This window comes from Petromyzon marinus, chromosome 41 (genome assembly GCF_048934315.1).
Source record: "Petromyzon marinus isolate PM22_M1 ecotype Great Lakes invasive population chromosome 41, UKy_Petmar_22M1.pri1.0, whole genome shotgun sequence".
Classification (NCBI taxonomy): Eukaryota; Metazoa; Chordata; class Hyperoartia; order Petromyzontiformes; family Petromyzontidae; genus Petromyzon; species Petromyzon marinus.
In genome coordinates, this window is record NC_133707.1 from 8,207,835 (window position 1) to 8,336,143 (window position 128,309).

At 45.1% G+C, this 128,309-nt stretch overlaps 2 protein-coding genes across 6 annotated transcripts; both read right to left on the reverse strand.

The window, feature by feature from the left end:
* Positions 1-859: 859 nt before the first annotated feature.
* On the reverse strand, positions 860-66,419 carry LOC116950996 (folliculin-interacting protein 2-like). 4 transcript variants are annotated; one of them, XM_032969255.2, is made up of 18 exons: positions 66,158-66,419; positions 34,910-35,033; positions 23,524-23,649; positions 21,766-21,866; positions 21,188-21,271; positions 20,532-20,629; positions 19,213-19,308; positions 16,331-16,402; positions 15,561-15,699; positions 14,819-15,023; positions 13,978-14,066; positions 12,721-12,867; positions 11,481-11,650; positions 9,026-10,685; positions 8,280-8,448; positions 6,447-6,677; positions 6,148-6,263; positions 860-5,438 (listed from the first exon to the last, which is right to left on the reverse strand). In XM_032969255.2, the coding sequence occupies exons 1-18, from the start codon at positions 66,397-66,399 to the stop codon at positions 5,360-5,362; spliced, it is 3,948 nt and encodes a 1,315-aa protein (XP_032825146.2). In that variant the 5' UTR covers positions 66,400-66,419; the 3' UTR covers positions 860-5,359. The 4 variants fall into 4 exon arrangements, with proteins under 4 accessions (XP_032825146.2, XP_032825145.2, XP_032825149.2 ...); XM_032969254.2 differs by having other exon boundaries at positions 19,213-19,311; XM_032969258.2 differs by lacking the exon at positions 66,158-66,419 and adding an exon at positions 37,138-37,422 and having other exon boundaries at positions 19,213-19,311.
* Positions 66,420-84,821: 18,402 nt separating this feature from the next.
* MAN2B1 (mannosidase alpha class 2B member 1) lies at positions 84,822-128,031 on the reverse strand. Of its 2 annotated transcripts, XM_032969089.2 has the most exons (24): positions 115,990-116,555; positions 110,698-110,800; positions 109,888-110,061; positions 108,982-109,175; positions 107,902-108,034; positions 106,962-107,107; positions 105,697-105,813; positions 105,031-105,113; positions 104,598-104,718; positions 103,578-103,656; positions 101,188-101,297; positions 100,471-100,578; positions 100,030-100,146; positions 98,948-99,160; positions 98,210-98,307; positions 97,769-97,886; positions 95,887-96,005; positions 94,753-94,854; positions 93,478-93,565; positions 92,942-93,022; positions 90,751-90,978; positions 89,801-89,950; positions 89,040-89,136; positions 84,822-87,458 (listed from the first exon to the last, which is right to left on the reverse strand). In XM_032969089.2, exons 1-24 carry the CDS (start codon positions 116,101-116,103, stop codon positions 87,343-87,345), a joined length of 3,009 nt encoding a protein of 1,002 aa, XP_032824980.2. In that variant the 5' UTR covers positions 116,104-116,555; the 3' UTR covers positions 84,822-87,342. The 2 variants fall into 2 exon arrangements, 1 of the variants encoding a protein (XP_032824980.2); XR_012946517.1 differs by lacking the exons at positions 84,822-87,458; positions 89,040-89,136; positions 89,801-89,950; ... (17 more) ...; positions 108,982-109,175; positions 109,888-110,061 and adding exons at positions 120,907-121,030; positions 121,454-121,586; positions 122,233-122,423; positions 123,984-124,085; positions 127,857-128,031 and having other exon boundaries at positions 115,990-118,582.
* Between the last annotated feature and the right edge of the window lie 278 nt (positions 128,032-128,309).

Consider the following 128,309-nt stretch of genomic DNA (forward strand, 5'->3'; position numbering starts at 1 on the left):
TCTCATCCCCAGTGTTCGAATTAAAATTCACGATTTGTTGTGGCACGGCGTGGAGCTGCCAGTAGCAGTGTACATGGTCGTGTCTGTGGTCACCTCGGCTGGATTTTTTCTCAGGGTCCTCCGGTTTTCCCCTCCACATTTATGGACATGCGTCTAGACGATTTTGCTGCTATAAATGTCCAAATGATAAGCCACTTTGTTGAGCGATCATTCGTGACCAGGTCGCGTTTGAACAAGTTACTATTTCGATTTAAAGCTTTCGTGATTGCAGGGATTCATATTCTTGGTTCTTTCGGTAGTCACATAGAAGGGAAATATTGTTTAGTTTTTTTGTATTATTTCCCTTCTACGTGACTTTACCGAAAGAACCAAGAATAATAACAAGTTAATACCTCAGTGGGCTGTCTGGTAGGATGGGGATGGTTTAGTGTTGTATTTGTATGCGTTTGGGTGATTTGTTCACCTTTCTTGTAACTTTGCACCCGCCCCGACTGGACATGTTAAAAAGAGCTTTATAGCTCAACGGATTCCTCCAGTATAAGTATTCATTGTTTGAGGATTTAAATTGTTTGAGATGAAAGCCTTCATATGTAAAATTCAAGATGCCGCCAGGGCACCCGAGTGATGTCACCACAGTTGTTGATCTTTAAAAAAAATGAGAGCAAGCGATGCCACAAATGTTACCCAAGTGTTCCAGACCTTAGCTTGAAATTGATTTAGTTTTTCATTCAAAGCTTTAAAATGACATCAGAAGGCTCAAAAACAAAGGTGATTATCTTCTGAGTTCAGCCTTTTTGTTTTATTAGAAACTGCAGGGGCACCGCTGTGATCTGCAGTTTACGATGACACACCACACCGCTTATTGTCTACGTTCTTTATTTACACACACCAATCACAGTGCACGGAGCACAAACACAGAGCTCATCGGTTTTTTTTGCAATTCCTTAATTTGTCCACACACACACTTAAACGTTAATAGGGAATGATTTTCTTGGTAAAACACATGCCTTTTTGCTTTTTTATGTTTTTTTCTCACAAACAGAAATAAAATTTCATCCACAGCTGTACACACAACACGGTATCTTCACTCATACTAAAAACTGCCTGCAGTATGTACAATATAGTACACAACATCTTTGTTGTAGTGTTTATAACAGACATTCCTCGAAAAAAGAGGACAAGTAAAAACAACCGGGTGCTTCGAAGATGCCTGTACGGCCTTCACCCAATTGCATAGGAAGTGATGTGGATTTTTCCACTGGAAGTCAATTCTCTCCACAGTCCTCACTTGTGACAGTGATCTGCTTGAATGCCCTTTCACACTGGAATCGCGTCTATATGGTATGATAAAAAACACGTTTTAAAGGATTGTCATGCGTATATTACGGAAATGAAATTGAAGGAAAACCAAATGACAAGTTTGATTATTGAAAGGGTGTCGCAATCACAGGGTTCATGGATGCAGATGGCAGATCGGCGTTGGACGCTCCAATGTATTTGTTCAACGCTTAAAAGGCGAGCGTTCTTGGCCCTAATCTTGGCGGGGGAGACGAGAGACTCTCCCGACGATCATCGGTAAAGCCCAGAAGGGGTTCGTCAAAAGCAGGGGCCTCCGCAGAAAATGTTAAGACCCTAGTTAACGCAATTGAGATGGCCACTAGAAACCACCTCCCCTGCACACGGCCCCTTACGATGGATGGGAGTCGAGGCGTTTGACAAGAGTCGAGTGGGCCTTCCTCTTCCGGGGTAAAATGGACCAATTTTTATTCCCCTCGCCAATTCACAGACACGTGTGCCGACTTCTCAAAGCGAGCCCCACCGGCTTCGGTCGTCGTAGCGAACGAATTGGCGTCCCGTAGCGTTTCACGAGGCAGAGAAAGGAGACGGGGGTGCCCGGCCTCCCCCACTGTTGTTTACTTTAGCAATGGGAAGCACTGGCTGAAAACGTCAGGGAGAAAGAATCCTTATATTGACACGGCAGAGAACAAAATACATCTCAACGCATATGGACCATATCTCAAGGGAAAGGAATTCGTGGCCAGACGGTCCTCGCCCCTTGTGCAAGTGAGCAAGTCCAACGTGGGGGGGGGGGGGCTGGGAGAGGACAGGGATCGAAAAGAGGGGTTATACCAACCCCTCAGGGACTTGAGCGGGAATTCACGGAGGGAAAGTACTACCGCACAACGGCCACATGGATTTTCTTTTCTTTTAGGGTTATCCCCAGGCCCCTTCCTCTCTCCTTTACTGGCCTGGGATATCCCTCAAGTTGTTTTTACCCCCCCCCCCCCTCATCTAAAAGTCCATCTTCCCCGCGTCGTGGTGTTCCACTTGACTGGGGTAGCTGGCCCCGATCGTCATCTTTTATCACCCCCCACCCACTCCCGCGTTCTCTTAAATGGTTCAATCGCGTTGGTATTGTCGTCCGCGAACCACGTTGAGTAAGCTATGCAACATGCTGTAACGGGCATGCATTTTATTACAATAACAATGGGAGAGGGGGAAAAAAGCGAACGTTATGTTTCTAGCTTCTTTTCCAAAACGTTCGTCAGGCTGTGTATCTTGTGCTCAACAGAGTTGCTGCATTTGACAATGGATTCAGATGCTGCAATATGAACCGAATAGCCGTGTCACATTCTTGGATCCTGGCTTTTAACCACGATGAAATAAGCATGTCTCTTTGGAACGGTTCTTGCAATGTCCAGTGCACAAATAAAACAAGAAGCCGACACGCAGAACCTCAGCCATATTTTCAGGCTTTTTTGTATGTATGTATACATATATATAAACATATAAAGCAGCAAATGGATCACAGGTTGTGACTTGGTTTCATCCTCTGTCACGGTCCTCCGTCATCTTCCGTTGAAACGCTCCGGGGCCTAGTATCGGTATGGCCGAGCAATCGGACGACGAAATTCGGGCGCGCCTTGTTGGAGCTTGGCTTGAAGGCGATGCCCATCGAGACAACCACCGCACGCCCTGTTGTAGTTGTTGATGAATAAAATTAATTCCACTGAAGCGAAGTCCGCCAAGCTATCCTACCGCCAAACCCGGCCGCGCCTTCCGGAGCCTTCCCGAACTTTCAATAGCTGCAGCACTGTGGGCCGGCTCAGTGGCAACCTCAGACACGGACTTCGACTGCTACTCGTCCTTCTTAAAGAATAACCAAGACCCGACCGTGGTCGCTACTCCCGACGTGAGCACCAACCGGCGCAAGAAAGACCTCGACGGACCGAGGTACATCCGCTTCCCTCACGTCTCCCCTTGGGCTATGCAGACGCGTCCAGCAAGTTGTTGTCCAACAGGCTATCGTGTCACTCTGCCTCCACGTTGAGACAACGTAGAGACTGAGTGATGGCCAAGAAACCGACGGCGGCGGCCAGCGGTAAGATGGTGGACTCGTTTGACTAGAGTGAAGTACTACCTGCTGTGCATCGGCCTGGGCATGCTATTCGTGTGGATGGCCATCTACCTGCTGACGCGCGATCAAATGTCTCCTTTACAAACGATGAGATCTGCGGAAAGATCCGTTCCTTGTTCGCCATTCGTGCAGGCGACTATGCGGGATATTTGAAGGGGGCAGCAAGTCGAATTACCTATGGAAAAGGTGAAAGAGGAGCTAGAAATAAAGAGCAACAATCAAGCTGTGTTTATAAAGCACTAGAGGCACTCGTTCTGGTTTTGGAGTAAAAGTGCGTGGGCTCGATCCGAACCTGAAGGCAGTGAACACATTAGATGTGATGTTGCTGGAACCTATTCACCTTCAGCGGTCCTTTGCATGCCGCCTGCGCCAGTCCATCGTCCTTCTGCTCATCTGCTTCGCGATCACCATCCCTTCTGAGGGCTGCTTGTCGATGGAAAGTTGTGGTCGAAACAAAACGAAGAAAGAGGGAGAAGCAGGTCTCCGAGCTTGTGGAAAAGATCTTGGAGCCGCTTGAGCAGACCAATTGGAAGGCAGCGGCCGTTCCTCCCCATCTACCAAGTGCAAGACAGCCTCATCAAGCCCCGAGACCGGGACGGGAAAGCGGCCTGTGTGGAAGCAGGCGGTACAGTTAACCACTGCCGTCGAGAATGTGCAGTTTTGGAAGGTCTGGCGAAGGACATGGTTGCCCACGAGCGCCGGATCATCACCTGCCACGTCCCCTGAGAATTTTTCCAATTTTGTAAATTAATAGCAGTTCTTTATGTTTGTACTTTTTTCCCAAGTGTTTTGCACAATGCCTTAGAGAGGAGGGCACAGTGTGGTGGTTTGGTGTGTGTGTGTTGTGACCTGCAGTGTGGTAGTTTAGTGTGTTTCGAGATGTTAACTACCTCGCCTGGTAAACAGGTCATGGGTTCTATCCCGACCCTGACGCCTGTATATCTGGAGTTTGCATGTTCTTCCCGTGGTTGCGTCGATATTTCTCCAGGTCCTCCGGTTTTTCCCTCCACATTTAGAAACATGTTTTTAGATTATTTTGGCTGTTATAAATGTACACACGATAAGCCACTTCGTTGACCAATCATTTGTGGTCAGGTCGCTTCCGAAAAAAGAACTACGTAGCTCAGTGGGCCTTACATGGTAAAATAAAATAGTTCCTAAAACTTGACATGGTTATTTACGGTATACCTAGTGTTATGTTGTATGAAAACAAGAGTTATTGTCATCTTTGCATTTGTTAACAAAGACTAGATTTTAAAAGTGCTTTAAGAAGTAAATGGGTGGCTTTACAATGGATTGGCTTTAGTCATTTCCACAACTAAGCAAGTGCAAATCAAAGTACAATGGTACCAGGTGTTCTGGATTCTCAAAAGCCCACACAAATCTGCCAAGACCGTTAGGCACTCCCAAAAGCAACTTCCGAATTTGTCATAGCGTGCCAGCTGAAATTTGTGCAAACGAAGGATGGTATCTTTCTTGCTGAAGATCCGAAAGCGTAGCGTTTGTTTGAACAGTCACAGCGTTTGTCTGAACAGTCACGGAGGTCTTCTGAGTTGCAAGATCACACGGCAATCTTGCACACAGATCTTGTTTTGTTCATAACAATTGTTCCGCAAGGCCCCGTTCTTTGTGCTAAAAATCAAGGCAGTCAATTAAACCCTGCTACTAGATCTTGAGGCTGCTCCAATGAACGTCCTTGTGAGTCCACCTCGTGCATTTGTGAGAACGGGAAAAGCCCCCCGGGGCGTTCCGAAAACCTCGAATGTCAGCAAGCAATCCGTTGGAGGACGCTGGAAGTTCTGGTGGCGCAGAGAAAATAACTGCCGCACATCAACTTGCAGCTGGGTTTCTCAGCATGCAGAACACGCTGGGGCCATTCTGGAACGGGAATGGCAGCGCCCTGTTAGGGGCTCGAGACGCGGCTTGGGAGACCGGCGGTGCTCACAGCAGGATTTGGGCTACATGCGGCGAGTGTGTGCTGGCGATGGCCGCAAGCAGTGGCAGATCGTTCGCTTCAATCCTGAGGGGAACAATATACACGGCAAATTAAGCATTTGTGTTGTGCAACTTTCTCGTTTGCGGTTCATGTTGAATCACATTTTCGACTGATAATTTTAAAAAACTGTTCGCAGGAGTTTTGTTTACCGCTCTGTTGATAGTGTTAATGTTAACCCTGCGGGCAATGTAAAATGAAACATCTTATGCACATCAATGCATTACACGATTTCATGCCATTAAAAAAACTTAAATATTCAACAATAACTGATGGAAATAAATGCATAACGGAGAGTAGCAGCAAACACCAGATTGGACTAGAAATACAGTTTAGTATGAAGGCACGGATTACATCGGACATGGCAACATTATTCTGTGTGTGCACAGGTGTCCGTGATGCACAGGAGCAGTAATGCAGCGGTGAGTGCGCTGCACTATGAATCTGGCGACACAGGTTCGATTTCCCGCTCAACACGAGTGAAGATTATCTGAACCGGTCCTGGGCCTCCCCTAGGTCGACTCAGCCTCAAATGAGTACGTGGTGCATTGTGTAAACATTGCTACTGGGAAGACAAAGGCGATCGGGTGTGCTGTTGGTCACCCACCGCCTCATGTACCATTCCGGTGCCAGCTAACAGCACTTGTCCCAACAGTCTGTTAAGACTATAATACGGGGGGATCTTTGTCATTGTGATGCACGATGAGGGGAAAACCACACATGACGTAGGACTCACCCCAGCACAGCACTCAGCTCCTTGACGTGGACTCGTGTCTGCCCACGCAGATACTCTGCCAGAACCTTGCTCTTGGAGTACAGCTCCTGCAGCCGGTCTTCCAAGTGCATTACACACTGCACGTGTGTACGTACACACACACACGCACACATTTTCAACACCATTAGGCAAAGCACGTTTCACTGTCACGACTGCTTAAATGCATGCAATCCACACGCTGCCGAACAACACTGTGTACAACCCGAGAGCGTATCGGGGAGAGCCACAAAAACTGCCCATGTGGACGACGCGGCACTCACGAAGTCGGCCGGCATGTGCAAGCGCCACAGCTGCAGCGTGGAGCTCAGGATCTGCGCGACTAGGCTCGACACGAGCGCTTCCGTGGGGGGGCGGCCCCCCTCGTTGGTCGATCCCAATCCGCCGCCACCGCGCCGCGGCTGCTGCGAGCTGGAGAGGAGCTGTACCGACCAGCGCTCCGTGTCGGCCAAGATGCAAACGGCCTCGGCTATTGGCTCGTCCAACACTGGGTGCTAACATCGCATGCGGGGAGAAAAATGGGATTATGGACAGAAAGCACGAGACCACAGTGCCATGTGCGCCGCTCGGTCTGGACACGCGGACAGTTGCATTAAACATCTTGAGTACCGTGTTTGACAAAGGAGAATTCCATTGGCCATCGGCCTGTACAGTGAGGGAAAAAAATATATGATCCCGTGCTGATTTTGTACGTTTGCCCACTGACAAAGAAATTATCAGTCTATAATTTTAATGGTAGGTTTATTTGAACAGTGAGAGACAGAATAACAACAACAAAATCCAGAAAAACGAATGTCAAAAATGTTATAAATTGATTTGCATTGTAATGAGGGAGATAAGTATTTGACCCCTCTGCAAAACATGACTTAATACTTGGTGGCAAAACCCTTGTTGGCAATCACAGAGGTCAGACGTTTCTTGTAGTTGGCCACCAGGTTTGCACACATCTCAGGAGGGATTTTGTCCCACTCCTCTTTGCAGATCTTCTCCAAGTCATTAAGGTTTCGAGGCTGACGTTTGGCAACTCGAACCTTCAGCTCCCTCCACAGATTTTCTATGAGATTATGGTCTGGAGACTGGCTAGGCCATTCCAGGACCTTAATGTTCTTCTTCTTGAGCCACTCCTTTGTTGCCTTGGCTGTGTGTTTTGGGTCATTGTTATTCTGGAATACCCATCCACGACCCATTTTCAATGCCCTGGCTGAGGGAAAGAGGTTCTCACCCAAGATTTGACGGTACATGGCCCCGTCCATTGTCCCTTTGATGCGGTGAAGTTGTCCTGTCCCCTTAGCAGAAAAACACCCCCAAAGCATAATGTTTCCACCTCCATGTTTGACGGTGGGGATGGTGTTTTTGGGGTCATAGGCAGCATTCCTCCTCCTCCAAACATGGCAAGTTGAGTTGATGCCAAAGAGCTCCTAATCTCAGCTCGTTACCTGTATAAAAGAAACCTGGGAGCCAGAAATCTCTGATTGAGAGGGGGACAAATACTTATTTCCCTAATTAAAATGCAAATCAATTTATAACATTTTTGACATGCGTTTTTCTGGATTTTGTTGTGGTTATTCTGTCTCCCACTGTTCAAATAAACCTACCATTAAAATTCTAGACTGATAATTTCTTTGTCAGTGGGTAAACGTACAAAATCAGCAGGGGATCAAATACTTTTTCCCTCACTGTAAGTTGGTCTGGGTGCTGCCATGCATTATGCAGAATTCCAGGGCCTTAGAAGGTGATAAATTGTCAGACAAACCATGGATCTCAAACTCAAAGGCCCTTATTGAAATCCTACTCAAAACTGTTAGTGCTTCGAGGGGGATCCATTTGACATTTGAGTGTCAAATTACACAGCTCGTGTGCCTGTTCAGTATGTGACAACAAGAGAGTAAGTATTTGACCAGGTGTGGCAATTGTATCATCTGTCTTAGTGTACAGCTTTGCCCAGGTTCCTTCCGCGTGGCAACTGCCAGCTGTAAGAAGCATACCTCCCACCGACGTGCGTGGCACGCTATCGCTCGCGCACCGTTCCATCGTCACCCACGTGCCATTCCGCTGTCCGCCGTGCCGTGCGTTCAACCCGCGCCGCGCGTGCTCACCTGTGCGGTGTGCGCCAGGTCGTCGGCGATGCGGTCCCGCAGGCCCTCGTCCCCGGGGATGCCGTGCAGCACGAGGTCGGGCACGTAGCGCGGGCAGTAGCCGCCGACCAGCGAGCGCCCATAGTTGCTCATGCCGCGTCCGCACGGGGCCACCTCCACCAAGTCCGATCTGGAAATAGCACCACGAACGCACCACACGAGCGGCTGTTTAGTGGAGCCTCGTTCCCCCCGTGTTACGCGTCGACACGGTAATCACGTCCAATGGAAAGCTTTAATTATTTCCAAGGTCCGAGGAGAAATATATATGCTGAGAATAGACCAAACGTGCTCATGGGGATTATGTTCACTTGCCATGCTGTGCTAAGAACCTGTCAACCCCCAGTTTGTTCCCTGGCCACATTACATCAGCAGCAAGTTAAATAAGAACTGTTCCCTTCCTCCCACAACCCCACTAACCCACACTGACCAGCATGGTGAAGTATGGTCAGAATTTCCCCATTTACTAACAGAGTGTGGAAGCCTTCAGCCTCTTAGTGGATTGAGAATTACTAGAATTTATTTAGTTTTACCTCTATTTTGTCCAAGCTTGGATAAGCACGATTGTCTACGTACAGTGTGAGAGAAGTTCAACGTACGTACAAATTACCATCATCTCTAATTTAAACAAACACAATTGAAAAAGCATCCTGCTCGTGGGCATGGGTGTCTGCTGGCGTGGGCCCGGTGCGATGGCTGCGAGTGCTAACCTGGGCATGGGGAGCTCCACCTCCTCCGGGCAGGTGTGGAGCCGGCGCGGCTCCGGGCAGCCCTCCTCGCTGTCGCTGTCGCCCAGTGCGCTGTCCGAGCTCTCGTTGCGTGGGATGTCCCCCTCCTCGCGGAATGCCGCTGCCTTCTTCTTGCCCTTCCGGCCAGGTTGCCCGGCGGCGGCGCGGCCGCTTGCCACCGAGTCCGGCACGCAGCAGTCCGAGAGCTGGGGGCTCCCAATGGTGAACACCGACGGGCGCCGGACGCGCGCAGCGTCCTGGCGTGACGACCCGCTAACGGAGGCAGGACGAACCGCCTCCACCTCGCATTCTTCATCTTCTTCCTCTTTCTCCTCCTCCACCTCCTCCTCCACTTCGGGGATGTTTTGCCTCGTGGAGAGGGCTGAGACTTCACCAGCGACTTCTGTGGGGCTTCCCGCCCGCGCCATTGCGACCGGAGATGAAAGCGCCGGGCGCCCACTACTTCGGAAGCGCATCTCGGCGGGGATGTCGTCGATGGTTTTGGTCTCGATCACGTTCTTTTCGTCGAAGTATTCATCGAAGAGGCTGCTGCTGCTGCTGCTGCCCCCGCAGGACGGCAGCCTGCGCAGGGCACGGCCCTTGGGGGGGCCAACCGGCCGGCCCGGCTTCACCTCCGCGCGCTCCGCTTGACTCGGAGCCGCCAGCTGAGTCCGAGGTGCCGGCTTGGGCTCAGAAAGCGGAGTCCCGCGCGGGCTCGGGGCACGCCCGTCGCCCTCAAACGTCCTGAAGGTTTTGGAGAACTGCTTGCCGCGTGCCTCCGTGTCCGAGTCCGGCGAGAAGGAACAGCCGATGAGGAACTTGACCTTGCGACTGCCCTGCGGGCTGGCGCCGGCTGAGAAGGCGATGGCGTCCGTGTGCAGCTTGTCGGAGCAGGAGGTGCGCCGCAGCGCCGACTCGGCACGCTGCTCGCCCTTCTCGCCCTGCGGCACGGCGAAGCCGAATCGCTCAAGTTCCGCCTCCGCCATCTCCTTGGCGGGAAGAATCAGCTCCCCGGAGGCCGAGCGAGTCACGCACATCAGAACCTCACGCCGCGTGTCTATGCGGACGTCCCCGACGTCGCGGCACAGCTGCACTGCGCCCGCGCCGCTCGGGCTGCCCGGAGATGCCGGCTGCTGCGCCGGCTCGGGTGGTACAGGGGCGGCAGCGGTGGCGGGAACGCTGGGGGCCTCCTCGGCATCCACCGCAGCGCCGAGTTCACAGCCGCAGCTGTCCACGTCGCCTCTCGGGCAACCGGTGTCTGGAAAAGTTCTCTCCTCAGTGCCAGCGGATGGCGACGCTGCCCCTTCGGCTCCAGACGTCTTAGACGAAGGTTTCTTGGTCGCGGCAGCAGGAGCGGCGGAAAGGGAAGCGGCGCCGGCGGGAGCGTAGGACCGCGACGAGGAGGAGGAGGGCTGCAGCGTGACGACGACGTACTCGGAGTCCTCCACCTCCCCCCGCTCCAGGCTGGTGGTAATGCAGGCGGTGCCGCCGCCCTCCCACTCGAGGAGGCTCTCCTGGATCTCGGAGCAGCGCACGAAGTAGGTGAGCACGTAGAGCAGGCGCTGCACCAACTCCTCGCAGTGGCCCACCACCACCGTGCGCGTCAGCTTCACGGGGCTACCCAGCGCACCGTATAGATCGCCTGATCACACACGTGGGTCGGGAGAGGAGGGAAGAGGGGGAACGGAACGGTTTTTGTACGTGCTGTCCAGCTTTCGCCACGTACTTCCCCACGCACTTCTGCGGGGTGGGGTGGAAATCTTCGGGAGTTGAAGATTTAATTCAATGATTCATTAATCCTATATTGAATGAACATGTGTACGTATATTCTTGGTTCTTTCGGTAAAGTCACGTAGAAGGGAAACAATATTGTTTTAGAATTATTTTATTGTGTCCCTTCTACGTGACTTTACCAAAAGAACCAAGAATATGAATCCCTGCAGTCACGAAAGCTTCAAATCAAAATGTGTACGTATAGTTCAACATTTCTATCGCACGTGGCAAGGATGCAACAATTTATCCCCCCTCCACGATGTAATGAACTGTAACGATATCATTCAGTAACCGCAGTTATGATTCAATTCAAAGTTGTTTTCCTTGTAGTTCATGTAGAAGTCTAAGAAACAAAAAAAACTTGACCGTAAGCGTACAAATCTATTTCAACGAATCAACCATTGCAGCTTTCTATCCTGAGAATAGCATCAAAATGTACAAAGGACCAAGCTACAAAAGAGTGTAATACACATTAATGTGGAAACGTGCACATCGCTATTAAAAAAAATTATCAACTTGTACATATGGCATTTTTTATTTCATCCCTTGTTTATTTTATTCTACCCACCCCCCCCCCCGGGCCCATGAGCCTTGGTGCGATTGCACTCTCCTGCACACGTGCGACAAGAATGCAGGATGCCACTGTACGCGTTTGCGGCCTCACCGAGCTGCGCCCACAGCGGGTTGTAGGGGTGCGATCGCGCCAGCATGTCCAGGCTCGTGGACGAGTGCTTCTGCGCGAACGTGTGCAGCGGAGGGTGCCCGCTGGGGATCACCGTGGGCACCCACGCCAGGTGGTGCGTCAGCACAGCCGACAGCAGCGCTGGCAAGAACCTGTGTGTACACCAAAGACAAAGATCCCCACCACCCATTATAGACTTAAGAGACTTGTGGGGAAAGCGAGTAGCACCGATGAAGGCTGGCACACCACACGAGGTGGGTGGGTGGAAAACACCACAACTGATCACCTTTGTTGCCCCAGTGCCGATGCTTACACATGACACCAGGCACTCATTAGAGGCTGGCTCAACCGAGGGGAGGCCAAGGACCGGTTCAGATATTCGTCACTGGTGTTGGCCCCGAGTGGAAATCGTACTCGGGCTGCCAGGATCGTAGCGCAGCGGCGCGCTAACCGCCACACTCGTGCTCCGCGCGTGTGGTGTATGCACCACATACACCGCACTCGTGGAGAGAGATGGTGTGACGGGGGTCATTCGGTGTATGCGCAGCGCCGGATTCCATGACTCTTTGTGCTTGGTTGTGCGTGTTTAGGCAGGGGGCTCGAAATCCAGATGTCTGTAAACTCCTCGAGGACATTCAACATTGATCCTCGGATGCAACCCTGATACATTCTACACATTTTTAGTGGGTTGGGTCTAAAACGTATTTTTGTTAGTGTGGTAGAATTAAATATTTACATTAAGTGCATTTTTGATGCATGATTGTAAGCATCGATTTTAATCGATGGGGTGATGCATTGTTTAAAGCTGAGTATTTACACACAACAGGGCCAGCTTCAGACCTTGACAAAGCAGTGGAAACATACCGTCTTGGCCATTGGCCACATTTGTATTGTAGACAAGAGGCATGTTTACGACTGCAATTAAACTAAAAGCAACATCTGCCAACACGTGAATCATGTTCTTATAGTACACAAACCACTAACAATCGCACAAGTTACAGCGCGATATACTGTACAGTTTACATGAAAGCAAGCGGTAGCGTGCAAGGGCCATCCTTTTTTTAGAACAGCTTTTTGTGTGTAGTTTGTCCTTCCCCCACACCTCCGATTAGTACGGTTGGCTACGTACGGTGCGAAAGAAGTTCAACATACACACATACAGATATACATTCTGCGTCACGCCTGGACGTCCTCTCACTGTATCTGCACGCGTGTCACGTACTGGTTCTTGCTGGCTTGCTCAGAGAGGGCGGCCAGTTCGCGCATGAATCGGCGACACAGCTGCGGCTTGTCGGATGTGGGCAGTGTCATGGTGAGCCACACGGGTTCCGGGATGCGGGGCAGCGTGTAGAGATCGCTCACCGCCATCCTGGAGGCGTGGTGGGAAGTGGTTAAGGGGGTGGCAGAGAGGGTGGTAAATGCCATGGCACGAGCATCCACAGTAAGTCACAATGCACCATTGCTGAGCTGCTGTGCTATGCACTACATGGGCAGCACCTATCCCAGCAAGGAGCGCATATACTATACAGCGGCGGTCCCCAACCTTTTTGGCACCAGGGACCGGTTTCGTGGAAGACAATTTTTTCACGGACCGGGGGGGGGGGGGGGTGGGGGGGGTGTTCTTCATTGGGTCTTTCCCCCTTTTTCAAAGAAGCTCTCCAGCGACGTTAGTTTTTTTACTAATTTTAGCTACTAGGGTTAGAGCTTGTGGGCTTACCGACACTGTGACTGAGACAAGTGCGCAGTGCGGGAAAGAGGCGCGGACGGAAGTGGTAAATAATAAAATAATAGGGGCGGGCCACGCGCGGACTCACCGCTCACCTTCTGCTGTGCGGCTCAGCACCTAAAAGGCCACGGACCGGTACGCGGCCCGGGGGTTGGGGACCCCTGCTATACAGCACAGGGTGATGTCCTTATTTAGCTTGTGGATGTATGCTCACTCTTAGGCTTTTTATACTCGGCTCCACTATTGTGCTATTATGTAAAAAGATAAATTACGATGCGTGTACTGTGTGTGCAGCCCTTTATTTATTCACTGCTGGTTGCGAGCCCGTCTCTGGTGTAGGCCAATCAGTTTCAAAGACAATGCATATATTATTAGAGCATGTTTCTTTGCATTTTTGCCACAAGCATGGGTGATTAATGCAGACTTAATGCCTTGCAACAGGTGTTTATTTGGTGTTTGAACATCTTAACACCCGTGTTATTGCCACAAAGGGTAAAGCCTATTCTTCTTATTTCATTGTTTTGATATTGGCAAAAAAAAATAAGGTCCCACAGATGTTTTTCTTGCACTGACCTCTGCTACCCAACTACCTGACAAGCACGGTGATCACCCATCAAAGCACCATGCAGGCTCAAGGCCTGCTTAGCTTCCCAAACCTGATGAGGTTGGGTACATTCTCCTCGATTTGGTCATGGCCTTATGATAGGGGCTGTCAACCAAGTGGTTGGCCGAAGTGACCCAGGCGTGAATCACCTGAAGCGGCTCAGAGCATCCATGATTCTTTGCACGTACACCTGGGATCTCTGCATTGGGTCCTGGATCTTCCTGCAGGTAATCATCGCCTACAGAAAACAAAACAAAAAAATATATATTTGAGTATAAAAGCTCTCGGCTTGGGTATGGTCAAACAACCCCCATGGCCCAAACAGTGTGGGGTAGGCCCTCATTCAGCAGTGTACTGAAAAAGGGCTGTGCATGTACATAAACTATCTGCTGTGGTGAGACAAGACGCGTAGAACGGCCGTGTCAGTACTTGTGTCAGGCTCTGAGTGGATGGGCAGGAGGCTCTACTAAAAGTTTGGGTCACGTGTGTTGCCATGTCTTCCTGCTGCCTTATACTGCGCGTGTGTAAAATTTGTTGGGCATGCGACTATGATTTGACTCGTCGATTAAAGTAGTTTTTTATGCGCACGATACCTGCTTCAAATCCTGCACGTTGGAATCAATTGCTTGTGGTCCAAGCTAATGGTAGTAAAGTGTAGATGGCTCGCGCACTGCACTATGAGCCCAGATGGCATCACTGCCGAGTTTGGAAACACATGTTTACAGTATTCGGCTGCTATAAATTTCCAATGTGATAAGCCACTTCGTTGAGCTATCAAGTGGCCAGGTCACTGAGCTATATAGCTCAATGGGCCTTACCTGGTAAAATAAAAGTATTTAGTTAAAATAGTGGTAGCGTGTGAATGAAGATTCACAAGCCGCGCATGTAGTAATAGCTACATTATCATGAGACAATGTCTTAAGTTAGATTAATAAATGAATGGGAGCGCAATGGAACCGCATGTGACCTCGCACTGGGGATTGTCGTCACCTGCTCTATGGCCGTCTTGAGTCGGTCCATGTGACTCTCGAAGAGGGGGAAGTGAGAGAAAAAGAACTCCTGGAAGCGCGCCTCCTCGTCCTCGGCGCACGGTGACAGGCAGAAGATGATGCCGATGGCGATTTTCCTGCGCCGCACGGACGACGGGTTGGAGCTGCAGCAGCCTTCCGCCAAGCTGAAGCCTTCCTCGCCAGACCTAGGCGAGACCAGGGAGGGGGAATAAGCGTCAATGAGTCTCCTATGGCAAAGGGAGACGTGGCACTTGGGAAGAGCAACCAGTGCGTAGATCACATAGGAGATGAAGAAACATGGCCCCATACCTTGGGCAGTGTCGGAGAATTTTTTAACTGAGCAGGCAAGGATGAGACTGAACAAGAGAATGGAGTCTGTGTAGAGGACCCTTAGGCCGAGTAACGAGCTTGTATAAAAAGCAAGGGTTTTTAGGTAGGCTGATCAATACACTACAGGGTGTATTAACCATAAATACTGCTTCTATGTGGATGTTAAATATCCCGTGACATAAGTCGGCCTTGCGTGCCAAATCATTGTACAAATTCAAAAACTGAGACATTTCTCAAATGAGTAAACCCACGTGTCTACATCACCCCTTGCTGGCAGACTATACTCATTCGTGAAACGTTGCGCATCTATGATAGCCTTGCGCTATACGACCGGCACTAATACGAACAATAATAAAATTATCGATGATCATTTTTCTTATTGCGGGCGTCACCGGCGCGGGAAGACGCCATGGTCCAGGCTGGTGTTCTGGCTGCGCTGGAATCGCCGGCTCAGGCTGTTGGAGCTGCCGCCAGTGGGCAGAGAGGAGCTGGGAGACGGCAGAGCTGCCAGCAGCAGGCTGGTGAGAGACGCTGCGGGCACAAGACGCGCGCATTTGTTTTTTTTGTTTCTATAAAATCAAGGAAGTGTCGGTCATCACCCAAGCGGCAGGGAGTTATTGCCAGTCACTTCAAGCGCCGCCCGGGAATTGGACAATAGCTGTGCTAAGCTGTGAAGATCAGCTTGGAATAACTTGCAATTTCTTATATTTATGAAAAAATATAGAGCTAATTATTTTTTTGTTTCGTCTTTTGTGCTACAAGTAAACAAATATGATGACGTGTTGAAATTCAAGACGTTTTTCGAAATTAACTTTTTTATTTGTACAGTACTTTTGTAACCCTCTTCTCAATCCACGGCTGCATGAGGGTCTCCCCACGGCCGTGTGGGTCACGGAGGTTTATTTCGGAGCATAATGAAGTACAAAAAAACTATGGATTCTGCTGCATTGCCCACTGCTGCCCACAACATCGTCTCATTTATAAATACCATTTAGAAATACCTCATCTCTGTGTCCTATGTTGGGGCATTTTTACTTTTGGAGACTTTGATCAGGGTGACACCGCTCATATCGAGAGATGTTGAGAGATATCAATTGCGGCAAAAAATTTAAGTGCACAAAATATACCTCGAGAGATTGCGATTCCCCTTCTTGAAACTCACCAGAGCGGGCGATGCCACTGTCACTGTCCTCGTTCTTGCCGCGGCTCGGCATGTCGAGAGGAGAGCTGTACGCTGCACGGCACAATCAGGAGTATTGGGACGATGGGGGGGGGGACCATCAAGAACGAGTCAACACCGCACTTCCCTCCTCAACACGCCCCAAACGCCTTGACGTGATTGGTGCCAATTACGTCGTATTGCAACTCACTGTTCTTGGCACAAAGTTGTGACTTTAAATTTTACATTGCATACAAGCTCAGTTTTGGATTTCAGGCTTTGCATGGACAGCCTGAGGTTAGTTTAGGAGACAGAATTTTGCATACACTGGATTTCTTAGGAATTGTAAATATAAATCGTCATTCCCAGCCGTGAATTTACTGCTTGAGCTGCACTAGTATCACTCACTAGTATCGCAATACGACGTAATTGGCAGGGCTAGTATCGCAATAAACCACCATCATCCCAACAAAGAAATTATTGAAAGAGCCAAAGGGCTACATCTCCTGAAAATAACTTGGTTACAAATGGATAAATACACATCCCGTTTTACTCTCATAACAGCTTTCATGTCCATATGGTAATATATGGTCAACACATGGACTATATCTCAGGTAAAAATCACTGTCACTTAGATAACAGTTATCTGGCAAGTTACAGTTCGGCTGTTTAAAATCTATCAAACAAAGCTCTCTACAGCTCAAAGTTCCAGATAAGTTTACAGCATTGTCTAATATCTCTCTCATGGCATGGCTGGATTTATTATACATTATAACGGCTAAGAAGACACTGAAGAGTTTACAGCAGACACCCACAACCTTATCTACCCTAGAATGACTCTCCCCTTCAGTAAATCACCCATCCATGATGCTGTCAAATTCCACATTGTAAAAGGGCAGGACTTGTCTGTTAAGATAGGATGGATCAGAGCACAGCTTTCAATAACCAGCCAAGCCATCGTATGCATATAACGCTGTCAAGTTATTTGGAACAAAGTGCTTCATTAGCACTTCAACGGCTGGCAAAAAAATAATAATCAAAAAGACGCTGAAAATTTAAGCATTTATGTTTGTCATTATTTCAGCCAAATGTTTATATTGCCAGGAGTATTTTCAGCGCCTTTTGAATTGCCTTGTACTCCCCCCCCCCTCCGTGCACATCAGACAGTTACTCTAAACAGCTGCATTCATTACTAAATCGGTGCACGAACACAAAACCGAGTTGATTCACACAAATCCTGTGTTACATCAACCGTTATCACCATAATCAACAGCACACCAAATACGCAGAATGATTTCATACAAAAGGCCATCTGAGGGGTTAAACGTACAGACAGTAGATTTCATCTATTAAAACATTATTGTTGTTACTTTGTTCAAGCTTTTGTAAAAACCCATTAAAATCATATTCCGCTTCACCACTTCATCCTCATTTCCCCACCAAGATATAAAGTGCTGAGTTAGGTTTCCAGTGGCACAACTTTCTGGTGATCGCACGAACAAAACCCAGTGTGAGACAAACGGTGAGACCGACACGCCACCTCAGTGCAAGTTTGACACCAGGGTGAGGGGACAAGAGGTCCCTTGGGTTTTAGGCAGAGCAGTGGAAGTTAATCAGATACATCATAAAAAACATTAGTAAGCGCTGTGGTTGTTAGCACAATGGAATCCAGAGGAAGTGGAGTGTAGACGATCCTGCCTATGTGTCATCATACACTCCGGTAGAAACAATTACTCATAAAAACTAATTATTGAGAATAAATGTGAAAATACTGGCGATTTATATTGAGATCGGCTACTCAAGTAAATTTGTTTAAAAAGAGCACTCAACAGTGGAAACTATAGGATTGGTCATGTGTGGAGGTTGAGTGAATGTTTACAAACAGAGGACTTCCAAATCTAAATTGTGCTTATTTGTAATGCACAAGTACAGGAATGAGTGCAGCATGAAAATATGCCTATGTACATAAATACCAATTGGCATTAAGTTCTCAAGTCAGCCAATCACCATAAAGCGGACACTGGGAAGCCATAAAATTCATGCTCACAATTCCATGATGACCACTTACATTTTTGAAATGGCTACCAATTGATTTGACTGATGATTCATTCGGACAAAGGGCCCTATAGGGGCATAATGGTCATTTGGACATGACAAGACTCCTGCTTGCACTGAGAGAGACTGTTTCATGCTCCTGGCGTGCGGAAAAAAAATGGAATTAAAGGGGTCACTGTAGCCTGCCCCTCTTTTACACAATCGACAGTTGTGTAACCGAATTGCCCCACATCTGCCACTTGCTATGAGGTCAATATGGGCAGGGAGAAAAAAAGGCAGCAGTGCCGTGACACGGAGGCATCCGCAGCAGAAAGGGTTTAATGCCAAATAACGTTTGGTGCTCGGCTCAGATCGTCTCATCCAATTTTTACAGCCGCAAGCATCAATTAAGATGTACAGTCAATTCTGTCTAATAGTAACTAATCATACCCAGATATTATTTACTGATCATGGGACTTACCCCAAAAGTTGTGAAAATGAAACAGGTTACAACCTATGACACTATAATTGGGTGAAAGGAATAAATAGGTTGGGGAAATTGTGGCATAGACATGCTCACAACAGAGCCCTAAGACAACAGAGACCACTCTATCCTGCGATGCAAGCTACCTTGTTAAACCCGGCCTGATGATTGGCCCTTGTGAATAAAAGTCGTACATCCAAAAATATATACCTTGTTGCTCTCTTCCTGATTATAATTTATTGATATGCCACTCAAAAAACAGAAAAGGGAAGCGTGATCAAGGATGGGGGGGGGGGAGGTGGTGTTAGTATTTTTTTTTAAATGCAGCAGGATGCAAACTAACAGGTGGACATAACGACAGACAAACCTGCGAAGAAAGAGGCACTCCGCACTAAGCCGAACGGCATAGCGTCCAGCCCTTGCATTGAACCAGCCTGCCTACGGCAGCACAAGGAGAGGAGTCCTACTGGAGGAAAGGAGATGGGGACCCAATGGTTAGAGAAGAGGGCAGCGGAAGGTGAAGAGTACACGCAAGACGGAGTAAATGAGACAAATATAGCGACGGACAGATGACAGAACACACTTACGTTAGACGCTAACTGAATGGGAAATTAGAGACAAACAGGAGAGACAATGGAGGCAAAAGAACGGCACACAAATATAGTAGAGTCTTAAGATAGCACAAATATACGGAGTATAAACTAACACGTAAACCTGTCTTCTGAAAATGATGTGCTATAAAAACCTGGAAACAGAAACATGTTAATGAAAAACAATTGTCACAGCACTCAGATTTAATCATTGTAAATGTGTGCACCTTTCCAAGCTTACAATAAACATAAAAAGCTGTTCCCTGAGCTGCAATCAGTGTACCTCATGGATGAGTGAATTGTTGGTAATGCATGTAACGTCATTCCAATCATTACACGTCTTACATATGCCGCTTCAGTGGTGGGACACTTGAAAGAGACCAATATGAGCCACGAAATAATAATAAAAAAATTGCCCAAAATATTCCTTTGTCTTTCGTGTTGTTTGCCGCTTGTTTTCCCGGTTGCGTGTGCCAAAGCAAACTCTTGTAAAAGTTATCGTCAACCTGCTGTGCCACGTCAAAAAGTGTGCACTCACCTAATATAAACCAAATGCATGTCAATAAATGTAGTTACTCACTCCTGAATAAACACTTAATGAAATATTAAACGAAACCGCATTGCTTGCACATGTTAATAAGAACACAGCTAGTTCGTCGAGATAGCAAGGCCTGTGGCAGCATATAGACAGATGCAACCCCAAAAAACAAACATCTCTCGTGGTTAGGCACAAAGGATATATTTTCCTACGATTTGGACACACGAGTGAAGCTGCGATAAGAAACCACATTTCATTATCACGTTCACGAACCCCACTTAATCGCACTTCAGTGAACATTACAGCAGCAACTACGGAGGAGATTTTCATCACAATATCACTGCAGTGCCATCACTGGAGGGAGCTATAGCAGTGCCCATGAAAGTAACTTAAATACCCTTTTACTCGCTCGCGTTGGAGAGCCCACAACTCACAGTCGAGGTTGGTGCCTAAAAAAAAAATGCTACGTGCTTTGACCAGGCGCTCGCTTGCTCCATATGGGCCCGCCTGTGAGCGTGGAGTTGTGTGCACGTGCACGGGGCGTGCGTGCGTGCGTACCTCGGGTTTTTTCCCGTATGACGGCACTGGAGTTCAGCACTGGGAAGGAGCGGGAGGAGGTGAGTCCCGCGTGGGTGTACTCGAAGCTGTCAGTCAGCCTGCAAACGAACAGCATCGCATGTCACCGCGCGCACAGCTGCCACAAATCTTTTAATAACGCATCATTTCCGAGGCTGACAGAACCCTCAACCTAAATGGCCTTTCACTGCACGCCTGTTAGCTTATGCGCTGTTTACATAAGCTGGACGGCGTACTGAAATCGACAGAGGCAACAGGCGTATCTATTACGTATGTACGGTATACGTATTGCAGGAAACTACGGTGAGAATTCACGGACAAATGTATACTCACCAATTAGAAATAGATCCGTGAAATATACATATAGCAATGATATATGTATATATACCCACCAATTATTGATGCAACAGGTGCGTAACCTAGGCTAGAGAATTCCGCACATGAAGCTCTACTCCTGAGAAATATCACGGGAATCTTTAAGATCTATAAGTGGATAAGAACAGCTGTCTTAATGTCTCAAAGTGAAAAAAACCCCGCGAGACATGAAATACTGTGCTAGCCAAGTGGAGATGAGCAGCCGAGGCCATGCGTGGAGACGTGTGGTTAGTTTATGCGAGCGAGGTGGCACAGATACTCACAGGCTGCTGCTGCTGCCACTGAGGCTGCCCGTGCCTCCCATGTTCACCGTAAACACCTTACTCAGCATGATCTGAGGAGGACTCCTTCAACCGAGAGACAAGGATATACGCGCAAAGACACACGCACAAAGATTTCCCGTTTAGCTGTACAGACATGCTATTTACCCTTTCCCATTCCAAGACGTCTGCAAGTTGCAGGGTTGGTCCTTCTTTACCACCGAACCTTGGAACGCGCAAGCCGTTCAGCGCTAATTTTTACTTAGAGAAGCATAGCGCAGTTTTTAAAGACATTTTACTCGCCGCAGAGAACTGTAGTGACACGACCACACTCTATGATAGCTGGCGCCAAACTGTGCCACATGCCCTCCAGCATGGCCCTTATGGGAGCCTTGGTGCCGAAAAAGTAATTTTATTGAGTTTTTTTTCTTCCCGATTCCATTCTGATTATGTACGTGTACATCATGTACAACATGTACACGTACATAACCGGAACGAGAAAGGGTTAAGGCCGGAACGGCGCACTACTGGGTGGTGTGGAGATACACCGTGCCCAGACACCTTTGTATCTCCGCACTCACCGCATGTGGTGGATCTTGAGCGTCGATCCCTTGTAGCTCATGGCCACGGAGCCGAACATCATCTCTCCTAGCATCTTCACGTCAGGGCCCATGCGCACGTACTGGTGCAGGGAAGAGGGAAAGATAGAAACGCACGCGTGCAAAATAACATTAAAATACACAATTATACAACCGTCAAATTAATATGCAATACACAATAAAGACGTTTGTCAATCCACTGCTGGATGAGGGCCTCGTCACACCGTGCGTGTTGTGGGGGTTATTTGACCATACTTCACTCTGCTCATCAGTGCTGGCTGAAGGAGGGAGCATAGAAGCACAGTACAAGAATACATTTTGTTTCACTCCATCCTGCTGCTTGAAATGTAGCTCTGGAGCAGCCAATAACACCTGTTGTGAATAGCGGTCACCCATCAAAGCCCTATTCCTTGGTCAATCCTTGCTTAGCTTTTGAGGGCTGGAGAGATTGGGCACAGGGTGAGTTGTCATAGGCACATGTATATCCATCACTTTAAAATGAATATATTTCCACATTAAACATTATCTGTATTCTGGGTTTTAAATTAGATCTTACGCTCTAAAAAATAGCATAACAGTTATGCAAATATAAGTTAACATATCTTCTAAGCTGATAGAATGAATACAGAAACAAAACAAACGAGACATCCATGATCTTATGTGGCACAATGGCTCTACAATACGACAATTAAACGATTTGTTAGCGAGGGAAAAACGTAAACAAGCACATGCAAGTGATGCGTGAGACTTTTTAAGTCCGATACATTCACCTAAGATGAGGCATGACTGCTCGCCTGAAGCCCAGTGCCACACTTAAGCGCCAGGTTTGCCCAGTCTGTCATCCTGAACCGACAATGGCTTCGGTTCCCAAAATTAGGAAACTAATAATAGCCACTTTTCAAGCGTTGAGCATGTTTACTCCACTTTCAACATCGCAACTTCAACCCAAAAGAATTGTCATAAAAGTCTGTATCGAGTTACTGCCAACCAGGGCACATTTCTGCCCTCAGCTCGTGTGTTCATTTCAGAAGATGATTCGAGCTTCTGTTTTCATTCTCCGAGCCGATGACCTTAGACTAGATGGCACGGGAATGAGGGCAGGCATACAAATTCGTGCGCACGCTCTGCCACAAAGAGAGGCTTTGTTAAATTTAGCCAAGGGTCACACTGGGATGAGGACGTGTATGATATATATCCAGCCTGACACAAGATTGGGTTACCACATGGAAAGTGTTATCTAAGAAGTTGTCTACATGGAAATCGGTGCTTCAGGAGTTCGGTTAGAACCTCACTCAAATGGGCCTGAAGCACTGGGCCGGAAAAGCTTTAGAAGCGCATAAGCTTCGTATCGACATAAAACAACAGTGTCCGATTGTATGACATTGAATTATAGTTGCCCAATGACAACAGTGGTTTCTGCAACCATAGCCATTGAAGCATCGCATGACATCGACGCAATTATTAAGGTAATTGTGCACAAATGGAACTATTTAATTAAAAATTACAGTTCGCTCAGACAGGGCTTTGTCAGACCAACCTGTAAACGCGTGACTTGCCACAATCCAGCCCAGCCTGGATTTGGCCTCACCACATACAATTCAGCCAAAGCTGGTTTAATCCTAGCCCCACCTGATCCAAACCTGACCCAATCTAGAGCAACTGGCCTTAGGCTAGCTCAACGCGGGCTACCCATAGTTCACCCAACTAGAAGTTTTCATCGCAAACATGCCCCAGCCCTACCTGGTACTTGGGATGAGCCTCCCCGCTGGACGGAGCCTGCGAGGAGGAGGAATTGGAGTTGAGGCTCCCCGAGCTCCCGCCGTTTGAGCGGCACCTGCCCAAGCCTCTCGGCGACTCATCGCTCTTCTGCAGCACACAGAACAAAGAGACGAACAGCACGCGCTGTTAACAATGCAATACAAGCATGAGGTGGCTGGGTATGTATGTACGTATGTTGAACTTCTTTTGCACCGTACGTAGCCAACCATGCTAATCTGAGGTGCGGGGGAAGGAAAACAAACACAACACAAAAAGCAGTTCTAAAGGAATGAGTTTTCATCTACAGTGAGGGAAACAAGTATTTGATCCCCTGCTGATTATGTACGTTTGCCCACTGACAAAGAAATGATCAGTCTATAATTTTAATGGTAGGTTTATTTGAACAGTGAGAGACAGAATAACAACAAAAAAATCCAGAAAAACACATGTCAAAAATGTTATAAATTGATTTGCATTTTAATGAGGGAAATAAGTATTTGGTCCCCTCTCAATCAGAAAGATTTCTGGCTCTCAGGTGTCTTTTATACAGGTAACGGGCTGAGATTAGGAGCACACTCTTAAAGGGAGTGCTCCTAATCTCAGCTTGTTACTTGTATAAAAGACACCTGCCCACAGAAGCAATCAATCAATCAAGATTCCAAACTCTCCACCATGGCCAAGACCAAAGAGCTCTCCAAGGATGTCAGGGACAAGACTGAAGACCTACAAGACCATTGCCAAGCAACTTGATATCGAAGACGGCCACAAAAGCGCATCGAAAAGCACGAAGGCAGTGACCGTCTTTGTTCGATGGTTAACCAAAAGCCGCTGCAAGGATGACCAGAGTTGGTGTGGTTGTTTATGCTCCCTGACAAAATCAGCAAGGTATTGTTGTTCATTCATGGCAAGCAGAGGTCGAAGCTGCCCCTGAGACACCCGGGTTCGAATCCAGCCAGCCGCATGCAAGTGGAACTATTTAATTAAAAATTACAGTTCGCTCGAGACAGGGCTTTGTCTCTCTGCCCAGCAACGAGTGACTGACAGAGACCCCATAGCCTCAGACAATTAAACACTCACATCAAGACCTATAGATTCACATGGAGATCTACAAACCCACATTTCCTGAATTGTGAATAGAGTTTTCAAGGGTAGCAAGTTAATGGTCTCGGCTAGGTCACCAATGAACGCACACACAACCATCTTATTAAAGCTCATTGATAAGGCAAATGATGTTTAAAAAAACCCTCTTAGAGCTACAAATATGCACTTTAGTACAACACAAAAGTCACTTATACACAACGGACACAATACAAATACACACGTGAGCAGATTCGGCTATTAAAATGCTTTGGGCTATGACTCACTAGAGCACATTCGCTAGCTCTAGTCCAAATGTAACACGTGCCACCCCTTTTTGCCAAAGGCTCGCCATGAGCGTCAGCTTGCAGAGACACTAAAACAAATAAACAAACCACCACCAGGCAAACACACACACACACACACACGAGTCATACAAGGCTGCTGAACGAATGAACACAAAGACATCGGTGTCTTTTCAGTTTCAACAGAAAAGTGGGCGTAAATACGACAACAGCGGCACCATGACGAGGGAAGAGCCACCAGGTGCAGATGTGGGGGTTTGCGAGCGAGATGAGTGAAGCCCCACGGTGAGAGCAGCCTTGGCAACGGCTTTCAACGACAACACAACACCGCCACCAGTCACGCCCGGTGAAGGTGTGCAGGAGAAACAGCGCGTGATTGTCCCGTTGTGACAATGACCTCGGCAGAGGTTAGTCACCACGTCAATCATTAAAGAGACGCAGTCGGTCGAATTTCATCTGCATTCGCGCAGCGACGTACAGCTTTGCGGGACAGCAGATGACAAACAGATATGTTACGGCCTTTAACAGACTAATGGGGCAGGTGTTGTTAGCCAGGGCCAATTAAGGCTGGCAAGGCACACGAGAGTGGTTGGTGTACCCACACAACACCACGTCGTCTGGCCACCTTTGTCTCCCTAGTGCTGTTTTTTTTTTACTTACACACGTAATAAAAGGATTTAATTTAAGGCTGCAATGACCTAGGGCAGGGCCCAGGACCAGTTCAGATATCGCTCACCACTTATGTTAGCGGTGGCCAGGAATCGACCTCAGTTTGCGATATTCATAGCGGAGTTCACTAACCATTGCGACGGTTCTCCACAATATTATATATCCCCCTTCAAGGTCACCGAAGACTGTCGAGAAAAGTGCTGTCAGCGAGCGTCTATTATGGCCACCGTGGGTCACGAAACCAAGGCGAGCGCTCATCGCCACATCTGGCCACCTGAGGATCCCAACCAATTACGACGTACATTGCATGACGTTCTCATTTTTGAACGGCTGACTGCTACGTTCAGTTAACGTAAAAAGAAAAATGACGCGGCCAACTGGGGCTTAATTTATGACAAGAGACAAGCTCACGCGCGTTCACCATCTTGTTTCATTCGGGCGTCGTAAAAGAATGGCATGGAATGGGGCAAGCGTGCCAGTTGTGTCCTATCGCTTTAAGTGGAGTCCAAACACGAACGGGAAAAAAAATTATCCTTATCACATCTCGTACGTCCAAGTGTTGAGGTGAAGTAAATTACATATTAATTGAAGATAACATATTAACATAAAGAATAAACAATTAAAATGTTTTAATGCCAGTGTTAAAATAAATGAAAAACCCTATGTGTCCTGACTTTTGGACCACCCTGTATATACACGTGTGTGAAGAGTCACAGATGGCATGGAGGAATAAGCCAAATACCTTCTGTAGTGGCTCAATACAGCTCTTTCTACCAACGCTCCTCTGCCAGCAGTGGCATGAGCAAGCAATTGCAGGGCTGCACCTTTATAAATATATAAATGTGTTTACATGGATGATACACAATGCAGCGGTGGCCACAGTTTGGATATGAATATTTTAGCTAATTCATTGAGGGCTAAGACATTTTACTTACATACAACACAATAATATGCAAAAAGAAAGTGAAGTCATATAACTATTTGAGGAAGCAGACGTCCAGCAAACAGCCTATAGCAGTGACATTACCATCCACTCAAGGATACATATTTTGAATGTTAAAATCGCAAATCTGGTTTTCAGTTTACATTTTGAAACCCATAGCAGTCTTGAAAAATCTGGACATGAGCCAGTAAGTTGCAGGCGGGCGCAGCAGCAAAAAAAACAAACATAAGGAATCCTTATGGTAGCTTCGGAGGGGGAAAGCACGTGAGCTGTGTGTTTATTCTTGGGGAGTGAACTTTTTACATTCAAGCTTTGCACGAGCCGTGCAGAGCGAGTTGGGGGGGGGGGTGCCGTGCATGAGCAGCCATGGAGAGATTGGATGTGCCACGGTTCGTGTGGAGGAATTGCAAAGGGACTGCAGATGTCACGGGATAGGAGCCGTCATGCAGAGAGTGGGTTGGTTGTAAAAATACACAGGATGTGTCAAATGGTCCGCCGGCCAAAACATCCATTCTTTCCAAAGAGCGCACGTGATAACTTTTTTGCGATTTATCCTACCGCAAATGTTTGGGGGCTGAACACATCGCATGCTAGCCCCAATGGATTTCAAGACCTCAGGTTCGGGTCTGACCAAAAGCCTCATGACAAAGCACGCGGAGCACACAATTTAAAGCAAGTGTTTTAAGTGTGCAGTAGTTGTACCAAGAGGTGTAAAAAAATCGTCATTGATATGCTGACTGGTGTCTGTGTGTAGGCCAAACATGGAAAATGTATGTATGCGTGTATAAATATATGCGCACACACACACCCACACAAACGGATATAACAGAGGCAGGCAGCATGTGATGCGGCGTGGGTGGCACTATATTTATGGTTACATACCCCGTATAGTGTGCAAGAGGCCGTGTTTTATTTCACTCCCCGAAAGGGCCTGGCGTACTTGCGATAACAGCTTTGGCCCCGATGGTGCCGGTGAGTTGCCAACACTTTGTTTATCTGAATATTTGTTTACACTTCCAGACTACACGCTTGGCTTGTGTCCACATTCAACCCCTCGCACAACAGGGGGGGGGGGGGGGTTGTTCGGGTGGAGGGATCTGCCTTTCCCCCTCAGCCAACTCGGGGAAACTTTTAGTAGGAGACCGACTTTCAATGTGTTCACTCGGGCATAAGTTCCTTCACCAGTTGAAATGCAAGTGCGCTCGAGGGGTCAACGCACATGCTTGCACACCAATGCAATTACAGCTTTAGATTTTTCTCAATTTCAAATAGGTATTGGATACATGGTCAAGATCACCCAGAACAAGTGGTGGATGTCATACCCCTTTCCAGACTTTCATAGATAAAACATCTGACTCTGCATTCATTGGTTGTTAACAAGATCCCATGACTGTCTAAATGTGAGTCATTGTACGCATGGTGTCATGGCCAAATTAAACACCCAGCAATAAGGTATACATCATGCCAATGATCTCACGAATGGCGCCATTACAATTCTCTCCAGCAACGTTTACACCACACGCAAAACACACGATGTACGTTATGTTGAACTTCTTTCGCACCGTACATAGCCAACCGTGCTAATCGGAAGTGCCTGCAGCATCACCAAGAGGCCCCAAAGGGATCACTGATCCCCCCAACAAGAGCAAAACAGGTACACAGCTGCAAGTTACCATGGCACGACAAATCTATGGCCGTGATCCCGGCTGCAAGAGGTATTTGACCCTGCAAGACAACGTGTTGACACCATGAAATCCCACAATCCTTAGCGGGCATCACGCTCTTTTGCATATGGATGCAAGTTAAAAACTTCCATATATTACGCACCGTCCTCAATATCCCCTTTTTCAGGGATATTATGAGTATACATCTAAAAATACTACTTGTAATCATTCCGGTATACAGTGTTGGAATACAAGTTAAGTGTTTAAAAGTCGTTGTTCTTGCATTTCTACGGTTGATACCGAACATGTGGCAAGGCGCTTGTTCAAGGAAATACTGCAGGCGTGAAAAGAAATCACAACCACACGTGCGGCAGGTATAAAAACAAAATGCGCCCCTTTGCCATTGTGAACGGTCAGCGCAAGTCCTACGGTCCGAACGAAAACACTCGCACCTCAGGGCTGTTTGAAAGTTAAATAATTAACCACGGGTTTGCGTCAAATGAAATAGCAGGGAGGTACAAGCACTAGAAATAGTACACTTTCCCTAAGGTGTTCCAAGAGTGCCAAGGTCGTGCCCGCTACCACGCTGGCGAACATCTCTATCGTGAGCTGTTGCTGGGTGTACGTGAGAGGGCACCTGCAATCGCTTACTCGGCATGTGCAGATTTATCAATTAAAACGCTAAAATCAAATTGTTGTGCTCAATAAAGATGCATCAAATTGTGGCAATAATTGATAGTGTAAGTAAAATTCAAGTTAAGAGAGCAAATAAAACCACAAACGAGTCATAATGAGAATACAAATGAGACTGTAAACAATTGATCTTTAAAAAAAAGAGTAAATTATTAAATCGATTTGCAGCCCTGAATCACGACAATTCATCGACTCGCAAGCACGGTGGGTGTGGATCATTCCATGGGCTATCCACGTAGCCGTCCACACTGGTCAACATTGAGATGAGCAGAATCACAATTTGCTCCACTCGAGGAAAAGAAAAACTAAACATCTCACTGCAGTGTGATCACGTCATCTCTAGTTGATCAGAGGGGATCACCTCTGACCAAACTTGGGAGTTCGACACCATAAAGCTTTGAGCAGGAAATGAAACCATCACCTTTGAACGGCAAACCCTGTGCTCATACCTCCACATCATGGCTTCACAAGGCAGGTGTGCTTAACTGTCAGCTATAAAGGAGTCCAGGTGGTTTCCTAGCATAAGGGCGATTACCTCTGGGCACAAGGGTTGGTGGCAGTTGTCAGGGCAGTGTTGTGGAAACGGAGTCACCACGGGCCTGGTAATCGTTGAAGCGGCAGGTCACAGATGCTGCTCAGGTTGCTTTTATCTGACGTAAAGCCCTCCTTGCTATCCTCATTAATGACTAACGTGCCTCGTAAACACGATTGGCCTTATAGATGTGCTTCAGACATTAATTGGCCCGTATGTACAAAACAGTAGAAATATTTTATTCAGAGGAGTAAACACTATTTGGAAAGGTTAATAACGATATAAGTATATCTTTATATCAATGGAGCAGCCCTCGGTTTTATCTAATGGGAGCAGATGCCGAAATCGTATTTGTATCATTGGATAGCTAGAGAACAAAAGAGTTAATATTAAATACAAATGATCCCAAGTGCACAACGAACAAGTCCCCCAGACACATTGAAGAGTGCAGTTTTTCCAGTCAAATTCGCATTTGGTCCTTCCTTTGGCCCCTATAATTTATTAAGCTGTGGTTTTTAAAACGTGCTATTTAAGTGAAGTGGGCGACTAGGATACCCTGCGTTCACCCTCGACGCCACCTCAGTTAACCGGTCCTTGGACATTTAAGGTGACAGGTGCGGACACATCGTTCCTTTCTCAAAGCTCTCTTCTAAGATTCCCGGATCCAAAGGGACTCGCTCACATCACGCACAGGAAGAGTCCCGCGGGTGCAGACACCCAACGTATAAAAACCACCTTCACTTCGAAGCCAATCCAGTTGGGCGAACGTTCCAGGCGGAGTTTTCCGAAGTGTCAGCAGTCACCTGCGATTAACGTTGCCAACCATGGCAGAGGTCACGCAAGTACAGTACAACATGACCCTGGGGGATTGTACTTTTCCCGACTTGCGCATGACCACTGTGCATGGTTCAAGGCAACAACAACAGCAGCAGCGGTGACGGTGCTGCATAGATTGCGGCACCACCGTTAAAAATAGGCGTCCGCTTTCTGTAATTGGGACACCGCAAAGCTTGCTGAATTGTAACAGGACATGGTAAGCACAAGAAGTGGCTAGTGGGCAAACAGGGTACGAAACGCAAGTTTTTTTTTTGGTTCAATAATTAGGATTGTTCCAATATTGTTTAAAAAAACTAATATTTCCAATGAACTTCATTTACAAAAGACAAGAATGCCACCGTCTGGTGCAATGCAGGGATGGAGAGAGAGGATGGTGTAGTGGTGATACTTGTGCTTCACAGTAAAAAAGACTGCGTTTGATTTGAAACAGGCATCTTTCTCCGTGGAGTATGTACAGTGAGGGAAAAACGTATTTGATCCCCTGCTGTTTTTGTACGTTTGCCCACTGACAAAGAAATGATCAGACTATCATTTTAATGGTAGGTTTATTTGAACAGTGAGAGACAGAATAACAACAACAAAATCCAGAAAAACGCATGTCAAACATGTTATAAATTGATTTCCTAATCTCAGCTTGTTACCTGTATAAAAGACACCTGTCCACAGAAGCAATCAATCAGATTCCAAACTCTCCACCATGGCCAAGACCAAAGAGCTATCCAAGGATGTTAGGGACAAGATTGTAGACCTACACAAGGCTGGAATGGACTATAAGACCATTGCCAAGCAGCTTGGTGAGAAGGTGACAAGAGTTGGTGCGATTATTTGCAAATGGAAGAAACAAAAGAACTGTCAATCTCCCTCGGCCTGGCGCTCCATGCAAGATCTCACCTCGTGGAATTTCAATGATCATGGGAACGGTGAGGAATCAGCCCAGAACTACACGGGAGGATCTTGTCAATGATCTCAAGGCAGCGGGGACCATAGTCACCAAGAAAACAGTTGGTAACACACTACGCTGTGAAGGACTGAAATCCTGCAGCGCCCGCAAGGTCCTCCTGCTCAAGAAAGCACATATACATACCCGTCTGAAGTTTACCAATGAACATTTGAATGATTTAGAGGACAACTGGGTGAAAGTGTTGTGGTCAGATGAGACCAAAATGGAGCTCTTTGGCATCAACTCAACTCGCCGTGTTTGGAGGAGGATGAATGCTGCCTATGACCCCAAGAACATCATCCCTACCGTCAAACATTGAGGTGGAAACATTATGCTTTGGGGGTGTTTTTCTGCTACGGGGACAGGACAACTGCACCGCATCAAAGGGACGATGGACGGGGCCATGTACCGTCAAATCTTGGGTGAGAACCTCCTTCCCTCAGCCAGGGCATTGAAAATGGGTTGTGGATGGGTATTCCAGCATGACAATGACCCAAAACACACGGCCAAGGCAACAAAGAAGTGGCTCAAGAAGAAGCACATTAAGGTCCTGGAGTGGCCTAGCCAGTCTCCAGACCTTAATCCCATAGAAAATCTGTGGAGGGAGCTGAAGGTTCGAGTTGCCAAACGTCAGCCTCGAAACCTTAATGACTTGGAGAAGATCTGCAAAGAGGAGTGGGACAAAATCCCTCCTGAGATGTGTGCAAACCTGGTGGCCAACTACAAGAACGTCTGACCTCTGTGATTGCCAACAAGGGTTTTGCCACCAAGTACTAAGTCATGTTTTGTAGAGGGGTCAAATACTTATTTCCCTCATTAAAATGCAAATAAATTTATAACATTTTTGATATGCTTTTTCTGAATTTTTTTGTTGTTATTCTGTCTCTCACTGTTCAAATATACCTACCATTAAAATTATCGTCTGATCATTTCTATGTCAGTGGGCAAACGTACAAAATCAGCAGGGGATCAAATACTTTTTTCCCCTCACTGTAGCTTTTCATCCACACATATAGTGCAGAGTAGGGCCCACCTATCCAGGAGAACCCACAGCAACAATGCATCAAGGATAATAGCTGTGATGATGTACTACGTTTGTTGAACTTCTTTTGCACCGTACATAGCCAATCGTGCTAATCATAGGTGTGGGGGGAAGGACAACAAATTCATGATGAACATAAGACTGGACCCAAATCCAGCAGATACCCCCCCCCCACCCATCAGTGCCAATTAATGCAACAGCTAAGGCAGACTGTATAACCAAGAAAGTTAATGACGGTAAGAATCCAACAATACGATCCAGCATGACCATAATCCGTGGAGGAAAGTTATTCTTAAGCCACCCAACAGCCTTGACTGTTCCATTCTCTCAGCTCGTCTTTAGTCTCATATTTCATATCCTCAGATCATCTTTCCATCCTCACATTTTCTCATCAGTTGTCCTATTCCACGTGCTGTGAACAATCTGGGAAGCATGCCCAAGTGTCGTTGACTTATCACAGGAAGAAGAAAAGAGAGCAGGCTATTTCCATTGTGCGCTATCAAGCGTCACTGCTGCCCCCTATCAATTCCCTGTCTCTCGCAGATCTACATTTTATTTTGACATTTTACTGTCACAAACACTGCTTATCCCTCGTCTATCCTCAGACAATATCATCCTACATTTTCCACAGTGGCTGGGTGTTTCGATAGCAGGCACTGACCAAAATAATTTGCGGATTTTGGTTGAAGTCTTCTGCAGACTTTGATAAACTACCATACGTCATTAGCAAGTGAATGGTTCTGGGATATAATTAATGTTAGATAAATCGCCGAGGTGACACGATAGCGCAGTGGTTATTACACCTTGCTCCAAACATGGTCGCATGAGTTCGATTCCCAGCTACAGCCAACATATCTAAACATGTTCTGGGCACCCCTTATTTCACCAACCCGCACTGATCAATGTGGTAAAAAAAACCCTCATGGCTGGCACGACGCGAGAACGCTGTACATTTTATTTATTTTTTATCGGTGAAAGACAGTTCAAAATAATAATATCTCCTTACATTTAAACTTACAATTGTTAATCTTTAAAGATAAAATCATCACCATCAGCGTTAGAGAAAAAACCAACACCTCTTTCCGGAGCTTAAGAATCCATTCCCATGCGGTAACTTACAAAAGCCAAAGAATAAGCCACCAGGCCGAGTCTCTCTCAATATCTTCCAGCAAGGAGGTGTGCTGCGAGTGAGCATTTCAATGGCGGGGGTTATCACTCGCACCAAACCGGGTCTTCCGACGGGGCCATTCCTCTCAAAAGTCAAACCAGCAGTAGATTAGCAAGAATTAAAGAGAGGGACGGGGTGGCGTGAGGTTTCGTGTCCTGCCCTTGTGCATCCCGCCCCGCGTTGCGCGGCACGGGGATGTTGTATGCGAGCTGATGGCGGTGACACGGAAATGCGACACCAATCAGCTGCGGGGGGGGCCTCGCGTGGGATTACACGCAGGGCAACGGGGAGTCGAGGTGAAAAGGGGGGCTGAGAAACATCGCTAAGAGTAGCGGCAGCGATAAATATCCCCCCCACCCCCGCAGAATGTCTGGTTAAGTGGTGCTAAATGTAGAGGGGCCATTTAACCTGTGGATAGCAACACATTCCAGGTGACCTGCGAATGTGTTGAACTAAGTGAGAGTTCAAAAACAAGTTTTTTTTTTAATGCGAATGCATAAGGCGTGTATGTACAATTTCTTCAATATACTGCTGGATGATGGGTTCCCCATACTGTACAGGTCGTGAGGTTTATTTAACCATACCTCACCAAGCCAGTCAGTTTGGAATGGTGAAGGCATGGGAGTATATAAATGTAGCCCAACAATTGATGAAGCTCTAATTTCCACCATACAGCCCACAGCCTTTTAACAATCTTCTGAAATATCGAAGCACTATCCAGGCTCACTCCTGCTTGGCTTGCGGTGTATTTTGGGTAACTTGGTCATAGGTGAGATATTTAGGTATATTACGTAAATCTGTAAAGAGCTTCTGCAAAAAAGAATGTGTATTTCCTCGTAGCAGTGAAGAAACTTGGTTGTGGGATGTGTAACTGGTACCTATGATTTTTATTGCGCTGGTCCTAAATTTAAAGAATATGCTAAGAATTATATACTCTGTCCTCAATCATGTATTCTTGGCAATGAGGATGGAACACCCTAAATTCTAATAATGAGGCCTCTTTCAAGCAGTGATATGAATGGACTTGGCAGAAGGAACGACATACTGTTTATCTTGCAAAGACGGAACTATCTTTGTATGTGTGTGCGCTTGCAATTGTGGGGGACGGAGGGCAGAGGCATAACAAACTGCGCTATGAACCAACATACCCGAGTTAAATTCCTGGCCATGGCAGAGTAATATTTGAACAGGTCCTGGGGCCTCAAATTCGACTGACTGTAGCCTTCAATTGGTATACTTAGTAGGGTGTGTGTAGGCATCAGCAAGGCAGAGACGAAAGGTGGCCGTGCATGGTGCTCTGTCACACCACACCTTCATGAGCAGTTCTGGCCTCACCAAAGTATAATGCTCACTCGCTTGCCACACTGCACCCTTGTTTGGTGCCATGGCGGCCACAACATTCTCTCGAGCAACATAGTCTTTTTTGACCGGGTGCTCGCAAACATCACTTATTGGAGATTGTCTTAAGTGTGGCCACACACGTCAATCCAATGATTACCTGAGGGGCTTCATCAACGATGCGCACGGAGTCGGAGTCAAACAGATGCTGCCGGCCACGGCGGTCGCAGTCCTGGTAAATCACGAGCCGGATCTGGCTCCCATCAAACTCGCACGTGGGCCATCTGCTCGGCACAAGCACAAGAAAGCACATGATGAAAACACGTCATCATCATCATCAACCAGTAGCAGCACAACAACAATTACTCCTTCACAGCATTATTCCACATTCACGTGGCGTGGGGAGGAGGGGGAATCTGCCTTTCCTGGTTTTCTCATCTACCCATTCCTGTCCTTGGCCCTCTTCTCCGGCGATTCATCCCATAGTAGTGACCCACCCAGCTCCACACGCGAACACGTGCGAATTAAAATGGAAAAGCTAATGGCAAAACGTACACTCAAATTATAAAACATGTCAAGACGACAAAAATGAGCGCTCAAAAGTTTTGTTTGTTTGGTTTAACTTAAACTTGTACCCCAAACCTAACCGCAGCTCTCAATGGAACAATATCACACGCAGGGTGGGTAGTACTGGTTCACATTTATTTATGAGAAAATACAACATAGTTACGTGCAGTTCATCAACACTATAGAAACACGACAGAATACAAGTTTACGGAACAAAGTACCACGGAATCGCACGAGGTTATCAACGTTAGCAAGTCACACGCCAAGCACCCTTGAGTTTTACAAGGTGAAACCAATACCGAGATGCGAGGGCCTGTATTAATTTCATGACGGGCGGAGGGAGGGGAACTCATGTGACCACCCACCTCATTAGGACATAGGTTCGCACCCGGGGTTTTTTCCCACCACGTTCATTAAACCCAAACTGGCCGCAGTTGATGCACCCTCTAGAAATTCCAAACACTTTCGTGGAGGTAATACCCGGGTCCCGACTCCCAAAAGCAACCATTAAACAACCTCCCGTTGAGTCCGGCGTCAAAAAAAGAGCGTGGGTTTATGTTGAAATGAACGGAGTGTCGATGGCCACTGTAAGGACACTTTAGTTTCATCCTAAAAACAAACCAGGGACTTCTGGTTCTTAACCTTACTGTAATCATCTCAACAATTCAAGGCACATCGCGGACACCCGTGAAATATAAATCTTGAAAGGTGACATGACACGTAAATATGTATTAGGACAATGCCTGATGGGTATCATAAACCAAAATTAGTTCAGGAGTTGTCAACTCTACCTCGTTTTAGAGGAAGCGTTTCTCAAATTTATCATTTAACTATCCTGACAGATGCATATAGTGTACAATAATTACTTGCGACACACTGACAAAAGGAAATAAAAAGACATGGGTCTAATAACTACACACGAATAAATTCACATTTCAATCCATCAGCCGATGGCCTAACTACCAACATGCTAACCAATGTACTCATGTGTACCAACACCATCTGCACAAACTTAATGCCCATAGTCCAATGGACTAAACACATTTTAGAATGTTAACATGATGATGATGAGACGGAACCTTGTCTTAGCTTCATGCCAACAATCCACTAAAAAAAGTACAGAATACATTTTGTCTAATAAACACTAAAATTGAAATCTAATGTTCAATGAAAAAGGAAGACGAGGGCAAAAGCTAGACGAGAGTTTCGATTTAAAGCTTTCGTGACTGCAAGGATTCATCTTCTTTGGTTCTTTCGGTAAAGTCATTCCACGTGACTTTACCGAAAGAACCAAAGAAGATAGACCAGAGTTGTCCCAAAGAACTGATCATTAATGACAGGCTATAACCTACACAACAATGTTTGATTCAATTAGCATGCTAATTCACAACCCAGCTTGTAATGAATAGAACACTACATATAATTGCATTTAAAACAGATATAATTTTTTTAACAAGTCCAGAAGCTTAACGCTGGCTATCCTTCAAAGTAGCTTATTTCATTGCCTGACAATTTCACAAGCATAATCACTCCAGCCAACTGCATCAGCCTACCCTGAAGTCTTCCACATTGCTGGTGATACATTCACCATGAGGCTGGGACGCAACAACGATGTAAAAGGAGCACCAAATAACAAAAATAATCCATGGGCCCTTCAAGAGTACTGTGATGAACAATAAAGCGTAGGGAAACACTGCTGGTTTTACACGCGAAACACACTCTGCTCGGGTTAATGTTCCACTACGGCCAGGTTTAAAAGTTAACAATGCAGCAGCAGCTTTCGAAAATAAAAGCATTTAGTCAACACGATAAAATTCTTACCGATGAGACAGTCGGGGAGGCCGGGTCACGTCACTGCCACACGGGCACATTTCTCCCGCTTTCAAAGTCGTTTCCCATTTAGTGGAGCACAGACACATCTCCTGATGAACGGCACGAGGGAGGGGAACTGTGCAGTGCCGACGAGCGAGCAGGCGAACGAGGGAGCGAACGAGGGAGCAAACGAGTGAGCTGGCTTACGTGCGTGTGCGCGCGTGTGCACACAGCACATTCTGTGCCGTGACGCCACTCGATTGCGGAGTCATTCGCATGCAGGGTCACAGGGCCAGCGCATGCGCTTGGAAAGCCTCCCCACGAGAGGGAGGGAGCTGGGGGTGGAACCAGAAAAGAAAAGCACGAGCTAATTATAGCCTGTGCACACCAACGCAGGCAGGCTTGGCAGCACAGGGCTGTCATATGACTGAGGGGCGGGGAGACGCAAAGGGAGGGGTGGAGGTATCCTGGGCCCGGTGTGATAGGAGGGAGCTAAACATCAGTAGGGGATTAAGGAATGAGGGAGGCGCTACGGAGAAAGAAGGGGTAGGGGGATAGGGGGAAAGCAGTAGGGAGGTCACCGAGTGGGAGGGAGATGATGGGACCCAGAGAATATTAAATGGGTTCATCAGTCTAGCTCAGGGGCTCCCAACCTGCTGCTCCGGAGCCACGTGCGGCTCTAAGGACTGCTTCCTGACATTATTTATTAACGACCACCGTCTTATTCTTAGTTTTTTCGGTAAAGTCACGTTGAAGGGAAACAACAAAATAATAAAATATATATAAAACAATAAAAAAATTCTCACGACGTTTCGACCATAACTCAAACGGTCACCTGAAGATATTTTATTATTTTGTTGTTTCCCTTCAACGTGACTTTACCGAAAAAACTAAGAATATGAATTACTGCAGTCACGAAAGCTTTAAATCAAAATTTGACCACCGTCTTGTATTCATATTGCATTGCGGCTCTTGAAATTGTTTTTTTTCCCCGAATTGGAAAAAAAAATCGTCCTCATATTTTTCTTTTGGTTGCCAACCAGTGGTCAAGCTAACATGAATACACGCCGTTGCGTTACACACTGTCGTTATAATGTGAATCGTTCAACCCAGGAAAAGGCTCAAGTCTCAACACCCTTTTTACTGTAGGCTCCTGCTTGGAATGTTTGGACAATACTCATTGAAATATTTGTACATTTGGGTGAAAACTGCTGACACTGATCTTTGCAGAGACAATCTGGCAGCCTCCTTCCTGTACTGCCTCCAAAATGCTCCTATATTCTCTGCATGAGCCACCAACCAACGCTCCCTTCATGCCTCTTGATTAAAGCTGTTTACCACTTGGAAGAAATATTCATATGTACATTATCTCTAACAATCACGTTTGGTTGAAATTATGTATAGTACCACGTTGTATTTTTTCCCCATTCAGACGTAAAATTAATGAAAACTCATGGGAATATTTTGGTCACGCCATTCGCAGAGAAACTGACAATATCCAAAGTTCACACCACTCACTGAGTAAGCAAGCCACGCCTAAACACTACACTCAGTCTAAGTGCCTGCTCACATATACTTCGTAAATAAGAGCGAGTGTGAGCATATTCCAGGATCACAAGGCAGCTCAGACTTTAACACGTGGTAAAAGAAGACTCGGACATGTGCATCACTGGTAGCCCTAAACTACTGTGAATTTGAAGATGCTTTACACGTCCACAATTGATGTCGCTGACGAATGTCAACAGGCTGCTTATTCCCAGGACTACAAGTCCGCAGAGCAAAATAATTTTGGAACGGCATTCTTCAGTGATTTCTGCCCAGTACGGTAATTTGCACTCGATGCGCTTGCGTGTTCATTTATCCGTACGCAAGTATGCGCGCGTCATCTCCACAATTACTTGGCTGATGAGCGTCTTTGCGGTAGACAATGAGGCCGATTAACTACTATAAAGCTTCACCGCTTCGAACGCGCCGTAATCCACATTGTCAGCACAGAGAAGTGGAAGGGAAATGAATTGTTAGACTGTACTCCGGCACCTATGCCACCCACCTTCAACAACCAGCACTCGCCAGCGTGAAGTGGGACCAAACAACCCACACGACCCGCATGGCACAGGGAGGCCCTCATCCAGCAATGGCTTGCCGCGCACAAAGCTGCCCTTCGCGCATGTCAACAAGTTCCTAACCGTATAGTTAGTAAGCAAGTACACGAATTTCTTAGAAGTGGCAACCCACATATAGCCGGAAAGGCATGTGGAACCTTTCTGGGCTCTCCTGGGAGTAACCGATGTCAGCTGCCTAAACATCCACGTGTTTATTGTTGACAATTCTAACCCATCCCCTAATTGAGTGCCATGCAATAAGGTGACAGTCTCTGTACACGTCGATGTGTAAACAGCAGAGCTCGGAATGAATGGATACGAGAGGGCTGTAACATTAATGGCGAGGGGCTGTATTTTGAGGCAATTTACGCTGGAATTTGGTTCAAATTAATATACGAATAAATGCATCGAACAGGTCGCCCGCAGTTCTGTGTTTGCTGATATTTTAACACCGGAAGACTTGGATTAAAAGGTGGTAACATAATCTGGAGGTTGGTACACTTACTGCTGAGCCAATTCGCAGGAGTTTGCAGTTTGAGTGCAAGTAACACCATAGGACATAACCGAAGCAGTGCGTGTTATGTATTGTGGCTTATATATGAACCGCAGCACATTGATTGTGCTATATAAAGATTTTAATTGAACATGAGAGTACGTTCGAGTATGTTCATATATAAATACAGCTATTTGCACATTTGTGCCATGCTGCACGTATGGAAGCTCTGTTCCGGCAATGTGAAACGGATGACTGTATTCATACGTTTACAACACCAAAGCGCACCACCAAAGCACACGCCAAAATAGAACGCCTCCATGACTTGCTGCATTGTTAAAGTCACGTTGTCGTGATCAACATTCTTTCGCAGTGCTGCATTTGTGTGTTGGCCGCGTCACGCGCCTAACCCCCCCCTTTCCCCAGGGGTTAATCTGCCTTGGTTTACCCTCCCCACTGCCAGAACTGCCAGGGGGGGGTGGTGGCGGCGGCTGTGACGTTATACTATCCCACTCTGCCTGCTTTGTTTACCTTTAAAACAGAGGCGGATAGGAAGCAAACATGGAATCAGCAAAAGGGCCAATTTCCATAGGTGACCAAATCCTTACAGGAAAACAGGCGAAGCGGTGGAGATGAAAATCGGTGGATGTTGCGTGTGGACGATGCAGTCGCCAACATTGTGAGCTCGAGTGACAGGATACATTTCAGTGAAATCAAAACACAACGGACAGGCTCAGTAGTGTTGCATAAGCACACAAAATAGCTCATCACATTAATCATGACTTAGCTACAGTGAGGGAAAAAAAGTATTTGATCCCCTGCTGATTTTGTACGTTTGCACACTGACAAAGAAATGATCAGACTATAATTTTAATGGTAGGTTTATTTGAACAGTGAGAGACAGAATAACAACAAAAACATCCAGAGTAGAAATGCTCTAGTTTTGCTTCCAGCCATCACCCCCTTTTTTGTAAAAAAAAAAATGCTATCCCTTCTTCAGAGAAGGGTCATTACCCCAAATTGTATATCATCGTTGCAAAGCAGTGTTCAATGCTGAGGATGCTGATGTGTTTTTTTACTCGCTTTTTTTTAGCTCTTGTTTCCTTGTTGGGCAGCTTTTGGTGACCGATTTCCTGCATCCACAAAGCAAAGGCGCTTACTCTCATGTCGTCTCAGGTAGTGTCCCACAAATGCTGAACAGCAAGCAAACAAGTGGCCGGGGTAGGATTGAACGTACTAGGGAAGCCACTGTGACATCCCGTTTTGTCGCAGGCCCGGGGTGAAGTGCACATCGAAGCAAGCGCGCACTTCTTGGTTGTGACCAAAGGGATAATCGAGGTTACATTATGTATGTGGAACTTCTTTCGCACTGTACACAGCCAACCGTGCCAATCAGAGGTGCGTGCTAATTATAACGTGGAGAGAAGCAAATAAACGTGCACTGACGGTGTAGGTGGTGAGGGGCTCTTGGGCCCGAATCTCTGCTACTTCCTGGCCAAAGCAATGGTGACGAGAGATAAACGGAGTTTCACTATTTAAATATTTAGCGAAGAAGCACCTGAGAGCTCAAACTGAATATTGCAAAAGGAATTCAAAGACCAGATTCAGGCAACACGGGGATACCTGCAAAGGAAACAGAGGCCTTAATTATCTCACAGCCTTCAACAGACACTTGAGTCGAGCCGAAATACTGGGGAAACCCATTGACCTCAGTGTGAAAGGACGAAAAGGCCGTCGACTCTTATCCAGGAACTTTTGCCAAATTCTTCCACTGCAAATTAATTTGGTGAAGACTCACCAAATGCGTATTACAGACCTTACACGTCAACCTTCTTATCCCCTTCGAACAGGATGTCCCAGACCCGTGCTTAAATGTCCAACCCGGGGTTGAACACGTTGCTCCACATATCCAAGTCGCTCGAGTTTTGGTACCAGAACCTCCTCTGGTAGTGCAGAGCACAGCAATCTGGGAGACGCTAATGTCTTCTTGATGTCAGAAAAATAAGGCAGCTTTTCTGACGGGACTACCCAGGCCTTAAGCAATACAGCTTGGCATTTAAACCTGTTCATTTAATTATTTTGCAACAAAAGTTGCTAGAGCACATGGTTGAATCAAATGGAAAACAATGCCCTCCAAAAGTTTACAATACACTACCCCTCTGCGTATGGAAACCTATAAATCATTACACTAACTGCATTGCATACACTTGGCAAGCTTGTTATGGAAAACCTGGGCAAGAGGGCTCGGTCACTGGATTGGAATCATTGCCACAATATCCTGGCAAATGCAGGATAAGTGGTAAAGTTTAGCGAAGTGGCTAATTGGCTCAACACGTTCACTCCACATGCAAGTGAGTCTACAAAGTAGAAATCCTCGGCGACCGGATACGCAGAGAAACACGTCAGATCACACTGCTCCATCGCTGCAAGTAAAATTGGTATTTAGAAATTATGACATATACCAAGAGTTAAATGGCAATTACAAGCGATATCTTCACGCTAATGTGTTCACACTTACATGGAGACTTTTCAATTAACAAACCAGCTAGTTTGAACACAACAGCTATTCTTACTTGTAGCTGAATAAAGCCTATCGAATTTCTTGTAAAACACGCTCATTTAAGTGTGATCACAGCCCCGCATTCTGTTACAGAAGACCAGTGTGCGAGTGGATTATTATTCATTACTGTGAGAAGGCATATTCTGATCAAGCTTACCAATGCCAACATTATTTATGAGCTAATTTAATTCGACATTACACTCCAAAATGTGAGGTTTTAATTTATGGACACCAAGTGTGGCTTTCCCACTGCAGGTGTATGGCCTCATGTCTGTTGTTGCCAGAAACTTTTGGCAGGGTGGTGTCTGCTGTCAAAAAAAATGTTACTGTGTGGATGCAATCTAAAACCCCTTGTGCAATTTCCTTCATTTAATCGGGAGTAAACCACAAACCCACGATGAAACCTATGTCATCCGATCTGGAAACATTGCAGGGCCGAGCCTGCAGTATATGCTTGGATGGTTGATCGCAGTGCACGCCAGGTTGTCATAGGCGGCTGCAGACAATGCAGCAGAATTCAACATTGGGCTGTACATCTATGCTCCCTGCTTCACAAACCTGCACTGTGACATACGTGAAATATCGTCAAATAACTCCCACAACCTTAACGGCATGGTGAGGCCCTCATCCAGCAGTGGAATGACAAATGGGCAGTATTTGTACAAATCACAATGTCCTTTTCAAACAAAGCATTTTCATGTAGTCATGTTATCATTAAGTGGGGTGGCTGGATATTTTAAAGTACACTTACCTCCATGTCGGAAGCTTACTTGTTACAGAAGCCATCTCCTCGGCTTTTAAAGTCTCGCAAGCTCTGACAGAAGTGACTCTGGATGTACGCTCAGACAGGGTGAACATACTAGTGTTCTTCACAAATGTGTATCCTAGTCTGGCTGTGTTATGGCCAAACCACTCCTCCGACAACATAAAGATACAATTTCTTGAAACCCAATTTATGTATATTTATATAAAACCCATACTGCACAGTCTCAAAGAGCTTCCAAGTGTAAAGGTTTAAAATCACGAAGATTTACCTCTGCCAGCCATGTTACAGGCTTTCAAAAGCATCGTAGTCAAACAGCACTTGGTTAAACACTGCCTCCAACATCCTCCACTCTCCACCCGCGAATGCCGATTGCAATGAACACGCGTCCCTAACAAAGCAAGTAAAGCCTTTGGAGCGCTCTCCATATTATCGTTGGGTAGGGGGTGTTAGCAAGTACCAAGTATCAATGCAGGTGTCTGGGGTACAACTGAAGGCAGCCATACGCTTATGAGAAAACCTGTATGGGCACAGGCATTTTTCGCGTTGCATTTATAAGGCACCGATGCATGGTAACCCAAGGCAGGCTTGGCACCCACAACGTGTGGTATTTGCAGCGCCGTGATTGCTGAGCAACGTGATTGGACGGCTGACCAGCTGAGCTCAGAATACAGATGCACAACCTGAGCTCATTGGCCGTTGAGGGTGAGAGAGGGGGGGAAGAAGATCAGGGGACGACCAGGAGAGCGCATTGCTGGCTCGCTGTGCCCGTGTATTGAATATCCACCATAAACAGGGCACAGCACTGTTTACGACTGCAGTGCTTGTTTATTTTACAAGCTATTGTTTAGCCAAGTTATTTCGTTAGGTCATGTATGGTCATAAAAAAAGTATGTTTACCTTTCACCTGGCTTGTGATCATGGGACCTTTAAGTATTCTTAAGTAGGTAAATTCAAGAGATCAGCTTCACATTTCCTTGCAATGGACAATGTGCCCCAGGATGATTTGCTTTCAGAGCACTCTTGATGGGTGTAGGTCACATTTCAAATTCATTGGCAGTCCCCGTCTCCTGCTGCCTGATCCTGCACCCACATGACCTCCGCACTGGCGCGAACCCTAATGCCCAGCTTGCGAAGAATTTGGCAGACGAAGAAGCCAATAATTCGAATCGGCAACACCACATGTGTAGCTCAAAAACTAAACTGTTAGACTGCTATAATCATGACCTAGATATCACTGCAACTGGACCTGACTGCCATATGCTGGGCAAGAGTGTCACGGTGATGATTTAGTACATGCCAGAAACACTAGCAGGGGGGAGCGCATTTAACTATAATTGGAAGATTCCAGGCGTGCTCCGATCGCAAGAGCGCACGTAGGTGCATGGTGCAAATAAGGAAGGCACGGAGATGGACATCTGTGCCAGCCAATGGAAATGCATTCGTTTTAGAACAAAAAAAATGTGTGTTGTCCTATGTTAGAGCTCAAGGGCATAAAAAGTAGCAAACAACTCAAAGGCTTCGAATCAGTCATCAGGCATCTGAGAAGTTTTATACAGAGGAGGCCAATGGTTATGTGGGTCAGCGCACACGTGCAGTTGCTGAATAATTATTCAGTGTTTTTTGCTTTACAAATGACTGAAGGGCCATCTTGCCTTACTGAAGACAAATTCGGAAAATCGATCGAGGTCCTTAAACTTTAAAATCAATCAAAGCTGTTTTCCGCCCGCATCCCGTGTCCCCATTCCGGTGCAGCAGTGGAAAGTGCGAAAAATTTAGCCCAGGCAGGTGCTCTCCTTACTAGATGGTGCTTAAAAAATGTTACTTGAGGATTTGCAAAAATATCACAAGAAATGTGCCTCCGGGCTCTGGAGACCGCCTGCGGAAAATTCTAGGCATGTGTTGACAATGATGGCGATCAAGTGAAGATTATTTGACTTTTTCAAGCTATAAACATACATTTGTTATCATGTTAGTGTATTACGTGACTTTACCGAAAGAACCAAGAATGTGACCATGTAATAGTTTATTATTAATGTACATTCTGTAGATCATTCCAGAGTGATACAACCATTCCTCACCACCGTCTCATGCCACCCACGAGCCAATATGAAGTGCTCAGCAACCACCTAGTGGCAGCTTTTGAGACCTCTAATATCTCTCTCGCGCCGCCACTGGTTGTGCAACAGTGTGCCAGACTTTGCGCTTCTGTTCGCTCACAGCTAACAAAAGTAAAACAAGTTCCATAGCATATACATTCTAGCACTCTCGGGTACTCTGCAAATTAAACTAAGTAATGCTAATTTTCCCAATATCATTGGGTTTTTTCATGAATAAGAAGCTTTTATTCATTCCACTATTTGCCTCCGAGATACAATTTCCAGAATACTGGAGATGTCTTACAAGTAAAGATGTCAATTACGGTCGTGCCGGATTGTTTGAGACGTTTCACGCAATGATTTACGTAGAAAATACAACTCGGGTGTGAAATGTGCGACCATGATGATATTTCTTGCGCTGAACTACAAAAAATACAACTGACACACGAATGATTCTTCTCAACCAATCATAGCGAAATGATGGATGGGCTGTGAAGACCATGACTGAGACTTGAATTTACAGGTGACTCAGACATTTATATACATTTAAAAAAGTCACTATATCTTCATGAATTGTCATCACTATCACCATCAATCATCATCTAGATTTTTCGTAATGAATATAGTTTTGTTTTTACTATATGTACAAGGCAGCATTGTACATTTTAGTGAGCCACACGTTTTCAACTAAACATTCAACTGAGAAAATGTAATCAACTGCTGACATTTAGCGAGATCAACTTCGGTTTGGTGGCCCGATTTTTTGAGTCACCGAGGCCATTCATCTGTCTACAGCAAGAGTCACGTGGAGTGATAATTTATGTGCAACCAGAGCCATCAACACTACCACGGTCCAAGTCTGCAAATGGGTCAAAGTACATTGTGTTTTTGCAGCTTGATAATGAAAATCAGCATGTCAATGCGAGTTAAAGGAAAAATATTTCAACGTGCGTATATTATCCGCAAGAACATTTTGAGATCCGCAAGAACATTTTGAGATGAAACACGGACACTGGTAGAAAAAGATGCAAAAGCTGACAGTGCACGAAGAAGCGTGGAGAATATCTTTAGAAATTCATGAGAGACAGAAATAGGAACACTTGATTCAGAAAACCAACACACGTTCAAGACATTGCTTTGACTACAAAAAAACACACAAATGGGCTTCAGCAGGATACGTTACGAGAATGTTTGATGGCCGCTGGTTGAGACTGACAATACAGTTACAGCCAAAGGAGAGATTTCAGCGTTGAGATGGAGAGACAATATCAGTTTATGTCTAAGAGCTAGAATGATAGTTTAATCTCGAAACCATGAGAGATGGCGACGACTTTGCAGGTGGATGATATTTCACGGCTGCCGATTGCCACCCTGGCAATTCTTTTCATTCATTTTCTTTTAGTGCCTGCACGACGAATGCTCTTAGACCAAGTTGCCGATGTAGCTCGTTGGCTCACATAAGCAGTGGCTTTAATCTACCTCAAAGGGATTTTATAGATAAATTGTATTTGTGATGGGTGAGAAATGAAGAAGTGAACCTTATGGTGGTACCCCAGGGTACCATAGTACCCCGGCTCTCGCATGTCCGTGATGCAGTTATTTTTAGTCTGATGGTCGGTCGATGCAGCAATCGACTCATCTCGACGAGCTGTACACGATGCACTACGGTGCATACGAGCGTTCAGGGATTCAGCGCCATCGTCCTCGCTGCGTTTCGACATCGCGGAGTAGCACCGATTTAAGATTGATTGGTACCCCAGTCGCAGAGTGAAGTACACCCCTGGAAAAAATAAGTGTCCCAGAAATTAAATATGTAATTGCCTCGGCCGTTTTGTATTATTTGGTACCCCGGGGTAACGCCATTAGGTTCGAGTGAGAGGAAGACTGAAGATGGTAGAAATCACAGAGAAGATGAGAGAGAATAGACTTGTGTGGTTCAGGCATGTTGAGAGACCACAGGAAAATTGTGGGACAAAATGTGCAAGTGGAAGGTAACAGATCAAGAAGAAGGCAGAAGCAGCGGGGGGGGGGGGGGGGGGCGATATGGTGCCATCGGATATTGTGGCCTGAGGAGCGGGAAAGAGAGATGGCACAGCGTGGAGAAGGTTGGCAAGGACAGCGGACCCCACGTGAGTGGGACAAACGCGTGAAAGACGTAGCATGCTCAATTTAAATCGCCTGAGACCATGCTTGAGAAGAGGCATTTAGGTTAATAGTTTGTATAGGGGGCGGGGGGGGGAAAGAAAAACGAAACACCAAATGGTCATCGAAGTAATCATGATGTACATGGCTCCAGACAGTTGTTTTATGTCTTTTGATGGTAAAACGGGACTGTAAACGTGCACCTGAATTTGCACTATAATGTAAACAGCACCCTCCGCTGGGTGTGAAGGAACATGCAGGGGGCACTATGTACGATGGGTCCCCAAACGCAGCTGTACCATTCACAGCCCTTTCGTGCAGGTCGTAGCAGGGATGATTTTGACAAACTTCACACCCGCATGGATGTGCGAACGTAGATGTACACGAACAGATTTTACAGCACTGCTTACCACATAGCCTCGAAAGCCCTACGATAACTTGGTCTGTGCAATGTGGTCACCACAAAGCACTAACCAGAGCTCTTATTTCTGCTTGGCTTTCAAGAGCTGATGAGCTGGGGGGGGGGGGCAGCATTTCCGGCCAATTCGGTTATTGGAGAACACAGGTAACCAGTCAAAAAATAGGCTGACTTAGAGAGACGGGGATATAATCGTTGACGACAATGCTCTTGTCAATGAGGCACACACCAGCTTGAAGCAGTGACATTAATTAAGGTATGTCAGCATTACCACCCAATACTCGGAACTAGTCCAATATGAACCAACTGTTAAACATGAACCTCCGTGCTCTTTTTAGGTCAGCTTTAAACAACGCGCTGTCTAATTAAAACTGTTGAGTGGGAGCAAGATTGAATGATTTTGCTAATTGAATACATCATGCTTGCAAGTGCATTAAAAGCTGTGAGACTCAAACATCCTTATGGCCTCAGCACGGTTGGTTATGTACGTTGCAAAAGAAGTTCAATCCCATTATGGATGAAGGCCTCCCCCATGCCTTGAGAGCTAATTTGACCACATGTTGTTATGTTGGATACTGCAGGTTGACGAAATTAGGGGTAGGTGGTGACCCCAGCACCAGGTCAGATGACAGCAATGGATATTAGTTGTGGCAAGACACTGAACTCTTGAGTCGGCAGGTTCAGTTTAATTTATTTGGTATAGCCCTGTGAGCCATTCGGCTTCTGAATCGGGTGCAATCGCAACAAACAAAAAAACATGAACAAGAAACCACCTTAAAGTGACTATGTGACTTTGTGCAAACAGAAAATCCAAGAAAAGACAGCAAAATATTGCAGAAGGCTCAGTGCGCTAACCACTTGCACCACCACTCTTACTCGCAGCTGATTCACTAAGCCCTAATTCTTTCCCGCCGCTTGGTGCTGGTTTACATGCATATATTTCACAGCCAGTTGTCCTATGCAATTTGTGGCTGTGAGTGATCAGCACACACATGAAGTTTTACACCGCCTGCACCAATACTGCATAATTGATGCATTGCTGCTGTGTGTCGAAGATCCATCGTGGATAAAAAAAACCCAATTAGTTTATCATTGGCAGTGCAGGGTAAACAAGTCAACCCCCCCTCCCCTCCAAGGTATCATGTGAAAAATCGTTGTCTTATTTTAAACCATTCAGCATTGGCAGTGACTTCAACACCACTCGGTCAGCGCATGACCACACGACCGTTCCAACGTTAAGGGGCGTCTCATTTACCAAGCATGCCCCTGACGAGTACGTTATTGGGGGATCAAACCATGGCTCTCTAGCTGGGGAACCTGTGCTTGGGAGATATAACGAGTAAGTCCAAGTAACACTTTTTTTCCCGGTTGAGAGGGAAAAAAATGCTAGCACGAACCAAGTCAAATTATTTTGTGTTGACAGCAAAGAGCACACACAGACCTCAGCCACACCCCTTGCACTCCCTGGCACGACTTGGTCGATAAGGAAGTCACGTGCAGGACTCTGTACAAACACATTTGCCTACTATTGCTTCACACACACCCGTGCACATTCGTATTTTACCAACGCATTAGTTTCTTCTGAAATGAAGCACAAAGGACCTTCTTGATAATTATTTGTAATGTACAAACTAAAAACATTCACCAATTCGTAGAGACCAGCATGGTGATGTGTGGTACAAAAAAAGACAAAGATCCCCCGTATAGCTTAAACAGACTGTTGGGGCAAGTGCTGTTAGCGAGCACCGATGAAGGCCGGCATGCCACACGACGGGGTGGGTGACCAACACCACGCCTTTGTCTCCCCAGTGACGATGGTTACACACCGCACCAGGTCCTCCCGAGGAGAGGCCCGGGATCGGTTCAAATAATCGTCACTGGTGTTGGCTGTGAGCGGAAATCGAACCTGGGTTGCCAGGTTCGTATTGCAGCACGCTAACCGCTACACTACCTCTCCCCCATGAGCCACACGGCATCGGGAGGACCTCATTCAGCAGTGGATTGATAAAAAGGTTGTACATGTACACTCATTTACAAACAAGTGCATTTGCAAAATACATCACTGCTACATTGAACGTATTAAATGACGCTAAATTTACAGGAACATTAGTTTAAGTCGGAATCCCAACCCAGGCTTATATTGAAATATTTGCAGTCATAAAAGCTACATTCCGAAATGACTATTCGTATTTTGCTTCCTTGTTTGGTATTTGTTTCGGTATCCGCAAAATTTCAGTTTACGATGACGCGTGCATCATTCCCTTTCAGTCCTTCGTAATTCCCAGAACCTGTCAGAAAAACCAGGGAAACTTTGGGTAACGTATTTTATTCTTTTTAAAAATGTGTAACTCTACAGACAGTGGCGAATGCATTATCTGCGTGTAAACAGCCTCGGAAAGAGACGTTAAACCAATGGTCCCTCATTACACGTCTGACAAAATAATCACCCACATACATCTCACCGCTAAGCAGGACTTTATGAACACCATGGTAAGTTAAAGTACTCTCCTCCCCTACCTAACCACCACCAGCTGTGTTGTTCTCTTATCCGAGAAAAACTGGAAGGGTGAGCGGGTGGAGTCACGCAGTCACGCGGTGTCTGTGTGTGTGGACATCATGTGACTGCAACAACGGGCAAAACAAACACCCTCCCCTCACCCTTTCCCCAGCCAACCCCCCCATTGGGCTCGCAACGAGCAGAGAGGCTAACCGCAGCAAGCCTGACTGCTCGGTTGTGACCGCCTCCCTTATCTGTTAAACTTTGCCAGTTCATGCAAGGGGTGCCAGGGTACAACGTTGTAAACAAAACGTCTGTCTGTGGGTGCAAAGACTCGAGAATCAATGGCGATGCCTATATCACGTACGACTATTAAAAGTAATCCAACGCCTCGAGTTTTCTGGCTGGCTGCTAGCTGGGCTACTCTCCACGCCAGCAATAACTCGTTTGCTATTGGGTATGGGCCGTTGCCACCGAAACTAGCTGGGTAACTAGCCAAACGTGATTTAATTTATTTTATACCTACGTGACTTTACCGAAAGAACCCAAGAGTATAGCTAAACGGGATTTCCCATGTAACAAATTATCAATGAAATGAATTGAAATGGAAAGAGGTTTTGAAGACATAACAGGCACCGAAGGAGGTGTGAGTAACTAATACAGAATACTGACCACGGTTCATTAAAAATTGCTTCGTTTCAATATGCGCTCCTTTGAATGCATTTTTTTTTGCCGGAATGTTCTTTACATCCTAGAGTATTCCTTTAAACCCATCACAATGCGTATTATCTTGGCATTTTACTACGTAAAAAGGCAGGTTACTTCCAGTGCTCCGACTCCCGGATTGTGAGAAGAGTATGAAAATAACAGCCGTCTCTTCTTATCACGCACGCACTTTTATGTTCTGTGGCAGAGCCACGGGTTCTCTCCTCCTCGTGACAACAATGCCCTTTATTCAATCAGGAAAACATCAATGGAGTCTCAAAGACTATTTTTCTGAGAGGCTCCTGCATTTGAATGCTTAACCAATTGTAAATAGGAGTCATTTGCATGTGGGAGAAATAAAACGTTTTGTGTCGACCCAGGAGGCAGTTTTGGTGTTTAACTGCAAGAGAAGATCCATTTATCTTCCTTTTAAATGCTATAATATACCAATTGCATGTGCCTTGTTATCCTCAATTAGTGTAAGTTATATATGTTATACATTCGGCTTTGCTGTCGTGCACTTAATAACGACATAACACAAAACCATTGCATGGCAAATGCTGAAATACTACCCAGCAAAACGTTGTTGCAATGCCAAGTGATAAACGCAGAACATTGTTTTGCTTTCACAATGCAAATACAGTAAAATTGCGAGTTACTTGGTCTGCGAGTGTTTTGCAAGACGAGCAAATTTTTTAAATAAATATTAATTTGATAAACGAGCGAGGGTCTTGCAATACGAGTATTACACGTATACGCTTTGTACTGCCGAGCGTCACGTGATCACAACTGACATACGAGTGCTTTGATATACGAGTGCTTTGGATTAGAAACACGTTTTTCCGGAACGAATTATGCTCCTCGCAATCCAAGGTTTTACTGTAATTGTAACGGACAGCGCATGTAAAAAGCAGGGCCTGCTGCGATTGTGACGGAGGTCGCAAGTAAGTGACGCGAGGAATCGTGTTCGCAAAATGAGAATGGACTGGCGCGCTTGCCCGGCCATGGCAGCTTTATGAATGCGGTAAAGTCACGTAGAAGGGAAACAATAAAATAATAAAAATATAAAACAATACAATTATCACGACGTTTCGACTGCAACACAAGCAATCATCATCAGGTGTGAAAACCCAAGCAGTTAATGTTCCAAAGTAGTAGTGGATCGAGGGGGGGGTTTTTTGGTTTTATAAATCGTGGCTCTAACAGTGCTCGGGATTCCACCTCGGGGATGGAAAATAACGTGGATCAGACTCCAGGCTCAACCCTCGAATATTTTTTTTTTTTAAATAAACCCTTCAACGCAAAGTAATAAATGAGTACATGCGCTTTTAAATTAGCATCGGTGGGAAATTGCTGGCAGACAAAATAGATTGTTTAATTACCTACACAAAGGAGAAGAGTGTGCCACATTTGGCCTAACAATGGAATCACGCTTAAAAAAAGGAGCGCGCACCATCACTCGGACAAATCATGCGACGTGTTTATTAACGGGTTCATTATTGCAAGCGCTTATTTTGGCCACGTGGTGTTACACAAAGACTTGCTCTCGGGAACAGAGCCAGCACTTGGTAGTGTGCACATCTACTAAAAGTAAGGATGTAAACACCATTCAACCTCACAAGCCAGACAGAAAAATGTATAGCCACATTTTCAGCTGTAAGCACCTGTTTCCACCGCCTTTTAAATATTTGTAAAACATCAGTTGCACCCAGTAACCTTAATAACGCTTTATGTTTTCAAGGAGGAAACCCGCGGCGTAAGATCACTGACGCTGGAAATGTAACCCAGCGCAGTAATCTTCCAATAGCTAATCGATCACAAAGCTTGCAAATCATGCATTGATACCGTAGATGGAGATTCAGTCCATTCACTCGACACACGTACCGCCAATTTAATTGTAGATACAATTCAGCCACATCAGCACAAAGCCGTAAACACGTTGACTCACACATACTATGTACATTATGTTCTTGGCTTAAGGGGCCATCCATTTAGTACGTAAGCAAATATATGACCCTCCCCACCACCTGCGTGCGTACGCTTGACGCAACCCCTCCCTCCGAATCCTATAGAACGGCCGCTATTTAATCCACACAGAAACGATCAAGGATTAGTACTATCTAACTCATTTGAAGGCCAATGAAGACAAATTATTATCGGAGCTTCACCCCCCCCCCCCCGTTTCCTTAGCGTACCTACATTGTCAGTAGACCCCCCCCCATACGCAAGCGTACGCATTTGTTTTAACCCCCCACCTCCCCCCTCCATGCTTACGTACTAAATGGATGGCCCCTAAGTGTACAATTAAAGTACACTGATGCACCTTTGTCGAGTTGATTTCATCAATTGCCTCCGAAGTCACTGCCCAAGCACTGGGGTAACCCAACATGCCACTTTAACAGCAGCGAAGGGCACCTCCGATCAGCACGGTTGGCTACGTACGGTGCAAAATAAATTCAAGGTACATACAACACAACAGGCTCTCACGGGAAGAAACGTCCAAGATTACATACATCGCTAAAACCTGGTGATTATCTGTTCCAACAGAGAAATCTCATCATTAATCCAATCTTTAAGGGCACACACGACATACAGGCCTGACAAGGCACTGACACACGTATATGTTGACTGATTTAGGTACGTAGGTAACACAATAAAGGTTGAATTTGCGTGCTGGAAAATGTTTATTTTCGTCTGAATTTCTGGTGACAATGTTGGTACATTCCTGCTGCTTCGTCAGCATATTATTCTGTCCCTAAATAACTTGCTTCTTGGTGAGATATTTACAATTTACCTACAAATCATCAAATGTTTTAAAAAGTTTAAATCTTGGGTGACGTGGGATCAGATGGAGAAGTGTGTTTATGATTTCAAATCTCACAACTACTTACCTGCAAGAAAAGCAGGGATCGAAACTTAAACAGGAACCTTTTCAAGAGCCCATATTTTGTGCAACACGGAATGGAATACACCAACCACGCAAGCTGCCTAAGAAGTTGGTATGTCACATTCATACCGATCAAGGCGGCGTACCTTTCTTAGGTGCACATTACTTCCGACTATGGACTACTGCCTTCATGCCACAAGGATTCCTTGTAAGTGTGGGTCAACATTGATGCGTTCTTCAAATGCACAACGCCGCACAGTGCATTCTGATCGGAGGACTCCGGCTTTACAGCCACAAATAATTGTATCACATAATTAGGGCACTGTTCAGAGGCGCCACCAGTTACTCAAGACAGCCATCATAAGACCCAGGTTTATTAATAAGGCTTGTCTTGCGTGCCACATGTGTGTGTGTATATATATAGAGCCACCTCAATCAGCAGCAGGCGGCGGGCTTAGTGCTGATGCGGTGGAAATCTCATCGGTGGAACGGAGCCGCGCGCCCGCGCGCTCACGGCAGGCAGCAGCCACACCTCCGCCAGGGCCGTGCCGGGGACACCAAACTGGTTCAAACGGTCGACCGCTCCCAAAACACCCCCCCCCCCCACCACCTCACTCGAAAAACTCTGTCAAAGCGCACACACGCAACCGAAAGAGATACACCGTCCAAACGGGGCAACCAGTCGTGAGGCACTATATTAGCACCACATTCATTGTCATCATCATCATCATCACAAGTCGCTCTGTAAGCAGGGCTTGATGAAGGCTGCCACATTGTAACCACTGCCAATTATAAGCAGCTGCAGTCCACTGGAGCCGTGACATGGCCCAACGGTAGCATGTTTACTGCTCGCTGCAGAGGTTCGCGGTTCGAAGCCAGCAGGACGCCTTTGCGTGGACGTTAAAGATCCTGCGACGTCATTCATTTTGTGCTGGTATCATGGTCCAAATTTGCCTTTAAAAAAATATTCCCTGAAAAAAAATTTGGTATTATACATTGCAATATCACCCTCCTCCTGTGGAAATACTGTGGCATTTGTCTGTGAAACATTGCGGCTTTGATGATAGCCTTACGCAATAATGGCATGAATACCAAATGTAATACATAAAAAATAATGACTTTATTGCACAGGCTGTGTTATTATCGTGTGCCTATTAACTCTGCTGACCCAGTTGTCATCGATTCCATAAACACTGTTAAAAACGCAACCAGAAGCAGGTGAAAAACACAGTACTTTTATCTTACTGCACTGTCTATGGACATATTTTAAGTTGCTGGAACACATCATGTGGAAATGTGAAACAGTAAATCATATTTAATCCCATTTTAGATCCCAATGAATGCATGCATGAAATAAGAGGATCTGTGCTTCTTTTGGAAGAATGTGAATGTCCGGCAAGTGAGCCCCTTAAGTGGAACAAGTTCCATTCGATCCTCCCGCTCACTGGAATGGACGTCATGACCCTCAGTGGCGACGATAAACAGCGACCCCAACGCAGGGGGGTCAACTCTTGAGCGATCAACAACACATCCGCTGTCGTTTTAAAAATGACCCCCACCACTTGCAAGCGCCGCAGCGACAGGTGGGCCTGCAAAGAGGCAGCTTGCCAAGCGATTAACCCCGGAGCATTTATTACAAGCGCTCACTATGAGCTCGTGTCGCCTCTCGGCTCACCTCGACATTCTAGCGTTACCACTGTTTACGGCCAACGAGAAAATTACACGCCAAGCGATCTATTGAAGCCGGCAAGCGATGCTTTTGCAGCCTAAGCGCTGCGTATTCTGGGGATAAACATGAAGCGACGCTTGACAGTTGATTAGTTGCACGGACGGAAAATTGCACAGAGCTCTGGGAGGACACGAGTTAATCTGAAGCAGTTCATAGTGAAACATGGCACGACGAAACCGACTGCTTCTGGTAGATCAGCGCGGTTGGCTACGTACGGTGCAAAATAAATTCAAGGTACATACAACACAACAGGCTCTCATGGGAAGAAACGGCCAAGATTACATACATCGCTAAAACCTGGGGATTATCTTTTCCAACAGAGAAATCTCATCATTAATCCAATCTTGAAGGGCACACACGACATACAGGACTGACAAGGCACTGACACACGTATATGTTGACTGATTTAGGTACGTAGGTAACACAATAAAGGTTGAATTTGTGTGCTGGAAAATGTGTATTTTCGTCTGAATTTCTGCCTCGCAATCAAATCAAGGAGATGAACCGTTATGTTGGCAAGAAAACACCACAAAACATATGCCCCATTGCACTTTCTTAAGACTGTTTTTAATTGTTTTCCAAATATGGTGGGAAACAATAAATTAACCCTGTCCATCTGTCTGTAACATGGGGTCACAATAACTCTCAAAGACGATCCAAAAATAACAAAACTGTAGGAATTTACTCTATAGGATACTGGCCAAATTGAATCGAAGGGTTGCCCAAAACTTGGAAACCCAAACCAGAGAATAAGGATTTATTTGCAAATATGAAAACATTATCCCTGACGGCGACCCGTCGGTTTCCCTACAGCAAATTAAACACTTCCAAAGACACAAGTATATGGGAAAGCATGACAGAATCAACGCGTATATAAATGACGTTTCCTCACGTATTTAGTTCACCATTTCTTTTTGGGATGGCTTGCCGCACATGCATGCCAAAAGCGGAATTATAAGCCCTGCGGTCTCGAGTCACGCGCCCATCGCAATGTCCGTTTTTACAAACCGGCATGAAGATGTGTGGAGCCACGTGACGCGATCACATATTTAATTATAATTAATCTCATTCAGGATTCTGGAAGGCGAGAGAGAAATAAACAAGACGTGTGAATGCGGGAAACCAGTGGCAACTTTGTCGCACCGAAGCAACCACATTTGCCTCCTGTAGGCAGCTCTCACCACCACAAGGAGCTTGCGGAATTACACTCGCGTGTGACGTTTTCTGAGAAACAGTCATGCTTTCCGACAACAGTCAGGGGGTGGAAATTATTTGGCAGCATGTAAAAAGAGGTACAATGTGCAGCTTACGCATGTCTATATAAATACATGAAGTGGCACTAGTAGGCAGGTTGCGCATGGCTTTCGCATTCAATGTCACACTCCGTAATGTGGGAGACAAATTACTTGGTTAACTAATGATGCAATTGGTACAATTTTAGGTTTAGTAACTTATAACTTCAAGCTAACCCTGCTCTGCAAGTGAAACCAATATATCCGTGGGTCATATTTTTACTGATGTCTTAAACCAAAATGGCTGCGATTAGAATGTTCGTAAAAACTAGGCTCAACAATATTTTTGCCAATTTTGACCTTTCTACCAATTTAAGAACACGATTAGAATATACATCGGTTGTAAATCTGCATGTATTTGCTAGCAAATAACTCGTACACGAGATGCTTAATTAAATCGGTGAATTTTGACGAGTCGATGATTAATAACACGTAACAATTTTGTTGCATGCCCCTATGACTTACATTAGCCTAATCATCGGTAGACACTGCACTATAATTTCAAATACATGAAACACTAAGTGTACTTTGATGAGAAACTCACTTTTATACAATTTCTTATCTTCAACTGCTTGCACTTCTGATTCCACAATCGACCCTAGACTCAACACAATTGTTGGTGTCATCTCAAACCACTGAAGCAGCCAGACTGTCTTGATCTCAAGAGTCACACCAACTAATAATTTCAGGCCAGTAGCTGGACAAAGTTTTGGAAACATAACTGTGACACAACTTAGAATAAATGTGTAAATTTACATGGATTCCGCACAATAATCAAGGTAAATCCTGTATGTTTCTGAATATGTTAAATAAAACATATATTTATAACCCATGATCTATATAAAGACCTTAATCTAGACTTCTCAAAAATCTCGAGGGTACTTTCCAACATGATAGCTGAAATTTGGTAGCTCTTAGGACACAAACCACAGTAGAAATGTGAAAATCAGAGATTTTTCATTTTAAGGCCCCCAAAAATCTTTATTTTAAGTGCCCCATAAACATGTTTGTGCACGTCATTTAGAAACCGTTCAAAATAAAAGATTTCATTTTTTCGTTTAATAGTGTTAAACAGAAAACACAATTTAATTGAACTTTTTTATATATATTTCGGATGCAAGTAGTTTTTGAACAAAAAATACGCATTTTATGATGTTCAAACCTGAATAATTTGAAAATGGTAAAAGATTGGAGCTTCCTCTCACAGACTATTAAGTTCATTCAGTTAAGTTTGTTCTTTCGAATAAAAAAAAAGAACAGAATATTTCAATTGAAAGTTCCTGAATCAAGTGGTCAAGTATTTGTGGGGTTTTTTTGCAGTTTCTGATCGTCGATAAAAAAATGTATTTTTTAGATCATTTCAGGTTAATTATTATATTTAACTCGCAGGAAGTACCCGGCGTTGCGCGGGCGAAAAAGACACACAGACATCGACCCACACGCACAAACACATCGACTTGCACACACACATCGACTTGCACACACATGTAAGACAGGCTTTATGCACTCGTATCAAATAATGTTGCCATGTTTGTTTATTCATTAATTTGGGGACAAGCTGATTTATTGGACTTACATAGGCCAATTAAAGAGCAAAAGCATAGCCTCTTTATGTTGGTGTTTAAAGAAAACCACATTCAGATATGTACTTGTAATTAACAATACGTTGCTTTTAAATATAACTTTTCAGCAAAATAATTTATACATTCCCAATTGTATTAAAACAGATCATCTACTTAGGATGCTAGGACACAAAACAAATATAAACAAGAGCCACTGCAAGACAAAACTCTCCTAAAGCACATGAAATGTCTGCGAAACCAGATCTTGCATAACCGAGCAAGTGCGAGCGTTTGCACTCGCGTGCGTCACTTGCAATCGACTGAGCAACTCAATAAGGAACACTGAAAACCACTCCAAGGATTGCAGCAAGATTTATCACAAATAGTTATAAAAAGGCAGAAAGCTTAAATAACTAAATGTTGAAGATTTGACCACAGGAATTGCAGCTCAGAAGCTTACTCTGTTAAGACTAAAACGTGTAGTGATCTACTTGTTTGGTGGTCAAATACTCCGACCACTTTGGGGGTGGTGGCCAACGCCCACATCCTGCCTCCCAAAGGTGGGAAACCCCTGCAAGCCACGCCCAGCGTGACACATACAATGCTGACACGATTACCATGCCCCACCCTCTACCTCTTATGCAGCGGCACACAAGGCAACAGAGGGGAAACTTTTCCCCCACTAGTGTCATGTAAAACCGATTAGTCCGTAATTAAAAGTATAAGTGGTAGTCAGATTACTTTAAAATTTATAACTGGTACTCATTGATTACTTTAAAATGTATCAAACAAGTCCTAAAGCCATGTATTGCCTTATGACAGCAACGCCACCATCCGAGCACACAGCCCACAGAGCAGAGTGGTGAGAAATGCCTTGCTGAAGCGTCAGATACAAGTGTGAAATCTTCTTCACATTGCTCTGCTCCTTTGGTTTCAAAGTGCCAACTATTCTGGGCACTCAAAAATGGTATTTGTGCTCCGCTTAGAGGCAATATGCTTGTTGATTAAAACTGGGTTAAACTCGTGCACGTTTTGAGCAAGGGGATAAAATGTATCCAGTGGGACAAATTAATTACCAATTAGATTATCGAGCCAGGCACAATCCATGCACCAAGGCTCTTTGGGCAAACTGCAACTGGATATGCTAGCGAGGCGGAATAATACCCAGCAGCTTAATTCTGACAGTCCCTCTGCTTGTTCAATCATTAAGGGGTGTCATTTTGAAACAATACAATTTGGTGGATTTTTCAACATGCGTTAAGCTTATAGAAGATAGATGTCGTTGGACCTAATATTGCACGAAAAAATGCAGATATATTATCAAAATGTAATATCAACTTTCAAATGTCTCCCCTGCTAAAATGAGCACTGGTGGTCTTGAGCCAGTAGTGGAATTCTACATTTCAAATAACTTAAACATAACACATTTAAAAATGATCATGTAAAATGTTGTTCCATGAAAAGGAATTATTGTAATAAAAAAAGAAACATGATCTTTAGAAATGCAATACTCTCAACACACAAAACTCAAATGAGCAGATGGAAGACATTACATTTAACATATGGATCATTCCGTTTTCAAAGGACCTAATGGAATTTATAAAGCAAATAAAGGTAATCACTTTTACTCCCTCTTACAAGATACTCTCAAATACAACGTTTGCTGAGAGTTTTCGATGGTAACATGAGCGTTCGTGTGTGTACTTGCTGAATGAGCACACTCGTACCCAGACTCGCACAAGCTACACATTGTATTCCTTTGTGTTGTCACTGGAAAGAAAATGTCCCGGTTTTGTGGCTTAAAGAAGAGACAGGGCTGTGAAAGAATGCAGACACTTTTGGCATGAGATAGAGCACTCACTGTGACATCAGCGAACAGCCAAGAGTCAGGACAGCCACGATTACTCACCCAGGCAAGGCACTCAGGCGATACGACCATCCTTAAGACAGACCCTATGCCTTGTGATAAGCTGACTGGCCAACTCAAGCACCGGGCCATCCCAAGCACAGAGTCTGGTCGCTTAAATTGTTAGCCACGGACTGACATTGTGATTTCACTCAAGCCCCTTTGAACGAACGCCCAAACATGTGACAGGCAAAAAAAAACAGCCAAATATTTTCTTCTTGAAAGATTTGAGCCGATCCAAGGGTAGCTTTGGCAAATAAAAATGAGTCGTACCGATTATGCAATAGCTTATCTGCTCAATTTTCAAAGCGGACAGATGAAGTAATTACCAGCATGTAAAGTCACTCCTCGCTTTACGTCGGTCTGTTTAACATTGTTTCACGACAAATTCGTTGATGAAGCACTACCCATGTATGCCTTTCAAGTCGCAGGTTGGAGGTGGGGAGCATAAATGTGGGATCGTAGATGTATATTGATACATTGGATTTTGCTGCAGTCCTCAACAGACTAACAGTCAAGCAACAGCCAATAGCAGCCTATCACTCCTATTTTTTGTGAATACATATACCAGAGGTTGTGATGACGACCGCTTGTGTTGCAATCGAAACGTTGTAGTTTTTTTTAATTTAATTATTAATTTGAACCTATCTACGTGACTTTACCGAAAGACCCAAAGAATATACAATGTATTGGTATTTTTATGTATAAGTAAATATTTTAATGCAATATTCTGATTTTAACAACACAAGATATTCCAATGAAATTAAGAATGAAATTACGTCCATGCATTTGCTCAACCTGCCTTCATTATGTGTTTGTTTCTGTGTGGCCCAAAATACAGGTTTGCTAAGGGTCTCCCAGCTGCAATGGTAAGGTTAGCTATGCCAATGATTTATTAATCAGGGAACATGCACTTTTCAACCCGATGCAGAATAATGTAAATATTGATGTGGCACAATGGATGTAATATGGGGAGTAGAAATTACTGAACATGAAGAGTATTAACAAGAAATAAAAAAAGTAACACGAATAAAATAACTATGAGTGATAATCTTATTTGTCATACTAATGTGCTTTGTCACAAATAACACTGAGCCATTCTGTCTACAGGAAAGTAACCCATACTGACACCTACCTAAAACCGGATTCCCAACCCCAACCATCCCAGAAGAATTCCCTCATCAAAACGCTACACCATAGAACTCAATGTATCTTGGAACATGAACACCTAACCAGTGAACTCAAACACGTACACCAAGCACTCAAGGCGAATGGATATTCTGACTACACAATCCGCAAAGCCATCACCCCAACCGTGAGGAAGGAGCCATCTGAGGATACAATCAAAACCATCACCCTGCCGTACATGGCAGTGGTAACCAAAAAGATTTCCAAAATCATGAACAAACACAAGATCCAGGTCCGATTTAACACAGTACATAAGATTCGTGATCTGATCCCATCTGTGAAGGATGTGATCCCTGACATACAAATATCCCGGCGTCTACAAACCAAGCTTTATCTGCGGCAGCAGTTACATTGGGGAAACTAAGCGACATTTCTCGGACCGTGTTCGTGAACATAAGGAAGATTTGAAACACAGTAGGACCAATACTTCTGCCGTGGTTGATCATTATTTTAATGCGGCTGGCTCACACGAAAGTGATTTCTCTAAGACAATGGTACTTTGCAAGCGTTCATGAAGCCATCCATATATACAGACACAATTTCAACCAAGAGGAAGGTTATAGACTCAGCAATCATTGTAAGGATGTCATCAACCACTTTGGGTCATGACTTGACTTGTTTTCTTGTCAATCAACCTCCACCGTCAGCAGTGTGGGGTGTGGAGCGGGGTGCAGGGATTTCTTGGCGGCCCTTTGTTGCATTGGCATTGCTGCTGCATTGGCATTGCTGCACCGCCCATGCTCCTGGTGCTGCTGATACACTTGGGCTATGCCCATCCCCAAAACTTTATAAACAATTTGCCTTTAGAGGCTCACTCCTTTGCCTGATGACGACCGCTTGTGTTGCGACCGAAACGTCGTGATATTTGTATTCACTTCATGTTTCTTTGTTTCTATCTACGTGACTTTACCGAAAGAACCAAAGACTACGATAACAACAGCAGATCGTTTTCCCACCTTTTAAGTGAAGGTATGGTATAGTTATGGTATTATCAGTGAAACACACGCAAACATCCAACACATTTGTGGTGATCTAAATTCAACGTTTATATGTTTATTGGGCTTCATATATGCAATGTTACCTCGTGACAAATATCATATCCAATAAATACAAACCACCACTTCTTTCAAATGTTCTTGCCGTTGGTTTTCACACCTGATGATGACTGCTTGTGTTGCAGTCGAAACGTCGTGAGAATTTTATTGTTTTATATATATTTTATTGTTTCCCTTCAACGTGACTTTACTGAAAGAACCAAGAATATGAATCACTGCAGTCACGAAAAGCTTTAAATCAAAATTGATAAAGTCTTAAAATGTGTTCACAATTGTGGTATTTAAAGATGTTGTACAAAAGACTAACAGTGCAATATTTGCCTTTCAACTTACAATATGCTTGCTTTTTGAATGCACCAAATACACCGAAGGATTAAGATTTTTTAAAACGTCACTGCAGTCCCTCAACAATTCAAGTAGTATTCTGTGATGCATGGAAAAACGTACATTCCTACTTAAATCCGTATGTGTTATGAAAAAACAGAGGGGATAAAACGAGAAAGTAAATGTTTGAAACTTTACAGACTGACAAATAGGAAGATAAATTATGTTCCAATTCGGCCTTGTGTAAACACAAAAATCGATGGTAAGATATATTGAGATTTTGCTCCACTATCTATATATGCACATAACGCACATACAAATGGCATTTGTGCCTGGGTGGGTCAGGGGTCAGAGCACTGAATCTGCACTGTAGGGATCCTGGGTTCGAATCCGGGTGGCCACCCTTCACTAAATCTGGTTGCATGTGTAGTGAGCTAATGGTCTTAGCCAAGTCACCAAATACAATGCAAAAAAACATTATAGCATTTGTTTACTTAATTGTGCAATCATGGCAGTTCTGCAAAAAAAATGTTTGTTCGATTGTCACACTACAAGTATGTCCAAAGCAATGCATGTGGGAAATTTCAGTGCATTTGATGGGATCTCAGATGCAGTTCTGAATGGACAGTCTCATGCCATGCCATTGATAACACAATTACACTTACAATAGGGAAACGGCAAATACATCGAAGACCTACTTTACCAAGTACCTAATACAGTATAAACATATTCTTGTGTAAGGTAATATGTGGAGCTCTGCTAGCCACGAGAGGGCTTCAGGAGAGAGTTTGTGTAGTTTTGATATTCGTCCGTTGAAGGAGCGCAGACTACAGTGGTTTACCATATGGTCCACAGTTTGGGTTGCATTGCCACAGTCGTAATGTGGCTTCATAAAGTAAAATTAACCGAGTAAACACCAAATACACACACCAATTAATTTTGAAATTATAATTTTCTCTGCCGTTTTGTACACGACACTGCCTTCTACAACCTGTACTAAACCAGCAGGAATCATGGTTAAATAATCCCCAAGACCTGCACAACATTGGGAGACCTTAATCCAGCAATGGATTGACACGGCAAAGTCTGTACATGGTTATGTGAAATAAATGATAGAATTCATATTTTTCATGCCACGCTACACAAATATCATGCTCATTTCCTCTTAAGAAGTGACAGAAACATACATATTGTTTTTACATTAACCTGAACAATTGGTGGCTGAGATGTAAATTGAGTACTGTACACATAAGTGTATCTGTGCTTAAACAGCATTGGGCAGACCTGATGAGCCAGAAGTAAAAACCATTCTACATTTCTCAGATGAAAAAAACAGCTTATACATGCGGCAATGAATCAACTGTGGTCACATTTATGGTGACATTAAGAGGTGCTGGAGCAATAGCATCGTCAGCTGGTATTTATGTTACTAATGTAGCATATTTCAGAATCAGAATCTTTATTTATACTGGAGGAATCCGATGAGCTATAAAGCTCCTTTCCACAGATGTGTGCAGGAGCACACGTTGCTAAACAGGTATATGATTCACTGTGACATTGCCTTATTTTGGTGATTTCGAAAAGTTTTTTGGTTTGGCCATGTTTGTTTGTTGTAGTACGGAGTGAGACTGATGGCTTTAATCTAAGTTGTCTTGTGGTTGTTGTTGTTGTTGCATCTCACTGGGATTTTTGCACACATCGTTGGTGTACGGTGCTTTTTCTGCAATATTTTGCCGTTTTTTCCTGGATTTTTCTGTTTGCGCATAGTCACTTTAAGATGTTTTTCTTGTTCATGTTGTGTTTTTTGTTTGTTGCGGTTGCACCCGATTCAAGAGCCGAATGGCTCACAGGGCTATACCAAATAAATGAAACTGAAAACAAAAATGATGGCCAGAGGTCAAGAATGACGTCGGGAGTGGCAGAAGAAGAAGAGGGCACACGCCCGAGAGGACATCCCAACTGTGGCGATGATCGAGCGATATAAAACTCGTGTGCAGGTTGCTTTCTCGGTGAATTGTTGTTGCACTGCAGGGCCGCGACAGATGGCCACGGAGGCAGGCCCTTCATCCAGCAGTGGATTGACCATGGCTGATGATTATGCCGACGATGCGTACGACTGATTTGACCGTGGCCAGGATTGTAACTGTCACACTACGAAATCTCATTACTCCTGACAAGACAACACAACGGTCCACCCCTCATGTATCCCATCGCAGCTAGTTTACTTAGCAAGTCAATTCGCTCATAACAGGTGAAATACATTGTATCATCAAGTGCAGCGTGCAAACGACCCATGGTATAAATGAATGTACACATTACAGTAATATAGCATGCATGTTACTGTGTCATATATAGACCAAAAAAACCATAAAGATCATACAAAAAACTACTAGAATCCTAGCCCAATCTATCTAAAAAACTTACCTCACTAAATCTAAGTACTCTATATTAAAAAGAAAACGGTACGTAGAGTAAGGTGCCATTCATACGAATTCTAGAAATCCCAACTCAAAATTTAGTTTTAAAAAAATCGTTAAAACGATCACAAACCTGTCAAACCCTTATCAGTGCCTTTCCTATTACAGACCAATTCAGACCTTATTGGTCACCCTGTGCCCCTTATAAATCTCAACATTCATCCTACAAAGTTCCCATCACAAGGGACAAACAAATATTTTTTTTGCCCGTATTGAAACGGATGTACGCCGTATGGACCCGAAAATTCAATATTACCCTGTACAAGAACACGGGATAAACCATATGTGTTGACATGTATTATTATATTGGTCTCTATGTGGTCTCTGTGGGTCTCTATAGATCCGTCTAAAATAATAATACCTATCAACCCCTTATCAGTGCCTACCTTATTACAGACCAATGCAGACCTTATACATCTCAACGTCCATCCTAAAACAAAGCCCCATCACAAGGTAGACAAACACAGACGTTAAAATCTTGCCCGTGTTGAAACGGCTGCACGCCGTAATGGGCCCGAAAAACTAAAATTTCCCCTCTTCAAGAATACGTGTTAACCCGCATGGGTTGACACGGCACGATTATAAATCGTCTCACAAAAGCGCAAACTCGAAGCCTCAGATTGTGGCGCACCACCCCTTCTTCTCCACACCGCCGCCGCCGCCAATGTTGACAAAACAAGGGGAGTGGGGGGGGGGAAGACCGCTCGTCAGCGGCCCCGCCGCCGCCGCCGCTCGCCGCCCACCCAACCACCCACCCACCCACAACGTCCCGCACGGCGGCGGGGGGTGATGGGGGGTGGCGCGCGGAGGACTCCCGCGTCAAGCCTTACCCGACAACCGCGTCACCGACGCCGCGCCACCGGGGCGCCCGGGGTTGGTGGCTCGCCGCCTTCCTGTGGAACAGCTTGTGGAAGAGCGTGGGGCCCATGGTCAGCGCGAGTCCGACTCCTCTCCCCGCGTCGTCGTCGCCGTCGTCAAAGCCGCCGCCACCGCCACCGCTGCAGCCGCCGCCGCCGCCTCTGCGCGCTCCATCCCCGCGCGCGTGACCACGGCCGTCTCCTCGCGCTCCCATTGGTCGCCGGCGCGCCCGGACGTTAGCACGTACGAAGTGAACGCGCCCTTCCCATTGGTTAAGAGCCGCCGTCCACCACCGCCCCCCCCCACTTCCCTCTCCACCGCCCTCCCCCCCACGGCCCCCCACCGCCCCCTCCACACCCCTCCCCCAAACAAGCTTTACCGCGCGCGCGCTTCGAGTCTCATTGGGTGAGAGGGGGCGGGCCCGCTCCCTCTCCGGCCACGCCCATCCCCACCCTGGCCCCTGCCCCCAACAGCTCACAGCGACCCCCTCTCATTGGTTGCTTGGGTTCGTCTCGCGCTCGTCCCCCGCCCCCCTCGCTCCTGGCTGTTGCCACGCTCGCGCCCTCTGATTGGTTGGTTTTCAGACTTATCAGAATATTTATAACTGGAGTGGAGGTGGAGGAATCCGATGAGCTTTAAAGCTTTTTGTTCACAGATGTTCCAGTAGGAGCACGGGGTCAGAATGTTAAAATAATAATACAAAAACACGATAGGAGTGCAAAGTGTAGGAAAAGTAAACAAAGCACTTAAAAAATAATGAGATTAAACTTTTTAAAAAAAATCTTACCAGGTAAAGCCCACTGAGCTTTTTACTTATTTTTCAGAAGCGATATAGCCACAATCCATAGCTCAACAAAGTGGCTTATCACGTGAAAATATATAACAGCAAAATAATTCTCTAAATCAGTGGTTCTTAACCTTTACTAGAGCAATGCACCCCTTGGATTTTCAATCGTAAAAAAAAGTCTGTTAATAGATACATCATAATAATTACATTTATATAGCGCTTTTATTAAAAGTTCTCAAAGCGCTGTGCAGAACACAGCAACAGCAGGCACTCAGCATGAAAATAATATAAATACATTTGAAAAATAATTTACGAAAATAAAAAAAATTAATAAGCGGAAGCGTATAAATAGGTCTTGACTTAAAGCTTTCGTGACTGCAGAAATTCATATTCTTTGGGTCTTTCTCGGTTGAACGTGTGTCTGTATATATGGTTGGCTTCATGAACAAAGCTTTGTTGGTAGCCAGTGGGCTTGCAAAGTACCTTCGTCTTAGAGAAATCAATTTCGTGTGAGCCAACCGCATCTTGAGAGCTTGGTGCACGTGTTTCAGTTCACTGGCTAGGTGATGATGATGATGATCGGATATACATCGAGCTCTATGGGTACAAACTCAGCAATCATTGGAAGGACGTCATTAACCAGTTTAAGTCATAACTAGCTGTGATGTTTCCATCTTGTCACCTTCCGATGTTAGTTTCATTTGACTAAAGATGGGACAAGCAATTCCAGTTCCTGCGGTGTCGCCCCCTGTAATTGGGCGGACCAGAAGTTGTTTGCGTTGACCTTTCACTTGACTCTCCAATTTTACATTAACATAACCATCACCGCGTGTGCTGGCCCCAGGGCACTTGTGTGCCCCGACCACTTCGTTCTGACACCAGGACGCTTGGGCTACGCCCATTTTAAACCTTTAAAACAGCTCGCCTTTCGTGGCGTTCCCCCTTTTTTCCACCTGATGATGGTCGCTTGTGTTGCGATCGAAACGTCGTAGTTTTTTATATTTTGAACCGATCTACGTGACTTTACCGAAAGACCCAAACAATACGTATACATAGGTTTTAAGGGGCATATTTAAAATGTCCACAGACTTACGTGCCCGTGCTTAGTTTGTGTTTTGATGATTTACTTTCTAAAAAAATGTGCATGTCTCGCACCCCCAGAAAGGGCATCTCGCACCCCCAGGGGATGCGTGCACCCCAGGTTTAAGACCCACCGCTCTAAATAATTATCTAGCCCCCCCCCCCATTCCTCCCTTCTCAGACTCTACCTTGCAATACCCCCCCCACCACTCCCCATCGTTCGCTAAAAAACCTCCAACTATTTGCTGCCAATGGGGAACGACGTAGCGGCCGTGCTCTCTCGCTTCACGGGTTCAGTTTCATTTATTTTGGTATACCCCTGTGAGCCATGCGGCTCTTGAATCAGTTGCAACCGCAACAAACAAAAACATGAACAAGAAAACATCTTAAAGTGACTATGTGACTGTGTGCAAACAGAAAATCCAAGAAAAGACAGCAAAATATTGCAGAAAAAGCACCGTACACCAACGCTGTGTGCAAAAATCCCAGTGGGATGCAAGTCAACCAACAAAAACCACAAGAAAAACTTAGATTAAGGCCATCAGTCTAGCTCTGTACTACAACAAACAAACATGGCCAAACCAAAAAACGTTTTCGAAATCACCAAAATAAAGCCATAAAAGCAACGTAACAGTGATCATAGGAACTGTGACCGAATTTTCACAATAAGCGACATAAACAACATGTGCCACCAACACCCTGCAGCCACAGCTGGCTGCATGAGCGAGAGAGCGCGCGCGCGTTGAGTGAGGCTCGACCGGTCATGCTGGGTCAGGGAAAACCCAGGGCGGGTCTCGTGACTACCAGTCAGGCCAGTTACGTCACCCCCCCCCCCACCGGCTGTGACGACGCCACGCACATGAGCCCTGCCACCGGGTGTGGGTTAGCTGTTGTCGCTGTTGAATGGTTGGGGGGAACGAGGCGAAAAAACACAAGACCACACAGTTCGTCTCATTTTGAGAAATTATTCAGAATAAGAATATGCGTTTATACTGGGGCGATGGGGGGAGCCGATGTCCAGTATTTTTCACAGATGTCTACTGCGTGATGAAAGCCACATTTGAATTACAAGATTTAAAGCAGCAGCAGGATCACAAACAGCTACAATGCCCCCCACTCCACTGGTGTGTTATATGATGCATCATCAGCCACGGTCAATCGACTGCTGGATGAAGGCTCCTCCGATTTGCGCGGTTGGCGACGTACGGTGTGAAAGAAGTCCAACATGCATACAAGCCCTCCCCAATCCGCCGCCAACTTCCCGCGATCGTGAGATGCAACAACATCATCCAGGGCTTCCATAAAGACCTGAAAACATTAACAAAATAAAACAGCGTGAAACCATAAAGCATTACCCTACCACCCTTTGAAGAAGGCCTGCCAGGTAGGAGGCATAGCCCATTGGTCAGTGTGTAGTAGGGGGTGTGTGGTCGTGCCGTCAATTTGCATTCACGGAATATCAGTCATGGACAGGAATTTGCCGAAGTGTTTCTCGAGCGATAAAGCATGATTTTGAAGGCCATTTTGAGATACTGTATGTTTTTGTTCTCTTCAGCTGCAAATGTCCTCAATGCCATTACAACTAAGTCACTACAAACCTAGATGATGCCTTTTTACTGGACATTACATACAGCATCAACAAGTCACACGGTTAAATTTGATTAAAGCTGTCGTGACTGCAGGGATTCATATTCTTGTTTCTTTCGGTAAAGTCACGTCGAAGGGAAACAATAAAATAATAAAAAAATAAAACAATACAATTCTCACGACGTTTCGTCTGCAACACAAGCAATCATCATCAGGCGTGAAAACCACAGCAAGAAAATTTTGAAAAAGTGGCTTTTATTTCTTAACGTTGACGTTTGAAAAAGTGGCGGTTTTTTCTTAACGTTGACGTTCAGGAAAAACCGCCACGTTTTCAAAAAAATATTGCTGTGGTTTTCACACCTGATGATGATTGCTTGTGTTGCAGTCGAAACGTCGTGAGAATTTAATTGTTTTATATTTTTATTAATTGATTGTTTCCCTTCTACGTGACTTTACCGAAAGAACCAAGAATATAAGTCACACGGTTTCAAAATATATTTTTTTATTGTGAAAAACAGTCTCGTGAAAATATAGGGTTGGGCGTTTCATAAAAATGTACAGGATAATGATGTTTGCTTGGCTGTTTCCTGCTCTATTAACATTGAGGTATTGCCACGTCCACAGGGGGGGAAATATACGTTTGCAAAGAAGCACAGAGCGATGCATGTTTGGAATTACAGACCAGAATGAGGAGCACATGGATTTGAGAGCATACGCATGGCAAATGACATCATTCAAACTGTCACGTGGATTTTGGGACAGCTACTGTCATACAGGATGATGATGGGTGATGGTCGAGAATAATAAGGGAGTAGCAGCCAATCAGGAAGGGAAACACGTCCGGGAGGACTCCCAACAATAAGCTGGAACGGGAAAGCCAACGAATCATTGCAAGATCGTGAGAGATGGTGGTGGCTTTCGGAGGCCTTCATCCAGAAGTGGATTGATCGTGGTTGATGATCATCATCATCATGATAGACAGCATATTGACTTGGGAGGTTTTAAAGGTTTAAAAGCCTAAAATTATAAACCATATTATGAAAATGTAGAGCGTGTCTTTAACATTAGCGAGATATTTCTCTTCGCCCACCTCATTTTCTTCCTGCTCTATAAAAAAACAATCAAACCCATGGCCATTCCTCGAGCCACGAGGCTTAATCTACTTGTGTATGCGTAGAACAGACGCCCAAAATCTGTAAATGACGAGACAAATCCATCAAAACGTAAAAAAGTGCGCAGGGCTGGAAAGCCATACTTTTTAAAGAGCATGCAACAAAAAAGCAATGTACAAATAACCTTTGCGCGTTATACAAAGAACCATCACAAGTCCCTGTAGAATTACACCGTGGTCTTAAGGCACCAGCAAAATACATTTCAGCAAATGTGACCGACGGACAGACAGCAGTGAAAATAGACATCTGCGGTCCGGTTTCGTTTTGATTAGAACTCAGCGTACAGCACTGTAGGTCACCAATGCTCACTGCTACAAAATATAACCACTGGAAACCATTTTTAGTGTGCCGAGTCCCCACTTCTACACTAGGCGGTGGGGGTGGGCATTGGTATGGATAATGGCTAATGGCAACAATAATGAAATCTATTGATGAGACAAATGCATAAGAATATCTCAGATTTGAGTATCTACCAAGAGGTGCTTGTAACCAGAGCCCCTTTATGTATGCAGTGACGAACTGAGCGGGATCCTCTGAGAAAGCAATGATGCAATATTTGCCATGAAATTTGCATGACTCACTCCCTGATACATTTTGTATTGTGTTGTTAATTCAGGTAGTCAAACAGCCCATCGCCTTATAGTTTTAAGGAGTAGCAATTGTTTTTTTAGATACATTGCCTGTCCTGGGCATGGCCACTTCACTAACCTACGTTGACCAGCGTGGTGAAGTATGGTCACATAAACAGGTGTATTTAGTCGAGGGCTGTATATTATAAGCATTTACAAATACGCATTTTTGTCTTGGTCACTGAAACTCGCCTTGTTTAAAGTCTTAGGTCCCTCAAGAGTTCAAAAGGGAATGGCTGAGGGCTTATCAAACCAGACTAACAAAACATGCATGGGCGACCATGAAACATGACAATTAAATAGAACGCGTGGGAGGAAACCGGAGATAACCCACCATGAATGATATAATCCATTGCTACGCTGCGATCTCAAGGCCACCTTGCACCTGGTATTCCCAGGCAGTATCCCATCAAAGCATCATACAGGCTAAAATCCTACCTAGCTTCTGAAACAAACAGCCAGGCAAAGTAAATAAATTAAGGCTACATAACTTTGTTGCCTTTGTCGTGGATTTATACTCTACGGCATTTAGATCAGTTGCCAAAACACGTTGCACCGGGTGAGCAATGTGAATTTAAATTTAACAAGTGCCTCGACAGTCTCTCCCTATCGTAAACCCAGAAAGCGTTTTCACGTTCATGCTTTAATATTTCATTTTACGCCTGTCAAATGATGTTTTGGGTGGGAAGCAGTGGTGCAGTGGTTGGTGTACCGCGCACTATGAACCAAGCCACCCGGATTTGCTTTCTTGCCAAGGCTAACATCAGCTGCCAATGATATCTGAACCCGTTGCTGGCCTTCACTCCTCCTCATTCACCCACGCTGGTCAGCATGGTCAAACAACACACATGATCGACAGCGTGGTGAGGCCTTCATGCAGCAGTGAATTGACAAAGGGCTTTAAGTCATTGTTGTTGATGCAATTACAGTACAGTACTGTATGTGTAGTGTTAGCAGAGTGGGAGACAAGAGTTTTCAGGAGGCACCATCTTTATTCAACACCTTCACACTTCACAGGTTCGCCCTCACGCTCTCCCCAGTCGTCTAGCCCAGCCTAAACACAACCCTGACCGTGTAACACCGACGGCGCTGACCGAGACAGCCAACCACTGTCCGGCCGCGCAACATCTAGCGAAGACGGCAGGGACGAAGGCGGCGAAGACGACAGCGACGACGAGACGAGTCCACTCCCAGAACCCGGCAGCCCTGAGCTCCCGCTCTCAGCTGCTTTTATGCTCCCCAGCGCGGCCTGGCTCTGCCCCGGGCGCGCCTCCCTTCTCGAACCCGCTAGCGGGCTCCAGAGGCTTCCAGATGGGGCCTTCCGTGACCCTTGCTCCAGTTCCTCCGCCCTCCCAACACACACACCGTGTATATGATCACCGGCGCGTGTACTATTTGTCCACCGCAGTTGCCGCTGCCGGACAACAGTCGGCGCTATTACACTACATATGGATAGTCTGATTTTCTATGTGATGGTGTAATGTCGGTGCATTTAAACTTTCGCAAGAATAAAGTTTGTGTTCATAGGGTGTCTAAATAAAAGCGCATCACAAGTTGCTGTACTCACTGTCACGAGGTATTCATTTTATTCGGCCCGGTCAACCTATAAGAGGCTCAGGACATGTTCAGATTCTACTTTGTTATCTGAGGCCACGAATGAAACCCAAGTTGCCGATACGTAGCACAAGAGTGCAAACCACTGAGCCATTCACTCGCTGCTGCATTCTCATCAAGCTCGTAACGCAGATCTCTGCAACGTCAAATTCCAGCTGGCTTTGCGACACGATGGCGGTGGCGATATCTGGCGCCGACACCAGAACTGCTTTTTTTGTTATTTTTGGGAGTAGGGTGGCATGGGGTGGCTCCCATCCAGCAGTGTATGAGGGCCAATAGCTGTACATGCACGCTGCATAGGTGCCCCTTCGCTGGCTCCACTCATCTCTGGCTCCACTCATCTCTCTCTCACACGCGCACACGGATTTTGGACTCCCTTGCAAATTCTGACCTTTTTCACTCCACGGGAGGGGAAACATAAAATACATCCCCCACCACCCCCCACGCCCACGTCTGCCCCGCAGGTTATATTCATCTGCATTCCACGCTGAGGTGTGGAGGAATATTTCACCGTCATGTGACTGTGAATCGGGGCCCAGGAGTCACGCGCTTGTCAACAGAGCTGACGCACGCGTGTTGTTTGCGCATTGCCGCATCAAGTGCGGCCGTGTGCGTATGTTTGCGAGCGCGTTTGTCTGCACACGTGGATATATTTGTGATTTTATTTTATTGTGACTTGCATTTTTGTGTCGGTTAATGTTTGGTCAATACAATGTGGATGCATGTGTCATGCCCAAAATACCAAATGCATCTCAGAACGCCGTATTAAAAAGATAAATAGGCGGACTGACATTTGCATCACGTAGACCGTAATGTATTCAGTGTATAATATGTTATCTGGAATTTATGGTCCTATACAGATGAGAAGAGGAAGGTCTTTAAGCCTGGACATGTAAACAAGTTACAACAAACAATACAAAAAACCTATAGCAGTGCAAAGTATAAGGAAAGGTGTGCAAATCACAAAAAATAAATCAAATACAACTACACGTTTTATTTACCAGGTAAAGCCCACAAAGCTATTAGCTATTTTTTTAGACGCGACCTGGCTACAAGTGCTAGCTCAACGAAATGGCTTATTCACTCATTGTTTTTTTCGGTAAAGTCACGTATGTAGAAATACAATAAAATTATATTTAAAAAAAACAATCACGACGTTTCGATCACAACGCAAGCGATCTTCATCAGGTGTCAAGAACAAATCACGGAGGTAAATACAACAAAAAGATGAGAGACGAGAATTCAACAAACCTGAGAAAACATTATGTGAAGCACATCCAGTCAGGCCAACAACACAGTTAGACACTTCCTGGCGGACCACGAATTTCAGAAGAGTGTTAAATTTCGTGTTCAACCTTATGTTGTGGAAATGTATTGCAGCCATTCTTTTGTGGAGGGAAAAAAAACGGAGGGCCCGGATAAAAATTAACCACAGGGAGAACGTGCAAACTCCAACTATACAGGGGTCGGGGTCGAACCCACGCACTCTTGTAGACCAGGCGAGGTAGTAAACATTTCGCCACCGTGGCACCCTTCTGCAAATAAGCCTGCGGTTATCGCCACCATCATTGTTATGCGCGTTGGTGTATGCGCACGAGTGCAGTACGTGTCCACGTGTGCACCACCCCATTCTTCTATGAGGAAGGTGAGACACGGGAGGGGAATAGGTTCCGCAAAACTCAGGCGGGGCAAACTTCAATTTCACAGGTGGGGCACATACTCACGTGCCACAGGCTCAGACCCAGACTTGGGAAATGCCATTACAACCATCATCCTCCTTCTACAGCTCAATGTGTATACAATAAAATAAGCCATTTTTTATTTATTTTATATATGTTTTAATAACAATTTTAATTTATTCTTTTTCGGGTTGGCACTTTGTTACGTTCATTTCACCTTTAGGGCTTTTCAGCTGCAGTGTTTTCTGCAGGTGAACGCCACGAGATGAAGTAACAGGAAGCCACGGGTATTTGGGGCTTTTATGGTCACGTAATTCTGCACTCACTGTAACGCAAAGCTACTTTTAAAAAAACAAGGAAAGTACTTAGATGTCTTGCGCTTTGCTGTAGTGTTATAAAAACCCCTTCTGCACCATCGCCAGGTTTTGAATCCAGGATACCAACACATAATGCTCACCGCCACTGTTCATACATGCTAGCTCATACATATACACGTGCACATATACAAACAGGACACCGGTATAAACAGGACATGCACAGCCCTTTTCGCAATGCACGGCTGGATTAGGCTCCCCACACCGTGCAGGGTCATGAGGGTTGTTTGACCATACTTCACCACCCCTGTCAGTGGAGGTTCAAGGTGGAGGGCATAGACGCGGGAGAATATAAGTACAATACGATTGATTTTGCTCCACTGCCCTCTGCTGTTCATCGTTCCATTTATTTGGTATAGCCCTGTGAGCCATTCGGCTCTTGAATCGGGTGCACCCGCAACAAACAAAACATGAACAAGAAAAACATCTTAAAGTGACTATGTGTGACTGTGCAAACAGAAAATAGCACCGTACACCAACGCTGTGTGCAGAAATCCCCACAGTCCACGGCTCGGGCGAAGACCTCATAAAGTAGCCGCGCAGATGCCATAAACGTGTTTGTGTAAGGTGGGTAAGCCCATCATTCTTCAAACCCTGCTTCGTGTTTGATGACGTGGTCAAGCACATTGCACATCTGCTGAATGTTGGGTGATAGTCGCGTGCAAATAAAGGCGACACGATACTTTTTTTGTTTGTTCAACAGCGTGCAATACACCGCATTCAAAGTGGTATTGTATGCAATGTATAACCGTGGCAGATATTGATCTAAACATGCTTGGCTCAGGAGCTGATTTTGCAAATGGATCTGCGTCGGCAGAATAAAAATAAAATATTGGTTTTCCGTTGGCCAAACCCTTATGCAACGAGCACCGACCGAGGTCATGGCGTGCCGGCAAAACTATTTCAAAATTATTTAAGCGCCACCTCGCACTAGGCGGTGTCGTGTTAACGGATACAATGAATGGGGGGGTCTGCTCTCTCCCAGGGCATCCCCCAGGAGCTGACCGAGCCATGGGCTGTGGGGAAACAGCCGGGCCAAGACCTCCATGGTGCAGTGTCGTTTGGCAGGGGGCTTGGTGATGGATGCGACTGGGCAGCCAATTTTATTTTTTTAAACGGCCGATGCTAATTTTCACAACTTTGTGCCAGTCGTCCGTGGAGAATGTTGTACCCGACCAGCCTTTTGCCCGTCCAAGGACGGACGTATTTCAGTAAATTAGAAACGTGCAAGCGAAAAGCAGACCGCGACGTGATATTCATTGCATCAATGCGTGTGCAATTTGTAAGGGCGCGGTGACACAGACTTAATTCATTTAAAGGTTATAATCCATTGTTCATCACGACGTCCTTTTTACTTTGATGTCTCAACAACAGCGTTACGGAGATCACGTGATGACGTGAGGGTTCTGCCTTTGTAGTGAGGGTTGTCAGTTGACGCCAGGGAGGGGGAGGAGGCGCCTCGCCCCCCGATGTGGAGTGACGTCACCCGCTAATTAATATTAATGAGGGGGAGGTGTGCATTTGGAAGACGTCACCTCTTCATGATTATTAATGAGGGGGGCTGTTCGATGTGGAGTGACGTCACCTGCTCTGACGGGGGGGGGGGGGGGGGATTTGATTTAAAGCTTTCGTGACTGCAGTAATTCATATTCTTAGGTCTTTCATGAGGGGGGCTTATACTCTTTGGTTCTATTCGGTAAAGTCACGTAGGTAAAAAATAAAACAAAAATCACGACGTTTCGGCCACAACACAAGTGGCTTTCATCAGGTGAAGGGACCAGACTGTCTGGAGGACAGCGCTGGAGTGAACACAGCCAAGTTCAGACCGCGACCTTTAAGCTGTGTGCGAGGAAACAAGGCGCCTTGACAAAGGAATTAGCATAAAAAATAGCATTTAATTGGCGGACTTAGCATGATGAACGGTGTAGAGGGGGTGTACATGTGCAGACCGGCGAGGGGGGGAGGGGGAGTTTACATATTGATGGTGTGAAAAGGGAATTTAAGCAGCTGCGAAAGTTTGGGATACCACTACTTGAAAAAAATATACTGTACCATTGAAAATTAGTTTAATGTTTGGTTGAACCATTGGAAAGATGTTCTGAATCAAACCAAACATTAAACTAATTTTCAATGGTACAGTATATTTTTTCAAGTAGTGGTATCCCAAACTTTCGCAGCTGCTTAAATTCCTTTTTCACACCATCAATAGGTAAACTCCCCCTCGCCGGTCTGCACTTGCTCCCCCCCTGTACATCGTTCATCATGCTAAGTCCGCCAATTAAATGCTAAATTCCATGCTAATTCCTTTGTCAAGGCGCTCTGCTTCCTCTCACACAGCTTAAAGGTCGCGGTCTGAGCTTGGCTGTGTTCGCTCCAGCGCTGTCCTCTAGACAGTCTGGTCCCTTCACCTGATGAAGGCCACTTGTGTTGTGGCCGAAACGTCGTGATTTTTGTTGTTTTATTTTTTACCTACGTGACTTTACCGAATAGAACCAAAGAGTATGGATCCTTGCAGTCACGAAAGCTTAAAATCTAGAAATGAGGGGGGCTGTTCGATGTGGAGTGACGTCACCTGCTCATAATTATAAATGAGGGGGGGGGTGCCACATGTGGAGTGACGTCACCCGCTCATGATTATTAATGAGGGGGGCTGGTCGACGTGGAGTGACGTCACGCACAGGACACAGACATTCTTGGCTCATTATAGTAAATTTGAAGAAAGTGATCCCCTCGTACACTGTTTGTGCCAGTCCACGGGGGTGTCTCCTTTTTGGGGTAAAGGTTTATGAGGCGGGCCATCAGGGCCAGCAAGACCTTATCTGCTGGCCTAGAGATTGTCAGAATCAGAAAATTTTATTTTTATAATTAAATATATATTTCATGAATGCTATATGTATTTTACAAAGTTCGTTCCAATCAGTCTATTAGCGTCATTTCATTGCTATTCTCTCCCTCAGTTGCGCTGCTTCCAGTGCAGCTCATATAAATTCGAGCTTTAATCCAATCAATTTTCCACCTGTGCTGTCTCCCGGGTGATAAATCTACCCTGAGGCCTTCAGAATTTCGAGTGAATCCCCTCTGCTGTTGAAGCAAATGGGGACGATGTTGTTGTCATCTTCTTTAACCAATCAGATTTCGAGTTTGCCATGGTGGGCGTGTCCTTTGACACGCCGGAGCCTTCTAGCTGGCCTGGCTGCCTCCGTCAGCCTTGTTCGTGTGGCGTGATCGGAGAGCCAGTTAGCTAACTGAAGTAAAACTAGCAAGCACTTAACGTAGCATCATCTAAGACTTATTTAAACTTTCTTTCGTGACGTTTAGATGTAGTGCTTTAGATTTTCACTTAGCCCTGTTGTTTTTTTAACGCACAATGGCTGAAGGAGGAGAAGAAATGGACTTGGTGGCGGATTTACTCGTAATGACATTGATTTGGGCTATGCGATGTCTATTTGTAATGCAGCATCCTGTCATACTGTGTAATAGTGGTACATCCTTGATGGTTTCAGTCACCATGTATTCATGTCTCTGCAATTAGTGTATTGTAACTCTCATAGGTGTTGAGCCTCGCGTTAAATCACTTTATTCCACTCGATAAACGTTACTGTCGCTGTGAATATGGGGTGGTTACGTCAAATGGCAATAGCCTATAGCCCTAGTGTCATGGTGAAGTTATTCGAAGGCGGTTTAATTGTGGAAGGATATCACTTAAGGCCTTGGTGTAAAATACACGGCTCGCCACTGGGTTTTAATATCCACAGCACGTCCTCTACGTGCACACACCCAAGGCTATGATATGAGCAGACTCGTGATGGGGCAGTCCGGATTTAGCCGGTGATGCAAATGAATGGGAATGCTGATATTTTGAATCCACCGTCCCAAGTTCGAGTCCTGGCCATGGATAACATCGGCGATGATATTTGAGCTAGTCCTGGGCCTCCCTTTCACCAACTCGAACTAAGCAGTGTTAAATATGGTTAAACAGCCCCCATGACCGTTACAAAGTAGAGATATCTTCATCCAGTAGTGCAGGGGTCGGGAACCTTTTTGACTAAGAGAGCCATGAAAGCAAAAAATTTGGAAATTTATTTCAGTGAGAGCCATATAATATATTTTAAAAGTGAATTCAACTAAATGTCAGTATAATAAGCCTCTGAATTTATTCTTTTAAATAATGTTGTTATAACACTCACCATTAATGCGACTTCTGGTGCTGCATGGATTTGCTGATGTCTTTGTAGTCGGGTTGGTACTTGGTGAGGTTAAGCTTCATGCAAGCGTTGAGGCTTTCATCCGTTAAACGTGATCGTAGGTTGGACTTGATGTTTTTAAGATGTGAGAATGACTGCTCACATGCATACGTAGATCCAAACATGGTCAATACAGCAATACTCACATGCTGCAGTGTGTGGTATGTGACAGGAAGCGCGTTCCAAGTTTTGAGAATCAGCTGGTCTTCGGGTTGGAGTTTTTTCATTTCTGTCCACATGTGCTTGCTCGCCAACTCCGCTTTCTGTCGTGTGATTCTTTCCAAATCTTCATTCAGTGACTTGAACTTATTCACCCACATGTCTGAGGCCTTCAGGTCAGCCACTTCTGCTTCAAAATCTCTGACGGAGACACCAGGGATGTAATTCAGGTCGGCTGTGTTCAGTGAACACTCGTTTGGATGGGTGATGAACTTAAAAAGACGAGTGTGCTCACGAAATTCTCCAAAGCGTGCTTTGAAGGACTGTAGGAGACTGGATGTGCAGCCAGCTAGCTGGTGGAGATCAAGGTTTTGAATGGGCTCACTTGCTGTGCATGCATCTTTAAATTAGCTCAGTTTTTCAAAATGTAGTAAACGACCTGTTTCAAGATCCGTGATGAAAAGCTCCAGCTTGTTTTCAAAAGCAAATACAGCTTGTTGAAGGGATAACACTGTATTTCCAATGCCTTGCATTTTCACGTTGAGCTGGTTCAGATGTTCAGTCAGATCTACGAGATAGTAAAACTTGAGGAGCCACTCGGTGTCGGCTAGCTCAGGATGCCCGACGCCTTTCATTTCAAGGAAAGTCCGGATTTCGTTCAGGCAAGCCGCAAAACGGCTAAGCACCTTCCCTCTTGACAACCAACGCACATTGCTGTGCAAAAGCAGACCAGCGCTGTCCTACCAGACAGTCTCGCTCCCTTCACCTGATGAAGGCCGCTTGTGTTGTGGCCGAAACGTCGTGAGAATATTATTGTGTTATTTTATTTTATCAATTTATTATTTTATTCTCATTCTACGTGACTTTACCGAAAGAACCAAAGAAGATGAATCATTGCAGTCACGAAAGCTTTAAATCGAAAAATTCAGACCAGGATAGTTATTTACAACTTCATCCAGCAGTGTTTTAAACTGGCGATCATTTAAGGCTCGGGCAACAATAAAGTTGATCACACGAATGACCAGCGACATCACTTCGCCAAACTGCCTGTCACACATCTGAGCACAAAGTGCCTCCTGGTGTATAATGCAATGGAAACTTAGGATGGGTCTATTTTCATGTTCACAGAGAAGCGCCACAAATCCTTTGTTTTTCCCCACCATACACGGAGCACCATCAGTACACACTGAGAGAAGTTTATCCATAGGTAGACTTTTTTCTTGAGCAAACTCCATGAAAGACTTGAATAAATCCTCACCTCTTGTGGACCCTTTTAATGGCAGAACAGCAAGACTTTCTTCGCGCAGTGTGTCACCAACAGCATAGCTTGCAATCACGCTGAACTGCGACAAATGGCTCACGTCTGTTGACTCATCCAAAGCCAGAGAAAAGAACGGCGCTGCATTTATGTCCTTCACTTGCGTTTCCTCCACTTTGTTTGCCATCACGATGGTACGATCATGAACAGTTCTTGCCGACAGAGACATGTCTTGTATCCGTTTGATTATCTTGTCTTTGTTCGGAAGATCATCAAAAAGTTCATTGGCTACATCCAGCATGAACGTTTTAGCATACTCGCCATCTGTGAATGGTTTTCCGTTCCTCACTATTGCTAAAGAACCAGCAAAGCTAGCCGAATTATAGTCACCTTGCCGGGTCCATACGCGGAGTTGCTGCTGGCTAGCTTGCACCCTGCTCAGAAGCTCTTGGCACGCTTTCTTTCTGCTGTCTCCCGCAGGGTATTTTGATGCAAAGGTAGCGTGGCGCGTGTCGAAGTGCCGCTTTACATTCGACCGTTTCAACGATGTAATTTTGTCATTGCAAATTAGACACACCGCAGAACCCGCTCTCTCCACAAAGGCGAATTCTTCGGTCCATTCGTCCTGAAATGTACGATACTCGTCGTCTTTTTTTCTTTTCGCCATCTTCTTCGTCGAAGGGTTAGCTTTGAGCTAATGACCGAGCAGACGCAGTCTCAGACTGATTCAAAAGGGGGCGTTTACCTGTTTTACCCAGCAACGGCAAACGTAGGCCAGTATCATCCAATTAAAATAATGGACAATTGCTCCTGCAGCCCTGAACAGGACATGCGCAGTGAAAAATCGATGGATGGATTAAAACAAGTGAGAATATTTTGTTTTATCTGCGAGCCATATGCAATCATCAAAAGAGCCACATCTGGCTCGCGAGCCATAGGTTCCCGACCCCTGCAGTAGTGGTTTGACAGTAAGGCTGTATTTTTTATATGTGGGCGTTTTTAATGGATTAATTTGAAATAAACAATGTAATACTGTGACACGGGTACAGTATTTCAATACTATTGGTGTGAAAATCAAGGTGTGTCAATAATAATCTATGGCTCCTTAATGCTGGAGAAATAGAAAATCCGATGAAAAAATATAGCAATTGCAGAAATTATCTGGCTGAGAAGAATAATGAGCATCTAGACTAAACAATACGAAGCGAAGCAGTAAGAGATAATATCAGAGATGACTCTAGTAGTGGTTTGGACACGTGGCCTAGACGCATCTGGAAATAATCCCATAGATGGCATTACACACGCAAGCACAGGGCACAATAAATACAGGACGATCACAGAAGCGCTGGAATGACTCGGTGAAATGTGATCTTGAACAAAAAGGGTGCCCAAGTCGAGTCAGCTGTGAAGCTGGCGCCAGCGAGACGGGCAGGTGGAGGGATCTCACTCAATCGGGCCCAAAGTGTTTATAAAATGTAACGTAAGAAAACTAAATAAGAATATTATCCATTTATCTACAAATCTGCTCGACTCGCCATCTGGATAAAGTTGCTCAGTCGAACAATAATTGTAATCCAACACGTAGGCTTTCGCGACAAATATTCGCGTTAAAGATTTTTTTGGTTATATCGCGTAAATGTGAACGGTGCCGTAAAACCCACCTCCACCCGACAGAGCCAAGAAGTGTAAGGTTTGTCATGTGGAAAAAAACGTGCCAATTTGGCACCCGGTTAGCGCCACCGGTACGATCCTGGTTTGCAATCACCAGCAACGTCGTACTCAATTGTAAATGTTGTGGGTTTGCTCTCAAACACACCGGTGTGCTATAGTCGTAACTAGTTACGTTTTATTCACGTGACAAACCTTACGAGTTGACTGTCTCGTGGAGGTGGGTGTAAGACACATTAACGCGATCTAACCCCCAGAAGAAAAAAACAATTTTCACGAATAATTTTCTTGAAAATTAATTCACCATTAAACCTATGTCCACGCTTGAGTACTGTAAGTCGACCTTGTGAGAACATTGTAAGCTCACATTTTCCCATCTGGCTGCCCGTGTGCAAAAGTAGGATTAAGACATCTTAACCTTTTTTCAACGTCAAAAGCATTAAATTTAGAAATAAAATAGGATGTGGTGAATCCTTTTTGCACGCATTGCTTTTTTTAATCGATTTAAGCCATTCTGTCACATGTAAACAGTGCCACGATTCAGTTTCCTTTACAGTGGTCAAAGGTAAAGAAACCTACCAAATAGATGCTCAGTTTCTCAAATGTGCAGTTGTGTCATGACACTGCCGCCTTTGATCACTTCGATGCCACCCCTGGGTCTCCCACTGTGCGCAGAGGACCAATTTAAGATTCACGAGTACTTTAGGTTGAAATGCCCAGCTAATAAAGGCTCTTAAATCAGTAAGGAGGAAAGGCAATTGAAATACTGTATATTCCCATAAAACAAGCCATAAAGATAGGGGAGTAAACTAAATGTGGTTGAGAAATTAACCAACTTCTAATCGACTGCAAACACACACGACAATGTCATAATGGAAGATTCTGAACATGGATAAAAGGAGCAGATTTCAAGGTTGGTAAATTTGGTATCAAAGAGGAACGAGAGAAGCGGAAGTCTACTTGAGCACGCAACCAGCAACAGTAGGATAATGAACTTCTTTGTAAAAAAAGGAGTCTAGAAAATGGACATTGAAGAGGAAAAACTGAGAACTTACAAATTAAATTGAATCTCACAACTCAATATTCCCATCGATGTCTCTGTACTCGGATAATTTCACGCAGAAAGTGATCACGGGCTGGTGTTATGAAGTTACATTTAAACATTTTCAGAGAACAAAGCTAAATACACGATAAACATGAAAAATATTGTTCAAGGAGGTATCGTTGAAACCGATTTAAGATTCAAAATTTTAAAACCAAATCATCCGTAGATTTGGTATTCACGCCACTCCTATGGTGCAAAGCACTATATAGGCACGAAGGAAGGCGTGATGTTTCATAAATAAACAAAATTTGCAGTCGTTTCAAAGTAGGGAGTGATGTTTCTACGTGGCTTTACCCAATTGGGTGATTCACAAGTAACTTTTCAAATTTGCCAAATATTTGACCGCAATAAGCTATTTAAAACTAAACATTTTTTTTTGTTTTACCAGGTAAGGCCCACGAGCTATATAGATCTTTTTCATCACGACCTGGCCACAAGTGATAGCTCAACGAAGTGGCTTATCATGTGGAAACTTACAGCAGCAAAATACTCTAAATGCATGCTTCTAAATGTGGAGGGGAAAACCGGAGAACCTGGAGAAAAATCCATGGGACCACGGGGATAACATGAAAACTGCAAATATACAGGCGTCAGGGTTGGGATCGAATCCACGACCTCCTGTATACCAGGTGAGGTCGTTAATATCTCGTCATGATGCTGACACACATGGCATACTGTTTGAACAACATCCCGGAATCTCTAACACCCACTGTGAAGCAGCCAACGCATATTCTTTGAATAGTACACCTGGAGCGTTAACCAGGGCGGCCACTGGAGCCGAACCGCAAAACTCCGCACAAGGAGGCAAATGGGCTACTGCTCAGCCATGTCACCGCAAACGCTTGCAATGACTGCAGGCATCTCCGGGCACCTTGAAATCCTTGTCGTACCCGCGGTTCTTCTGTGCAGCAGCATGCGGTGACACCCAGATGGGTGTGGGCTAAGGCTTGTTGCCGAGCTGATGACAGAACGTGCGCTTTGGCACGTTCTGTCAATTGAAATATTTATGTCTGCTGCTGCCTCATGCAAGGGCTGGTTCACTGAGATATCCTATACATTGATAACAAAATGTTCCCATGTTAAACGAGTGGTGCAAGTTAATGTTTTTTATGTTGTGTTCTGCAAGTTAATGTTTTTTATATTGTGTTCTGCAAGTTAATGTTTTTTATGTTGTGTTCTGCAAGTTAATTTTAATGACATAAAAGCAGTGCCATATTTCATAAACATATTACTTGGGCAGCGAGCTGAGAATAACTTCGTGAAAGACCATGTGAAGAGCATTTTTTTGAAATAAGTGCCAGTGTTTATTAGGTGCTTTTTTATATCATAAAGTAACAAATGTCCAGAAGATGCATTGATCTAATTTCAAATGTTCCACAATCAACAACAATCACTGTATTTGGCAACTTGCTTAGAAATTCCAATCACGTTCATCACATTCATTACTAAACGGCGGGACTACATTTCTCCGGGTATTAAAAATAAACATTTAAATCTTCAAAACATATTCAATGTGTCAACAAATGAGTGCAATGTTTAACTCTCTATATCAACACATCTGTTCCCGTATAATCATAAGGCACTGCCTTGACGCGACTTAAACAGCCGAAACAGAGACAGCCAAACATCTCCCCACACTGCCCTCTGTAGCTATCGAGCGTGCAAGGGGTTAAACTGCGCCGGAGTCCATGGAGCGGAAGGTACCCAGGCAGCTGGCTACGAAGAGCAGGAATTCGGACAAAGGGCACCTGCACAAAAGTTCATTCAGATATCTGCACCTGCAACTGGAAAAACCTGAAGACCGCATTGCCTCCTCAACCATGGAGCCAAGCACCTCGACTGGACGGACCGGCTTCCTACACGGCTAAAACCGCCTTCCATGTCGATGTCACAACATAATCATCGCGTCAGTATGTGTCGTAACCCTGCACCACCCGACACAGCCAGAAAGGTTGGTCACGTAAATAAAACGCACTAATTAGTTACTTCAGCGCGAGTGTGGAGAACGTCTATAACAAAATTAACAAAGCCCCCCGCTTCCCATTTTTGTCTCTCCATATAATTTGTTTACTTTGTATTAACATCCTCCACAATGACACTTACTCATACCGTGTCAACCCATACGGTTTAACCCGTATTCTTGTACAGGAAAATTGAGTTTTTAGGTCCATATGGCGTGTACAGCCGTTTCAATCCGGGCAAAAACAGATTTGTGTCTATTTGTTTGTGTTTGTCCCTTGTGATGGGAACTTTGTAGGATGAACGTTGAGATGTATAAGGGGCACGGGGTAACCAATAAAGTCTGAATTGGTCTGTAATAAGGTAGGACACTGATAAGGGGTTGACAGGTATGTTTACTAATGATTATTGTGTTTTGTATTACATTATTTTGCGTAGAAATAGGACTTGTATCTAACAGGGAGGGTCCTTGCCTTTAAACAAAGGGAAGTTCACCAGAATTGGTTCAAGCAAGCCCGATTCTGCTGATCAGACATTGAAAGTGAAAACTGGTCCACAGAGTTTGCTTGTATTTCCAATACTGCTAACGTGCAAAAAAATAAAATTTTACGTAAAGACAAATATGGGCAAGGTATTATTCACTCCATGTAGACAGCCACCTCACTCCTTGTGCAAATATTATTTAAAAAAATTATATCACAATTACAAAACACCGTTACATTAATACAGTGCCACATTTAGCGTGTGGACCAATCAGTATTTGAGGTAAGAGCATTGGTTTACACATCATAAAGGATTAAGGGATCAAAGACGCACATCAAAGCTGGCAAGAATCTCATTGCTAGTGTCACTCACGTGTGTGTGATAGCGTAACGAATATGTGCTAAAGAGCTTTATAGCGCATCGGATTCCTCCAGTATATATTAAAAGTCTGATTCTGAATGACTGTAACGATTCCCACCACGTTGATTCAATTGTCATGATTACGATTTGGATTTACTATTGGAATTTACATTACGTGCAAATGCCATTGCTGTTGAAAAAAAAAACTCTCAGATGCGATTTCTGGTACCACGTGTTGTTCAGCACGATGTCCCGGACGTTTCGCTCCACGTGCTCCAATGCTGGCTGCACATGGTTGTTTTTGCAGGAGTCCCAAACACAGCAATATGGAGAGAATTGTTGGACACCATGCTGAACTCCATGTGGCACAAGCCGAAAATACACATCGGAGAGCCGTACAGCACAAGAGCGAAAACCAACACTCAGTTGCATTTCTAAACATTTAGAACCCCACATGATGGCGATGGATCGATCCACAAATTCGGCAGCCTCAACCAAAAACAAATCGTCCTGAAATTACTCTTGGAGTTTTACATTAAAGGTAGTTGAGAAAATATGGCTTGGTTATGGATGGAGTCAATAGTTTTACACGTACAGAAAATTCAATGCTTATGTGAAAAAGTCAGTTCGTCCAAGTATGTCCAACACCGCGGTATATTATGAAAATTTCTCACTTAAGATTGACATTTACATCTGAATTACACAGTCCCGAATTGGTCAACATACCATGCCCACATAGAAAAGCCACTTTATGATAATACTAATGATCAAATCGTGGAACGAGAACTGCCTTTATTACGTGAAATGTTATGCCCTAATCAAGTTAATTTTTTCTCTGCAATTCTGTTACCGTGGAATTGGCCCAGATCTGTTTTGCATAATCTGGGTGAATACTTACAAACTCCCCCACCCCAAAACCCTGACTTATAATAGCTACAAAATTTATCCTCCGAGACATTGGAAGTGCAAGACACAGTGTGTGATTGGTCAGGCTTGTGTTTACAAATACTTAATGGTAACGTTAAACGTGCGGATTTCCATAGGCTGCAGAGTGATCGCCAAAAGGGCAGACTCGGTCTGTCCCTGCTGCCATGGCTTCTCAATGTCGTTCGATTCTGTTGGAGCAGAAGCAAGCAGTAAGTAACCACGCGGCGCGCAAATCGACCGCATCTGAAATGGGGCTGCCTCTTGTCCTGATTTTCCCAGGACCCTCCTTTTGTTGAGGCAGCTGTCCTGGGAAATATGGAAGTCCATGTTTTTGCCATTTGTTGTAGTAGTAGTAATAATACACTACTCGAGACAATGCATTCACATGTAGGTCTCCCTTCTGCTGGGATTGCGACAATCCTATTCACATGACGTGTCCCAGCTTTTGGCATCTCAGAGGTGGCAACCCGAATCCCAACACAGCTGAGCCCTAGCCAAGATTAACCGGCGATTACTTTAAAGTGTGACGCGGTATCACGCTCAGCTCTCAAGGTGGCCCAAAGTTCACGATTACATAACTGCAGTTGTGCTTTGAAAACTGAAGACAAACACATAGACATAAGATATTGCAACGCATTAATGCTGGCATGTGATACAAAGGGGAAACAACTACTCTGTATAAATGACCACCTTTTGGCTCCCCAGTATTGATTACAACAGGTATTATATTTAGGCCAAGCTGACCAAGGATTGGTTTGAGATGCCAACTGAAATTGATGTGCACGGTCAGGAATGAAACTCTGGCTTGTAACATTAATACGCAGTACTCCAATCACTGCACTATTGGCATCAGCTTAAATACGCACTCTCAGTCTCCTGCCATGAGCTGAAAATAAAACAAACATTTCTAGAGGACCTAATCATGCTTAATGTGCCTCTTTTTTCCCGATCTTTCAAACTATACAAAGTTAAGCCTGGTTAGTACTTGCATGGAAAAACTCCCTGAATATAATCAGATGTTTGAGGCTTTGGCTGCGAGTAGTCAGTGGATTGACAAAGGGCTGAAAATAACTATTATTAATGATTTAAAAAAAATATCACTGCGTTTTAAAACAAATTGATTCAAGGTGGCCGGGTGGCTCAAGGATGACACCACTGAGTTGACAAAGCTGACATTCTAGGTGTGAATTTGGGGCAGCCACCCGTATCTAAATCGGGTTTAGAAAGTTTATCATCTCAGCCCGGTCACCATTAATATGGCAGAAAATTAATAAAAATTTAATTTCGGTTTTTTTCACTTAGATAAATTCCAGCTGTGTGAATTAAAAAAATATCGGACGAAATATTTATTTCCGCGCAGGTCAGATGGAAGTGTGCCCTCTTGTGCGTCCCCTAGTCCACTTTGCTCTGCCAATATGCTCAAGTAGTGCCAAATGTTTCTGGCACCAATGACTAATGTCGTTATCAGGCCATTCTCTGTGAGGTCTTCCTCTCTTTACGGTTCCTTCCATTTTTCCACGCAACAAACTTTAACATTTTCCTGTTGTTGTCCATCCTACATATGTGTCCATAAAAAAATACTTTCAGAGATTTCAGAAGACATTCTCCAAAGCCTGCTACTGAAGGCAGTTTCTCCTATCACATGGCGGTCACACCGGCCTGCGAGAAGTTTGAACGAATTTTAAATAAATTATGCTGATAGCACAATTTTATTACAGGTGGTGCATCACCAGCGCCGTGCCTGGCGAGGGGGGACAAGTGGCACTAACCTGTGCTCCACCGCATCCTCTTCATGTCGGCCTTGCGCTGGTTGGCTGCTAGGGTGAGCTCCTCCAGCGACGTGATCTCGAACCGCGAGAACAACCCCTGTGAACGCAGGCGCTGGGGTTTGGTGAACTGCCACATAACGTGTGCACTATTGTATATTATGATTTTTTTTATACAATAACGGCGTCATTCATCAAGCGACCAAGTGCGAGCAAGGTAACAAATAACGGTTTCAGCCTTTTACACTAAATTTGCACAAGCTATGGTGGTGGGTGTTAATGGATGTGATGGAGTTTATGGGTTAAGCACTGGATTGGTGCGAACGTAAGTGGATATATATGCATGTATGTGCCGATATGGGTGTGTGTGTGTAGGGGAGTGGTGGTGTAGCGGTTAGCGCGCTGTGCTACGAACCTGCCAACCCGATTCCCGTTCACGGCAAACACGAGTGATGATTATCTGAACCGATCCTGGGCCTTTCCTAGGTTGACTCAGCCTAAAATGACTACCTGGTGCAGTGTGTAAACATTAGCAAAGGGGAGATAAAAGCAATCGGATGTGGTGCTGGCCACCTAGCCTCTCATGTACTGTGCCAGCCTTCGTGGGTAATCGCTAACAGCACTTGCCCCAAAAGTCTCTTAAGGCTATACGGGGGATATCTGTCTTCGCATGCGTTTATCGGGGTACGTCTGTGTACGTCCATGTGATTGCAAGTGTGTGTATCTGTGTAGTAGGCGCGTGTCCATGCAAGCGCGTGTCTGACCGTGAGCTCGACGGTTACTTCTCCTGACAGCGCCGCGTCCTCGTCGCGCTCAAACTGGTTCTCGAGCCGCAGCAGCACCGAGCCGTCGCCCCATGGCGCCAGTGTCAGGAGGTGGACGCTCGGCGGCAGTGGCCGGGTCAGCCCCGAAAACTAAGTCAGGAGGTGCGGACATGAGGTGTCAGGGTCGAGCATCGTTTCTGCCAATGAACACGGTGGTTGTGTGTTGTGGGTGTGTGTTTGACCCGACGCTTTGGAGACTGGGTTGATAGATATAATGCAAGAAGCCTTCTTAAAATGTGCCTTGAGAAAGAGAGACAGGTCATTATAAGCCCTGCTGAGCCATGCTTCTACCGGGACAGATTCACATGCCGATTAGAAAGAAAAATCGAATTTATTTGGAGGAAAATGATAGAAGGAACACCGGCGAGAGAAAGGCACAGAATGAAATGGATCAACTGGACTGGACTGGTATAATTCCTGTGATGCTTGGAACTTTGAGAGTAGCACAGGAAGGAGCTGGATATGAACATATTTATGTAGAACTTCTTTCGCACCGTAGGTAGCCAACCATTTTAATCGGGAGGTGAGGGGGGAAGGACAACAAGAGAGCAGCGTGAACACCACGTGTACCACCAAGGTGATTGAACTGATTGAATCTTCACGCCCCCTCGGAGGAAAAACGTCATTCCGCTGTGCGAGTGAGGCCGCGTCGCAGTGACCTGTGCCTTGGTGTCGCTCTCAAACGGAGCTGGTGCTCTCGCTTATGGCTGATCTCCGAGCCTGACGAGCTGCTCGAGCTGCCACTGGAATGTTGGGGCGCCGACTCACCTCCACGCTGGGGTTCCTCCCTGCTCTTTTTTGGGTTTTGCTTAAAACTTTGGTAACCCGAAGGGATCAGAGCAAGCATTCAAACTGGGAAACGACGAGCAAAGCTGTATACCGAGCATCACCTGGGTGAGCGTGGATGATGGCCAAGCCTGCACAGGCGGCCCAATGAGTGGCATGGGCGCCATGAACTCGGCCTGAGCGAGCGGGCGATGCAGCGCGGCCGATCGTGCCGGTGCCTCCAGCACCAGCAGGTGCCGCCCCCTGACGACCAGGCCGTTGCCCCACACGCCCGGCTCGTTGAGAGCCTCGTCCACCCCGCGGTGGTCGTCATAAAGAAGCCGCCGGTGGAGCTGCGGGGCGGCAGATACGAGAGCAAGGCGATCTTTCGGTGACGAATGCTACTGGAGCGTGCGTTAATGTTACGTCCCTGCCGAAGGTATTTGAAAGTCCTATTCGACCCTTGATGTACAAGGAGTAAATATGTACAAAATTCATAATAAAGGTTTTTGGGTTAGATCGCGTTTATTTATAAATGTGTCGTAACCCTCCAACACCCGACACGGCCAATCAGCAAAAAAAAGTGTCACGTTGACAAAAGACAATTCACTACTTTAGCCCACCAAAAGATATTCTGAAACTTGCTGGCCATTGTTTAAATAACACTTACTTCTTATGGAGAGGGGATTTCTTTAAACAAAAGGAAGGAGCAGCAATGGGTTCTCCTTTATCCCCTGCTATAGCAAATTTGTACATGGAAAACTTTGAAATAAGAGCACTTGCCTCGAGCACATTAAAATCATCCTTTTGGTTTAGATATGTGGATGACACTTTGGTTGTCTGGCCACATGGTAAAGATACACTTAATGATTTTCTAAATCATCTCAATGCACAACACCCGGCCATCCAGTTCACCATGGAAATGGAGGTGAATAACACACTCCCATTACTAGATATTTTGCTTGGACATGGCCTAAACGGTAAAATAACACACAGCGTTTACAGAAAGCAAACGCACACTGATGCCTATCTGAATGCAGAATCACATCATCATCCAGCTCAGAAATCCTCTCTTATCAAGACGCTCATACATCGGGCTAAAACAGTGTCAGATGGTGAGAGTCTAGTGAGAGAGATTAAACACGTTAAAGACGCACTACGACAGAATAGCTACAATAATGCTCAAATTAACAGAGCACTGAATGCCAAATCACGATCGCAAAGCAATACTGCTGAAAGTGACCGGATTGTTAAAACAATAAAAATTCCATATATCTCAGGAGTAACTGACAAATTAGCCCGTGTTTTGCAAAAGCAAAACATTACAGTAAGATTTGGTACAGTACACAAAATTCAAAAACTAGTATCTTGCACTAAAGACGCATTACCTAAACTATCAACAGAAGGTGTATATCAGATTAATTGTTCATGTGGCAGCTGCTACATTGGGCAGACGGGACGTAACATCAGCGTAAGACTAAAAGAACATCAGAAAAATATTAAATTATCTCAAACACAACTGTCGGCAGTGGCAGAACATGCTTGTCAACAAGGACACTCAATTGATTTTGACAATGTTGCAGTGGTGTGTAAAACTAATTATTACTGGCAAAGACTAATTAGAGAATCCATTGAAATTGAGAGGAACAAGAATAACTTTAATCGCTCTGACAGCTACCGGCTTAGTGCGGCCTGGAAGCGTATTATTAAATAATACACATTACATTTTGATTTAAAGAATTACTAATCTACAACTCATTACTAATCATAACCAATGACTGATTACTAATCGATTATATAATTACAATACCCCCCCTCCGCCTCTAATCACTGCACCTGATATGAGTTAAGTGATGACGTCACCCTGCTGCTCTATATAAAACCGGGAGCAAGCGAGGGCTTTACCATTCTGGTGAATTGCCCGATGATGCTGGAAGTATTTACCAGCGAAACGTCGTATTCAAACTGTAAATGTGGATTCACTCTTCAACACACCGGTGGGCTAAAGTAGTGAATTATTTGTCTTTTGTCAACGTGACACTTTTTTTGCTGATTGGCCATGTCGGGTGGTGGAGGGTTACGACACATTTATAAATAAACGCGATCTAACCCAAAAACCTTTATTATGAATAATATTGGTCGCGAAAGCCTACGTGTTAAAATGCACAAAATTGTTTTGTTGGAGGACGTGACGTGACACGCAGAGCAGGCATAAACAAACAGCCCAGCGACTATCGCCTTCGATTTTAAAACAGAAAGATCCCTGTTGAGCTTTTTTCTTTCCCAAAACAGAATGCCGGTCATCGCGTGCTTCACCATGAGCTCGAAGGACCCGTCGCGAATGCTGGCTCCGCCCTGAGAGCGATCCGTCAGAGCTGTCAGCTGCATCTTCTCGTCCTGGGGGAGATGTTACATGGAGAGGAGATGAATGAAGGGCATTGAGTAGATGGACAAGGGGCAAAAGGAGCATGACGAAGAGAGCAAAGAGGGTAAGGGCATCGGGGAGAGGAGTGTGAATAAAGGCAAGGCCATGGAAGAGTATTGAATATGAAAGGGGCATGTGGGACAAGAGGGCAGGGAATAAAGGGCATGGAGACAGGGGACTAAGAGGTTACAGTTAAGGCACCTGAACACCTACGAGTGTAAGAACAGAGGGACCGTTTAAAAATACATCACAGTACTTTAATTCATTCAAGCTTGCAATACTTTACCAGCACCATTGTTATGCGAGAGGAAGAGCACCTCCGACAGCACATTACGCCCAATTACAGCCCCTTTCTTTCACTGGACAAGAGTCAAAGTTTTACTGCACCGTTGGTGACGATTGTACAAAGCCCCAGTGCTGCCTTTACCTTGATGTAGATGCGGCTGTTGACCGGGTAGTAGTTGCCGGCCACGGGTTCCGTCTGATTCAAGGGCCACGTTGGCCTTTTGTCTCTCCTGGGTGAAACGAGTCACGCCACGTTTGTGGAGGTCACTTTTAAAACAAAACATTTTCCCAAATTTTTTCATCCTGGATTGTGCCATCGGCATCACGTGTCATGACATGTAAGCATCCGTTAAGATCCCTCGCAGAGCAGTCTTCCCGTTAGAGTATGACCCGTAGAAGTGGACATCGCAGAACTATACTCTTTGGTTCTATTCGGTAAAGTCACGTAGGTAAAAAATAAAACAAAAAATCACGACGTTTCGGCCACAACACAAGCGGCCTTCATCAGGTGAAGGGATCAGGCTGTCTCGAGGACAGCGCTGGAGTGAAACACAGCCACGCTCAGACCGCGGACCTTTAAGCTGTGTGCGAGGAAACAAGGTGCCTTGACAAAGGAATTAGTATAAAAATTAGTATTTGATTGGCCGACTTAGCATAGAGGTGGTGTACGTGCCGGTGGACTTGCCGTTTGGCGCGGGAGGGGCAGGGGGAGTTTACCTATTGATGGTGTGAAAAGGGAATTTATAAGAGCTGCAAAAGTTTTGGGTACCACTACTTGAAAAAATATACTGTACCATTGAAAATTAGTTTAATGTTTGGTTCACTCCAGCACTGTCTTCAAGACAGTCTGGTCCCTTCACCTGATGAAGGCTGCTTGTGTTGTGGCCGAAACGTCGTGATTTTTGTTGTTTTATTTTTTACCTACGTGACTTTACCGAATAGAACCAAAGAGTATGGATCCTTGCAGTCACGAAAGCTTCAAATCTAGAATCACAGAACTACCTCTGACATCTCTCTCGGTGATCTCTGGTCCACAATGTAGTGGGCACAACTTTCCTACCCATCTTGCCAAAAGCAAGTCAAGATTGTTGCACACAACAGTCAACCTGATATATTTAAATCTTCGAGCTGGACTTTAGCCTTATTTAGGGGAAAAATCTATTTAATATGTGAACCCAATTTTTTTTTGCACATTCATTGATGCACTTGCGAGACTGGTTAATTCTTAGGCGGTTGAACGGATTAGAACAAAGCGTCTCAACAACTTTCAGCTCAGCGTTATGACCTCCGAGCCGCCTGGACACATCACGGAGGTCACTTTTTGAATGGAGGAAACTATGGGCTTAGTGTCGAGTATTTTAAAAGTAAAAGTACCTCTACACGAGTATTGAACACGGTGAAATGTCAAGAATCATACCTGCGCTCCAGAATCTCCCTGCCGTTCGAGTCGGTGAAGAACACACCGTCGGTTTTTAACGGAGTGTCAAACCGAACCAAAACCTCCTTGCCAATTTTGTCCCTGAAAGAGAAGATTCAGAAAATCTAAATTTGAAAAACGACACGTACACACAACGCTTTACATGTATACGATACATACAAATTTGGACTTCGTATATTATTGTTTGTTTAGACAGAAAATAAAATGCACGTGCACCTCATGATGCTGTTAACTGGTATAAATGTACACGTATAGGTATTGTGTCAATCCACTGCTGGATGAGCTTCCAATACATAAGGGTTGTTAGTGTTATTTGACCATACTGAGCATTGTGGGTTGGAAAATACGTCCTCTGGTCTAACACCGTTTGAGACTAGGCTCAAAAGAAAGCTATCTCTGGTGTGGACTAATCAGTTTCAAAGACAATGCATATATTATTAGAGTATGTTTTTGTTGTTGTTTGCATTCTGACCACAAGTATTGTAGTTAATGCAAACATGATTCCTTGTAAAAGGTTTTTTTTTGTTACCAGAAAAAAGGGGAAAAAACCTATTGTTATAGTACGTATTTTTCTGCAATACCCTCTGCTATCCAAAATGTAGCATTGCAGCAGCCTATATCACCAGCTTTATTCATAACAGTCGCCCATCCAAGCTCAACCTTGCTTAGATTTCGTCATCTGATTATAGGTGCATTCTGTCAGATTTAGTCAGAGGTGACACACATATAAAGATCCCCCTTATAGCCTACAAAGGCTACTGTGGCAAGTGTTGCTCATGAGTACCCATTATGGTTGACGCTGCACGAGATGGAGTGGTGTGGCCACCACTGCATCCGACCGCATTTTCCTCCCCAGTGTTGAAGTTTACCCACCGTACCAGATTCTCATTTAAGGCTGAGCCAGGTATTAGCCATCGAAGGTAAATTGTTTAGATCATTGGGTTCATAGCACAGTGTGGCAAAAACAAATACAAAGCTCCCCCGTATAGCCTTTCACAGACCGTTGGAGCAAGTGCTGTTAGCAAGTACCCATGAAGGCACAGTGCGTCACGCACGTGCACACAAGCGGACCACGCGCGTGCGAGCACAATCACAACAGTGGGACCCACTCACGCGAGAGGGATGGGCCCCAAGGTCCACTCCAGCTCCACGTACGGCTTGCCCGGGTAGAGACGAATTACCTGGGAGCACCAGGGCGAGAAGACTTGGCGCACCTCCTGCAGCAAGGGGTCCTGCAGTGGCGAAGCAGCACAAACCCACGTACGGACGAGTCAGGAGCGCACGGGGTAACAATACCCGTCACATAACAACCACACAACGACAGGGTTGGATCGCAGTGCCTACAAACACCACACAGTACTCACTGTGAAAAACCCCAGCACACTGGGTTCAACAGACATTGAACAGCACAGACTAAGATCCCCCTTATCGCCTTTAACAGACTGTTGGTCAAAATACTATCAAGCAAGCATCTATGAAGGCCGGCACGCGAGGGAGAGGATGGGTAGCCAACACCACACCCGGCCGCCTTTGTCTCCCCAATGTTTACGTTTATAAACCGTAAGGCTGAGTCCACCTAGGACAGTGGTTCTTAACCTTTACTGCAGCCTGGCACCCCTTTAGGTTCTCAATCATAAAACAATTATACGTGAATAAATACAAAGGTTTGATGAAACAAAGTAGTTTTACTTACATACCCGTGCTTAATTTGTGTTTCGATGATTAACCTAAAAAAATGTGGCATGTTTCACACCCCCAGAAATGGCATCTTGCACACCCAGGGGGTGCATGCACCCCAGGTTAAGGACCACTGACTGAGGACTTAGGGTGAGGCCCAGGACCAGTTAAAATATCGTCACTGTTACTGGTCATGAGCAGGAATCGAACTCGGGGTCGCTGAATTTGTAATGCAGTGCGCAAACCAGTGCACTCCCTGGTGCACAGTTTACAGCAGGTCAGAATATTCATACTAAAGGTTTTTGGATTAGATCGCGTTCTAACCCAAAAACCTTTATTTTGAATATTGGTCGCGAAAGCCGACGTGTTAAACCGACTAACCTCTATGAGCAGAATATGCCAACGTTTGTTTGAGGTAGAAGTAATGAAAATGGAGGGGGGCAGCAATTTCCCACTTGTCCTGCCACCGAGAGCAATGTTCCCCCGCCGAACAGTCAAACAGATATTTTTGATTCTCAGAGCTGGAATTGAGCCCAAATTAAGTGCGGAGTGAAATTTCATCTGACATGGGGTTTTTTTGTTTACAGTTATTGGTGACCGGCATGAGACCATCAATTCACGGCCAAGTCGTCCTTGCAAAATAAATAGTCTTTGCATGCGCCTGCCTCACTGGATTAATTTAATCTCCTGGATAAATAAAGGACGTAACAACCAAAACAAACACACTCTGAACCCCAGTTTAATCAGAGGGCAACGCGCCTGGAGGTTGAGCCCAGGATCGTATGGGTGTCACCTCATCAGAATCAGAATCTTTATTTATAGTTGAGAAACCTGATGAGCTACAAGGCTCTTTGTCACAGATGTTCAGTAGGGGCACGGAGTCAGAAAGTTACAACAAAAAAGACAAAAATACGATAGGAGTGCAAAGTATAGGAAAGGTAAACAAATCACTTACAAATATAAAAATAAAACTACTTTTTTTTTAATCTTACCAGGTAAGCGCCCACAGTGCTATATAGGTCATTTTCAGAAGCGACCTTGGCCACAAATGATAGCTCAACAAAGTGGCTTATCACGTGGAAATTTAAAACATAAAAATAATCTAGATAATCTCAAAGCATGTTTCTAATGTAGGTGGGAAAAAACAGAGGACGCGGAAAAAAAAACTCCATGCAACCACGGGGGGAGAACACGCAAACTCCAAATATCAGGGTCAGGATCGAACCCCAGACCTGTTTTATACCAGACGAGGAAGATAACATCACACCGACCTTTCCTTTTTTTCGACAATTCTCCCAGAAATGAAGCCCCCACTCACAACGGTGAAGTGCGTGACCGCGGATTTGGCGACAGGGAAGGCTTCGGAGGAGTTTGGACGGAAGATGTACGCGCCGGAGGCCTGACCGTTGTCATCGTCACCCTTGCTTGATTTGTACCTGTATACACAGAATGCCACGCCGCACGGCAGCACACAGAAGCACGGCAGGACAACAAAAGCACAGCAGCAGCACGGCAGCAAAGTGGCACGTATCAAGCATTATGTGCTACATAGGACATCTGCCCAGATGGCAATGCTGTTAAAGCTGTGAACTCGTGATCTGAAGAAGTTTGAGAGTTCAAATCGGGGATTACATTTCTAGGAAGTTTACAGTCAACACTTGATCATTCTATGGATGGATTGGGCACGTTACTGCAAAATGGATTTCTATCAGAAGGGGTTCATTAGCCGTGAGCTGTAGCTGCAGCTGCTAAGCGTTACCAGTAGAAGTTCTGTGTCACAGGTAGTGACAGGGAGCTCTTCCTGTTCTCCACGTTGCTCAGGAGTCCCGAGATGCCATCAAATGTCAGCGTGTAGTACTGCAACACAGAAATTATTATTACAATTAGCACGGCAGGTATCCAGCAAATACTGGTATTTTAAGAATTGGTGGACAACCCATTTACTTAAATTCGGCTTGCTGCAATATGCGATATCATATTTTGTAGGGCTTATTTCGCACCATACGTAGCCAACCGAGAGTGTGAGTCTCAATGAGAGCCCACTGGTCCTGTGCCCTTCCCTTCACCAACAAAGACAAAGATCCCCCATATAGCCTTAACAGACTGTAGGGGCAAGTGCTGTTAGCGAGCACCTACACACACTGACCAACCAACATCATGCTCATAGTCCCCACCTACTCTTCTGCTAAAACCGCCCACTGCTCAGGTAGCACACGCCCACTGCCCATGTAGCTCCACCTACCACTCAGGTAACCCCACCCACTGCTGAGGTAGCCCCCCCATCCACTCCTCAGGTAGCCCACTACTTTGATAGCCCCATCCTTGCCCACATCGTACATTTTTTTGCATGAAACCAAAACATTTTTACTCGAAACAAAAATCCCAATTTTCGCAAATATTTTGTAGGGAAACCAGTCCAGCCATTCTGAAAACGGGACCGACCCTGCCAAACCAGGTCGTCCTGTAGCCTTAAACATGTGGCGGCCCCGATCCTGACCTCGTTTTTGATGGAGATGGGAGCCCCGTTGCCTCCGGCTCTTGGGCCGCGCGCCACAAATCCGGTGAGGGCCTCTGCGGGCCGCCGGGCGGCTCGGCTCACAGAGAAGCGGGCGAATCCCAGAGGAGGGATCGCCGCCTGGAAGACGAGCTCGCCGGAGGCAGTGCCCAGGGTTCGGCGAACGGCACGCGTCGCATCCGACACGGGGAACACCTGTGGCACGAAGACAGCACGGGATTGTGCGTATAACGTGCCTAAACCTTGCACGCACACGGTGGCAAGAATGTTAACTACCTCATATACAGGTCATGGGTTAGATCCCGATCCTGATAACTGTATATTTGGGGCTTGAATGTTCTCTCCCTGTGATCTCGTGGATTTTTCTCTGGGTCCTCCGTTTTTTCCCCTCTACATTTTAGAAACATGCGTTTAGATGATTTTGCTACAATAAATTTCGACGTGATAATCCACTTTGTTGAGCTGTCATTCGTGGCCAGGTCACGTCTAAAAATAAGCTATATAGCTCAGTGGGCCTTACCTGGTAAAATAAAAATTGTTTCGTTTTTATAAATTCTAACGCTAAAGTTAAGCGGTGCAGTTTTCCAACAACAATGATACTCTGATGATAATCCTATTAAGTTTAAGAAGTGGCTAGAATTTGCAATCGTCAAGTTCTTTTTTGTGGTTGATTACTCAGGCCCCTTAAAAAAATGGCAGCTTCCTGGACATCCTGCCTCCCGAAAGCAGAAAATTTATGAAAGCTACTAACAGCATAACGCGGCCGATGATGCACATGAAGTCTTGGCCTAATCTTTTTCAAAAAGTCACCAAATTTTTAACATCCCCTGTTTAGCCCGTGTGGTATTTGTCGGTGACAGACCCGAGTATTAAAACAGGGCATCTGCTGGCCTCGAAACCACGAACCTTTGCGCCGAGCGGCAAAACGCTCTTACCACTCGGCCGCGTCACTACCCAATGGCAGACAAAAAGATTAATTTCAATATCCTCAATTTGCATCCGAAAGTTATTTCACAGAAATACCAGACAGACGGTGGTCACGCGCGACGGGACCCTCCACTCACCTTGGACACCATGGTGGCCCCGCTGGGATCCTGCACCAGGTATCGGGAGCCATTGACGGGCAGACGCACGTTCTCCGTGACGCTTCGTCCCAGAGGGTTGTACAACACCACCGTAAACTACGCACAAGACGCGCGTGCGCACACACACACACACACACATGCACACCCCACGTTAACAAACACACTCCTCCGTTTGTTGTGAGACTAACCAAAGTAAAAGTTGAGTTAGCGGGTGAGATTGATTTATTCTTGTACATATACGCGTACTGCCCTCTTACTGAATGAGGGTCTCCCAACCACTGCGCGGGCTGTGCGAGTTATTTGACCAATTTCACGAGGCCGCAAAGTGCTGCTTGCTGAAGGTGGGGGGCAGAGAAATAGGAAGATCCTCATCTAGCAATAGATTTGTGCGAGCTCCACAAACGAATAAAAATCACTCACCGCGCTAGCACTCTCCGTGGCTGGGCAGACACTGATGTTGAGATAGCGGCAGATCTCCGTGGGCTTTCCGCTCCCGGACAGAGCAGACAGCGCATTGCTGACGAGCATCTGGCACAACAATCGCACGTGCATACGTCAGCGCTACGCACCGCTGAACAACACGCCGTCTTGCAGGTGACAGTACAGCAGCCGGTGTGTTTCTCGCAGGCTGCCCTGGGATCAATCCGCTGCTGGATGAAGGTCTCCACAAGCCATCCTCATCCGTCACAGTTCACGCGATGCAGTGATGCGCGACATGCTGTTCCTCTTCATCCCCAAACCCACCCCTCACCGTCCTGCCCCTATACAGAGGCCGTTGTCCTCCACTGTTGGCGATCATCATCAATCATCATCATGTCACATCCACTGATGATTCCATGTCATTTCCCTCCGTGCTAGTGCCTCCTATTAATCCGCACTTTTCTCCGTTTCCTTCCACTGGCGTTGCCTTTGCTTTCGCTATATTCCTTTTTGGTGAAATTCTTCTGACATGACCAGATCATAGCAGTCCGTGTTCCTCAATTATTGACACTTGCTGATGATAATAATGACAACTTCAATAGCAAGCCATTACATGGCCACTTATTCATTCTACCTTTTAGGTTATTTTGATTGTCTTAATTTCTTCTGTGCTGCATGTGCGAGCGTGCTTTAATGGTTGCAAAGAGGTTTGGGCACCTGGCAGCTGTCCCAGCCGAGGGAGAGACGCACGGCGTAATCGTAGGCGACCTGCTGCTTCTCCGTCCCGGACACGGCGTCGTGGTGCTGAGCTACCCCCATCGCCTCCCCTGCCGAACACACAAAGTATGTATCTTGAACTTTTGTCGCACCGAACGTAGGCAACCGTGCTAATTGGAGGCGCGGATCTCGCCGTTTAGCCTTGTAGACCAGCGGTTACCAACTGTTTCGAGTGTGCGGACCCCCTTTTTCAACCACAAACATTTTTTCGCAGACCACCACATGCTTCTATCCATAAGAGGTTTTTGAGTTAAATCGCGTAAATATAAATGTGCTGTTAAACCCGCCACCACCCGACACGGCCAATTAGTAAGGTTTGTCACGTAAACAAAACGTGCCAATTCGTTATTAGTTCAGCACGCCGGTGTATTGGAGAGTAACATTTACAATTCGAGTATGACGTTTCGCCAGTGATTACAACTCGCATCATCAAGCGGACAGCCAGAGTTGTTTGAAATTGTACATTCTTTTTTCCGGACCCCCTGTAGTAGCAGCCTCACAGAACACCAGCCTCACGGAACACCATTGTAACTAGCCAGTAACTGCAAGCGGATAAAAAAAAATTCAACGGACGCTCTGCATGCATGACGTAATTTGTTCGACTCACTGGTACTCTTTGAAACAACATTTTTCATGATAAATGAGTTTAGAAAGGTCTTTTATATCGTTCTAGGTTCCCATACGGATTTAAATTTTGTCGTAGTTAATTTATATTGGCATACATGATTATTCATCGATGACTCATGCATCATATAATTTCACACATTTATAAATCACCTCACGTACCCCCCCTGGGACATTTCCACATAGCCCCAAAAGTCTGCGTACCCCCAGTTGAGAACCACTGGCCTGGATCATAACACAGTGTTGTCCACTCTACGACACCACTTTACATTAACACGCAAGCAAGTATAACACGAGTCTCATAAGCTGCTCCCACATCTCCAACATTCTAATCGAGGACAACTCCTCCTCCTTTGGGTCTGCTGCACAGGAGGGTGTGTCGGACAAGCGTGAGCGCTCGGAGTGTACTGGAAAACGACGGAGGCACTCAGAATGAGTATATTTATTTATACTGGAGGAATCCGATGAGCTATAAAGCTTTTTTTACAGATGTCCAGTAGGGGCACAGGGTAAGAACGTTACAACAACAAACAGTACAAAAACATGATAATAGTGCAAAGTACCCAAACACATGAAACTAAACCATCCCCATACTACCAGGCAAAGCCCACTGAGGTATTAATTTACTTTTCAGAAGCAACCTGGCCACAAATGATAGCTCTACAAAGTGGCCCATCATTTGGACATTTATAGCACCAAAATAATCTAAAATAATCTCAATGCATCATTGGAAACCTCATTTGCCAGTAACAAAATATGATAATTGTTTTTTTTACCCTTTAATCTGGCAACAAAACTGACACCTTTTTTACAAGGAGTCATGTTTACATTGACCACAATACCAGCGGTCGGAACGCAAACAAAAAACATCAACTCTGATAATGTATGTGGCACTGTCCTTGAAATTGATTGGTCCACACCCGAGACAGCTTTAGAGCCTCGTCTCACATGGTGTTGGACCAGAAGACGCCAAAAGGCGCACAACTCAAAGACAATGCACCATCAGAGTATGAGAGCTCAGGGTAAGCATTTATACCATTGGAAACCTCATTTGCCAGTAACAAACTATGATCATTGGTTTTTTAACCCTTTTATCTGGCAACAAAACTGACACCTTTTTTACAAGGAGTCATGTTTACATTGACCACAATACCTGCCCGCAGGTATTGTGGTCAATGTAAACCCCGCAGGTATTGTGGTCAATGTAAACATGACTCCTTGTAAAAAAGGTGTCAGTTTTGTTGCCAGATAAAAGGGTAAAAAAAAAACAATTATCAAATCTCAATGCATGTTTCTAAATGTGGAGAGAAAAACCGGAAGACCCGGAGAAAACAATCCATGCGACCACAGGGAGAACATGCAAACTCTAAATATACAGGCGTCTGGGTCGGAATCGAACCAGTGACCTCGTGCATACAAGGCGAGGAAGATAACATCTCGCCACCGTGGCGACCCTTTAATAAATAAAGTATGCAAGTTCTAATTGGATCATCAATTTCCAAGATTCGGAAAGGCAGTAAAACAGCAATTACAGTCCCAGACCACACCAAGACAACACACGATACACTCTCTTTGGTTCTTTCGGTAAAGTCACGTAGGTAGAAAAATACGTGACTTTACCGAAAGAACCAACGAGTATGGATTCCTGCAGTCACGAAAGCTTCAATTCAAGACGCAATACGTTGTTCAGGATTAAATTTACTCACACAGCAGGAAGCTGTACCCACGTCCCAAGGGTCCTCTAGCTGCGCCGCTCCCCACGATCACCTCCAGCTGAGTGCAAACCTGGATACAATGCGAGAAACTAGCGTGGGATGGGGGGGTTTGCTTGGGAATCGTTAACACGCCTAGCCTTCATCGACATTTGTCAACGAGGCATCCGATTAGCACGGTTGGCTACGTGCGGTGCGAAACAAGTTCAACGTACGTACATCAACAGTTGGCTTATACGACGTAAATATGTACGAGTTCTACAATGTTTTACCCGTGCACTTTAAATACTGCTGCTGAAAAGTGAAACTAAGTTGGTGGTTTCACGGCACACGCATCACACGGTTCCTGCCATCAGCTCATTAGCAACGATGAGGCCCGAAGGAATTTCCAGCGTGGTTGTCGCTCGCTAGCCAGTGTTACTGCTTCGTTCGATCATCGTATAACCCAACCAGGATCATTTATCTTTCTGGATAATTTATCACCGCATTAATCCACCTTGTTTTCCGTCTTGCCCGACACCAGTTCCTTCTACTTTTGTATTGAATCGCCAAATACAGGCTGTTCCTGTCCGGCCTCATTCTCGTATTAGCACGGATGGCTACATACAGTGAAAGAAAATGTTTTTGGTTCTTTCGGTAAAGTCACGTAGAAGGGAAACAATAGAATAATACAAATATAAAACAATAAAATTATCACGACGTTTCGACTGCAACACAAGCAATCATCATCAGGTGTGAAAAACAGCAAGAAATTTTGAAAAAAGGTGAAAGAAGATGTTCAACATACATACATTTCTCTTCTTTTTGGCATTGGCCCAACTTTAAACATGTGACAGAGGTGCAGAGAAGCGAATGTGGATGCCGGGATCTGGGCTACCGGGGGAATATGGTCACTCTGGTACCAGCACCGAGCCAGCACAGTCCCCAATGTCTGTGCACAAACGAGGCACTGGGTAAAGAAGGAGTAGCGACCTGCAGGAGAGGACCCCTGACCTCCAGGAGGCGAGTTCTGACCTGCAGGAGGTTATTGCTGCGCCTCTCAAAGAGCTTGAGGGCCGGGCGACTCGTGAAGTATCCAGTCCAGAACTGGTGAGGGCCGTCTGCGTACGGGAAGAAGTCGTCCTCCTTCACAGTCCTGATAATGGTGAAAGCATCCACGGTAAAACCTCGCCAAGCCGGACTCAAGTAAGCCATAATTTGGGGTAAGTTGGAAAGGCTACCTGGAATAAATAAATAAATAAGTAGATAAACAACCTACTAAAATAAGATGACAAAATAAATCAAATAAACTCTGCACGGAACACTCTTAAGTTACACATGATAGGAGAGACCCCATTAGCCTTTCCCGAGTACATGAAGGATTATTCATAATTATTGCAGTACACAGGTGTTGAGAAACACAAAAATTCACAAAGTGCGATGAATTAGCAATGATGAATGGACTCACCAGGTGAGGTTTGCTTTGTTTAGCTCATTGAGGTAGCAGGTTGGCGTGGAGTACACCAAGTTAACCTTGCTGCCGTTCACTTGCTAAGGAGACAACAGAACACACACGCGCTTAGTTCTGCTTGTTCAATGTCTTTTTTCTATTAGAATTTGGACTAAATTTATAGGGCAGAGGTTCTTTAAAAACTTGTATGAAACAGGCACGTGAAAAAGTATTTAATTTGTATGTTTCACTGACTCCGTTGAGAAAAACTGTGTAATTAAAAATAAACATGGAAAATTATTTGTAGGAAGCAATGTATTGGATTGGGTAAATGTTAAGTGGCCCCAAAATACAGGTATTATTAGTCCATTGCCCAGAGTAGAAATCGATGCCCACCTAAGGTAGAAAAACTGTAGTAGTACCAATTTGTTTACGTGGCAAGTATGAGTGAATTATTTGATCACTCACTCATTTCAAATGGCCAGGCCAAATACATAAACTGGAACCACGAAAGATACACCACCTCAGGTGATACCGACAAGTGAAATATCTGCACTGGGACCATGGACTATACAAACAGATAAACATACACACAGATGAAAGTGCAAATAAGCAAATCAGACACAGATGCAAACAGACAAGCAGTCACGGTCACACACAGTCATAAGAAATATGACATCACACCAGCTGGTTGACATAGGTGATGAGCTTGTCCAGATTCTTGAACCAGAGGTTGGCGTTTTCGTACTGGAAGTCAGAGCCCATGGTCATGATGATGTGGTTTGTGCGATAAAACTTGGCCTGCAACAGAAAAATGCCTCATTAGCAGACGCAAATGTTATTAGCGAGCACCTATTAATTGTTCCCTGTTCCGAGTGCGGTCTCTGCGTTGAGTCTTTAAAAACAATGGCGCTATGTATCTCCAACAAAATTTAAGCGAAACTGCTTGTGCTTTCCAAGATTCAGCGGTGAACGGGATCCACCCTTGCAACTTGCAGGGTTACATCTGTCATGGCTGATGAGACCAGCACTAGCACAACCACTGCTGAATTCCCTCGAAGGAGGTACAGTCTCACCAGGTGATGCTAAATTTTCTGACTGCAGAGGAAATCAATGATAGGCTGACAAAAGGTTAAGATGCAGCCCTGCAATTTATTGCTCACATCACTGCTGGTGGAAGAGCCTCCCCTAGGTGCAGCTCAAGAGAGCCCTGCTACAGGGGAATTCTTCATACTCTTCGACGCTGGCCAAACGTCTTGGAAGAGGTGAGCTTACCCACACTTCGTCCCGCTATTTGGGACCTGCCGAACTGCCCATTTACTGCTAGGCAGACCAGCTGCCGGGGGGAATTTAAGACACATGCCCATCGATTCAGAGATGGGCTAATTCCTGGTGTAGTGCTGGGAGGACTAGGCCTAGATTGTTCCGAGAGGCACAGTGAACTTGGGAGGTGGCTCAAGAGGACAGAGTTGCCGCTCTTGCCGAGATCCAGGTATCGAATCCAGGTTTCAGGAACCCATGGTTAAACTGTATCCTCAAGTATAGCGAGTGAGTTCATGGCACTTAGCCCAGTCATAAATATACGTGCAAAAAAGACCATAATGTAAAATTTTGTTTGTATGTTAATTATAGTTGAAATAATTAAATATATCTGTTTTATTGATGTGCAACGAACACTCTTAGCCGGGCATACGAAACCTGTTCCCCAAGTGGAGATAAACAGGCCGACTGAAGGGACTTCAGTCATAGCTCAGTGACGTCATCTTCCTGGGCCATTCACCGACACAGTGACGTGCACTGCTAGCCGTCAGCATTGTGGACAGAAATCTCTTCAGGCCATCCCAGCGACACCGGCCGACAAACAAAATAGAAATACAAAATGGGAGAAAATTGGGGAAGAATAGCCAGAGTTGAATTCAACCTGGCTTATGGAGAGGCGTCGGACTCACCTGTTTGGCAACTTCCTTGAGAAAATCACTTGTGCGAGAGTCCACGTTGTAGTTGAAGAGGCTGGGGTCATCCTGGATGGGCTCATCGTCACAGAACTGATCGAAGCAGAAGCCGGGTGGCGGGTTGTAGCCATTGAACAGCACACCTGGATGTACGAGTATATTCACAAGGGATATTTTATGCCATGGGTTATACACACACACGTGCTGTGAAGGAAAGTGCTGTTACTGAGCACCAACTAAAGCTGGCACAGCACATGATGGTGGTATGGCCACAATCATAGTGCCCGAAATCCTTCATCACCGCATTGCTGATGTTCATAAGACTGCAGCAGATACTCATTTAGTTCCATACAGGCCTAGGAAGGGCCCAAGGCAAATATTGATACCACTTGTCACCTGTGTTATCCATAGACATTTTGAACTCTGGGTTTGTAGTGAACCTGTCGCGAGTCACTGCGTTTGTAGTGAAACACTGTACCACTGCTCCCCACAACAAAGATCCCCCGTATAGCCTTAACAGACTTTTGGTGCAAGTGTTGTTAGCAAGCACCGATGGAGGCTGGCATGGTACACAAGGGGGTGGGTGGCCAGCACCACGCCTTTGTCTCCCTAGTGGAACATGTTTACACACCGCACTAGGTACCCTTAAACAATAAAAAAAATATTACAAGCAAACGCATTTATATTAAAAGTAATATTTAAAAATGTTGCTAACGCATTGCATTGTGGAAAATGCATTCTTGTGAGGACAAGGCACAATCCACTCAGCAATGTGTTCCTGGGCCCAATCAGCATTTCAATGAAAAGAAAATTAACTGCCCTACATCCGTGAGGCAGCAAAAGTCTTAGAAAAAAATGTGAGGTACACATATAAAATTAAATGTAATGAAATTAAACTAAAAAGGTACAGGAGGTTGATCTAGCACTCAATAATAACCTGTGAATAGGTCGGCCACAGGCGGTCCCATGCTTTTGCTGGCCCTCCACACCAACTCCATCTGCTTGTCCTTCATACGCTGCTCTTTGTCTTGGTAATCCAGTCGCCCAAAAAAGAAGCCATCAAAGCCCATCTGCATCACCGCACACAAACACAATTACTCACTCACGTTCGCCACACTCTAAAATTACCCACAAAATGACTCGAATCGTGGATTATACGTAGCAGGCTCATGCCCGATTTCAGGTCAGGTGTCAAGTTACTTTGTGTCCACAGGGACAGCTGCCACTGAAGGGGTGCCACCCTTTCAAACGTTTGAGATAGTTGGTAGCCAATTTTTATTTGTCGCGCAAGCAACAAGCGAGTCTAATTTGCGATTATTCGGCATGTACAATATTCAATCGGCAAGGGATCTCATGAATTGTCAAAGCTTTGGGGTTGTAATTCAATTCAATAACGGGTACTTTCTCACTGAGTGTTTACTATCCCGTGTTGTCATTGTCGTTTGTATAGTTGAATAGTTTTGTTCACTCAATTCGACTAAAATCAGCAATGGGATATCATTTATGTAAAATATGTATACATCGTAAGTAATAAATTCTTACTTGCACGATTCGATGCATACGCCATGGGCATAAGAGGCGAGTTTAATTTATAAATCAACGCTTCACCACATGACAACTAATTATTTCAAAACAGTACAATGTCACATCTAACTCGCTCGGGACTCAGGTTTAAGGGTATATCTGAAAAGGTCAGATACGAGAAGAAAACAACAGTAACACCAAAATGCACAAATAGGTTACTGGACAGAACTAAAGCACCAGCTGCTTTAAAACACACGGAGTATGCTCTACTGTGCATTAAAAATATATGTAGGGAACAATATTAAGCTTGTACGTGAAAAAAATCTGACTTGGGAATGTCTTTAAGAAAATGCCAGTTATGCAAATGCACATGTACTGCGCTGGGCGTCGGGGGTTAACTGGTCATGGTGGGTAAACGACGGTCGGACACGGAACATTGTATTTTAAAGCAAGTTCAGTGTTGCACGAGAGGTGCTCGGGAAGCCGCCACCACCTGCGCGAAGAGGGATGCCTGCTCGCGCGAATGACCGAACGGGTCGATGTGCCAGGCGACACGCGGACGGGCGCAGCCCCCGAACTCATCGCTCACGAAGCGCAGCCCCAGGGTCATCTGGTCAATGATGCCATTGTAGTGTGTCGTCGCCTCGTCGTTCATGCACCAGCCGCCGTTGATGATCTCCAAGCGTCCTGCAATCCGGACGGCATTTTAACACGTTGCAAAGTCCTCGTGCACTGGTGGCTCCGTGTATAAAACACACGGCACCGAGCCCACAGAGTCCCCCCCATTTAACAAGTGACCTCCATGAGGTGGCCAGGTGGAGTGACCTCCATGAGGTGGCCAGGTAGCTCAGGGGTCACCGCACCAGTAGCCCTGAGTTCGTGGGTTCAAATCCAGGCTTTGACCCCCTGTGATTAAACCAGGTTCTCATCCCAGTCAGCAGCGATTAAACTAAAAAACTCAACTTTATAAAATGTAGTTTTCACCGAATTTAGCAAAAAAATCCAGCTCAGCGATGAGAATTCATCAAAATATCAGTCAATCTTTCATGCCATGAATGTTTCTCTACAAGATGTGTAGGTACGTGCAGTGCCCTGGTCACTTGAAAGGATCTTATAAGTAATATATCTAATGTGCTATTCTATAATACCGGTGATGCACTGCACTGCACGAGTTCCAAATTGATATTTCATCTCAAGATTTCAGAAGACCGCTTCTGGGTGACTTATCCATCAAAAAATGCAAACAATAGAAAAAAATGCAACTGCAAATGATAGGATATTTTGCAGCTCCATTGGGACCACAACTAACCGGAGTTGTTGGAGGGGAACAGAGCTGTGGGTTAGAGGAGTATCACTGTTGGTGGTTTTATAGTGACCAAGCCAGTCACTGCTAGCACACCTTGCGATATAAGTGCACGCACACGCCGCCGCATGGCTTCTCCCTGCTGTTTCCACCAGCGCTTCAGGAAGGCCATCTCCACATAGATAAAGCGACGGGACGGGTTCTGTTCCAACGCAGGAATCACCGAATCCAAGATGTACTGGACCCCCGCGTGCTGGATGTCGTTTTTTTCTGCAGTCCGGACACACACAGGAGACGCCTAGTAATCACAACAGCTACGTAATGTATGTATGTTGAACTTCCTTCGTACCGTATGTAGCCAACCGTGCTCATCGGAGGTGCGTAAACATCACACTTGCCAGAAGATTGCCCACCGTCCATGAATAAAATAATCTTCAGGGACTGTTACCCATCGCGATGTGATTCTCTGCTGAGAAGGGTTCCCATAGGACATTTTTATACCTTACAAGGGTGGTGAATCTCTGACCCATGGATCATATCTGACCCGACTTCATTTCATAAGGCCCTGTGACAACTTGAACCCTACCACTGTGAAATGGCCCACAAACAATATATTTCCATCATTGCAAATACATTTTCCACGCAAATCACATATTAGAGGGGGAATGTTTTAAAATTTGCAAAACAGTTTTTCGAATTTTTGCAAGCTCAGCCACCTACGTCAATGCAAAGGTTTCTTGCTGTGACAGAAGGGTACATTAATGTGTGGCCTGCCAGTCTATTTTACATTTATTTTCAGCCCTCAGTAATAAAAAGGTTCCTCGTCCCTCTCCTGCGACATGAGTTTGTACGTCAATTGGCAAATATTAATATAAATATCAGTAAAACAATATAAGCGGCACGCACCTCCATAGTAGTACTCGTCGACGGTTTTGAGCCACCCCACGTCATCATGCGTGTGTGGAACGAAGTGAACGTTGATCATATCTGGATGGGACGTGGGACAATTCTGCTCGCACGCAGACACACGACACCCAGCACACGTGCACTTAGTCATAAAAGGTTTTCTTGGGTTAGATCGCATGAGTATGCATGTGTCGTTAACTCCCCACCACCCGACACAGCCAACCAGTAAGGTTTGTCACTTAAACAAAACGTGCCAATTAGTTACTACTTCAGCCCACTGGTGTGTTGGAGTAATAGTACTCTACTCACACACCTCAATCGGTAGAAACAGACATTAAACAATAAATACAGGCAGACCTCGTTTAGTGCCACCAAGGAGAAAGCCCATTCGTTATAGCACTCCTTGTCGTGGACATTTTTACAACAAAAAATGAAGAAAAATTGAAACGTATACAAAGCACTTACAAGTGAGAGCACGCAACGCTGGCCGAGGAAACTTACTCGCCGCCAAAATTCTCTCAGCCAATTACAACGACATACTTGGAGCCAACCAGATCCCACCCCACACGACGGGATTATCACAATTCGTGTCACGATTAAAAAAAACATTAGTATCGATTTTTTCCCAATGTTAGCCAGGTGAGAACTCACGAGACCAGGAGAGAGTCTCAGGCTCAGCCTAAAAAAAACCTCACCACAGATTTAAGACTGAGGGCATCAATAAGATCACGGAAGTCCTGCAGTTCTTCTTAGAGAATGACTCGAACTGGGAACTCAGAAGCTCCTACAACCTCGTCTCTCACCGCTGCCATGTAGGAGTACAGTAGAATCCACTCGTGAATATAGTGCGTAATGCTTACCGATATTATAATAATAAATTATTTTTTATTCATGAAATAATGTTGACCATTTGTATTATTATTATTAGCACTAAACCTATACCCCAATGAAGCCCTCATTTATTGCTCATACAAAAGAAATAACGCTGTCGGAAACGCATCCCCGTATAGACAATGGTATAATGACCGCTTTCAGCACCGATTCGATTCTCGCTCACTTCTCCAAGAACGCATCTTGAGCGTTAAGCGAGGTCTGCCTGTAATTCACTTTGGTTTACCAGATACTAAAATCACTGTAAATGTACCCGATCTTGCCAGATCTCGGAAGCCAAGCACAGTTAAACCTGGTTGGTACATGGACGGGTGACCACCAGGACTTGCCAGGTGTTGTAGGGTGGAACTGAGGTAGTCAAGATATAGAAATGCTGGGTGTCATCCAGAGTACTCCAGTTTCCTCCCATACATTAAACATTCACTGGTCAAACACCACAACGCAGGGTTCTCTTAAAAAAAAGAGTCTTGAGACTATGGGAAACTTTCCTGGATAAAACACTGGCATTGTTATAAATGTAAGTGGTATTTGTCAAAATAATTCCACCTCAACTGGTACCCGATTTCTATTCTTGCCCGTGGACTGTTGATCACATGCCAGCCCGCATGACTTCAGTGGCAAAAACTACACAACAGCTAACTTTATTATCATCACGAGTGAGGGCCAAATGGCAGCTTCAAAGCCACACGATTTTGCAAGCGACGACTTTAATTTGTAACTGATCAGCCGATTACACTAAGATCCAGGATTTCTTAACTCTGGCCTTTTGAAACTCCAGTGCTTGCGCACTCCACCAAAGATGCATGCAAAGTCACCGACTTTCATCTTACATTTGAGCTGTCAGGATTGGTAAACTTGCACATTCGGACCATTGGTGGGGTTTGACGAGTATTCGAGTTGGGAGGTCCTTGTTTGGAATGACTTATCATTGTGAAAAAAGTGACTTCAGTAATATCCTTGCAGGTGTGGGGAAATAATCTTGAGTCTGGCAACTAATATCTTCGATTTTTTGCCATTAAAAGTCCAGATGTGTCCAAGAATTGCAGGCCTCCCTTGGGTTGTGCTTAACTGTTAGTGGGTCGTTTCTATTTCCAACTTCGTTAACTTTCAATTGATGAATTATAGTATTAAAGAATGCCACTGCTATATTTTGTGTAGGATTAATAATAATAATGAACACAATGTATAAACGCACACACATTTCGCGAATCAGATGCAATGGTCGGTCGAGAACTCAGGAGGCATGGGAGTTAGAGCTCAAAGTCCTTCCTAAGCATCAGAATCAGAATATTTAATTATACTGGAAGAATCCGAAAAGCTGTAAAGTTATTTTTCACCTGAACAGGAAAGAGCTGCTGTCATTAGACCTCCTTTGCCAGTACCAAAATATAATATGGTTTTGCATTTTGACCACAAGTATTGTGGTTAATGCACACATGAATCCTTGTAAAAAGGTTTCAGTTTTGTTGCCAGAAAAAAGGGGAAAAACCCTATAGGAAGCTGTTGCTTGAAGGTGGATTGTGCTTGGATTCTACATATGTGCAGTGGGAGAGACTTCCAGACAGCTAGTGCAATAATGGAGAATCTCCGCTCGACAAAGACAGTCCTGGTTCTGGGTACGATGAGCAAGTTATTACATTTACTCTGCGATGTAGAATGCAGTGGTTTTCTGGGGTCATTGAAGTGACAAGGGTGGAGAGGTATGGCGGGAGAAATAAAAAAAATGAGTTCAATGGCACAGGAGAGTGACTTTGTGCTGATTGCTTGGTTTAAACTAAACTTTTTTTTACCAGCTAAGACTCTTTTTCAGAAGCGACCTGGTCGCAAAGCATAGCTCAATAAAGTGGCCTCTCGTGTGGACATTTATACCAAATATTCTCAATGCATGTTTCTAAATGTGGAGGGGAAGATTGAAGGACCACGATAAAAATCCACGTGACCACGGGGAGAACATGAAAACCCCAAATATAGAGGCGTAAGGATAGAACCCACGACCTGCTTGCATACCAGGCGAGGTAGTTAACATCTCGCCACCGTGGGGCCTCTTTGATGGGGAGCCAGTGCAAGGTTTTTAGCGCAGCCACGTGACTGTGCAGAATGCCCAGGACAACTCGCAACAAGTTGTTTTGAAGTTGTTGTAGTTTTGTTGAGGTCTGTTCCTCGGGTGCGAATTAAGGAGTTGCGGGTTAGGATTTATAGTTAAAGAGGTGGGGGTTTGGGATTAAGGGGGATATAATATAGGCTTAAGAATTGGAGGTAAGGATAATGTTGATTTGAAGCTTTCGTGACTGCAGGAATCCATACTCTTTGGCTCTTTCTGCAAAGTCACGTAGGTAGAAATATACCTACGTGACTTTATCGAAAGAACCAAAGAGAGAACCAAAGAGTAAGGATAATGGTTGGGGTTTATGATTGGGAGTCATGGTGTAGGTTTATTGACAGAAGTCTCTGCCAAAACAACGGTCTGGTTCTCAATTCAAGGGAATAACCTTTCCCGCACCCCTGATTGTGCTTAGCACGGGTGGCTACGTACGGTGCAAAAGAAGTTATACATACATGTCAGGGCAGGGATGTCAGGGAAATAACCTAGATTTTTCTCAAAATGAAAGTTTTGCAAGAGGAACTGCAGTATGCATTTTTCAACACTAATACATTTACATTTGTAAGTTGTAAATGTGTACATGTTGTGGCTTGGCTCTCCAACACACCGGTGTGCCGTAGTAATAACAAATTGGCATGTTCTGTTTACATGACAACCCTTACTAGTTGGCTGTCAGGTGGTGACGGGTTTAACGACACATTTATATATTTACACGATCTAACCCTAACAAAAAAAACCTGTGTTGTGGACCGGCTGTGATGTTGACGGTGATGTTTGTGTACGATGCTAGTACCGGTACTGATGATGGTTTGTGTACGATGCTGGTACCGGTACTGATGATACTGGTACTGATGATGGTACCGGTACTGATGATGGTACCGGTACTGATGATGGTTTGTGCATGATGCTGGTACCGGTACTGATGATGGTTTGTGCATGATGCTGGTACCGGTACTGATGGTGGTACCGGTACTGATGATGGTTTGTGTACGATGCTGGTACCGGTACTGATGATGATACTGGTACTGATGATGGTACCGGTACTGATGATGGTACCGGTACTGATGATGGTTTGTGCATGATGCTGGTACCGGTACTGATGATGGTACTGGTACTGATGATGGTACTGGTACTGATGATGGTACAGGTACTGATGATGGTTTGTGTATGATGATGGTACCGGTACTGATGATGGTGTGTGTATGATGATGGTACCGGTACTGATGATGGCACCGGTACTGATGATGGCACCGGCACTGATGATGGTATCGGTGCTGATGATGGTATCGGCACTGATGATGGCACCGGTACTGATTACGGTACCGGTACTGATGATGGGTACCGGTGAAGACGATGGTAGTAACCACAACTAACGAATTACAAAAAAGCCCAGTACGATTCCTGTAACAACAATATACAGGTAGTCCCCCGACTTCAGATTTTCGACTTACGATGGGTTCGACGTAACGCAACCCCGTCGTAAGTCGGGGACTACCTGTACAGATTTCGTGGATCGGGGGGGGGAGCGGTGGCGCAGTGGTTAGCGTCCCTGCAGTTCAGAACCGGTCCACACACACGAGACCCTTTCGGTGACCCAGGGCTAACATCGGTGGCGAGTGATATTTAAAAACCCGTTCCTTGCGCCCACTCCTTTGTTACCCAGCCCGAAGTGACTTCCCAGAGTGGTGAAGTATGGTCAAACGCATATCCACCCCCAACACGGTCACGTATGACTGGCACAGCTGATGAGAAGTGGGCTTTCAATCAGCAGTGGATTGACAAATCCCTCGTGGAAGGGGGGTGTGTGTGTTCTGTGTGAAGTTTGAGAATCGGCAAACGCGGCAGTAGGAGATGTTTGTGGCCTTCTAAGCCGCGAGATGATTGCATCCAACACTAGGCCTTGTGTGAAGTTAACGCTCAAAACAGCGCGAACGATATGTAAAAAAATAATAATCAGTAATTATAAAAACACTGACGGTACACTAAAGAACACGCTTTCAAGAGAGACTTTCGCCAAACAACAAGATAAAACCACTCTCTTCTGCTCTCTTCAATACACACCGGCTACAGTACAGTAAACTATACAGGGTGGTCCAGATGTCTAGTGACCCCTCCGAAAAATGTTTTCTCTTCTCTCTCTCCGACGCGGATTCCTTTCTATATTTTAAAACAAACATTAACTTTAAATATATTAAGTTTTAGATAACTAAATGGTGGAGGGGAGAGAGGCGGTGTCACAAGACATCTGGACCACCCTGTACAGTCTACAACAGACTGCGCCTATTGATTGTAAGGCTCACCTCGTAACTGCAGGCTCGGCACATCGTCACCATCGCTAACAACATCAACAACATCAACATCGTCGTCCTCGTCTCAGGCGCTTGTAGACCGCGGTAACGAGGCACGGGCCACATCTTCTCGTCGAAAGATGAAACCCCTCCAGGTGAACGAACGAGGTAGGAGACGCGAGGAGGAAGAAGAAGAGGGGGAGGAAGAGGAGGAGACGCGATCGCTGAGGTTGTTTTTCTGGCTCCCAGGCCGTCAGGTGATTGCCGATTTTAAACAGGGTCCTAGTTAAAGCAAGTTAGATATATAAACAAGATAGACACGCCTTGCAACATGCGCGTGTGTGTCACACACACACACAGCCCCTTAACAAGGGCTGTTGGATTTCTATTTAAAGCTTTCGTCACTGCAAAAATTCATCTTCTTGGTTCTTTCGGTAAAGTCACTACCACGTGGAAGGGAAATAATAAAATATTGAATCCCTACAGTCGAAAAATATAAAACAATTGTTTCCCTTCTACGTGACTTTACCAAAAGGTAAAATAATAAAAATATAAAACAATTGTAAAATAATAAAAATATAAAACAATTGTTTTATATTTTAATTATTTTATCATTTCCCTTCTACGTGACTTTACCGAAATAATATTTTATCGTTTCCCTTCTACGTGACTTTACCGAAAGGTAAAATAATAAAAATATAAAACAATTGTTTAATATTTTTATTATTTTATCATTTCCCTTCTACGTGACTTTACCGAAATATTATTTTATCGTTTCCCTTCTACGTGACTTTACCGAAAGGTAAAATAATAAAAATATAAAACAATTGTTTTGAAGAAGTGCTGTTGGGGCGAGTGGCGGCACCAATGAAGGCCGGCACGGGCACGAGGGGGTGGGTGGCCAGCACCACGCCCGGCCGCCTTTGTCTTCCCAAGTGGCGATGTTTACACACCGCGCCAGCTACTCATTTGAGGCCGAGTCGACCTAGGCGAGGCCCAGGGACCGGTTCAAATGCCGCCGATGTTGGCCGTAAGCGGGAATCGGGTTTCGTAGCGCAGCGCGCGAACTATACTACCGCTCCCCACACAAACTTAATCATAAGCTGCTTCTGTGGCATTAAGAGACCACAATAACAACACTGTTGCAAGCGCTGTTGTGGAAGCAGTTTTCCGAGTTCCTTTCGCGATGTTTTTGTTTTGCATTGGTGTCGACCCATTTTCAGTTTCCCTACCTTATTACAAACTAATTGAGACCTTATTGGTTACTCCGTGCCCTTATAAATCTCAACGTTCATCCTGGAAAGTCCCATCATAAGGGAGAAACACAAACAGAAATTATTGGAAGGATTTGATAAACCATTTCGGGTCTTGATTGTTCACGCTTACGGTGGCTTTCAGACCACATCCATTATTTTTCGTCTCCCCCCTTTTCCGAACATAGATGGACTCGTCCATCTGAACGAACTCTCAAATCGCTCTCCGTGGTGCTAACGTTAAAAAACCGCCACATTTTTCAAATTTTCTCGTGGTGGTTTTCACACCTGATGATGATTGCTTGTGTTGCAGTCGAAACGTCGTGAGCATTTTATTGTTTTATATTTTTTATTATTTTATTGTTTCTTAAAACCTCAAGCCTCTTGTCCACCCAGCACCACAAATGGGTACAGGACATCAAGTCAATCTGCTGGTCACGAGTGATGGGGTTAAAGTATGAGTATTGTACTCCCACCACTTCCATGACATCTGACAGTCTACGAGAGTAGCACAATACCCTCCAGTGGGGTGCATTAAGAGCTTCTTTTAGCGGAGGCCCACCAGCAGTAGCATGAGCTAGAATTTTCAAGGGCTACGCCTTTCACCAAAGCGTTTGGTTTTGTGTGAGAACACCAAAGCAATCGGCGAAAACCCATATGCACGGCGGGGTAACGCACAAATGACCCTTATAGCGGTACCCCGGGGTACCAAATAATATGAAAAAAATGGCCGAGACAATTAAATATTTTATTTCTGGGACACTATTTTTGTCCAGGGGTGTACTTCACTCCGCGACTGGGGTACCAATCAATCCGAAACCGGTGCTACTCCGTCATGTCGAAACGGAGCGAGGACGATTGCGCCGAAACCCTGAACGCTCGCGGTACACACCGTGGTGGTGCATCGTGAGTACAGCTCGTCGAGATGAGTCGTTTGCCGCATCGCCGACCATCAATAGACTAAAAATGACTGCGTCACGGACATTATACGAAAGCCGGGGTACTATGCGAACCCGGGGTACCACCATAAGGTTCAAATGTTCACACGTAACTAAATTTAATAAAAAATTAAGGAAACAAACAATTGCTCAGGCTTTGTAAATTACAACGTACAAAAGCACCAAATAGTTATGTGCATCAAGTTTGATCTGTACAGTTAAACATCACAGTATTTGGGGTTTGGGTGGGGGTCACAACAGCATTTTTCAATCCAAGGCATGCATCACTTCAGTGCAAAAGGGAAAATGTGCTTGTGGTCTGAAATCGCTTCCTCTCGTCAGTGGTAAGCTCCGTGTTGCCCGGTCTCTCCACCACCATGGCTCGTATGCCTGCCTCCTCAGCCGCAGCCGCTTCTGAAACGCAAGAATGGAAAAAGGTTTTGTATCGTGACACAGTTCGACATTGCATATCTGTCCTGACCAATTAACCCCTCACAATACCCCCCCATCCCCCAGAGTGGCATTTATGCAGAGGTGTAACTGTAATTTTCTGTAAATTAAAAAAAGAAAACATCGTCGCATTCAAATGAAACATATACATACTATATAACAGACAAGGTTTCTGGCAATGACCCCTCTTCATATCACATAGCTGTTCAAAATTCTGACCGTTTCACGTAAAGTAATGCATTCAAAGAGCAGTTTGGATTAAATTATTGTTCAGTAACTTGTGCGTACGGTGGTGTATAACTGATCTTCTATTGACGTTCTCACAGCTGATCTTTTCACATATTCACCTACACCGCCGAGTCAAAAATGTGCCATTATAATGTATCTTATAACAAATATAACTTAGGAACTTCAGCGTTAATGGCATACAAGCTGCTCCGGGACAGTGTGGCCACCAGAGGGCAATACAGCAACATTTGATGTACAGTAGTCCCTCGGTTTAACACGTAGGCTTTCGCGATCAATATCCATAAGACGTTTTTTTTGGGTTAGATCGCGTAAATGTGTCGTTAAAACCCGCCACCACCCGACACAGCCAACTAGTAAGGGTTGTCACGTAAACAGAACATGCCAATTCGTCACTAGTACAGCACACCGGTGTGTTGGAGAGCCATTTGCCAGTAATTACAACTAGCTTCATCAGGCGACAGACAGATTTGTGGAGAAGTCTTTTAACGATACATTTATATATTTACGCGATCTAACCCACAGAAACCTATTATAGTCGTTCCTCTGGTAAACAGTAACATCGGTTAATGGTTTTTCAGTTAACGTTTCGCCTCCCATAAAACCCAATGGTTTTGACTAACGTTAACATTCTGATTCACGGTACGTTTACGTTCTCCACGCGGGCGCTAATTTCGGCCAATCAGAGTGCTCGTAAGTGGGCTGAGCATGCCTCAGTCAATCACCGATGTCCATTTATGAGCATTTAGAACTCGACTGGCTTTATTTACATTGCGTTTTCTGTTTTGGCAGTGGAAACAACTCTCTTGCAGACTCAGTGATTTTCACTTATTTTGTGACTTATAATTTAATTCTATTAAGAGTTATTTCGGTTAACAGTAATTTTTGTGGAACGGATTAAAAACGTTAACCGAGAGACTACTGTACATGTATGTATGTTGAACTTCTTTCGCACCATATGTAGCCAACTTTGCTAATCGGAGGTACGATTGTATTGTACGGTATTGTACTGTGCTATGCTGCCACATATACCGCTGCCGGCCTTTACCAAAACAAATAAACCAGCAAGGTTAAAAAAAACAAAGACCCGTATGGCATGGGCAAACGAGGAACTCTCTTCGGCAGCAGATTGACAAACGGGCCGTGTATGTACAAATGCAAGGGCTAACCGGAACGATTTCACCATTCACGGTTTCAGCATGGTGTTGTAATACAGAAAATACATCCTGTATAAAAGGTTAAAGTGCAGGGCTGCAATTACTTATTTGCGCCAATGCTGGCACAAGGGCCTTCACCACAAGGGAGCTCTAGTGAGCCCCTCTGGAGGGTATTTTGGCCAACTCTTTCACGCTGGCCAGGTGTCTTGGAAGGAGTGGGAGTAGCCAAACTATACCCCACCATATGCTACCTGCCAATCGAATAACTGTGGTGTAACAATTTATATTGCTGGGTGGACAAAAAGTCGAGGGGTTTAAGAAACACTATTGTTTCAACTGCCAGCAGGTCTTGAGATTTAACTGGTGACTTCTGGATTGCAAGTCCTGTGTGCAGCTTTGTGAATTTGGGATTATGGTCTGGGATGTGACCTCATGGACTACCATAATTAATTTTATTGTGATAACTTTTTTGTTGTTTGTGCTTTTTCTTTTGGTGCCATTCCTTTATGTTTGTTGATTTTGATTGGTAGTGGTTGTATATGGGCTTTGGTCCTTAGGTATAATTAATGTACATCATTATGGGATGCTATTAGCTTGAATAAAGTTATTAGTAAGTATTATTATGGCCATTTCTCTGGGCGTGTATGATGTTGCAGACTTAGTGGGAGTGCTCACGAATGAACCACTATATAGGTTTCCCTCACTTAATGTGGATTTGGTTTGTGCGGTGTTGCATATATGCGGTGAACCTATTTCTAGCCAAAATTCACTATACGTATGCTGTTTGAATTCACTCATATGCGGCTACGCAGTTGGATGTGGAAAAACATCATGTGTTTATTGTGTGCGCTACTCGGCAGACATCCGACTCAAAGCATAACAAACCTTTGGTGATGTCCGTAAGAAAGAGGATGCTGCTCGCTGGGCAGCCAACGGCAGCCGAGATCTGCTTGTAACTCGCCGCCTCCACTTTTGTGCCGATTTTGGTGTCAAAGTAACCGTCAAGAAGCTGCACCACAATACACACGCAGGCTCACATGTCAATTCGTGTCCTGGGAGACAGCCCAATCTGCTTGATGGGACCATTTTATCGGGTAACTATTCCCAGCACGTTTTAGTTCTTAGTTTTGAGTACCAGACAAAACCAAGCGAAAAGTAAGAAAATGTGAGGAGAGTTAAATGATCCTATTTTGGTCACACGTAGTCCAGTTTGTACACAGCTCCGGAAGTCGAAAGCAGCAATGGTATAATGGTGACATACTTGCCTACTTTCACAGCTGCAGGGCATTTTCTGTACAAGGATGGTCAAAACTCTGGCCAAGTCAATGCACTAGCTCTGCTGACAGCAGCATATTTTGAAACGTTTACTATCGCCGGCCTCAGTCCCGGCTGCTCGATTGTTGGTGCCTCGCTCAGCCAACTTAATCCCTACCTCCAAGATACTTCCGTCTGTTGTGTGGCCAAACAGAAGCTTTTGCGCCTCCACGCTGCCTGACGAGTAGATGTAGACACGCTTCCCGGCTGCCCTCCACGCTCGCAGAGCCGGCACAACGTCGGCATACACCCTGCAGCAACAACGCAACTCCATGGAGTGACATCGCAACATTTCTAATACAATGTGTATTTATTGCACGGTGCACTGAACATTTTTGCCACGAACCCATGTGTCAGATAGATTAGTATAAAGCAAATAAATGTATCTCAAGACACCGTACAAATAGGCGACCATGCAGAGGGTCTGGAGGGCTCTAGAGTAGGCAACAACAGCATGGAAAGGTGTCAAAACAGCTCATGGGGATAGACAGTTATAGGCAGAGGAGAAGAGAAAAGTCTCGACCCTGGACTTGAACATGGTGAGAGAATCGGCAAGGGGAAAGGAATTTCATGCTGAATGCAGCGGGTTGTTCCAGACAAGAGGGGGCAGCAGAGCTACAAGTAAGAGTATGATGACTGCACAAAGATATGACAAAGCCCTTCTATTGCAAGCAGCGACACAAGACACTACTACGTAGCTTTTGGCGGTTGTGCTGTATATTTTTCTCCGATGCGTTTTTCAGGTTGTACCGCATTTTTATCGTCACGATGTCCCGACTATTTCGCTCCAAGGTGCTGGACAAGCGCCCAGCACGTGGAGCAAAATGTCGAACGTCATATCAAACGCACGGCACAACGCGAAAAACAATCGGTGGGCTGCGGCGAGGAGATGCTTACTCTCCCTTCACCTCCCCGCAGGCGTACGCAGCCCGCCACATGTGTCCCTGCAGCTGCTTGAGAGCTGTAGTCTTTCGGTCAGCCGCCATCTGCCAGAGCACGCTTGCTACGGCGGCATCCAGTACCGCCTGCTTCGCCGTGCCATCAGATGGAATGGCCACGGCGCCCGGAAGCTGCGTGTCAGCCTCCGCCTGAAATCAGGAAAAGCAGCCGCTGCCCGTCAGCTGTTTCCTGAATGGTGGTACAGGGGGTCCCCCAATATAAGTCGTCTTGATATACGTTGTTTTGTACTCACGTCGCCGACTTTTTGATGAACACAATTTTTTAATTTCTCCGCATATAGGTCGTTTTGAACTCAGTTCAAGCTGAGCTGAGTTGATAACATTGTGCGTGGGTGTGTAGCGGTTAGCACACTACGCTACGAGCCCGGTGACCCTACTTCGATTCCCGCTCATGGCCAACACCAGTGACGATTATCGTTTTTGACTCTGCTCGGCTGAACTCAGCTCTAGGGGGGGGGGTGTAGAAGTACTGTACAACTCGCCATCTTCTCAGTCCCATCGTCGCAACCCTTCAACACAACTCATTCACTACTAAAGATCATAATAAATATATGTAACGTAAATTTTTTACAAAAATTATGTTTATGATGCTGTGCTTTAAAATAAAATGTCACAAAAATACATATTCTATTAAAACAAGTTTTAAAGTGTACTGGGTTGCTTTTAAAGACTTATAATTTAAATTAAATGTTTGATAAGTATAAATGCCGTTTAAAGGTTCTTGAACTTAGAATTGGTTATAAATGTGTACATTGTGCTGTACATCCATGTAAAGTACGCATTTTGCATGTAAAGTATGTATTTTGGTTGCTCGGCATGAAAGACAACATTTCCCTACCTTATTCCATTGTTTCTTACGGGAGAAATTGCCCCCGCTTTGCATCGCATAGGCAATGTTTACACTCCTATCTCTCCCCCTATTAACAAGTATTCCTCTTGGGGGAAAGTCCCCGTTATACATCGTTTCGTTAACCCCGACGTATATCGGGGACCCCCTTGTATATTTAAGCTCCAGCCCAAATTTGTTATGACAGTCGAGGTTTTATCATTTCACGAAGCAATCACTGGTCACACTAAAACCATAATATACGAGTGTAATGTGCAGAGAAATATATTGTTTATAGACTGCTGTCGAAGTGCATTTTAATCAAAGCATTTTTTAGAACAGGATCAACCTGACAATTTTAGCGGTATAGTGAAGTAAAAATGTCAAACTAATTCATTCATGTGTTGACATTGTTACGTTTTGTATGTTTTTTTTCATTTTGGTAATTTTGTCAACATGCAATCCGGGCCCTCTGTGTTCACATGCTCAAGCGGGTATTCAACACTTATTACCATGAGCGGTTAAGTAGAAATAGAATGTTCTCAGGGCATGGAAAGTGGCTCTACAGCACAGCCACAATCACCACTGGCTTTCCAAGACTTCTATTAAGTTTTTTTTTTATAATCTATAATTGTGGAATGCTTTGACGTTGTCCGCCGACTAAGCCGCACTTGAAAAAGGAGCCTCTTAGCTCAATGGGCTCCATATCGAGAAACAACTTCTGATTCTGAAAACGAAGTTGTGCAGCCTTGCTCTTACTCATTTTACTTATCTCTGAGGGACGATTAACAGAATTGACCGTGGCAGGTATTTGAGCTCAGGACCTCATGATTTGAAACCTACTGTGCATGCGATGTTGCTACCTGTTGTCTTAGCAGTTGCACATCAGCCTGGCATTCTTCTTCCTCCCAGTGTTCTGTCAGGTAGTCGTGCACATGCTCCTTTATGTATGGAAACAGCACATCCTGCAAACACACACGTGACCTATGTTTAATTACAGACATTGTCATCTTCACACACAAACTTTTCCCTGAAATAGGCTAGGGTGGTAGGAGTTTCATGAAAAACCATGTAATTATTGGTTTACTATATAAATGACCTACATTTATATTCCATGAGGTATTTCAATATTTAAGTGGCAAATATGGGAATATGGCAGCTGCAAGGACATTTGCTATATTTGCCATTGACTGGATTTCCGATTATGGGCAGTCCTCGGGTAACGAATCTGATTCGTTCCTGAGATCCGTTCGCAAGTCGAACTGTTCGTAAGTCGAACTGTTCGTAAGTCGAACTGTTCATAAGTCGAACTGTTCGTAAGTCGAACAGTTCGTAAGTCGAACAGTTCGTAAGTCGAACAGTTCGTAAGTCGAAACACAACACACTATTTAAATGCCCATACGATCACTGTTATGAAATGTGTTATAGGGTTCAACAAAAAGGGAAGCATCGTCATAATTAAGAAGAAATATACATTTGCATATAACACGGTAAAAAAATACTGTATGGTAAATAAAACATAAAAGTAACATAAATAGAAAAACACTTATTTTCACTTGAGTCCTAATGCTAGCTCGTAGTCGGAAGAGGTAACGGAGTCACCACAATTGCACACACACGGGGCACAAAGACACACTCAACGACCTCTCGTGTAGCCTTAACAGACTGAGTGGTTAGCGCCACGCCCGGCCGCCTTTGTCTCCCCAGTGGCGATGTTTACACACCTTACCCTTTACTTATTTGAGGCCGAGTCGACCTAGGGGCGCGCAAAACCGTTTCAGAAGGTCGTCAACGGTGTTTGCCGTGAGCGGGAATCGAACTCGGGTGGCCGGGTTAACCGCTACACTACCGCTCCCCACACACACACACGTGCTGACACACAAAGATAACAAAGATCCCCCATATAGCCTTAACAGACTGTAGGGGCAAGTGCTGTTAGCGAGCACCTATGAAGGCCGGCACGGCACACGAGGGGGTGGGTGGCCAGCACCACGCCCGACCGCCTTTGTCTCCCTAGTGGCAATGTTTACACACCGCACCAGGTACTCATTTGAGGCTGAGTCGACCTAGGGGAGGCCCGGGACCGGTTCAGATAATCGTCACTGGTGTTGGCCGTGAGCGGGAATCTAACCCGGGTCGCCAGGTTCATAGCGCAGCGCGCTAACCGCTACACTACCGCTCCCCACTGACACGCACACACGTGCTGGCACACACGTGCTGACACACGTGCTGACACACACACGTGCTGACACACACACGTGCTGACACACACACACACACGTGCTGACACACACCTGCTGACACACACACGTGCTGACACATCCATGTCCGCACACACACCACACCGCACACTTCCAGCGCGAGGTCGACTCATTGCGAGTTTCCGTTTCAAGTCAGTCCTCGGTTAACGTTTTTAATCCGTTCCACGAAAACTACTGCTGACCGAAATAACTGTCAACAGAATGCACTTATAAGTTGAAAAATAAGTAACAACTAAAAATCGCCGAGTCTGCAAGACAGCCGTCTTGTTTTCGCTGCCAAAACAGAAAACTCAACATAAACAAAGCTTATTCTTAGTTTTTTCGGTAAAGTCACGTTGAAGGGAAACAACAAAATAATAAAATATATATAAAACAATAAAAAATTCTCACGACGTTTCGACCATAACTCAAACGGTGATCTTTAGGTGTGTTGGTTTTTGCATATTTAGGTGTGTTGGTTTGCATATTTATGCAAACCAACACACCTGAAGATGACCGTTTGAGTTATGGTCGAAACGTCGTGAGAAATTTTTTATTGTTTTATATATTTATTATTTTGTTGTTTCCCTTCAACGTGACTTTACCGAAAAAACTAAGAATATGAATTACTGCAGTCACGAAAGCTTTAAATCAAAATATAAACAAAGCTCACAAATGGACGTCGCTGATTGGCTAAGGACGTGCTCAGCCCCACCTACGAGCGCTTGGATTGGTCGAAATTGGCGACCGCAGTTGCAGAGCGTAAACACGTGACCGTGACTTTAACACGTAGTGGGGGCTTTAGCGACCAATATCATCCATAACATAGGGTTAATTTTGGGGGGGGGGGGGGTTATCGAATAAATATTTAAATGTTTGGTTAAAACCGCCACCATCTGACAGCCAATTAGTAAGGTTTGTCACGTAAACGGAACATGCCAATTCGTTACTGATCTGGCAAATCTGGCTGCAGCCTGATGATGCTGGTTGTTAATTACTGGCGAAACGTCGTGCTCCGATTCTAAATGTTGTGGATTTGTTCTCCAACACGCTAGTAATGAATTAGCATTTTCTGTTTACGTGACAAACCTTACTAATAGGCTGTGTCGGGTGGTGGTGGGTTTAACGACACATGTTTTTTACGCGATCTAGTCCAACAAAAACCTGTATTATGGACGTTACCGTGAATCAAAATGTTAACGTCAGTCGAAACCATGGGGTCCCTATTGGAGGCGAAACGTCAACCCAACAAAAACGTTCACCGGTTTCAGTGTTAACCGAGGGAATATTTTGATTTAAAGCTTTCGTGACTGCATGGATTCATATTCTTGGTTCGTTCGGTAAAGTCACGTAGAAGGGAAACAATAAAATATTAAAAATATCTAATTATATATTTTATTGTTTCCCTTCTACGTGACTTTACCGAAAGAACCAAGAATGAGGGAATATTGTACATCAATTGTCTACGTGTACGATGCAAATCCATTGGTCTGTAGATCTACTATTTAAGCATTGGTCGAATGCAATAATTTAAGTGATGGTCTTGAAGGCCTTCTTTAATCAGGATACTGGAAGGGTGCACTTCCACGTTAGTTTTTACAATTGCCTTGCATGTGAACTTGGCAATTCTACAATGAAACACGTTTAAAGGCTTTGAACGTTTGAATCCCACCTCTGGCCAAATTGACAAGACCACATTTAGTCTTCTTCTTTCGTATGGAAATAGCATTGTATCAGTGCCGTCATTTGACTTGAGAATCCGGTTTTTATCAAGCTGGAATCCGCATTCAAACCCAGGATCTGTGGTGACAATTGCATTTTTATTCCTGATTGAGAGAAGATAATTACTTCATAGTTTACATCCTATTGTCAATCCACTGTTGGATGAGGCCTCCCACGTCGTTATGTTTGACCATACTTTACCAGTTAGTGCGGGTTTGTGATTTATAATACGCGTTCTTAATGTTTTGATCAAGATATAATAACAAATCACTGTTAATTATTACAATCCTAAGCATTATCAATTAAGGAGTGCTGTTATATTATTGCGTACGGTTATATGTTCAGGAGCTAAATGCCAATGTCCAAGGTCTGCTAGCGACGAAGAGTTCGTGTAGGTTTGCTATATTTCCCCTCACCTGAAGGAAAGCATACCACAGTTTTTGTTTACTTCATGGTCCAAAGCATGCATTGAATGGCCTTCAACCGCAGCACCAAAAAATAAACATTACATTTCGCACGTACCACTCCAAGCACGTGTACGTGGCCCCCGGCTCGTCCGTACGGCGGCCGCGTGCCACACATCCCATCCACATCACGTCCGGCATCAACAACCACCACCACCAATCATCATCACGATTGCTTAAGCTCCACGAGGTTGATGATGGTTATAACATCCACAGCGGCGTTGGTGGTCTTCATACTTAGGGTTCCGCGTTGTTGAAACCGCGCGTCAAAAAAACACAACGGGCGAGCATGCTTGGCGCTCCGACTCGCCTTCACGAAAGTGATGGGCGTTGTGCAGCCCTCGATGTCCAGCAAAAGGACCCGGACGTTGTCCATCATGAGCGAGCGATCCGAAGGAGCCTCCATCGTTCGTCACCGTCCACCGTTGTTTCGTTCACCACTGTCCACTCCCTTTCCACGTGGTTGTGGGATGTACTAAGTAGGTCTCCCTGGCAGGGGGGGGGGGAGAAACTATTTTCCTGTCACTTTGCTGGCCGGCGTGGACTCGTCCACTTTCACGATTAGGCGAGGGGTGTTTTTATTTCAAATGCATTTCATAGATTTTTTTTTTTAAACGCGTAGGTTTTCGCGACCAATATTATCCGTAATAAAGGGGTATGAATATCAAGGCCGTTAAACATGCATAATACAATATTCAAATATGCTCAAAATGTCCCCCCCCCAATATATTGCTATAAAATAGATTTCTGTTCATATGATTGT

Coding starts and splice junctions, on each gene's coding strand:
- LOC116950996 (XM_032969254.2), bottom strand. CDS start 66,399: ATGGGAGCGCGAGGAGACGGCCGTGGTCACGCGCGCGGGGATGGAGCG. Junction 16,403..19,212: donor GAGTGCCTCTTTCTTCGCAG/GTTTGTCTGTCG, acceptor TGTGCCGTGCAG/CGTACAGCTCTCCTCTCGAC. Junction 6,678..8,279: donor ACCTGGCGCACACCGCACAG/GTGAGCACGCGC, acceptor ATGCGATGTTAG/CACCCAGTGTTGGACGAGCC.
- MAN2B1 (XM_032969089.2), bottom strand. CDS start 116,103: ATGTGGCCCGTGCCTCGTTACCGCGGTCTACAAGCGCCTGAGACGAGG. Junction 100,579..101,187: donor TCGGCTGGGACAGCTGCCAG/GTGCCCAAACCT, acceptor TTGTTGTGCCAG/ATGCTCGTCAGCAATGCGCT. Junction 94,855..95,886: donor TTGGGGCCCATCCCTCTCGC/GTGAGTGGGTCC, acceptor CTTCTCTTTCAG/GGACAAAATTGGCAAGGAGG.